The 111,474-nt window shown below is 38.6% G+C and overlaps 5 protein-coding genes across 13 annotated transcripts; 3 read left to right on the top strand and 2 right to left on the bottom strand.

Moving 5' to 3' along the window:
- Positions 1-9,727: 9,727 nt before the first annotated feature.
- Positions 9,728-11,415, bottom strand: LOC129777249 (uncharacterized). Its single transcript, XM_055783418.1, has 2 exons — positions 10,913-11,415; positions 9,728-10,853 (listed from the first exon to the last, which is right to left on the bottom strand). Exons 1-2 carry the CDS (start codon positions 11,409-11,411, stop codon positions 10,447-10,449), a joined length of 906 nt encoding a protein of 301 aa, XP_055639393.1. The 5' UTR covers positions 11,412-11,415; the 3' UTR covers positions 9,728-10,446.
- A 5,824-nt stretch (positions 11,416-17,239) lies between these two features.
- On the top strand, positions 17,240-18,308 carry LOC129776898 (uncharacterized). Its single transcript, XM_055782831.1, has 2 exons — positions 17,240-17,737; positions 17,830-18,308. The coding sequence occupies exons 1-2, from the start codon at positions 17,338-17,340 to the stop codon at positions 18,249-18,251; spliced, it is 822 nt and encodes a 273-aa protein (XP_055638806.1). The 5' UTR covers positions 17,240-17,337; the 3' UTR covers positions 18,252-18,308.
- A 19,793-nt stretch (positions 18,309-38,101) lies between these two features.
- LOC129777446 (uncharacterized) lies at positions 38,102-39,471 on the bottom strand. Its single transcript, XM_055783713.1, has 2 exons — positions 39,324-39,471; positions 38,102-39,257 (listed from the first exon to the last, which is right to left on the bottom strand). Exons 1-2 carry the CDS (start codon positions 39,329-39,331, stop codon positions 38,408-38,410), a joined length of 858 nt encoding a protein of 285 aa, XP_055639688.1. The 5' UTR covers positions 39,332-39,471; the 3' UTR covers positions 38,102-38,407.
- A 4,627-nt stretch (positions 39,472-44,098) lies between these two features.
- On the top strand, positions 44,099-57,409 carry LOC129777995 (serine/threonine-protein phosphatase PP2A 65 kDa regulatory subunit). Of its 3 annotated transcripts, none has more exons than XM_055784617.1 (7): positions 44,099-44,259; positions 44,440-44,545; positions 45,152-45,799; positions 55,615-56,380; positions 56,444-56,713; positions 56,778-56,798; positions 57,097-57,409. In XM_055784617.1, exons 2-6 carry the CDS (start codon positions 44,453-44,455, stop codon positions 56,783-56,785), a joined length of 1,785 nt encoding a protein of 594 aa, XP_055640592.1. In that variant the 5' UTR covers positions 44,099-44,259; positions 44,440-44,452; the 3' UTR covers positions 56,786-56,798; positions 57,097-57,409. The 3 variants fall into 3 exon arrangements, with proteins under 3 accessions (XP_055640592.1, XP_055640591.1, XP_055640589.1); XM_055784616.1 differs by having other exon boundaries at positions 56,778-56,818; positions 57,094-57,409; XM_055784614.1 differs by having other exon boundaries at positions 56,778-57,409.
- A 3,388-nt stretch (positions 57,410-60,797) lies between these two features.
- On the top strand, positions 60,798-109,812 carry LOC129776827 (lipase member H-A). 7 transcript variants are annotated; one of them, XM_055782703.1, is made up of 8 exons: positions 62,277-62,429; positions 67,856-68,015; positions 108,229-108,295; positions 108,351-108,600; positions 108,659-108,816; positions 108,876-109,093; positions 109,422-109,581; positions 109,649-109,812. In XM_055782703.1, the coding sequence occupies exons 2-8, from the start codon at positions 67,991-67,993 to the stop codon at positions 109,725-109,727; spliced, it is 957 nt and encodes a 318-aa protein (XP_055638678.1). In that variant the 5' UTR covers positions 62,277-62,429; positions 67,856-67,990; the 3' UTR covers positions 109,728-109,812. The 7 variants fall into 7 exon arrangements, with proteins under 7 accessions (XP_055638677.1, XP_055638678.1, XP_055638680.1 ...); XM_055782705.1 differs by having other exon boundaries at positions 62,299-62,475; XM_055782704.1 differs by having other exon boundaries at positions 62,301-62,429; positions 67,772-68,015.
- The last annotated feature ends 1,662 nt before the right edge of the window (positions 109,813-111,474 follow it).

Below are 111,474 nucleotides of genomic sequence, written 5' to 3'. Positions count from 1 at the left end.
CTTAAAAATGCTCCCGCAACCTTTCAGAGAGCAATGAATGATATCCTCGGTGATTATATTGGAACGAAGTGCTACGTGTATCTTGACGATATAATTATTATTGGATATAATCTAGAGAACCACTTAGAAAACCTTCAATTAATTTTAAAGCGTTTATCCGATTTCAATTTAAAAATTCAATTAGATAAATGCGAGTTTTTGAAAAGGCAAACAGAATTTTTAGGACACATCATAACATCCGAAGGAGTAAAACCAAATCCTGAAAAAATTGAAAAAATTCTTCAATGGCCTTTACCGAAAAATCAAAAAGAAATTAAACAATTTCTAGGTTTAATCGGTTATTACAGAAGATTTATTAAGGATTTTTCAAAAATCACACGACCCATGTCGAAGTATTTAAAGAAAGACTCGACAATTGAATTACAAGACACTTCATACATAAATTCCTTTAATACTCTTAAAAAAATACTATCCACAGACCAAGTACTGGCATATCCGCAATTTGATCATCCCTTCATTTTAACTACGGATGCATCTGGCTTTGCATTAGGAGCTGTCCTATCACAGATACAGGACAATGTCGAAAGGCCAATCGCATTTGCATCACGAACACTTTCGGATACCGAGTCACGATACGCCACAAATGAGAAAGAAGCATTAGCCATAATATGGGCGGTAAATAAATTTAAACCTTACCTGTATGGTCAAAAATTCACTCTTGTTACGGACCATAAGCCTCTAACGTTTATCAAAACTTCTGATAAGAATTCTAAAATCTTACGATGGCGCCTAGACCTAGAGAATTACGACTACGAGATTAAATACAAGGAAGGAAAATCCAATGTTGTAGCAGACGCCTTAAGCAGAATGCCAATTGAAGCAAATGTTTGTATCACAAATAATAACACATCTTCTAATATTTCAGATCCTAGAGACCAAGAGGACGGTGAAGCATCTGTCACCAATAATCCCCCACAATCGGACAATCCCGAGAACCATCCAAACCTTTCCGATTCCCAAACAATTCACTCTGCCGACGACTCCTCCAACTATTTCATCCATTTCTCCGAACGCCCGTTAAATTATTTCCGTAACCAAATGATTTTCAGAATTTCTCGACTGGATACCATAATACAAGAAACCCTATTCCAAAATTATCACAGAACTATAGTATCTCAAAATTCTTTCGATAAAGATCAAGTTACACACTTTCTCAAACTCTTTCATAACGGTAGACAAACTGCTCTCATGGCTCCAGAAAACCTCATCCAAACTATCCAGGAATCTTACAAGGAAAACTTTAGTCAGAAAGGCCATTTTGTTTTCACAGACCGAATGGTAGAAGATGTTCAAAATGAAAATAGACAGGACCAATTAATTGCAAAAGAACATGAAAGGGCACATCGCGGTATTACCGAAGTTGAAGCTCAAATTAAAAGATCTTATTTTTTCCCCAACATGTGCATAAAAGTGAGAAAATTTATAAACTCTTGTGAAATATGTAATACCCATAAATATGAGAGGAAACCATTCAACATAAAAATTTCTCCTAGGCCCATTACCGAAAAACCATTAGAAAGAATACACATGGATATATTCATAATAGATAAACATTCCTTTTTGTCACTTATTGATTCATTTTCAAAACATCTTCAAATGATATTTATAAAATCAAAGAATTTAGTACATGTTCAAAAAGCACTAGGAAAATACATAAGTACATTTGGAGTGCCCAGACAAATCATAACAGATCATGAAACAACATTCAGATCTATTCATCTTAAAGACTTTCTCAGCCAACTAGGAACACAGATAGACTACGCAGCATCTTCCGAATCCAACGGACAAATAGAACGTGCACATTCTACCATTATTGAAATATTTAATACAAACAAGCATAAATTCAGAACTATGGGCACAAAATCAATTGTTAAATTATCTGTAGCATTATATAATAACACTGTACATTCTTCAACACAATACACACCAAACGAAATTCTCTTTAACCAAAATAATATTGTTAACCCTCAAGAAATAATTAAAGACGCACAAGAATTATTCCTCAAAGCTAAGTTAAATATGGAAAAATCACAAAAACAAATTGTAAAACAAAATTCAAAGAAAGAGGAACCTCCAATTATTAATGATAAACAGGAAGTTTTTGTTATTCCCAACATCCGTACCAAAAAACAAGCTAGAGCCAACAAAACCAATGCTAACGAAGTAACAGATCGCACATTCAAAAATAACTGCGAAATAAAAAGACACAAAAATAAAATTAAAAGACCAAAAAAAAGATAACTTTTCTCTTTCTATCTCACATTGTATTACAGATGCTCATCTCATACATAGGAATCATCATCGTCATCTCAAGAATTTCATGTCAGGAGCTCACCATAAGAAATCTTCATAACGATCTTATATTAATGCAGAAGATTGGTTCTTGCAAAATCCAAACGGGAAATATTAGGATAATACATCCAATTAATCTTACAGACCTAGAGTCAACAATCAACCAACTTACAAGTTTGGTATACAATAATCAAAAGAATAATAATGTACTTAATCAGATTAGCAAGCATAAAATACGCGAATTGTATTCTAATTTTCTACAAATTAAACCAACTATTCATAAGAGGACCAGAAGATGGGACATCATAGGCACAGCATGGAAATGGATCGCCGGCAGCCCCGACGCCCAAGACCTACGAATCATCAACAGGAGCTTGAACCAACTAGTCAGCGAGAACAATCATCAAATCAAAATCAACGAACAGATTGGCAACAGTATCTCTGAATTAACAACCGCAATTAATCAAATAATTGAGAAACAGCATATCAATCAAATCATCCTCGACGATATCGACATAATTACAACAATTCTGAACATCGACACTATCAACAAAATTCTAATCAACATTCAAGAAGCAGTACTCTTCTCTAAAATGCGAGTTACCAATAGCAGAATATTATCCAGCAAAGAAATTAACCTGATAAAAACCATCCTCAACAATCAAGGAATTCAAATGGACATACCTGAAGAAGCACTCAATCTAGTGACCCCAAAAATAGCCACTAGCGAAAATACTTTACTGTACATTATCCACGTCCCAGAAATGGAACCGGAAGAATCAACAATTATCCGTATATACCCAATAAATCAGAACGGTATTGTTATAAAAGAATATCCCCAATTCGTAATCAAACAAGGTAGACAACTCCTTACCACAACGGAACCAGAAAACTACGTCCAATTAAACATTTACACAAAAGAGTTCAAAGACTCATGCATTTACCCACTTATAATGGGCAACGATCCGCATTGTGTGATGGAAAAAAGTGAAGAAACATCTGCAAAATTAATAGCTAATAACAAGGTCCTGATCACTAATGCAAAAGACCAGGAGTTACGTTCCGATTGCGGACCTAGTAACAGACATCTTTCCGGAAGTTTCATAATATCTTTCTCGAACTGCACGGTTACCTACATGGAACGCAACTTTACTTCAATCGACAAAATTAGCGAAGTTGAAACATTCCAAGGAGCTCTTCATGACCTTTCCATTAAAAAGCAAATCATAAACGATCACGATGTGGCAAAAATAGAAGAAGTAGCACTCTCGAACAGGAAACATTTAGACAAAGTATTCCTTCAACAAGAATCCGACCAAAAATGGAAATGGAGTCTAGTAGGAGGGACATCCCTGTCCTCAACTCTATTGATTATTATTCTATTTTTAATCTATTATCATCTGAAAGCTACTCAACAAAGGAAATCAAGGAAACGCCAGAAGTTGATAAACCTCGAACTCAACAACATCCTGCCAGGAATTCAGAATAACCAACCAAGTGCCGAGGACGACACTTTTTCACCCCCCCGATGAATCACGTTATGATATGCACACCAAAGGACCACGATCAGCACATTCCAAACATCGTACGATCGCGGCCAGCCAATAGCCATCGTTCCGCTGCATCAGCATTACTCATCGATATATACCAGCAGCAGAACCCACGACGCCGTTCAGTTCTCATTCAAATTCTTTCCGTGACCGTCCACGTTTGCTTAATAAATGATATTTAGATAATAAACTGTATGTTGATTATAATAAACGTTTTTTAAAAGCTGAACGTCGAAGGCCACAACAAGATTATATATTGGCGATCCGATTCGTTTTAGAGGAGTTCTTTCAGTCTCCTTCTCAGATTTCCCAAACATAACCCTCCGACGCCGCGATTTGATTTGAATACCTACTCTGTTAACGTCACGATTGGATTTCGCTCAAAAGTAGGGGAAAGTCTATGTCTATGTAAGGTAAATGTTTTATAGTATATTTTTACGGATTCGCATATTTTAAAGGATTATAAAATCAACCTTCTATTGATGTCAATGCGCCCCTCATTTGGGCTTACTTTTAATCAATAACCAGATGATTATTTGGCACGTATTGAGACCTTTTCTGGATTATAACACTTACAAATATTGTAAACCTTATGCTTGCATACCATTTGTATCAGATTTACTTGGCTAAACCATGTGATTAATGCATTTCGATGACCTCAATTAGTTGTCCGATTCACTAATGTTGTTTTGTCCACATGATTTCTATGGCTATGGCTTTCTATGGAAAATCGTAAAAAAACATAAATGTTTGAATAATTTCAACGTCTTATAATACAGGGTTTTCCAACTTTAAATTCCGAAAGTAAATTGAAATGAAAAAACACTTAGAATTCGAATTTCGATGAAACTTTTATCTCAAATTAAAGTTTGGTTTATGCCATTATGTGTGAAATACAACATCATTCAAATGTCCACCTAGGGCTTCCTCGCACACCTTGATCCGGAACAGGTAATTTTCGATGACTTTTCGGCACATATGGGGCGGTATCTCGGTCATAACTTCACGAATGTTGTCTTTCAAATGTTCAAGAGTTTGCGGAGAGTTAGCACAGACACGGTCTTTCGCATAACCCCACAAAAAAAAGTCTAGCGGGTTCAAATCGCATGATCTGGACGGCCAATTGGCATCACCAAAACGCGAAATTATGCGTCCCTCAAATTTCGTTCGCATTATGGCCATGTTCGGTCGTGTTGTGTGGCACGTGGCGCCGTCCTGCTGAAACCACATGTCATCCGTATCCATATCTTCAATTTGTGGCAAAAAAAAATCGGTTAACATGCGGCCATAGCGCTCACCATTCACAGTTACCGTCTCGCCGTCCTCATTTTCAAAGAAATACGGCCCGATGACTCCACGAGACCATAATGCGCACCAAACAGTGACTTTTAGCAATGGTCTGCAATGGCCTCTCAACAATCACGTGTGGATTTTCTGAGCCCCATATACGGAAATTTTGGGTGTTCACATAGCCACCGAGCTCGAAATGTGCCTCATCGCTGAAGAAAATTTGATGCGAAAATTCAGCATTTTGCTGCTGTTGTTCGTTCACCCAATCGACGTATGCCCGACGCATTCCATGGTCACCACGCTCTAATTTTTGGATGTAGGTGCAAGTCCAAATGCAAAATTCGCCACAATGATGTGTTTGACAAGCCCAATTGCTGAGCACGCCGTGGAATCGAAACATTCGGGTCATCCTCCACACTGGCAGCAACAGCAGCAATATTTTCGGCCGAACGCACATTACGATGATGCACAGGTTTCACAATATCCGCTACGGATCCAGTTTGTTCGAATTTACGCACTACATTAGCGATTGTGTGCTCTGTAGGCCATCCATGACGACCAAAATCCGTTCGTAATGCTCGAAAAACATTTGCCGGTTTTTCATCATGTTTATAGTATAATTTAACAAAATTAACACGTTGTGCGATGCTTAAACGATTCATATTGTAAAATGGCAGACATTCAACTAACGATATGACGCTTTGGTTGACAGCTATGTCAAACGGTTGTCAGCGCAGGGCTGTATACTTTCGGAAGCCCGAAATGGAAAACCCTGTAGTTTTAGAAACTCGTCTTGATTATATGTGATTTTCATGAAGAAAAATCGATTTGCATTTACTAGTTGCGTGAAAACACCCTAAATTGGATAAACCAAGATCACTTGCATTTTGCATTTTCATTTTAAATTTTTATGATATACAAACTTGCAATACTACGTATGTGGTTCGCAGTGATTGCCGCACGCGACTTACCTCCAGCGAAGATTAATATGCAATGGGCGAAATGACAAGGCGAGCACTCACACCAGTGCAAGCATCAATCGATCGACCGAGAGCCAGGGGACTTTATATTGGTGCGCGTTACACAACAATCAAGAGACTGGCGCATACCACACACTACGCGTGTAAGAACAAACAAACATCATGGACGAATCAGCAAAGAGGGTTTTAAAACGTAATCTGAATTTTTCATTCCGAATGCGGGAAGCTATCCAGGAAAAAGTGAGAAAATTTACAAACCATCCTAGGAGACTTTAGTCAAGCTTTTTTGTTTGATCATTTTTAAGGCCTATTTGAAGACCTCCAAAACTCATAAACTTGAATTTTCAGTTAGTGTCCATCTTTCCTGTCAAGTGTCCGTCTTCCCCGACTCATTCTTTTTTTTTTCGAAGATGCCGAACACATTCATTTTACAAAATTTCTGTCTCAAAAATTGTGGTGAGATAGCTATAAATTTTTGTGAAACTCACTAAAAAAATCATCGTTCACTTAAGGTGTCCGTCTTTACCTGCCTTCCCCTACGTACGATAAATAACATGATGTATAGCCGGTCCAACTAATTAAACAGGTTTACTTTCTAAAATCACCTAAAGATAATCTCTGCCGAGTGTTGCGACACTTGAGATTTTCGAATTTTCGTTTCGTCGAGTGGTCGATAGTTCGGGCTTACATAACCACATCACTTAGGGGAGGTGGGGGTAAAACGGACATGTTAAGAAGAACTTCAATTATATCTTTGGAAACTCATGTTTCCCAAAACTTTGATGCAGTTTCTTGCAATTCAATATTCTGTTTCTCTACCTAATTGGTCAAATATTTTACAAAAAAGTGCTTTTCAATGTTTTTTTTACTGAAATTAAAACAGACCGAAAAATACAACATTTTTTTCCATGCGGGTAATATGGACATATAGTGGGGGTAATATCGACAGGTTTGTAATATATAAAGCATAGAGGTTTACCGATCGTGAGAGGAATAATTTTATTCAACCAAGATCGGAACTCATCACGAATGTCCGTTGAATGATGAAAAAATCGAATTAATCCACCTAGAAGTGATATCGTGCTTTTCAGCAGTATAACGGAACAGACCCTCAACTATTTTGCTTTTGGCTCCAGTCAGCTTCTAAACAGTCCACATTTGGCGATTTGATTTCCATTTATAGACGCAGGGTATTCCTTAGGAACAGATTAAGAAGACTTTTCACAGTCCATCTCACTCCCACTGGCAACAGTCCGTTTTACCCCACCAGTACAATTATTTAAATTATGTAAAATTTTCCACTCACAAATGAATTTACTTTTCCGTACATACCTAACATCGCTTCTCTGTTAGCTCACAAACCGAAATATAACCATCAGCGAATTGAATTTTGATATTAAACCACTCAAAATGCTTAATATCGAAGCAGCTAAAATTACATTCACACGCGGAATAATGTATGATTTTCGGTTTTTGTTTCCCTTTTCCACTTTTAATCAGTATTCATTGCCATAGGGTGGCTTAAATATTATAGAATAACATGTAGAAGATTAACATAAATCTGAAAATCAAAACGTAACTATACAAATCAACCACCTGTCCATATTACCCCACCTGTCCGTATTACCCGCGGTTTCCCTACGTCAGTGAATCATGGTTCTTACCTCTCCCTACTATGAACTATCCCTTCCAAGATAATCGCAAGTGACCCACGTTATAGAAGTGACCCTTCTGGGCGTGAATATCATACTAATATTCCTTCCCTTACTCTGATCACTGTAAAGATGGGGCCGGCATCGTTATTGACTGTTTAAAGCTCATATCTCTGATACTTGCACAATGGTAGAGGTTTGGTATTGCCCCAAGCGTGATTCAGCATGTTCTTTGCGTCCATTTCGCTGGTTCAAGTCAATCATGGAGAGTAACTACGGCGTTTACAGTCAACCCAAGCTCAAGCTCAAAAGACTGCTGGTTTAGAAAAATATCAGAAGAATTCGGCCCCACTATTGCCCAAAATCTTATGGGTGATGTCAAGGGTGTGAGCATTCGTTCATGGAGAGGAGATCCAAAAAAGCAATGAAATAGGAGCATAACCATAATGTTGTAGTATATTCCTTGAATGTTTGAAGAATCCCACTTAAATTAAATGATTCGAGACCATTTTTTTGGTACAGTCTTTAACGGTAAGTTTTCTGATTATTCATGTGCAAAAGTTTTTGATCGTGTAGAACCAAGAAAAGTCTAAAGCTTGAAACTACAGCCTGCAACATAAATTTCGGAATCTTAAATCGGATATCCGAGCATGCTTTCGCAAGTTCTGATTTTATGATCGATTACACAAACTTTGGACTCATTGGGACTCAGAGATCTATATATGAAACCTAAACATTGGAAACTGGAACCTTGAACAACGCCGGAGATCAAGGATGTGAATAGTCGATTTGACTAACGTTATGTAACTAAACTGATGATAACAGTTGTAACTTGACAAGTTTTGCATACTCAGGCATCCCAATAGTACAATAGATACAGCGATAGGGCCGAGTTGCTTGCAGAGCTCTAGCACTGTACATGGTGACATACATACAATTTTCGAAGTACATCGCTAGTACAGTTGTATGTCGGTCATTAGTATTACCTTCGTTATGAAATTATGAAATTAAATCGGCTGTCTCTGTATACACGCAACTAGCACTCACAGCTATACCCTTAGAAAAATCCTCGGTCGAAAACTACTAAATACATTTGGTAATGCAAAATTAGTAGAATGTACAAATTATTTGTACATATTGTCAACAAACCCGCATCCCTACCAGAGATTAGTATATTTTACTCGATAACATTAGTAAGCTTGGATATTGTCGTATCTGAAAACTGGTGAGAAAAGTGCGTATTAACCATTTTCATTGTTCCCATAAGGCAATACGGAGGTATAATAAGGATATAATTCTGATACGTGCATTTTCGTACTGTCATATTGGAAAATATTATTTTCACTCCTTAACTCGCCCCCTTTTACCTCTAAATAACTCCTAAGTTTATTTTGTATGAAATGAACAAATCGTGGATTTCGCAAGACGTCGAAATGCGACCCATAATAGATCTCCCGTGAAAGTTTGTCGAAAGACGCACTGCAGCGTTGCGGCAAGTATCACTCTAATACATCGGACATCCATCATAACCAGCCATATTGAATCCTAAAATTATCTTATAAAATTATCTAATTGTTTTGATTTTCCCAAAAAAAACGTGATGCTCTAATAAATTCAATCAATCAAGAAGTTTTGCGTTTTGTTGATACTAATATTGGGAGAGAGTGATCCTAAATTGTAAAGGTCATTAAATACCTAAAATATTTGTTTTATCAGTGACTTCAGCATTTAACTGAATAGAGTAAGACGCTTTTACTCTGATTTCTACTGGTTGATGTTCATAAATACAATAAAAGAGGTATGAAAACGCCAAATCAGATGTGCCTTGGAACTCAATTGCATTCATGTTCTTCTCAAAGCCCAGACGTACTATTTGGATTATTTTTTTATTGTAGCTAATGGACGATCAGATCCATATTTTCCAGAAACATTAGGAAAGCGTAAAACAGTGGTTTTAGTCTGATTTAACTCATGAACATTTTGAATGTATCTCCTATTTATTTCCTTCAGTAAATCCGTGAACCTGATGAACAACATATGAATCTAAAAGTATGAACAATCTATGTGTTGTACTGTCATTATACAAATACTCTGCTATCAAGAACAATTTGAATTACAAAAACTACTATCCTCTAATAAGTAGGAAATAACTTCAATATTGCAACACTACTTGCTATAAATATTAGCTGGAAGGGACATAATAAAATTGCGGCAATTCAAACCGACATCTCTTTCAATCTAGAGTAGTGAGCAAAATCATCAGAGCGCCTGACTAATGTAGATGAAACTCGTCAACACACAAATCGAAAGAGCAGGAAACGATCACCCCTAACAACAGAAACCACCAATTCTCGGCACCATCTACCTGCTGTCAGCGGTGGAATACGAAGGAAGAAGGAATGGATTTTCCTGGGTGTTTTATTCATCGTGTTAGTTTTAAAGAAAGGAAGGAAAACGAATGCGCTAAAACCAAGTCACGTAATATTTGAAAAGAGTTTGCACTTAATTTAAATTCAAACAAGTCAAATTAAACTCATGCTCAGCATGATTCTCGGCCAGCATGTGGGACATGATGTTTGTTTTCGGTTTACTTGTGGTTTATTATATGTTTAATCACGTTACCTAAACACGCGTCACAGAAGAGTCTCGGAATGCGGAACCGAGCATATATTTGTCGTATTCCACCACTCCGAATTGGTCTCCGGCAAGTTCCAAAACCTTCAGCGTATCGATAGTGTCTCGCATTGTGAATCCAACGCCTTTCTGCGTTATATACGCACTTGCCACTCGGTCTGATAGCGACCTCAAAACATCCACTGAATATAGACGGGCTTTCACGAATTGAACCGGATCGCTCACCAAATTAGGGGCATCCTGGAAAGGGAATACAAGATGTTCCGAGAAGCTATTTGAACCGCAATTGATGATCATGTTCCGTAGATATCCTTCCAAAAACATTATCTTCCTATGAGCTTCTGCATGTTCGCAGCCAATGGAACAACTGGCAGTGGTTTGGAGGAAAAGATGTTCTGAGAAAAAAAAACCGAATTGCAAATCAGCATTCTGGCGAATGAAACCTGTTACCCACTGTCAACGAACACAGTCCGCCAGGACGACCATTCCGCCTCGTTAGTTTCCGCATGAATCACCCGATACTTGATGGTGTCGCCTAGTTTAACCCTCACGTTGTTGTCATGGATGAGGAACTTCCCATCGATAGGGTTGCTTATATTTCTACACACATCACAACTCACTTCGTACCCATTCGGATTGACATACAACTCCACTCCAAAGTGCAAATACTTCGGATCGTATTTAGTCCAAATATGGATTCCCTGTGGTTCCAGAATTTGTATATCAACCTTGGGGTAGCGGGAAAAAACCAGCCATTCCGGTAGCAACGATACGTTCTGCTGTGGCCGAACTGAAGATGGATTGATTGAACACAGAACAACCAATCCGTAAGCGATTGCCAGACAATTGCGACGCATAATTCCGACTTGTTTAGAAAGCAAACCTATGCTATAGAATGACACTCTATTCGTGGACTGATAATGGAACGTAACGAAACGCAAAGTGCCGCCCATCAGCCAGACAGAAGATGAAATAATCAAGAAGCATGTTATTTCATGAAAACATGAATCAGAGCGAATCTTAAGGTGCGTCCACATTATGCCGAATGATGCCGATCGGTCTGTACCAGGCGGCATATTCGGTTCGTTATGTAGTGTGGACGCCCCATCGGGTTCACGAAGCCGAAGCGCCATCGGATGCACGAAGCCGTCACGAACACATGAAGCACAATGTCGTCAACGCTAATTTGCTTCGTTTTGTTTTGTTTCGACTTTCTCGAACCGGACCCACTTGTTTCGGATTGGGTTCGGTTTGATTCGAGTCGGTTTTCGGCACGTCGGCAAGCGCGGGCGGTACGTCCACATTTAGTCGGCTTTACCGGGCGGCCAAGGCCGATTGGCGTAATGTGGACGCGTCTTTAGGGTGGCTCGCAATAAATGTGTTGATCATCCTTTCGCAACAAGCAAATGCAGTTGGTTCATGTCAACAGCTGCATGCTGAGAGTGGGAAGTGAGATCAGTTATGGGTTAGGACGTAAACTGTTTCAAGGATAAAACTGATTGAATTTGTTTGCAAAATACAAATTGTTTTTATACATACTGTCATTCCATGACGAACTGATATAGTGGTTCCCAGATTTGCGTGAAAATTGGTAGTTTTGTCCCTAATCGCAAAATATTAGACCCGTTTTTATTTATTTTTTCATTAGGGTGCCTATTTCCATTTTAGGGTGGTCTAAAAATCAAATGTTTCCCCATTTTTCCAAAAATGACTGTTTTCAAATCGATTCAAATGATCGACATATCAAATTGAAGCCAGTTTTCGTTCAATATTCCTATGCGACTAGAATCCATTTTTTCGCAAGTATAATATTTTTTCGAAAAGCTAGCTTATTGGTTTCAATTAATTATATCGATTATCTCTACCGGTCCAGTAGTTCGAAAGTTATGAAGAAAAAGGAAAAATGAATCTTCGGACCATCGGTTAACTTAAGATTAAAAGCAACTTTATTGTAATTTTTATATTTATTTTATTGTATTGTTATAATTATAATATCTGAACTCCATCTCGCCCGAAATTGACTTCAATACAGAGATGTCAACCAAATTTTTGAAATTGTTGTGAAAACTCAGATAAAAACTGGAAAAATCTGGAAGATTTTTTTTTCTTAATTTTGTTAACATTTTATCATTATACTTTTGTTTTCCATTCTATGTCACCCTAACTAATCTTGACTTTTTTTATGCATGTCTGAATAATTTTTGAAAGCTAGAATTCCTTCTTGCTCCTGTAGTACTTCTTCGTTTTGTTCTGTTCAAATTGTATTCTGAAAGCAATCGCATTTCAACAGTTACCGAGGAATGTGGTAGAATCAGGAATATGGTAGTAAATTTTCTCAGTTTGCAAAATTAATGGCATACCTTTTTGGGATGAAATTTAAACCTGAAAGAAAGAAGCGTCCTGGCGTTCGTATACAGTGAAGTCAGTATAACATGTTTCGGATCTTCCTGAATTCATTATCGACTTGTATTTTTAGGGGCGTTGCTGTTCAGGATCAGCAGCGCCCCTAATACAAGTTTTTTCTATTTTTTCACTAGTTTTGAGATTGTGGTATTTTGAGATTTTTTTATTCGTATTTGGAAGGAAATATCATTACCAGCTTCTCTTATTCTCTAGTCAAGTCAAGTTTTGCGTACTTTAGCTGAAGCAAAATGATCCACAATTACATCTTAATCAAGGTCTGCTAGCGATTCTTCCTCGATAGAACGAATTGCCAAGTCATTGAGTCGGTCTTGGTTCATTTTAGAACGCAGATAATTTTTTTTAAATTTTAACTTGCTGAAACTGCGTTCGCACGATGCGCAGTCCGTGTTCAAACTAGTTGGTCAACATCTTGTCTAATCATCAAACGGTATGCGTATAAAATTCATTTAGCTGATAAAACTGGAAAACTGGAGAATGGATAAACGTTCATGTGGACCCAAAATTTATTTTTCGTTATCACAACCACGTTTTCTTTCCACTTCCGAACGAAGATCAATTTCGTTAGCAAACAGTAGAAACATTTCTCGTACCCAAAAACCCTCACAACCCAAATTTGGCTCAATTTGCTTGATTATTTATCGAGTTATGCAGAAGTTTGTGTTTTATTTGTATGGCAGCCACCCCTTAGAGAGAGAGAGGAGGAGTGTCTACTCACCATAGACACGCCCCCTAAAACCTTCACAAGCCAAATTTGGCTCCATTTACTTAATTAGTTTTCAAGTTATATAGAAATTTGTGTTTAATTTGTATGGCAGCCCCCCTTATAGAGAGGGGTGCAGATTCTTACCATCATAGAAACATTTATTGCACCCTAAAACCTACACATGCCAAATTTGGCTTCATTTGCTTGATTAATTCTCGTGTAATGCATAAATTTGTGTTGCATTTGCATGGCAGCCACCCTTTAGAGAGGGGTATGGAGAGTCTAACCATCATAGAAACATTTATTGCATTCTAAAACTTCTACATGCCAAATTTGGTTTCAATTGCTTGAATAATTCTCGAGTAATGCAGAAATTTGTGTTTCATTTGTATGGCAGCTCCCCTTAGGAAGGGGGGAGGGGTCTAAAACTATCACGAAAACCTTCCCCGGCCCCAAGAACCCCTACATACCAATTTTCATGTTGATCGGTTCAGTAGTTTCCGAATTCATAAGAATCAGACAGACAGACAGACAGACAAACAGACAGAAATCCATTTTTATATATATAGATGACTGCGTGAACAATTATTCTGAACGACGGCATAATGTATACTTAATGCTCAGTATCAAAGAATTCAAAACATCATCTTCGAACTGATATTAACTGATCCACAAAAACAAATAAAATTAAAAATGTCCATTTTCCATAAACTAACCGTAATCACTGTAATTCTCACTTCATTCTACTTTAGAGAAATAATCAAAGTTTCACAATTTACTGAGAAATCCTTTTTTTTTAAATATATGTAATGCAGTAAAAGCTGTAACAAAAAAAGCTGTAACAAATCAAGCCAAGCTAGTTTATTTGTTTGAAGATTTTCAATAAATGGTTAAATTATTATTTTTGGGGGGGACAAACGGAAAGCGTTTAGAGCCTTAATAATTCTTTGTCGACTGAATGAAGTGACATGATTATTACTGCATTCGAAAGATAAAATGTCTACGAGTTAAATGTTTGAAAGCAAACTATTGATTTATCTTTCAAATTATGTATTTATTATACCATTTCGTTCAGTTGTATAGGAAGTATTGAAGCTCAAAATCTTGTTGCTACAGCGTAACGCTCTTTTTTCGAAATTTTGATTTTACACCCTAGTATAGAAATGAAATGGGTGTTTCGCTGTAAACACTACTGCAAGGAGCTAAAAGTTAAACACTAGCATACCATGTCAATTGGCGTTGCGATAGATTCGAAATGTTTTCACATAACATTCGATTTCCTTAGGCGTCGTACACAAATTACGTAACGCGAGAAGGGAGAGGAGGGGGCCGAGGTTGCGTTACTTACTGTGTATTAGAGATAGAAAATTGCGTTACGTAGGGGGGAGGGGGTCCAAAATCCGGATTTTAAGCGTCACGTAATTTGTGCACGACGCATTAGCAATGGATTTTTTTTCCTGAACGCGACGCTGACTATTATTCTCAATCGCCACTTTCATGAAACAGTACCAAAATTCATTCCATTCAACGAGTTTGAAGGCGACGATGAGCTGTGACTCTCAGAAGATGCGTTGTAAGATATTATTGTATAATCCGATAAAATTTGCTGTCGGAAAGTTTCCTTCTCGAGAATCCCTGCATAGTCTGACTTGAACCTCGTGTCCAAAAAGGTTGCAATTAGATGATTTGGATCTTTCCTTATTTAGTTGAAATGACATCCCAATCCAGCGTTTAAAGATGCTCTTATGTGAGATAAGTTCTGTGTTCTATGTACAGTCTCGTCCTTTTCCAGACACTTTTAAATGCAGCAATAGGGGAAATTATCTCGGATATACAGGAGAGGCCAGAACTTGCAATTTCTTATACGAGGGTCATTCAAAAAGTAAGTTTCAGTGTCCCAGCGCCATCTCGCATGAAAAGTTGGAACTACAAAATTTTACCATGTGATTTCACAACATTTCTAAGCAGTTTGCAAGAAACCTTGGTCGGATCGAACGTCTTTCGTGTTTTATTGGGTTTTAAAATGGAAGTACCGCCTAAAAAATCGTCCAAATATGAGTTACGTTCTACCATTCGTTTTCTAACCGCGAAAAACAAGAGTGGTGCTGAAATTCATCGAGAATTGTGTTGTATGGTGTATGAGGTGTATGAGCCAGGTTTATTGACGAAAGGAGTGTTCCTGATCCACGATAATGCGCGGCCCCATTCTGCTCGCGTAACTCAAGAGCAATTGAAAAAATTCAAATGGACTGCATCCTCCTTACTCCCCAGACCTCGCCCCTAGCGACTATCACTTATTCCCGGTGATGAAACAGGCGTTCGGCGGTCAACGATTCGATAACACTGAAGAAATTCGTGACGCAGTTACATCGTACTTCAAAAAGTCATTTAATTTTGTGTTACTTACTTTTACTCGACCATTTCAAAATTTTATCATTGTAAAATACTTATTAGCAAAAAATCTATGCAAGATTCCTTGCAGAAAACATGATGATTATAAAATTAAAAATTTAATAAAATTTGGTCATCGTTCTTTATTTTCATGTTAAAATGTGTTTATTTATTCCTAAAATGTAATTCTTTATTTGCTTCATGCACACATGCAGTTTATCCAGTTTCGTATTCGTAAATAAAGAGCCGAATATCCGGCCGCTGGATATCCGGTCCATTTCAATCTTGCCGGATATCCGGTCAAATGTCTCCATCAGTAGTTTCAGTGATTGTCGTCAACACAAACAAGTAAATTTGGAAGAAATTAAAAGAAATGTCTGGTAGAAGTAGAAGTGGTTTGTTGCGAGTCTATTACAGTTTTAGCACGGAAGGTAATATGAATCCAATTTACAGGTCACGTCAAAAATATTTTAATTTCATCACTAATCTCATTTTTACCTTACCATCTTGAAGTTTCAAATGCAGAAATTCTAGTAATCACAGCATAAAAATCAAGTTTTCTACGTTCTACGTTCATCACGGTGCTATGAACAGAGAATAGTAACTATATGAGTAGCGTTTCAATGGTTTCCAATATTCATCTATTAGAAAACACTCTGATCAGAAAGTATGTATTACCTATGGAGAATGCGTAGCAACGAAAAAGTTGATTTTGTTCATTTTGTCGCTTACGTCACCTATACAAGGATTCAAGAGGGAGTGGGGGCTGGTTTTGGTCGGTGCTAGACCACCTTCCCCTACACAATTAGTCATAAAGTCAAATGTGCAAAAGCGATAACAAGATAAGCTCGTTTTCAGTTCAAAAGTTCATAACTGGTCATGGTACATTTAGTGTTAATTAGTGCAAGTAATGAAACTTCGTGCTAACGCGTAGCGCAACGTACTTTGGGTAAGATGCCTCATTCATATTGAACTATGGAACAGATCAAAACAAACAACAATTACCACGGGTAAGTCCCCGATCACATCCAAACTAGTCTGCAGAATTGGTTCCATCTCTTATTAATTTATACTCTACAGTAGACGGACAGTCGCTTGTAAGTAATTTTAGTTAATTAGTGTTAATTAGCATTTCCTTTTCCCACATTCGTACGCATTGAGTTGTTGGAAATACCAAACGATTCTCAAACATCGCTAGCGGTGAACGATTTGAGGAGTCCCGAGGCAGTAGATAACCTTACTCAATTGGGAGACAAACAATAAAAGTGAATCACTCTCATTCTCACGCTTTAGTCGTATGTTCGATTTGATCTGCGATCGGCGCCTAATCGGAGCAGTTCTTAACGAAATTCCAGCGAAACATGGCGCGTGTTTACGTCATCGCTCTATCGGTACTGGCGTTCTGCTTCGCTCCTGGGCAGGCCGGCTTCCTCGATTGGTTCCGCAGCAGTGCCAACAAGGGACACAGTGTTTGCAGGGTGGACTTCGAGGTGCTGGATCCACAAGGCATCAAGCTATGGACGCCCCACAAGCCGGAACTGAAAATGTTCGGTATCGAGTTGTATGTGAATCCCGTGGGAAGAAAAAATGGACCAGTTGTGTGTAATTTATGCAAAAATACCACGGATTCAATGCACGGGAAGTTCTTCATCCAAAGCGACGAGCTGATTGTAAAAAGGGGAGATATTCTCGAATATGTGGTAATCACTGATAACGGCAAAACTGTTCAACGCCACAAACCAAAGAGGATGGTAGTGAATGGTGAGTATATTTTGGTATTCACAAGAGTAATTCCAAAATGATATGTTTGGATGTCAAATAATGTACATTTCTTACTCTATTTCTATTTACAGAATACATTATCAAACCCCAGGGACGATGTGCCTGTCCGACCACAACTCCTCAATTCGTAACTCATGGTTCGGATTCTGATGTCGAAATCGATCTACTTGAGCGAGTTATTTCGCATCTATCGAACCGGTGTTCCGAAGGAACTGTTTCCAACTATTTATTCCTACAAGTTTTGACACCTGCAGAATCCAAGGTGCCTCTGGATCACGTTAGAGGCTACCTCACGGCCAATCCTGCACTGAAGCCTTACGTCGATGCAGTTACCTCTGCCGAAGATTACGCGGATGGTATCTCATTCCAAATGAAATCTATTGTTGATAAACTTAAAATCCTTGAGCTGAGCATCACCAATGACGATATTTTGGATTTCGATGGTCTCACCACAATCGGTAACATCGATATTCGGATATCAGATTCGAACTAGATGGAATATTATGTTACTCACCCATAAGAGACTGTCGAATAAAGCGTTCCAACATAATATCCTTTCGATTTACCAGTTTATCCTACCGTGTAATCCACGTGATCCACAACGAACACGTGATTGCGTTGCTATACATTCCGCCTATCGGTATTATTATTAACACGAAAAAATATAAAAGAAAATCCTCTGTCGCTGACAAAACGGGGGCTGAAAAATCACGTGTACCTACAGTAGCTCGCCGTGATGGGAGCTAATGATGAACGACCATTCCGAAGGAATTCGCGTCGGAAGTCAGCCTTTCTGGGAAAGAAAGTAAAAAAAAGGAATAATCCACGCTCCATTGGCTCTTTCCCACGATTTTCCCCGTTCTGCTCGTTTTCTGCGTCAGGACATTAAGAAAAATCTGAAAGGGATGAATGCATGAGAAGCAGAACAGCGAATGATTTATTAGGCATGCATTACATTACGACCGAAAAATGAGTCGGGAGATTATAACGGGCTGGATGATGAAAAACTCACCAAGAAAACACTGGCAAATCGTGGGCGGAATAATAAATCATGATTGACACAGCACAGGCAAGCAATCATAACGGAAGATTCTTTGTGCGAGAAACTGTTTAATCAATCAAATTTGTTGGTACAATGATTCAATGATGCGTAAAAAATTAGCTAAGCAATGTTTGTTTTATGAGAAAAAATCGATTCTAAATAATGATTATTACTGGAATTATTATCATTAGAAACATTTTGAAATGAAGCAATAGATAATTTCTTATGAGTAAGTCGCATGAAAAAGTATCGCGATTTTACAGCATGATGATCAAACATTGGCCTTTTTTTCATGTTCTTTATCTGCAACATGAAATACATCAACTCAGAAAAGCCCAACGCGTTCAAACATGTCAACCAATAGAACATGTTCACTGTATGTATCTCGAAGTAATCGGTGTAATTTAGGAGCAAATAAATTTGAATGATAAACGTGGTTAATTTGAAAGGTTGACGTGTAAAGGTTGACTTAGTAATCATTTGTTTGTATTGATTAATTTATAGTTGCTTTTCTTTTTTTTTCTTTTTTTAAATCGTTCATTTTTACAGGCTCAGTTACATAAGTTTAAAGGAGCCGAACTCCTTACTGTATTGTTACTAGTATATATACATTTTTCCTTAATTCTAATGTTAATAATATAGGAAACCGATTACTCGCGGTCGACTCGAGATTAGAAGGGTGACATATTTTCTTCAGGAAAAGGAGGGGATATGAGGATATGTTGACAATGATCACACTCACACTCTCAATCACACTCATCACACTCAATCCTTAAACCTATCTTATATCTTATATGTATTTACATTTCATCTTATACTTAAGAAGGGATCCGATCTCTCACAAAGGAAAAGGAAAAGGAAAAAATAAGGATATAAGCACAATCACACACGAAGATCGATAGCTTTAAGGAATACATATATTTGGGACATGTAATCAAGGTCTAACCGAGCCAACACGTCTCTCACCGGCACCATGGGCTGCCTTCCTCGGGCCCGAAGGGTGTCTTCTAAATTAGATCTGGCGACAAGATACAGCTCACACGACCAAACAACGTGCTCGATGTCGTGGTAACCTTGGCCACAAACACAAAGATTATTGTCGGCAAAATTAATACGAAAGAGTAGCGCGTCTAACGAACAGTACTTGGACATGAGTCGGGAGAAGGTGCGAATAAAGTCCCGACTCAAGTCCAGACTTTTGAACCATGGTTTGAGGCTAACCTTAGGGATAATCGAGTGGAGCCACCGGCCCAATTCATCTTCGTTCCATTTGCGTTGCCAGTTAACTATGGTATTTTTGCGGACTAAAGAATAAAATTCATTGAAGGCGATTTGACGCTGATAAATATCGCCTTCAATTGCACCTACCTTTGCTAATGAGTCAGCCCTCTCATTACCCGGAATTGAGCAATGTGAAGGGACCCAGACAAAGGTAATGACATAACAGCGTCTGGATTAAGCACTCAAAATTTCTCGTATTCTCTCAAGGAAGTACGGCGAGTGCTTTTCCGGCCTCACTGAACGGATAGCTTCGACAGAGCTAAGACTATCCGTTACAATGTAATAGTGTTCAACAGGTCGTGAGGCGACGCTGTCCAGCGCCCAGTGTATCGCTACCAATTCAGCAATATACACTGAGCAAGGATTCTGAAGACTGTGGGAGGTGCTAAAAATTTCGTTGAACACTCCAAATTCTGTGGACTCATTCATAGAGGACCCATCAGTAAAGTACATATTATTACAATTGATATCCCCATACTTTGCATCGAAAATCGTTGGAACGATCCTCGATCGAAGATAATCTAATGTTCCATGGATATCCTGCTTCATGGACAGATCAAAATGCACAGAGGAATTGATGTAGTCAGGAAAACAAACACGGTTGGGAATATACGAAGGATCAACCTGCATGGAGATGAATTCATGATATGGACTCATGAACCCAGATTGAAAATTTAGCTCGATCAGCTGTTCAAAATTTCCGATCACCAACGGGTTCATAACCTTACACCGGAAACCTCGGGACTCATGGTATGCGTTGAGGGCATACATCCCAATGCGATACGGAGACAAAGATACTGAATTCTCTCGAGTTTAATGAGGTGTGTTTTGGCAGCTGATTGAAAACAGAAATTGCCGTACTCTATCACTGAGAGAATAGTTGTTCGATACAACATTATAAGATCTTCGGGGTGGGCTCCCCATCAGGTGCCGGTAATTGTACGGAGAAAGTTTATTCTTTGTTGACATTTTTTACTCAGATACCTAATATGGGCCCCCCAAGTACATTTGGAGTCGAACCAGACCCCAAGATACTTGAATGACATAGCATGAGTGATCGGTTTACCCAAAAGTTGAAGCTTTGGTTTTACTGGTCTATGCTTCCTAGAAAAAACCACCATCTCTGTTTTCTCCGTGGAGAATTCGATTCCTAGCCCAATGGCCCAGGTTAAAAAATTGTTCAAAGTATATTGTAAGGGTTCTTGCATGTCGGATTCTTTTGATCCTACGACAGACACTACTCCATCATCTGCAAGTTGACTTAAGCTGCAATTTTGTGTAAGGCAATTGTCAATGTCGCTTACATAGAAGTTGTACAAAAGGGGGCTTAAACAGGAGCCCTGAGGGAGGCCCATGTAAGAGACTCGACTCACTGCCGAATCTCCGTGAGAAAAATTCAAATGTTTCTCACAAAGCAAGTTATATAACATATTATTCAATAGAGGCGGTAGACCCCGAGTAAGGAAACTCTTCCTGTTTATATACTTTTTAAAAAAGAGTTTTATTAAATTCCTAACCTACTTATTCCCTAGCCGACGTCCAGTGTGAGAAAAGAGAGCGAGCCACATGGCTGTGGCCTTTTTATTATTTCATTCTGCTGGGTATGCATATCGCATACCGCTGACGATGGATGTGCCGCGTGGCGTGGTATACCGGCTGGATTTCCTAACGGCTCCCCTTTTAGTCGAAAGTCGTCCTCGGCTTTCCTCAATTATCTTGCTGCGGTGTGAACTTAACCCTCGGTTTCTTCTGAATATATTCATCTACAATGTCCTCCATACTACCCGTTGGCGTGTCTCCCTTGATAACGATTTTGGTTCTATTGCATGGTGGAAGTATGTTTTTGATGACCAAGGTGAAAATGATTCCGAGGATGATTAGAGTTGTAACGGAGAATGAACCAAAGGATATCCACTTGAAGGTGCGCAAACTTCCGTGTATGTTTGTCGTCGTCAAGTTGAGCTTGTGCAGGTGTTCTCGATGATTTAGATGAAGTTTCTGTAAGTAGTCTAGAGGCATACGATTGATGATTTCAGTGGCGTTTACCTTTAACCCGGTGGTTGGAATAAAAGACGTTGCAGGTCCTTCAGCGTCGAGATTTGTATACTCCTCTCCATTTAGGTGGATAGTACATCCGGAGAACTGAATTAAGAAAGATCCCTGCAAGTCTTTCGTGTGTTTAAAACAGCTTGAAGACATAGTCATGTTTGCATCATTTACAACGATATTGGCGTCGTTGATTTTCTTTACAAAATTTTGACCATACGTTTTCTCAACCATACATTGGGCAGAACTTCCACTCATTAGTTGTTGAATGCATGCTCCTGCTACTTCTAACTGCGACTCTTGGCAAATGTAAAGTCCTCTGGTTTTAGGACATAAATTTTGCATATGGTAAGATTTGGGTCCTTTTAGATAGTAGTTTGAAGATAGATGAACACGTGTACCATTGGTTATGACTGGTTCGATGTAGTGTAGCTCATAAATGACATCCTTAATTCTTGGAACTTTTAAGGTGTAGATAATTGAATGTGAGGTTCGAAGAACATAAGCGCTGGCGATATCCAGAATAGTGCCGAAGGAATCTAGTTCGAAATTGTTGCTGGTGAGAAACTGTTGTGCTGCGAAGATTTCTTCTGGGCTGATGAGGCGGCTGCTTGGTATATTAAACCTAGCTAAAGTTATAGCCTCCTCTACTATCTCTAAATTCTTGATGAGCTCATCTTAATTAAATAAAAGATTAACTGATTCAAATCCATCCATTGTTTCATTATATGACTTGTAATAGTCGGTAGCTAGCAAAGAGATAGTTTTTGTTAAGTTATTGATTCTTTCTTCAAATTGCTTGTTAATTGCTGTTTGCTTATTATTTTGTTCAATTAGTGTATTGGTAGTGGTATTAATGATTTTCAAATCTTCGGCATCCGGGCTGCCTGATATATATTTCCAGGCTTTTCCTAGGGTTTCCCATCGTCTGAATCGTCTAATATTTGGCGTTTTCAGTTTTCCAAAAGTTATTAACAATTTTTCTTGTTTAGATTTTATAAGTGGGCTCAGGATGTGTCTATGTGTTATCTTTTCATTTGCAATTACAATCAGTTTTTCAATAATGGATTCAATAGAACTTACATTTACACGGTGGATAATTCTAACATAGTTATGGCTTATTCTCGCAGGTCCTAATGACACAACAGCTAGAGGGTTTTGATTTAAATCGTGTATGCGGACATCGCAGTGTCCGCCCTGGAGTAGTAGACATAGTCTGGAAGGAAGATCATATAAATGAGGGGTTTAGATAGGAGATCTTTTGATGCTTTTCTTGTGAATTTTGATGTTTGTGTCGTCGGTCACTGTCTTGTCCGTTTCAGTTTTGATGTTTATGAGTCGATATCTGTGTCCGTGAGGCGTTGGATGTGCTTTACATTTTACTAGTGCTTGTCTATTTACCAGTTTCTTGAAATCGTCCTTTGATATTATGGGTAATTTAGAATTGTGATTGTTTGCGTCTAGGGATATATTGTCTCTAGCGGTCTGAAGTGTTTTGTTTTTCGAAAGGTTGATTTCGTCAATGTTAAGGGACGATGAATTTCCAAATATTATTTCTCTAGGTGTGAGTTTTGTCGTCGTATGCTTTGTCTCGTTATACAGGGTCGTTACCAAGACTAGGCCCTGATAAAGTGAAAGATTTTCTATTTTGTCTCTATTTGCCATAGACATTTCGAGCAATGTGTTGTGGAAACGTTCCACAATTCCGTTGCCATTACTGCAACTCGCGAAATGAAGAGATATACCAAGTTTGTGTAAGAATTTGTTAAATTTTGCATTTCTTAAACTTGTGGCTTGGTCACAAGTGATCATTTTTGGTAGGCCGAAACTTTTAAAGTATTCAGTCAGAGTCTCCATTAACTCATCGGCAGTTTCATTTTGAATCTTGTAAATTTGCGCAAACTTTGAGAACGCGTCAACGAGGGTTAAAAATTTTTCACCCTCTTTGACATAAACGTCTATGAAGACATTTTCAAACGGTCTTTCATAAATTCTTCTACCAATCGGGATTTTGAACGGTTTTCGTTCATATTTGGCAAATTTGCAAGATTCACAGTTTTGTACAAATACCTTGACCTTAGATAACATCCCTGGGAAGTATACAGATTTCTGTAGCTCACTGTATGTGAGTTTCCATCCTCTGTGGTTAAAATTATGACATCGTTTGATGAATTCCTGTTGGTCCGCTGATGACATCAAATCTGGAAGTTTGAGATTGGAGAAGTTAATTTTTAAGGTCTTGCTAAATGTGTTATTAATTATCCTTCGACACGACAAAGAAATGTCGAGTGGCGCAAAGATACCGTTATTCGTTGTTGGATCCAGATAATCCTTCAAAATCCTTGTTAGGTCTCCATCTGAATATCCATTTCTATGAAAAATGTGTCTTACTTGACCTGGAAAAGTATTATATATTATATGTGGGCTCTTAGACTTATCCTTAGTAATTTTAAATATAAGCTGGTTCTTGTATTTGTTGATAATTTCTGGACCATATACTTCGTGATTTTCAAAGCATTCGCTTTCCAACGTTTGAAGATTGAGTTCCATGCGGGGGATCCTGGAAAGCCCATCCGCGACTACGTTTTGCTTTCCTTTCTTGTAAATGATTCGAAAGTCGAACTGTTCCAGATAAAGCCGTTGTCGGGTCACTCTGCCAGTGGCGTCTGTCAATTTTAGCTCTTTTGTTAATGGTTCATGGTCCGTGTATATAGTAAATCGTCGACCATAGAGATACGGCCTAAACGTTTTCGCGGCAAAATATATCGCTAAAAGCTCCTTTGAAGTGGCTGAGTAATTCTCTTCAGCCTTTGAAAGAGTTCGAGAGAGATATGCAATAGGTCTCTCTTTACCATCAACCAGTTGCGATAACACTGCCCCAATTGCTACGTTAGAGGCATCCGTAGTCACAATAAAAGCTTCGTCAAAGTTTGGATAGTGTAATAGCAAATCCTTAGTCATTATATCCTTTAACTGTTTAAAGGCTGTTTCGAAATCATGAGTTACATCAAACGTTTTACTTTTTCCGCGTAATTTCGAAGTCATTGGTTTTGCGATGGATGCAAATTTTGGTATGAATCGGCGGTAGTAAGATACGGTTCCCAAAAACGATCTCAACTCCTTCAATGTCCTTGGGATTGGCCAATTTTTGATCGCCTCTACTTTCTTTGGGTTTGGTTTAACTCCTTGAACAGTAACGAGGTGCCCAAGAAATTCAACCTCTTTGCGAAGAAACTCCGACTTATTGCACTGTACCTTTAAATTGGCTTCTTTCAGAGTTTGCAAAACTTTAGTGATATCTTGCAGATGATTCTCCAAGGAAGAGGAAAAGATAATGATGTCGTCCATATAGACGAAACATCTGATACCCAGGTGTTTCCTCAATACAGAGTCCATCAACCTTTGGAAAGTAGCGGGCGCATTCTTCAACCCGAACGGCATGCGAATGAATTCGTATTTGCCATGATCTACATTAAAGGCAGTCTTGGGAATGTGAGCTGGTTCCACTTCAATTTGATGGAAGCCGCTTGCTAAGTCTAACACGGAAAAATATTGAACTTTTCCTAATCTGTCAAGGATCTCGCTGATTTCCGGTATAGGGTATCGGTCAGCGGGTGTGACTTCGTTTAGCTTGCGATAGTCAACCACAATCCTATATTTCTTTTTGCCTGAATTGTCGTCTTTTTTGGGTACGACCCAAATCGGAGATGTCCACTGTGATGAGGACTCTTGAATAATCCCGTTGTCTAACATCTTCTGAATCTGTTCAGAAACAATTTCTCGAAGGTGGTATGGGTACTTGTATGTACGCTGATGGATGGGTTTTTCATTAGTCGTGTTTATAGAATGTTTTACCTCATGAGTGAAAGTTAACCTTTCGCTTTCATTGAAAAATATGTCTTTGAATGGCTTCAGGGTTTTAACCAGTAGGCGGATTTCTTCTTTGTTTAAATGATCGGCAGGAAATTTTAGTTTACCTGTACTGCATTTGTCTTCCAACAAGTAAGGATCATTATCGAATGGTTTTAAGTTGTGATTTCTTTTCTTTCCATTTGCAGACAGAAATACTGTTGCCCTGTTATCCTCGGCTACATATAAGCCAGGATTTACAGTGACATTTGAGTTGATATCTGTTTCATGCTCAATTAAAAAGATGCCATTCGATGTAGTACAAATCTCACCAAGTTTTTCACGACACTCGTGGAAATTTATGTTTGAAGGATAGTACTTTGTGAAAGAGTACTCTCTGTTACCTATTTTTAAAAAATGATGTGTTGTATCAATGATTGCGTTCATGCGCGCTAAATTTTCGTAGCCTATAAGGCCATCGAAAAATGGATGAAATTTAAACACGTGGTATGGCAATTTTTCACTGAAGGATTCTGCAAACAAATTAGCATGTACAACGCTATCTATTACAAATTTACCATTTTTGTTTGTTACAACCGCAGGATTAGATACCTTGCTAGCGGTTTTGACATGTTCCGGATTTATATACGACTTATTGGCCCCTGTGTCGACCAGAAAGTTTAAATAACCTTTCGAAGTCGTAAAACGAATGTATGGTATAAAATTCAAGTTCGAGAGTTTTTCAATCTGACCACGTGAAAATTTAGTTCATTGGATTCCACTGCGATATCTGATTCGTCATCATCGTCATCGTCATTGTCATCGTCCGAGTCATTGTCCATTATGGCGCTTTGCGCTCCATTTGATTCATTATTATTATGCTCAACCCGCGCTCTGTATTGCTGATATGGTTTCTTATGTTGTTGTTGTTGTTGTTGTTGTTGTTGCTGTTGCGGTGGGGGTTGATTAAAATTTAATTTACTTTGGTGTGCTTGATTTCCGAATGCTTTTGGTTTTACCGTCCCCTTTGCGCGTGTCTCGGCGTTAGCATTAAGCATAACTGCTGAGTGTGCTTCATCGAGTGTAGAAGGTTTAGAATTTCTAATAATGGACGCAAGTGGCTCCCCTATATTGTCCAAATATTTTGAAACTGTTATCATCTCGATAATTTCGTTTGGTGAAAGCGGGTTCATTTGAAGATTAGCCTTCAACTTAGTATTGATTTCTTTAACCTCGTTAAAGAATCTCGAATTGTTTTTGTCACCTTTACGGATATGGAATAAAAGTGAAAGGTTAGTAGTAAAATCTCTTTGGTCACCGAAGTTTTCGACCAAAATTTTCTTAATCCCCTGTAAAGTACTGGGATTCCCGTTGGCACATAGAATGGTGCGTGCCTCACCTTTAATTTTGTTTCTTATTGCTCTGAGATAGAACATGTTTAATGTGTCAGGAGCACCCTTTCGTCCCTTCACTTTAAAGGTATCGTATAATTCGTCAACTTCTTCCAACCACGAGTTTAATTCTCGTTTGTTGCCCGTGAACTCGGACAAATTTTTGATGGGATCTGGCAGGCGATAAAGATCGTCATTCTGCCCCCCGGCGAGCATTGTTTTAAGCTCCTCAACCGTGTTACGGAGCTGCTCAATTTCACTGCACTTTTCGTCTGGCATTGTTTCGGTAGTTAAGTATAATTAAATGTGTGTACTTACACGATTATTTCCAGCATTCGATATGCTGATATGTAGGCCCCGAGGAGGCGGGCAATAGTTGTCGTTCTGCTAGGGGCGATGTCCAAGCGATGCTCCAGAATGATTATTCGGTGCTGCTGCTGGTGATCACTACTAAGCTTTCACTGTCACTTTGTCACTTTTTTTCTAAAACCTCCTGATGGGTATCCTACCGGCTGCGCCAGTAAGGAAACTCTTCCTGTTTATATACTTTTTAAAAAAGAGTTTTATTAAATTCCTAACCTACTTATTCCCTAGCCGACGTCCAGTGTGAGAAAAGAGAGCGAGCCACATGGCTGTGGCCTTTTTATTATTTCATTCTGCTGGGTATGCATATCGCATACCGCTGACGATGGATGTGCCGCGTGGCGTGGTATACCGGCTGGATTTCCTAACGCCGAGAGTGTAATTTGTCTGACAAAACCTCTATTGAAACAGAATCAAAGGCCCCTTTTATGTCCAAGAATACTGAAGCCATTTGTTTTTTTTTCGGCGTAAGCCATTTGAATTTCTGAAGAAAGCAACGCAAGACAATCATTCGTCCCCTTGCCCCTGCGGAACCCATATTGTGTATCTGAGAGCAGGCCATTCGTTTCAACCCATCGATCAAGGCGAAACAAGATCATTTTCTCCAACAATTTCCGTATACAAGACAGCATTGCTATTGGGCGGTACGAATTGAAAAACTACAGCTACATGAACGAGGATAATAAGTTATCTCGTTACAGCGGGTTTTCCGGGTTTTTGTATTGCTATAACTCGCACTTGTCTCCAATCATCCGGAACAACATTATGCTCCAGAAACTGATTAAATAAATTCAACAAGCGATGTTCTGCTACATCAGGGAGGTTTTCTAGTTGCTTTGTAAGTAAAGAGTTTAAACAAATGCCACATAAGGTCAATTCATTCTCCATTACAAGTAAATTTAATGGTCGTCCTTTTACACTTGGTATGATACCTAGAACTTCCAAAATATGTGAACGAAACAATTGTCAAAGATCATTGTATTATACATTTTCCTCTGAAGTTATTGCATCTCTCAAGATTACGAACTTCTCGAACCGCGAATTTCGGGCCCTTAGTTTCGATGTTGACAAGTACATCCAACGCATAATGTTGAATCAATCGACATTATTGCATCAAATGGTTATCAACATTTTGCCTAATCATTAAACGGTATGCGTAGAGATTCAGTGAGCAGAAGATATGAAGACATATCTTCCAATGTAGTCTTGAATAACTGGCTCAAAGCGTTGTGTTCGTACCCGCTTTTGTAGTCCGTGTTATGAAAACACAGACTAAAAAAACGGGTGGGCAGAAATGTGAGCCTTCCTGATTTTCCAGGATTTCCCAGACTTGTTGGGACGTTCTCTGATATCTAGACAAACACTCAATTTTGCCTGATTTTCTGAAATGATCCTGATTTCCCTTAATTGTTGTATTTTTTACTTTATCAGAAAGAAATTTGTTCGTTAGAAATATATTGGTATCCCTTTCAAAGTGTTCCTGTTTGAAAATGAGTCTTAACCCTTCTCTTCGTTGGCCGAGGCATTTTGATTGAATGTAATACTTTTCCGTTTACTGTTTTTGAAAGCATAGGCAGCCGTGGCAGTGTGCCGAGCTCTGCAATACAATTTTCTTAACCAATGTTAAAGTTGCTAAAACTTACATTACATTACATTACAAACGTAAAAATAATAATTGTATTGATATCAACACAATTTCATTCTATTGATTTTCATTACATGAAACGATATGACTCAGGAATAACATTTTATTGAGTGGTTTATATAGCTGTTTCGATGGTGTTGTCTGGCATCAGTGTCGAAAAATAACGATGCTTTCACCAATACAAACAAAACCATTGACGAAGATTGAAAAATGAAAATTTAACTTTCAGAGCACTAGCTCGTGTTTTCCGACGTTTTTCACTATATAGTGCGACAGTAGATGAAAATTTAATATCTTGTGAGTAATCGAGTAGAGTTTGGTTGATATTACTTGATGGGAAGTGTGCGAAAATGATCATTTTCTTCACATTGTTTCGCAAAATTACTGATTTTCGGGCGAGGGGTGAGGGAGGGAGATGAAAGAAATGAGCAACCATTTGTGGTTAGCTTCCACCTTCACGACCAAGAGAACTTGATACTGTCATCGGGGACCAAGTTGATCACCGGGGTAAAATTGACCAAGCGCACTACTGAACTGAAACTTTTAAAGATATTATTCAAATAAATTTTAACCATTTCTCATATAACTACCAATGATCATTAGTAGCTTCTTTTTGTCAGTGGTTCTCATCGAATCACATAATGCATAAAAATGTATCTTTTTCTGAACAGCATCTGATCAGTGGACTGCACAACCTTCGGCCCGTGCATCTGTAAAGAGTGTGTGTATGTATTGCCGCGACTAAGTAAAAGTTTATCGATCGGATAGCACTTGATTGAAACATATTTGTTCACAGTGTTACATGGATAGAAAACATTCAAATAAACTCTTTCACATGAATGTATTTTTAAATTCCCGGAGGAACTGGCAGATTATTTTCCGGATCTTTCTCGATGCTGAATGGCATCCAAACGGAAAGAATTCCGCGCGTTTATGTGTGTGTGTAGCGGCTGCTTCGAGATCTTCCCGGGGAACCGTTTGTGGCATCACTCTCCTTCTGATGGATTCCCTTCTGGCCTAAGGTGCACAAACAGGCTCTTGGTGACACCGTTCATCCGCGCTATCATGATAAATGAAGAGCTTCACCACAACAGCGACAACATGCTCCAATCGCTGTTCAATTAGAACTGAGTGGATTTCCGAGCGGCGCTCGCTTATATACCGATTGGTGATTTCAATAGCCTGTTTTGAAATCAAATTTAAGACTATTGAAACAAGTTTTTGGATCAGAAAGTAACAAGTATAGAACGCGTAGACATTTTATCTTTCGAATGAAGTGTTTATCATACCATTTCGTTCAGTTGTTTAGGAGCTATTAACACTCAAAATCTCGGCCTCCGGCGTAACGCTTTCGTTTTCGAAACTTTGATTTTACACCCCGGTATAGAAATGAAAGACGTAGTCCTACGTCAAAAAACAAAACGATTGGGTTGGTGGTAACTATAGCAATGAACACAGCTCTCGCCCTTGGGAAAATTCTTCTTTTCATCCGAATTGCAATGCCTTGTACAGGGTTTTCCATTTCGGGCTTCCGAAAGTATACAGCCCAGCGCTGACCACCGTTTGACATAGCTGTCAACCAAAGCGTCATATCGTTAGTTGAATGTCTGCCATTTTACAATATGGATCGTTTTAGCATCGCACAACGTGATAATTTTGTTAAATTATACTATAAAAATGATGAAAAACAGGCAAATGTTTTTCGAGCATTACGGACGGATTTTGGTCGTCATGGACGGCCTACAGAGCACACAATCTCTAATGTAGTGCGTAAATTCGAACAAACTGGATCCGTAGCGGATATTGTGAAACCTGCGCATCATCGTAATGTGCGTTCGGCCGAAAATATTGCTGCTGTTGCTGCCAGTGTGGAGGATGACCCGAATGTTTAGATTCCACGGCGTGCTCAGCAATTGGGCTTGTCAAACACATCATTGTGGAGAATTTTGCGTTTGGACTTGCACCTACATCCATATAAAGTCCAACTGGTACAAAAATTAGAGCGTGGTGACCATGGAATGCGTCGGGCATACGTCGATTAGGTGAATTTTCGGCGCATCAAATTTTCTTCAGCGATGAGGCCATTTCGAGCTCGGTGGCTATGTGAACACCAAAATTTCCGTATATGGGGCTCAGAAAATCCACACGTGATTGTTGAGAGGCCATTGCATCCGCCAAAAGTCACTGTTTGGTGCGCATTATGGTCTGGTGGAGTCATCGGGCCGTATTTCTTTGAAAATGAGGACGGCGAGACGGTAACTGTGAATTGTGAGCGCTATGGCCGCATGTTAACCGATTTTTTTTGCCACAAATTGAAGATATGGATACGGATGACATGTGGTTTCAGCGGGACGGCGCCATGTGCCACACAACACGACCGAACATGGCCATATTGCGAACGAAATTTGAGGGACGCATAATTTCGCGTTTTGGTGATGTCAATTGACCGTCCAGATCATGAGATTTGAACCCGCTAGACTTTTTTTTGTGGGGTTATGCGAAAGACCGTGTCTATGCCAACTCTCCGCAAACTCTTGAACATTTGAAAGACAACATTCGTGAAGTTATGACCGAGATACCGCCCCATATGTGCCGAAAAGTCATCGAAAATTACCTGTTCCGGATCAAGGTGTGCGAGGAAGCTCTAGGTGGACATTTGAATGATGTTGTATTTCACACATAATGGCATAAACCAAACTTTAATTTGAAATAAAAGTTTCATCGAAATTCGAATTCTATGTGTGTTTTATTTCAATTTACTTTCGGAATTTAAAGTTGGAAAACCCTGTACTTTGAAGCCACTTTCAACTTGGAAGCCATGCACGAATTAGTAAAAACTAAATCATCGATCGTAAAGTCCCCAACCACCATTAAGCTCAAAAACAAACTTAGAACGTAGGACTACGCATTCTTTTTTTTTTTATCATTTCGAATATTATTTGCGAATACGTCGAAATTTCATAAATAACTCTTTAGCGAAAAGTTCCGGGGACTTTGAAAAGATTTAATGGCTTGCATGGTTTTGTAGAATCATTTCGAGAAGCAACTATTCTTTCTTGCCTTTGCGAGAACAATACACTAATTGGTCATATGCCCCAATTTGTTTCTTTATATCAATAACTCGGATGCTTGTGTTAATTGCAGTGCCAGATGCACTTCAAGTGAAATGTTCGCTAGCGTTCACAGCTCGAGGGGAAACATAAAACACAAAACGAGCAGAATAAACCATATACGGACAATGGGATTGTAATATCAAACATGTCAAACAAATCTAAGAAAAAATTCCGATTCGATTGGTATCGTTATCCGTTCGTTAAAATCCGTTCGCAACAAAAATAGTTGTTAACGTTAACTTTATTTCATAAAAACGTGACCTGTTTTCTGATTTGGCACCCTTAATGTAAGACGTAGTCCTACGTCAAAAAACGGGTGGTAAAATATTCAATATTTGTTGGCAACAGTAGTGGCGTTAGTCGGAACTATGGTGGGTGGCATCATGGTGCACGACGGAATTGATTGAGTAGCTGTAGAATGCGACAGAGTGTTGCTAGGCGATAGGAGGCGGATGAAAAGAAGTGCGAAATTGCGACATTAGTAATAACGTAATGGTGCAACAGCAATTTGACGTGACGGCCCGCAGTGAGGAATAATCTCTTTGAAGGGAGCTGAAGACAGCAGTATACGATATCACACTGTTTTAAATCGATCTAACTAATGTAGTTAGCGATGTGATTTTTAATCCAACTAGTAAGGCGATGTTTATAAATCTGTGGGTTTCGTTCTGACCTCATGGTCACGGGAAGTGCGTTGTATCTTGTTCTACCGTAGTTTCTGCTGGACCTCTTTCCGTATTCAGTATTTGGACGGCTTACGACGAGAGTCGGAGAGTTTCTCATTTCATAGCGATGTGCTGTGCGATGGAATGTCTGATTGTGAAGTGCTATCGGGTTGTATAAGATTTTCTGCATTTGAAGTAAGGCTTGCAACTCACGCAAAGCCGAAATCGGTAATATAGAGAGCGCTGAGTTCCTGTATAATTCTATAATTGGGTATAGCCGAGTTTTTTTATAGATAACTTTCAGGCATCTGTTCTGAGTCGTCTGGATTGTTTTGAGCTTAGTTCTACTTGCCACACCCCATATAGAGATTAAGTAGCAGATTTTTGACTGTATGAAAGCGTGGTAGAACAGTATAAGCTGCTTTGAAGGCAAAAACTTAGATACTTTCCAGAGCACTCCACAAGTGGCACTGATGGCCTTCTGTATCGTTTTTATATGGTTACTCCAAGATAACGTCGAATCTAGCGTTAGTCCGAGATACTTGAAACTGTCCACTTCATCGATCGTTATTGTATTGTTGTTGTTTGGATAAAAAAAACTCATCTGACATAGTCTTAATGAATTTAAACTTAGGTTCCGGGGATCACGCCAAGGCAAATGCCTGAGCGCTCTTCGAATAAAACATTTTTGTATCCGCTCAATCCTGATACTCCACATATGCTGGTAAGGGATCCATACTACCGATGCAGTCTCGAGAATCGGCCGAACAAGAGAACAGTACAGCGATTTTAGGCAATAGGGATCAGTGAAGTCCCTAGAGATTCTCGATATGAATCCAAGCTGACGATTAGCCTTAGTGATCAATGCAGATCGGTGTGCGTCGAAAGTTAGCTTATGATCGAGAACAACGCCCAAGTCGTTAACCTGACTGACTCTCTCTAAAATCAAATCGTGTAGTTGAATATAGTTGGCTGTTTTTTTCGGTGAAAGCTCATGATCACACACTCGGCGATGCTTATGGTAAGTTTATTCAATTGGCACCAACTGACGAACTGGTCAAGCAAGCTCTGTAGTCGACGGCAATCCTCAAGGGTTCTGATAGCCAAATAAATCTACAAGTCGTCTGCATAGATCGACACACAGCCGGATGCTAAAATAAGGGACACATCATTGTAGAATATCGCGAACAGCAGTGGCCCTAGATTACTGCCTTGTGGAACTCCCGAACAAACAGCAAACGGAGACGAAATGTGATATTGGAGCTTAACACGGAGCGTTCTTCCAGAAAGATATGACCTCATCCAGTTGATGAATCCATCAGAAGCACCAAGCCGGGATAGCTTTCTCAGCAGGATGCGGTGGTCAATTCGGTCGAAAGCGGCTTTTTTGTCGGTATAAATAGCATCAACCTGAGCACGTTCTTCTAGGCGGTTGACACAGAATGATGAGAACTCGAGAAGATTGGTGCTTACCGAGCGTCCTGGCATAAAACCATGTTGTACTGGTGAGATATAGCTCTTAACTTCGAAGAAGACAACATCGTTCACAATCATCTCAAATAGCTTAGAGGCGGCAGATAAGCTGGTTATCCCGCGATAGTTGCTCACGTTACACTTGTCTCCTTTTTTGAAGACGGAAAACACAAATGAGTGCTTCCACACATCTGGAAAGACTCCTTGATCCAGCGAAGCTGTGTATATGCGGGAGAGTGGTAACGCCAAAGCTGAAGCACAGCGACAGAAAACTATTGCTGGAATTCCATCTGGGCCAGGAACTGTAGAACGTTTCAACTTTTTTACGGACTTCTCTACCATCTGGGGAGTAACAACGAATGACCGCAAGTCTATTGGATACTCTGGAACGTTAGCAGCAGCCCTCTCGGCTTCAGATGAGGTGGCTGCATCAGCGACAAACACTGAAGCAAAATGTTTAGAAAACAAATCACATGTTTCCGGGACAGACGACGTCTCCGAATCACCCAAACACATCTTAGATGGGCTGTCTGTAGTTTTACGCTTCGAATTGACAAAATTCCAGAAACTCCTTGGATTCTCACGTAAGTTTGTCTGCACGATTTATAAATAGAGGCGTATTGACGATTAGATCATGATTTCGAGAGACCGTAAGACGAGGCGAGTGGAAAAGTATATACTTGGTCTTGGTGAGGTTCAACGACAACAGATTCTCAGACAAGAAAAGTTCAAGCGTTTCTAAATCTTGTATCATTAGGGTGATGATTTGGTTAGCATCCGTGTTTTTGTATGAAATTGCGGTATCGTCTGCGAAGAGTCTAGGTTTTCCGTGCAAGCCCAGGTTCGGCAAATCATTTATATAAAGCAGCAATAAAAGAGGACCAAGGTTGCTACCCTGTGGTACTCCGACTGACATGTGCTTGTGTGTACTGCTAGCTTCCTGCACCAAGACATACTGCTTTCTCTCGGATAAGTAACTTTGTATTAACCTGTTCGCAGCTCCTCTGATACCATAATTATCATGTTTTTTCAGCATTATAGCATGATCAATAGTGTCAAATGCTTTTTTCAAGTCCAGAAACAGAACTCCTACTATTTTACGATTATCCATTGCGTCATATATGAAATCGACAAGCTCACTCGTTGCAGTAAGAGTGCTTGATCCAGCACGAAAACCATATTGGCAATGATAAAAAGAATCGTTCGCTTCAAGATAATTAGTTAGTCTACGAACGATAAGCCGTTTCAGAATTTTATTAAAAACCGATAGGACTGAAACTGGTCTGTAATTGTTCGGGTCCTTCTTGGAGCCAGATTTGAAGATTGGTATTACCCGGGAAATTTTCAGGAATTCCGGATAAACTCCTGTATCGATTTCATTAAAGACTTCCGTTAATAAATCAGCGAAAAAATCATAGTGGCTTTTCAAAAAATATTGCGGGTACGCTATCTGGTCCACAGCTCTTGGAGTTGTCCAGATCTTTGATTTCCACAAGTACTTCTAGCTTATTTGTGGGTCTCAGAGAGATTGTGTTACTTGTGGGTCTTAAACTTCCAAACTTATTGATTCCCCGATATCTTGGGATGCTAGAGGCGAGTTTGGGTCCAATTTCGCTGAAGAACTCATTGAAAATATCAGATACTGCTTTCGGATCTTTCACAGTGAGCCCACAGTGTTGTTGCTGTTGATCATAGTTAGTCCGTCCTAGCACTTGATCGAGAATTCTCCACATATTATTGGGGTTTGGGTCACGAAACAGATTCCTGTAGTATGATCTTTTGGCATGCTCTTTCGTTTTCTGAAGCTTTTTCGATATTTGCGCGAGTTGATCCCGAACGCAGATATCAAGAGGGTTTCTTTTACTTTTATATAGAATTTTGTCATTAATTTGCATCATCTTCCATAAATCAAAACTCATCCATGGACAAACGCCTTTTGTTTTTGCATGTATTGTTATTACTTTTGAACACTTTTGCTTCAAATCACGGTACAGGTTAACAGTATACTGAAGCTTTGCTACTGCAGATCCTGCTGAAAGACATCTGATAGCAGTCATAAAATATTCGTTCAGTTCAGTATGGTTTACAATTGTTTTTTGTAAGACTCGCTCGTTCTTATTTTTGTGATTATGGATAGTGGAGAGCACCATACAGTGGTCACTGATGCCGCAAAAGACAGTTTCGTTCATTACTTTTCTTATAGGGGATTCCAGGCAAATCACGTGATCAAGAATATTGTTGCTGATTGGTCTTGTAACAATTGTGTTAGATACTTTAAATTTATAACAACTCAGCATTGTGAGGTAGTCTTCAACTGCTCTTTTGTTCGGTTGGTTAACAGGTATATTTATATCCCCAATAATAATACATGATGATCCGCTTCTTACAGCCGATAGTATTGATTCCAATGCGATTAGATACTGTGATAATTCAAATGAAGATGGTCTACACATTGCGTGCATATTGAGGTGTGCGCTGTTAACATTGATGCGTAGGTGAATATGATGAAGACCTCCGGTATGTTCATTTAAAAGTTCTTCAAATGATACCGTCCGTTTTATAAATACTACTAGTCCTTCACCAAGAGATTCTGGACAACAAGATAAAATGCTCCAGTATCCATCGATGTTATAAAGATGTTTACGATTTTCTTTGCTTCTTCTACGATTTACTTCCGTACCAATGCTGACAGAGACAGAACTAGCAGCTACTGAGAAGTGTACTGTAACCAGTGGCTCATAGAATCACTGAACTAGAAGTTGACATCAATTCCAGGCGAAAGGTTGATTTTTAAAAAGGGTGCCAAAATCGAAAATCGGCTTCGACTACATGACAGACGTATGGCACTATTGGCTTTTATGGGATCGTTTTCAGCTGCGTTCTGGGCAGATACCAGTTGTTGAATTCCTAATAATGCTTTTTCGATTAATTTATTCAACAAAACGAATGCCCAGGTAACTATTTTTTTGGACTTTAAAATTTCTTGTGGCATGTGGTCTTGTGGCCGGTGACTGACAGTATAACATATGATAATAAAGATAATATAAGCATTCTCTTTCAAACAAAAATACTACACTACGATAAGAAACGTTGGCCCTAATACTTTAAAAATTTCCATAGAGTCGCTATAAAACCGTGGGACTCAACGTATTAATTTTTCAAAGATCGATTCGACAAAGATCGATTCTTTTGTACCGATTTAATCAGTGGATCGATCCCTACGCCGTTTGAAAAATCGATTCGACTAAATCGATCTTTTTATAAAGATCGCCCAATCCTAATCATGATTAAAAATTGTTAATTGTCTTTTTCGTTTAGAAACCATCAATTATCTTACAATTCAGACTTTATAAATAAGAACATAATATATGTTTCAATTAATCTAAATAAAAGTTAGAAGTGTAAAACGTCGTTATCAGATCAACTGTAATATTAAAAAAATAAGTTTTGCAAAAATATTAACAATAAAAAGCTACTTATTCATCGGATTCATGTAATCGTCTACCTGTATGCACTCTAAATTCTTTAAAATTAGGAAATAAACTGAACAAAATGTGCTGTAAAGCAATTACAAGCCGGATTTTCTTTCCAACAGAAAACAGGTAATCAGCCTCACATCCAACGTTTATGTCCAAATAGATCCACCCAAGAAGTCATTTCGCTATCTGTGGTCAGGGTTTTGTTCAATTTCCAAAAAAGTACTTTCGATCAGGACAGTCACATTACAAACGTACACAAACACAGTTTAATTGAACACCAACGAACACACATTTCGAACGATTCACCACTTTCGTAGATCGTCATCAGTTGAAAATACCTTGTCATGGGATTTGATATGCTGCTCGAGGGTCTTTCGCTTTCGAAACTCTCGCCGACACAGCTGGCATTGGTACTGTTCCGCTATGATGCAAGTGTGTTTCTTGAGCCTTTCGACAGACAGAAAACATGAGTTACAATCGTGGCAGCGATAGTTGGGCAAGTGGGCTGGTTCGGATACAAACTGATTCCCGGGTTCTCGTAAGCTACCACCGGTGGAATATTGTGTGCCAACGTAGGAAGCGCAGGTAACGGTCTCGATTAGGGAGGTAGAATTGGTGCCAGCGGTTACACTCACAACAGTCGCTTTCATTTTAGCGTTAGCACTTTCCTCCAGTCTTCGTTTACCCTTTTGAATATAATTTTGCAGAATTTTCTTGTAGTTCGTGGAGCCAATATATCTATTATCCACATCATTCGTTTCCTTCGGCATTTCCTCAATAGACGAATGCGATTCTTCGTTCTTGGACTCAGATTGTTCATTCATTTTATCCTCTTTTCGTTTCCAGGAGAACTCGATTGGGTCCACTGCCAAAGGGGTTTGATTACTGGGAACGATGGCCATTTCTGTTTCCGGAGAAACCTCGGTTAAGTATTCCATTTCAGAGAAGAGTGAAGGTATCTCTTTGTCGAAATATCTTCCTGATGAGTAATAACAGCTACTGGGAGGGCTTTCATTTCCGGGGTCCAACTGATCCACCAAATGTGTGACACTAGCCAATCGTACAATGTCCTCGCATATTCCGCTGAAGTCGTCATTGCACTCGATCACGAACGAATCGTCGGGAAGGTAAGTGAGGGAATCAAAACTGATCCTACGTTTGAAAACGAGTTTTTTATTGAAAATTTGTTATATTCATCATAAATCTACATATACTTACCCATCCATTCTGTAAAACTAATAAATGCAAACTGTTTATGGTAAAAATATGTTTTATTTTAGGAAAACAACATCAGAACGCATGTTTTGTTTTCCTTTCGCATCCGAACAGGGTTTCTCGAACCTTACTTTCGCTAGAACCGATTGCCCGAAAGGATGCCATGTTTCTCCAAACCGAAAAATATTTTCGTTAATACAGGGATTCGCCTCTAATTCGACATTTAGTTAAAATGACAGGGGGACGAATGATTGTACATTTGCGCCTCTAATTGAACATTTTTGTGAGCATCCCTTGTGCAAATTACTACAGCACAATATTTTTTAGGAGTGTTTTCGATCCAAATTATGGATTTTGTACACTTTTCTAATGGTTATTTGTTAGGTTTTCAACGATTGTCTTCCCAGCAAACATTAAATCGCATAACAAGCGTATATATAACATCATATGCTTTAAATTTTGGTTGGCATATAATGCGCCTAACTGACATATGCATGCAAAAGTGGAGGCCATATACATACATGGCAAATGCTTACCGAATCAGTTTGGATGAATATGCAACTTTGATCGACTATAATAGCGATTATGTTGAAATTGAATTGCGATCTAATATGAATATATTCATGAATTATCAACGCACCTAATACGACTTTTGCCATACTCATATACGATTTATTACAGACATAGAACAAAAAACAAATGGCGCAAAATATTTTCGTAAAATGTTTATTATAGCCTCACGAATCGCCATTTTTATATATGAGTATTTATATTTGTAGATATAATAACTATTCAATTTACTTGTGTTGGGAGTGGAATATAAATGGTTAAAATGGCACAGATTGATGTTTGGTGAAAACTGCTCCGATATGGATTCGAACTCCGGTTGTCTGGATTATCATTTACACGCTATCTGAAATTTAATTCAACAGTGGTTAAAACTCATACATATTTTTTTTTTTTTTATCTTCGCTTATTCTTCGTCGGCCTATTTCCGCCACTTTAGTGCCAATCACCGACATCAGGGAGGCGACTCCACCTGTTCCTACCTATCAGACTCAACAACTCATGAGCCGGGCCAACTTCTTTTACTTCCGCTCCGAAGGAAGACGTAACCAGAGATTTTTCGCCTCAGAAAATCCCAACGACGCCAGCTGGGATTGAACCCAGGCCGATCGGATTGTGAGGCTGTTACGCTAACCATACAACCACTGGCGCCGTCACTCATACATATGATTCGATTTAATATAACCTAATACATTCTATGCAGTAGGATCAGTCATTCCTGGTTGCCGATTTTATTATTCAACTATGTTCCAAAGAAAAGGATCTTTCATTTCCCTATCATACAAACCAAATATATAATATCATTGAACCGGAATAATAAAAAATTAATGAATATCAATAAAACTATCTCAATTTTAAATTATTTTTATTACAATTTTCACTGTACAATTTTTTTTCACAATCATATCCAACTAAATTGTGATTAATATTAATAAAATATAATAGATCAATCTGGCAACCTTGCAAAGCGATGCGATGCAATGTGCCAAATTCGATGTGGTATATATTTAAGATTAGCGTTCAATGGCGTAGTTCACTTCATTTTGCTGAATGTTTCATTAGAAGGGATGTTTGCCGTTGCTACTTTCATCGAACATCAGCAATTTCGAGTGCATTTCATTATTTTCGAGTGCATCAGCATTTCATTGACATTTCAATATGATGTAATATGTTCTTTATTAGGATCTAATATGATATACTGTTTCATGTTTTTTTTCAGCATGCAACACGATTTACTACAGTACTGAATCGATTTGAATTATACACTTATACGATACACAAACTGCATCAGCGTAATATACGCATATGATGCGGATTAAATATATTTTACGGCAATGTACATAATAAAATTGATGTTTATTATACCGAATTGCGACTTAATTTGATAATGGTATATAAAATCGAGTTTTTACATTTTATGCAATTTCAAATATACAAAATACATACTCTGATTGATATTATATGCGACAATGATTTATTATGATTTCTTGTAAGACTTAGCACGTGCAAAATTATACGATTTAATGTTTGCTGGGTTGTTTCAATTTGTTTTACACATTGGGCCTGATTCTCGAATACACTACGAATACACTTCACGGTGGAAACGGAATGAAACGTATTCGTGATGACAACGGTACGGTGTCGACATCTGGATACGAGATTAGTTTCCCACTAAATTTATCATTATAACATCAAATTATCTTCAGATGAAATTTTTGTATGAGATTATTATATCTCATGAAGAAAACAAAGTTTTCCACTCACATTGAATACCAGTTTGATACGAAGAAGTTAATTTTCATTTATGATTTTTTATTTGAAAAGTGCTCATTCTGCCTGAAAACTCATCATTATCTTCGACACTTCACTAACCCGTAAAACGTAGTTCAATGGCGTGCCGTTTATTTCGTTTCCACCGTGAAGTGTATTTGATAATCAGGCCCATTGTGTTTTGTTTGTTGATATGTCCAATTACAGGTAACAACCGCCTCTAATGCGATACTGAGTGGTGCCTGATGTGGAAATTTCCATTGAAATATTATTATATTTAAACTGGCTTCTAATCTGATAATCTGTAATTCTGTGAGCTGTAATTAAACTATAGAGTTTGAGACCTGTAAGTTACGCAAACGTCAAAAAATAGGTTGGCGGTTATCCAAATAACCTTACTGACAGGCCAACCGGTGTAAAAGGATGATAGAGAAAAATAGGAAGGTTGAACAATAAAGAAAGAAACAGAAAATAACATTTACTGTGAATTGAAATCTATACTGAATGTGAGAGATGCGATATGAATAACAAATACTACTTAGGTTTATCGGTTCAGAAATTTCTAGGAATATAAATAGTTACTGATTCGTCTGTTCTGTAGCTTTGATATGATACTTAACGAACCTGAGTTTGAGGAAACATGGATATAGAACTCTCTATGAATAGCAATGAGAGAAAGCAGAGAAAGTGTCATTTTCTACAGCAATAAAAAGATGTTTCTGATGCTGCTAATTTATATATTTCAACTTAATTAGCTCTGCAGAACCTTATTCTTACATTTAACGATTACCATTATCAAAATTAAATTCATTACTTTTGTGAAACTACTTGTTAAAAACCCTTCACTTTTTGCTTTGCATTTTGTTTATCTTTACTTGATACTTTCGTACTAGCGTCACTGGAGCCGAAATACAATAGATAACATTTTTATTGTTTGCACTGGCATTCAAATATTATTTGTATTGTTGTTGCCTTGTTGTATACAGCGTTTTGTCATTTTTTAGTGCTACGAAAATGCGTGTTTGGGATTTGGGGTATTGAGGTATAAATGCCACCGCAATTTTCATTATGAATTGTTTTATCTTAATTAAATTTATTCTGAGGTCAACGTAATGGGGACGTAGTCCCCTTCAATCTAGAATAAGGAACAGAGGCGGCCCTAAGCCACCGAGGTGACGCAATCCGAGTCGGCCGCCGACCGTCCGTCGGAAGCGGCGGCCTTTTGCAAACAATCCTGTGTTCCATCGATTGCCCGGTTAGTTTGAAACACAGGAGACGATCCTTTAGTTAGGCTAGGCGCAAATTGAGAAGCGTATAGCGCTCGTAAGCGAACGCGAGACTACCAACACGACTCATACGTACCACAAACGTAGCGTGGTGGAGCGCATATTGAGTCGCAGTTTGGTGTAAATAACATGCCACTCGCATACAATGACTGATTAACACAGAGTTGCGCGATATATTTATTTACTAACACAATCACCCGACCAGTACAGCCATACAGTGTCAAACCCACGGCGCTATATGATTGTTCACCAACACAACTACCACAACCAGCACGAGAAACTGTGGTTCAGCCACAGCGTCGCGCGAGTCGTGTCTCACGAGCGCTCCACCATCTCGCGTCATCTGGCCAATTTGCGCAATTCTATCTGTTTTCATTAGCCACAAAAACAGGCGCTATATCGCGCCAAGTTACTCGCGCTAAATGCGTCTCAATTTGCGCCTTGCCTTATACCAGGGACAGACATACAGCTGTACTAGCGTTGTACGTGTACAGCGTTGTACAGGTACCATCGTAGCATGACAGACATACTTTGGTTGTACATTGCACCGCATGTCAAACTGACAATCAAAAATTCGACCAATTTTCACCACATGTTTCAATGAAAAAGTTTTTTATTTAGCGTCTGAACTATCAAACACAACAGTTTCCAAGTTTCCAATCTGAGTTATTAACTCAAGAGAAAGTCAATGAAAAAAATATTTACCAAGTGTTTTGATTCAGTTTGTTCATGCTACCCTCCACTAACCGTTTGTGGCGCTGCGCACAGTACAACTGTAACTATGTACAACGGTGAAACAGGTCGGTACAGGTACAGCGATTGTACCGAGTTGCTTGCATGGTTCTAGCGCTGTACATGGTGACAGACATACAATTTTCGAAGTACAACGCTAGTACAGCTGTATGTCTGTCATAAGTATTAGGTCCGACTGAGCGTTAGCGAGCGTCGGACGGCCTACATTTGCTCGGTTAATTGCACTGAAATATAAATGATATATTTCAAAGTAAAACAAAGCAAAGCTACAATTTTTCACAGTGTTTTTTTATACCAACCGGTTTACTGAAACTTGTCAGAAGTGTCATGCGCTACCAACAAAACACCACGAAAGTTCGAATCTGAAAAGGCTGCGCATATGTGTGAGTGCAAACGTTGTGTAGTGTCGGTGTGAAGAGTGACATTTTCCTTCAACTCGCCTCTGTGCACCACACATTCGCTTGCGCGAGTCGGGAGACGAATATAAAATTTTACCAGCATCGAAATTCCACCAGGAAACAGTTGGGAGTGTTTTTCTAAACTATTGCAAATAAATCTTGCAGGTGAGCGTCGGCTGAAAGTGTCGTCTCGACGCGCTAAACAGTGTTCTTTTTCCGCACATAAAGCATCCCAAATTTGCAAGTGCTCTGGTGCTTAGTTTGGTGAAGAGAAAGAAGAAATCTGGTGGCGGTGTCTCGAGGAAGGTTTTTTTTCAATCGCTCAATATCGTGTCTATTTTGCAGAACAACGCAAAACATGGCTGCCAGCACTAGTGGTGATAAAGCGGCGGATGATTCACTTTACCCGATTGCGGTGCTGATCGATGAGCTGAAGAATGAAGATATCCAGGTGAGTACCTACGCGGCGAAAAATAGTGAATGCTTTGGTTGATATCGGCTGCAGCAGTGCTCTTAAGTGATGCTGCTGAGGTCAGGATAGGTCAAGGTACTTCGGATCCGCCCGCTCTCCGGCTGTATTGCGATAGTATCGAGCATCGTATGTGGGGGCGAAGATAAATACGAAAGTGATGAAGATGCGTATCGGACGCTGCGTTTTATTTATACACTTTCAATGTTGCGATCGGATAGCATCGATCTCTATTTCGCAGTGCCAATACGTAATATTTTTTATGCTTGGCAATTGGAGAGAAACTATTCAACATAAATCGCTAATGGAGCTATGGATAATTTCATTTGAATCTTGACGAACAATTTGTTGTGCAATTTTCAGACATCACCTTTAGTCGGCAACTTATTTAATCATTTTAGTAAATTGGGTTCATTATTTGGTATTGATTCTAGCTTGTTAGCGAATAAACAATTATAGTTTATCAATAATTTATCATATATTTAGAGATGTAAAGTTCAATCATTCCAGAGCAATAGTTTGTAAGGAAGGATCTTTGATGTTATTTTCTCGAACAAATATTAAATGTAATGTGTTTTCCCTTTCTAGCTTCGCCTGAACTCGATCAAAAAGCTGTCGACTATAGCCCTGGCACTGGGAGAGGAACGAACCCGCACCGAGCTGATCCCGTTCCTTACCGAGACCATTTACGACGAAGATGAAGTGCTGCTGGCACTCGCGGAGCAGTTGGGCAACTTTACGGCTCTCGTTGGTGGGCCGGATTATGCGATGTATTTAATTCCCCCGCTGGAATCACTGGCCACCGTCGAGGAGACTGTGGTTCGCGACAAAGCTGTGGAATCGCTGCGGATCGTTGCGGCTCAGCATAGTGCCCAGGATTTGGAGGTACATGTCGTCCCCACTCTGCTGCGTTTGGTGTCTGGCGATTGGTTCACATCCCGTACCTCTGCTTGCGGACTGTTTTCCGTTTGCTATCCGAGGGTTTCCGCTGCAGTGAAAGCCGAGCTGAGGAATAATTTCCGTTCGTTGTGTCAGGATGAAACGCCGATGGTTCGACGAGCGGCCGCCGGAAAGTTTGGGGAATTTGCTAAGGTCGTCGAGGTGGAGTACCTAAAGTCCGATCTCATCTCGATGTTTGTCCAGATGGCACAAGACGATCAGGATTCAGTTCGATTGTTGGCTGTGGAGGCTTGCGTCAGCATTGCCCAGCTGCTACCCCAGGATGACGTGGAACATGTGAGTCAGCTATTTTCATTGTAATCATTAGCTCATTTACCCCAACATTTCTAACGTGGGACTAGGTCTAACAGGGATATATGGGGGGTAAAATGAAAACCTAAATACAGAGCTTGTACAAGAAAATTAAAGATTTTGAATAAAAAAAATTAAATCAAACTAAGTTTGATCCACATTTCATAATATTTCCGCAAGTTGGGCCCCACAAGAAGTTCATGAACGTCGCCTTGGGCGACAAACGTGTTAAACCGGTATATAAAAAGCCAATTAAGATAGCCGTTGGTACCTTTGTTTAAAAGTTCAATCGTCTCATTGCGAAGATTTTGATTGGAAAGATGCTCTTCAAATTGTACCGACCAAAAGGACCAACCAGAGTTACAGCGAAATACGGTTTCTCCAACACAGAATTCAAAAATAAGGAGCCTAGTGAAATCGGCGTTGCAAACACATGTCGGGGGTATTTTTGTTCTGGGGGGTTTGGGGGATGATGCTGACATAAACTAAAAAGCAGTGCTATAAATACACATTGCCAAGATGGATGGATCCAGACGGTGAGTTCGGGCAAGCACACTTCCTCTTGCTCCAGATAGGAGAAGGCTCCCTAAGAAAAGTAAATACGGAATTGTAACTAGTGATGAAACGAGAAATTATTCATGTTTTTTAAAACCAGATATCCGTTTCACCTCTAATTGTAACACCTCTTTTTACCTTAATTGAAACAGTGTTGGGCCCTGTTTCCACTCAATTCTAAAATTTCGGTTCTTTAAGAGTAGCAACCATACCTTATATACCAGAGAATATGCTTTGCTAAAAAGTGCTGGGATATCGAACGCACAACATTGGGATTCCCAAGAAACAAACCCCTTTGCAGGACTCGTGGCCAAGAACATGCAATTGATATCAGACTAAAATGCAACAAACCATTGTTTTGCTTGAGATGCAAAACCATTGATAATAGAATGTGTCAGTTTTATGAGGACGAAAAGGAACTCCAACGGTTTCATTTCGTCAAATACTTACTCGTGAAGGAGCGCGTAAAACTGTAAAATACCACCTATGCAGGAGTACAAAAAATAGTTGAACAAGAAAATTGTCAGATTGGGGAACTCAAGAAACTTGTCGAAACCCTAAATAAAAAAATGGTTTATTATGTTTTAAGTGCACCCGTGGCCGAGTGGTTAGCGTCTCACATTATCATGGCGGGTGGTCGGTTTCGATTCCCGTCATGGCCGGAGGAATTTTTCATCAAAGAAATTTTCTCCGACTTGCACTGTGGTCACGCGTATTCTAGAGCTTGCCCCTCAGAATACATTTTAACGAACGTTAACGCCATTCAATGTTTTAATGAATATATAGCTGAATCAGCCACAGAAGGGGAGAACAAAAACCAAGATTCAAATAACAATTCTGAACAACCGGAAGAACACACAATCTATATCACCAAAAAACGAACAAAAAAAAACAAGACAATTAACGGTTGAAAATAATCACCCAGAATGACTCCAACAAGGGAACACTTAAAACACCACCAAAAATAAACAAATTAACAAAGAAATACTTATAATTGAACCCAGCAATCTAATGGAAATCGATGATGCATTTAATAAAACGAGACTGCAGTCATCCGCTTCTGGTAGCAGAATATCTGCCCTTCCCAAGATTTAATTTTAGAAATGGCTATCAACCCAACAAAAATCAAATACACAAATATTACTTATCTAGTCCTCGAATGAAATGTAAGAGGTCTCAGAAATAGACTTCATTACTTACAACTTTCAATTTCCGGTATTAACCCAATTGACTTATACATTCAAGAAAGAATGACTCCGGGTATTTTTTCATACTACATAAAAAAATATGTAACGTTTTTCAAAGAAGAAACACACACCTTAATCGAAGAGGAGCAATAATTGAAGGTCACTCCGTTCAAGTTTTGAATAATGATCAACACTCATCAAATTACATTCTTCTACTGGTCTTACTGTCGCCATTGATCTGACTATCGTCTTTAGCCAACTTGTTTCGAAGCTATTATGGAGTGTCTATGAGGACAACTGTAAAAACGATCATTTCCTCATTATTATTTTCCTTGGTCAGTCCTCTACGGAAGTTCCCACTAGACCAAGGTGGAAATTTGAACATGCGGATTGGACTAGCTATCAGCTAGACAGAATTGATCTGCATAAAACTTTTCTCAAACCATCCTCGAAATCACTCTATTGCACATACCAAGAGCCAGTGGAAACCTTGGAAAGCGCTGCGTGCCTTGGTGGTCCGCTAGGGTTTGAATTTATGTTAAACTAGCTGACGCGGCAAACTTCATCCCGACTAAAATTTGTGTTTTGTTATCAATACCTTCAAATATTCACGTTTTCTTACTAAGCGCAAGTTCATGAGTCCAATCGCAGAACTGTTTATTGATTGATTTTCTAATCGACCCCGTTGAATTTACCTTTTACTTAAAAAATCCTAGTACTTCTACCAAAACTCATCATTATAATATCAGACTATTTTACAGACACAATTCTCTTTCAAGATTTTTCAACCACTTGCAAATAACAGTTTCTCCGTTACATGGAATAAATGTTTGATACAGAAAATATGATAGAATAAAGACACCCCCTCCCTCTTCCCCCCTAAGAGAGGGGGAGGAGTGTCTATTCACCATAGAAACGTTTCGCGCCCCCTAAAATCTTCACATGCTATATTTGGCTCCATTTGCTTGTTTAGTTTTCGAGTTATGCAGAAATTTGTTTTTCATTTGTATGACAGCCAACCCTAAAAGAGGGGAGAGGACTGTCGAACCACCATTGAAAAATTTATTACATTCTAGAACCTCCACATGCCAAATTTGGCTTCGTTTGCTTGATTAGTTCTCGAGTAATGCAGAAATTCGGGTTTCATTTGTATGGCAGTCCCCTACAAGAGAGGGGGAGTGGTATCTAGCCACCATAGAATCATTTATTGCACCCTAAAACCTCCGCATGCCAAATTTGGTTTCGTTTGCTTGATTAATTCTCGAGTAATGCAGAAATTTGTGTTTCATTTGTATGGCAGCCCCCCTTAGAGAGGGGGGTGGTGTGTCTAACCACCGTAAAAACATTAATTGCTCCCTAAAATCTACATATACCTAATTTGGTTTCGTTTGCTTTATTAATTCTCGAGTTATGCAGAAATTTGTCTCTCATTTGTATTTCAGTTCAGTTTTTTTGCAGCATATAATGTGACTCTGGCATGGGTTATTGTTGTCAATAACGTCTTCAAATTAAATAAAAAAAATTAAATCAAACTAAGTTTGATCCACATTTCATAATATTTCCGCAAGTTGGGCCCCACAAGAAGTTCATGAACGTCGCCTTGGGCGACAAACGTGTTAAACCGGTATATAAAAAGCCAATTAAGATAGCCGTTGGTACCTTTGTTTAAAAGTTCAATCGTCTCATTGCGAAGATTGTAACCAATAGAGCTATCCGTTTCCTTTCAATTCCTGAATTAATATCTCGGACAAAGGACCGATTCAATGTTCAAAGAACACACAAATCAGGATCTTCCCGATGTATGTGTAAATTCGACGGTCATGGAAATGAACTGGAACGTTAGACCGTCGAATGTCAACCTTGATTTACTCGAGGAGGAGGAATCGTTCGTGCAGGAGATCTCCAACCTGAAGTAGAAGATTTTTTTAATCAACAAGTAGAAACAAAATTCCGGATTGAACATCATGTTTGCACTGATGATTCATATAGTAGAGGCTGATGCTTTACTATATTTTGGGTTACAGATTTGCTTTTTGCTTGTTGCACTCCAAACATACTGGAGGGGTTGCTATGTATATCCAGGAATCAATATGTTTCAACATTCGGTTCAACAAAGCGATAGATAACAATTGGTTTTTGGGTATTAATATCGAAAAGGCATTCAGATTGGAAATTACGGACTATTATACAACTCTCCCAGTTCTAGTGACCAACGTTTTGTTGAACTTTTAGATAACTGGTTAGAGCATTTTCTAAATTTCAGTGCAATTAATATCATAGCTGGTGATTTCAATATTAATTTGTATGATGAACAAAATTCTTTTTTCAAATTGATTGTGTATACAAATTTTGACACGGTTAAATCATCTATCGTTGATGAACTGAAAATAACAGATCACGAAACTATATTTATTGATAAAGTGCTGGAGAAATTATTCGAAGAATGCTTTGTGTGAGCTTGTTACTAGGAGCTTGGATTCTTATCCGGTATCGAGTGATTTAGAAACAAGAGCATCTTTTCTTACGGATTCTCTGCGAACATGTACCAAAAAATTAGTTGAACAAAAATTTGTTGAGCCAAAAAACAAGAACTTTTGGTATTCTCTTGACCTGGTGCGAATGAAACGTACTAGGGATAGATGTTTCAAAAAGTTCCGTAACACTAATAGTGCGGTCGACTGGTGTTCTTACACAGTTGCTCGCAATGATTATTCGAGATCGTTGAAAAAAGCCAGAACGGGTCATATCCAGAGTAAGATTGATCAGAACAAAAATAATAGCAAACAGTTGTGGAAAATTTTAAAAAGATTGATGAAAGCTAAAAACAGTTGTCCGCGATCCATAACTTTCGGAAATTCAGTCATAACATCAGAAAATATAATTGCTAATATGTTTAACTTATATTTCGTTGACAGTATTTCACTTATCAATGATAGTATTGATTAGGTCAGTGAACCTGACGAAATAGTACAGCCGACGGTCAGCAGATGTAAACTGGAATTTTTTCACCCAATAACTTTTGCGGACCTAAAAATAATTTGTTTTGCACTAGAAAAGTCGGCTGGTATTGATGACGTCAATGCAAAAGTTGTTCAAGATTACTTTCATGTCATTGGACTTTCCCTGCTGGACCTGATAAATGATTCATTAAGAACAGGGCACGTACCCAAAGTTTGGAAGGAATCGTTAGTGGTTCCAATACAGAAAATTGCTGGGACGATTAAATCCGAAGAGATTTTTTGTCCTATTAATATGTTGCACACAACAGAGAAACTGCTAGAATTAGTCGTTAAAGGCCAGTTGGTGAATTACTTGAATAATAACTCTATGCTGGCACCAGAACAATCGGGATACCGGGAATCACATTCCCGTGAAACTGCTTTGAATTTGGTGTTAGCTAAATGGAAGGAATATATCGAGAACAAAGAAGCGGTCATAGCAGTGTTTTTGGATCTGAAGCGCGCCTTTGAAGCTATATCCAGGCCCTTGTTGTTACAGACTCTACGGCGCTTTGGTTTAGAGGGTTCGGCATTCAAATGGTTTGAAAGTTATTTGAGTAATCGAATACAGAGGACTGTTTTTGCTGAATCTGTTTCTGAACCAATAGCTAGTACGTTTGGTGTTCCACAAGTTCCATTGCACTTAAATAGAGATTCGCATTCTCTTAGTATTTGGTTGAACTGTAAGTAGTTAAAATTAAATGTTGGGAAAACCAAGTACATGATATTTTCTTCGAGATATTATAACACCGAGTGTTTTGTAAAGATAAATGATGAGACACTTGATCCCGTTAGAGAGATAAAGTATCTTGGTGTTACTATAAATGACAAACTGCTTTTTAAGTCTCACATAGATAATGTCATCAAAAAAATTGCGAAAAAATACGGTATCATATTTTGAGTTTGAGGAATGAGTTGACTATTTCGAGTAAGATTCAATTATATAAATCCATAATATCGCCACACAAGACTTCTGTTCATCCATTCTTTTCCTTGCTAACGAAACACAAATGTTGAGGTTACAACGTTTACAAAATAAAGTAATGCGTTTGATCTTGCGTTGTAAAATCGTTTCCAAAATAATAAATGGATTGTTGCCTCGATATTTGTGTGATCGAATTGAAAGAGGAAGTGATATTCATCGATATAATACCAGAAACGCTGACGAAGTACGAGCACCAAACTTCTTAAGTAGAGTATCACAGAACTCCCTATTTTTTAAAGGTGTTACTTATTTCAATTCGATGCCTATACACATTGAAAGAGCAATCACATTAGCAGATTTTAAACGGCAGTGTTTAAATATAATTTAAATGTTAAGATTGTAAGTGACGAAGTTGTTTTTAACGAATTGTGTATGTGTTTACGTATATGAAAGAAGTAACTGCCATCTTCGTCTCAATGATAATGAAGGATTATTTTGTATATGTTTATAGAAATTGGAAGAAAAAAAGGAAATTGAAAGTAGTCCATATAAGTTTGAGCACGCGCGCGTTACTGCAGCCATGAGAAATCTGAATTGTGATAGCGATTAGAACATAGTAGAGTTTGTTTTTATTGTGGCATTGGATATGTAAGTCTTGATAAAAAGGAACACAGCTCTGATTGAGGTTTGGTCGAAGATCGAGAGTGCAAATGTTGTCGAGTAAAGAAGGCCCACGAGCGATTTCTGGAGGATCAAGCAGACAATCGTCAAAATGAATGGATAGGCTACAACCTGAAATTCATTCAACGGGTCAAATTTTTTATTGAACTGGAGATTAGAGCAGTTAGTCTGACAAATTTGGCAGTCAGGTTACAGTGAACTCAGAAGATGCTATGGGACAGCTTGACAGGGCAGCAAGCGTTTCTTCTTGTGACTTGGCTAAACTTTTTACAAGCATGTCCAAAGAAACGTTTGAATAGACAAGGCTTAGTGAAATATCGGTATCACAAAGAGGTGATTTCATATCTGTAGGTTGAATCAGTTCGTTTTTTTTGTAAAATTGGTTATGTATTAATTTATTATCAATTAGATAATCGACCAACTCAAATCTATGTAGGGGAATGAGGCGGGACCTTCATTATCATTCAGTAAGCAATTATATACCGATATACTGTTAGTTTTACTCTTCCTTCCCAAGGCTTAAGGCCCTCATTTCCGTAAGTCACCTCTTACTGGATTTCCAACATACAAAGGACGCTAGAATAAGAAATAATATTGGACAGAACTTAAGAGACATACTAAGTAATGAGGAAACACAAAAAATGATTTAATTGAATTTTTAATAGAAAAAGTCACAGGAGCGTTGTTTCCGAGACACGACCGCTTAGTCGACGTGGGATTCCGGTAGGCTATCTGTTGATTTTGGATATGTTTTAAGAATCACATCGTTAAACTCTTTGATAATGATTAGGTGGCTCTGAATCAGGGCTTATTTGTTTGGTGTTTAGGTATTGTTTGTTCACTCCACCAGTGTTTGCCGAGTGATGATGACAGAAGGATGGTAAACAGTTGTTGGATGGTACGTATCAGATAAAAGATATCGAAGTGGAACGAGATACAGTAGAACCTCGATTATCCGCGGTGTGGATTATCCGCTTAAGCGGGTTCACTTGTGTTTCTATAGAACTTCCCAGAATTTGCCAGGGTCTTGTTTTTTTGTTTTGGTCATGCCTTCACATTATCTTATGACTGGTGTAAACGACCTTACAGATCGATAGTTTAATGATTTCTGTAATGATGAAACATAGTTTTCATGCTTAAATATTTTGTTTGCGTCTGCATCTAATTTTTAGCCTTTTATTGCGTTATCCGCGATTTTCGTAATCCGCGGTGAGCTTGCCCGACTATTCCACTAATATAAGATAATTACCAATAGCGAACACGATTATCTATTTTTTTCATCAGTAAGAACATATTACTTCAATACAGAGAAAACATATTTGAAATGGAAAAGGTAATTTTCTTTTATAGTTTTTACTTTCTTAGTGTTTACTCAATCCAATGCGAATTTTAATTGGACCAACAACAACTAATATTATATGTAGAGCATATGGGAAATCACTATTTCTAATATTTCTTCACTTTTCCAATTTTTCTCGTCGTATAAACTTTCCTTGGGTAAAAATGAACACAACACACTTTGGTTTTTATTTATGAAAATTAAAATAATTCGTTTCATACGTCAAGTCATTTTTAACACAACTGCTAACATATACAATTTTACACTTACACTTGTGGTAAATTTTTCAAAATACACGATCGGTTATTGATATGAAATTTTACGAAGCAACCAACATTAAAGTTCCAAATTTAACTTCATTTGCTAGAGTTAATCGTATCACTCACCTTACTTGCAATCAAGGATGCAAAATTTCGAAAGAACATGTTGAAATCGAAAAGCAATTTTTATCAGTGCAAAATATCTCCACCGACACTCTTCACTTCTTTCTATCGCGGTGCCGCTGTGCCTATGACCGCTGGCTCACCATCTCGTTTGTTTTGATATAGTTTTCGTTCCATCAACAGAAATATCAGTTCATTCTCGATATCAGTGAATGCTCAAGCCGAAAATATCACCTTTCATTGCGTCCTGGTGAAATTTTCGTTGGTCATACACCCATAAACTCAGCACTCAAATGTGCCGTTGCCCATCGATATGTGTGCAATAAGCGGCACAAAAATGGGACCGGGGCTAGAAACATACCAGGAAAACATACACCCGAACACGCGTTTAAACGTCTGACGCGGTGTCAGTGAGATGATATTTCCTTGTATGGAATTTTGTTCCCTTCCACTGTCAGCTGATCGAAGATGCGTATGAAAATTTCGGGCGTAAATTCTCAGTGAGACAGTGGAACGAATGAGTGTGGGGAATAATGCAAAAACCAAATGTTACACGTGACGGAGTGTCGGTTGCATGTAATTAAGCTTGGTTCATTTGTCATGAACTGCACTGCATATCTTGCGCTGTCAGTAAAGTGAGTGTGAGATTTTGGAACTCTGCTTGCAATAAAAAAATGCCCTCGACTTGCAAATATATGCAATGCCGAGTTCACCTGGGTACCTTGATGTCTCTGTTAGGGTCTACATTTCGATAGGAACAAAAGCTCCCCCTACTTTTATGTATTTGTAATGCCGATATCCCCCCGGCAGCTTGGTTTTGATGTCTCTGTTAGGGACCCGCAGAATGTGTCGTCAATTTCGACCAATCAGAAGTGGGTGTTTCCATTAGGATAGGGGTTAAGATTTTTTAATTTCATTTGGTCACCAAATCATTTTTATTTATAAAGATATACAAAATTTGATAAATAAATGACTTCCCAATTTTCCATTTTTCCGAACGGTTTTCATATTTTTAGGCATTTAACCTAATGCAGACTAAGACGCATTAAACCTGATACTGACTGTTGGAAATATTTAAATTAAATCGTGAGGAACGGACAACAAATCATTTTTATTTATATAGATATACAAAATTTACTAAAAACAATGACTATTCAATTTTCCTTCTTTCCGAATGGTTTTCATAGCTTTTTATGCATATAAATCTGACGCAGACTAAGACGCATCAAACCTGATAAAGTCTGTTAAATTCCTTGCTCCGTTCTTGAGTTCAATTTGATGTCCTAACACCTAATCATTTTTATTTATATAGATGGATCTAAAAATAGAATATCAACATGAGGCATTTGAGCTTGATGTTTTTTTAAAAAGCTGGGAACAAACGACAACTTTTTTTGTAATTTTCCAAAAGGTTAGGCATAAAAACATCGTTTTATGAAAAAAATTGAAAATTGTCAAAAAGAAACATGGAACAACTATGCGTAGAACGGCAGCACATATTTTGGAAGTTCTAAGCATCATACCAAAAATAAAACGACGATCATTAAATTTACTTGTAACGAAGAACATCATCTATCACAATGCATGAGTTGACCTTACATGGCATTTGTTCAAGATCTTTACCCACAAAGCATATATGTTGAACTCAATCGAATTCGGAAATTGTCTCATTCAAACAATAATTTCATCAACACAGATTTATAACCCACCCATGTTTTTGTTCCTTGACAGAATGTCATGCCAACCCTTCGCCAGTGTGTAAACGACTCTTCGTGGCGTGTGCGGTATATGGTGGCGGAGAAATTTACCGACCTGCAGAAAGCCGTTGGCCCGGAAATCACAAAAACCGATTTGGTTCCCGCGTTCCAGTATCTGCTGAAGGACACCGAAGCTGAGGTGCGTGCTTCGGCCGCCACGAAAGTGACCGAGTTCTGTTCCAATCTGGAGAAGGGAAGCCAGGAGCAAATTATCATGACTTCGATTCTCCCATACGTTAAAGAATTAGTTGCCGATCCCAATCAGCATGTAAAGTCTGCACTGGCATCGGTTATCATGGGCCTTAGTCCAATTCTAGGTCGTAACAACACAATCGAGCATTTGTTGCAATTATTCCTGCTCCAATTGAAGGACGAATGGCCAGAGGTTCGGTTGAATATTATCTCCACGCTGGATTGCATTAACGATGTCATCGGGATTCAACAGTTGTCTCAGTCGTTGCTCCCCGCAATTGTTGAGCTGGCTGAGGATTCCAAGTGGCGAGTGCGGTTGGCTATTATCGAATACATGCCACTGTTAGCCGGACAATTGGGCCAGGAATATTTCAACCAGAAGCTACGTGATCTCTGCTTCAACTGGTTGAATGACCACGTGTATGCCATTCGCGAGGCTGCCACTCTTAACATGAAGAAAATTGTTCAAACATTCGGAACCCAGTGGGCTGAAACCAATATCATCAACCAGATTCTGGTCATGTACAAGAACAGCAACTATTTGCATAGTAAGTAACGCAAAACCCAATCAATTCGTACAATCATCATTGTCTCGTAATTGTCAACTCTAGGAATGACCTGTCTTTTCTGTATCAATGCGCTGGCTGATGTCGTCGGCGCTGATATCATCAAGCGACTATTCCTGCCAACGATTAAGGTCCTTGCGACCGATCCCGTTGCGAACGTGCGGTTTAATGTCGCCAAGTCGCTGCAAAAGCTGTCCCCATTCCTGGACCAGGCTGCCATCGATGAACACGTGAAGCCAATCTTGGAGAAGCTGAACACAGACGCAGACGTGGATGTAAAGTATTTCGCCTCAGAGGCAATGGTTGGAATTGCTGGTATGTATATTGACTCCCGCGCATGATCACAGACGTTTGTAGACTAATCTCTTTCTTTTTGCAGCCGCTTAAAATAATCCAGGAAAGTTTTCTATGCATTGTTAAGTAAGTCGGTGGAAAATAAACTCATAACTATATAGAAACTATTTGTGCGGTGAAGAAAAATCGCGGCGCGATCGATTTTTTTTCTAATTAGTTTATGCCTTGACAAATTGTGAACGAAATCGGGCTTTACGCCGAAAATCATGTAAAATAGTCGTTGGGAAGACCTTTTTTGTTTAATAGGAATCGCAGTCATTTTTATAAAAGAACTTCAAAACACACTCACACACAAAAAGATACAATTCGGAATGCGTTAATGTGGACCACTTTCCCCACAGGAATCCGTTAGTTACTTTTAATTCAGCACGACATGCGCTCTGACAACGCAATGGATTTGGGACAACGTAAAAGGAATACTTTTCGTTCAAGGGATACTCGAAGTTTGAACCGATACCTTTTTAGCTGGAGGGGCCCCGCGCGAGTGGTGTCGTCATTACTACAGTAGATTGTTATCATTGACCGTCGGACCACAGCAGAAAAAGTAACGCGAAGCAAAGTGAAAAAAACATTGAAAACAAATTTATCCAATTACATTATTCTAGTATAAGGTTAATATTAACGATAATACATTCAGAATAAAACAATAATTTAACAGAGATTGAGTTTCATTGGGTATTGATATGGTATTGGCCATTTAGTATGTGTATCTTAGACAACGACATTTGTTCTTTTTACGACACGATAAAATTCTGTTTAAAATTGAGAAAATCCTACAAGAATCATCTATAGTTGAATTCGCTTGTTGCCAGCCCAATACTTTTGTGAAGTGACAACAACTGACTTTTTGTGGTTTCCGATTGTTGAACATTAATGTTGTATTTTCAGTAACGTTTCAAAACATACAAAGGAGCTTTGTTCTGATTTAAAAAAAAAAGATGAACGTAAATTCTTGTATACCTGTTCAGTTTTTCAAAAAAAAACTCGGTATGCATTTTGTGACGTGACAACACGCTCTGAGCGTAGAAACAGGATCAACAAAGCGTTGTCACGTCACAAAATCAATAAAGTGTTTTAAATATGAATTTCATGGTAGTGTAGCAAGCTATATACTATTTTTATGTTAGTCATTATCCTGAATACTTCTCGCTCTCCTCTGAGATCTCACCATTCCGTTCCAAAGGTCCAGGGAAAGGTGATCCTGAACATACCCCCTTCCTACTGAATTTTCGGTATTTTTCGCTAGGAAATAACGTAACAAGTTCATTAAAGGAAAGTTTATTCTATTCAATCAGCATGTACAAAATATAACAATGTGATCAAAGTGATTGGACTGCAATTTTTCGTTACTCAAAGCAGGAACAGAGAATATCTGTGTCGTTATGTACCCTAATATTCGTTGCGTTGGATCCATCCATCGCCGCCCGCAGAGGAACTGAATTGTGCCGACAGTAGCAACATAGGGAGTCCTGAGGAAGATTCTATAATCGTTATTCCGTGTTCAGCACTCAGCGCTCAGCTGAAGTTATAGCGCTTTTCTGCTTTTTTCCCCGCATTGTTAGAATTTTGGAATTTGTTGAATGAAGATAATAATTTTTAGTTTTAGTTTGCTTCTCCTATTGATAAGAGATAGTTACTGGAATAACTGAATTCTCATCGACGTTGAATTGCCTTAATGGTGGAATGTTGTATTTCTGTTGTACGTCCTCCAGTAAATCGTAGAATTTCCCGACTACAATGCGATTGAATTCTTGTGCCCTGGTGACGGAGGTTACTTCTGATGTCCGAAAAGATAGTTGTGGTTGGTGCTTTCGAAAGCCAGCCAACCAATCTATTCCGACTAATTGCTTTTGGCTATTGGAAGGGTGAGGAATACCATTTCTTTCGGCCAAATCAAACGCCAGCTTCCGGATTTCTCTTGTCGTAACACCGTAGAATCGTTGTCCATAGTGAGAATATTGCTCCGTCGTAAAAACAGTACCAAATGATCCGAGAAGCTGGAGCTGCAAAGGATCTGCACAATGTAAATAACGTTCACAATGCACTAAGGATGCATGTCGCACTGACGTAACACTCTTCACCGCTTCGATTGACGCGTTCAAGCCGTTCTTTGACCACTATTTACGATCGGATGTTCTGGTATAATTCCGCACAACTGGGACAACCGAACTTAAAAAAGATGGACAGACAACTTTGGAAGAAGGAGGAGCTTGAAAAAACAACTCAGGCCATCAAGGACGGATTTTATTTAACCAAGCATCGAAAGTTCGAAAATGCTCGAACAACAGTGAAACGCAGAACGCATAATTTGAAATGGTCTCAATGTAATTCTTCTGGTCTGGAATCTGGCCAAGACACCTGGTATCGATTCCAAAACACTGTGACTGATTGTAACATTATTCAAAAATACTTTACATAAACATAAATATGTTTTTTTCGATGAAACACACACTGGACCAAATCACCCCGCAGACGGTTCCGCATCAAATTTTAATGTCCAAAAATCTCTTTTATTTTATGATATATTTGGTTATTTGAAGCTTGATATAATGGGGTCCCTTTCATCCCCTTTGCGACCTGTACGAGGTTCGCAATTCGGTCGAACACATCGTCTGTGTTTGCCCGGAATACGAGAACCTCCGAAACTTATACTGGATCAATGGTAGCATTCTTGATGTGCTTGGCGGTGACTCTTCACGAACTGCTGCACTGCGGAAATTCTCGTCAAACGACCAAGGAGAAGAAGTTAAAAGTTTAAATGTGCTAAAACTCTCGGCAGGTTTCAGTGGGCTGGACATGTGGTCCGAATACCTTTCAAATCGCCAAAACAATTTTCAGCAGAGAACCAGGAATAAGCCGTCGACCCCGGAGTAGCCTCCGCATTCAATCATTCAAACGTTTCTAATTAATTGGCTGCCCTTCGTGAAATCTTGATTTAGCTGTTCCTCCTTGAACGTGGAGTGGAGAATATTTATATCAGTAGAAGTAACAGCTGAACCAATATTTCCATCTGCTAATCGTCGCTGAATCGTAACATAATTGGTTTATTTCAGAAGTGGGGTGAAGCTGGCTCAAACGGTGGCTAAGCCAGGAATGACGACTAGAGTGATTTTGTTACTTGTTTGGTGGGATCTACTACGAATTGCTCTTAATTCGAACCAATACTGTGCAAAATTGGGCCCATTGTACAAAGTATTTGCCGAAAAGCGGCCAGCTTTGGTCAATTGAAGACGAATTGTGTTCCATCAGGACAACGTCAGGCCACGCATTCCATTTTATAGTTCGACCCCTGGAATCTTCGCATTTAGAAAAATTTGGAAAAATATTTCGTTGCAGTTTTTTTGCCAACTAGGACGAGAATTTTTGTAATGGAATTACCTTCGAAATGAATATAAGTTGTCGAATGAAACGGTTCATAATTGAAAAAAAAATCGGATAATTCTAACTATGCTAAACATAAAGTCCTCAAATATACATAAAAATAATAAATTGTTTTGCCCAATCTAATATGAGGATCAAATTATATTGTATCTAATGACTCTCATTCTATGGCAAAATTGATGATCTTCCCTATTGTTTTCATTTAATTCTTTAATTCTGTGAGAATCATGCATTCTCAATACTAAATGATTGATAGTCTTGAATGATGACGAAGTCGGAGTAATTTGATTTTTCTTTCTACTGTGCAGCTAAGCTTCATTCCGACGAAACAATTATTTCAGTTTGATAGTGGCCCGGTGGTGAAAGTAGCGGGGAAGTCCACAGTAATTGGATGTGCGCCAGCAGCGACGTCATGGATCGCAGTTTTGATCACCGCTATAACAGTGTTATTGTTGGCGTAGTTTCAGGAAAAGTGTTGGATTCGTTGCGATCGAAACCTTTGCACGAAACCAAACATGTCTACGTTACCCATGAGCGTCTAGTTCCTAGATCTTCATCGAAAATCGATCAAATGTTGTTTCTTCTAGGGAAATTGATTCCGCTGTTTCGTTTTCGGTTTTCCTCCGTTGTTCACATCGTTACTGCTTTCGTTGATAATAGTTGACCGGTGCACTGTGCTTACGTCGCATCGCTAGAATTTAGTGCTGTTGTGATTCTTCCGTCGTGGCACATTTTGAAAGCGATCGTTTCGTACGCCTCGACTAATCGGAGGGTGAAAAGGTGCACTGATTTCCGGTTATTGAGGATTACGGTTTCTTCATTTGTACCTCACCTGTACATACAAAAACAACCTGACAGTGATGGGATTTACGAAAAAATTTGTCATCGTTAGTTCAACATTGGTGCTCGTGATAGGTTCGTACGATCTAGAAGTTATGTAAAACAAGTTATTCGGCGATAAACTCCTGAGAGAAAGCGCATACGGCGCGTTTTATTTGAATTGAGTGGTCGTGGGAATCGAAACGAACCGAATTCTAAATAATAATTTTTCAACCATATAGTTTGTTATATCATTTTTAGTAACGAGATATGGAAAAATAAGGGGAATGTGTTTTACGCTCTCTTAAAAGGAAACCTCAAATTAGATTTGTATAATCTTTGTTTCGCACAAATATTACGCAAGAATATTGATTATGACAGAGTTTGTACGGTTTCCAGTAGAAAGTAGGACGAAGGTAACAACGAGGGAATGTAGCGAAAACAAACAACAGATGTGTACACATCTGATCCGTTCATAATGCATTCAAGAATTCAGACCATATACCTGACATCAATCTAGAACCGACTGCAACCACGATGCCATCCAAACCAGATGTCAAGACACATACGAATATATTCAAGTTTCTTCACTCATAAGTGAGCCAACTTTAGGGTCTGTACATTCCGGAACAAAGTACGATATTGAAAAAAATCAAAATCAATCAAAAAATCAATGTTTTGGAGTGGCTAGCACAATCTCCTGCTCTCAACCCAATAGAACGTTAAGGTTCAAGAAAATAATCAAACAAGCCATCTACAACTACGGCAGGTAATGGCAACTATGTGGAACAAAGTCACACCAGGAACTACAGCTTAGCTTGACGGATAGCGATGTCATGCTGTTATTCATTCCAAATGTGGCCCATAAAATGTTAAGTGGATACCCGGAACAAAGTGGGTATACTTTTTGTGCTTCATTTTTTACAGTTATTTCAATCATCTGATATCGAAAATTGAACAAGGCTACATTCATGTCACGTGTCATGATTTGAGTTTATCTTTGCAGATAGAAAAACATACATCATTTTGATATGGTGTATTGCATTATTTTGTATTTGAAATTTGACTAGAGATGGAGAGACTTTTTACATTACACACTGCACAAAAACCCCTCAGCGGTTGAGTCTCCGTTTCAAATATGATGTATGTTTAAACCTTAATGAAATTTTTATCTCTTTCTCTAAAAATTATTCACAAATAACAAAAAGCAGTTCATAAATTCAATTCTTCACTGTACCACACTATCATACTCACCCACGTTATACGCTATCGCTGAGCACGGTGAGAAAACACGAGACACCGGTATGTTAGTTGGCTGAGAAGTCGTTTGGGGCTCCGTGTCATCAGTCCGTCGGATCGCGTTGTATCGATCGGATCGTATCGTGCGGTGTTCCTCAGTATTCTATTATAGTAGCGTCACTTTGTATGCTGTGCAACAACGCGCGCGATTATAAACGCATCGGTCATCCCGCCAAAGGTGTGCGCAGTGTACGAAATTGTTTACCCTAGTTTTTTTTCGGAGGGTAACAACAATTGAACCTCTGTAACTCTCGACGCGTACCTAGAGCGTGATTCTATAGGCGCTGATCTATCGCGACCAGCTTTTGCGTGTGTTCTTGATGCAGTCGTGGGTTGACCGAGTCTTTTCGCATCACTTTTATTTACTCCTCTGTCAGTCGTTGGTTGTGAATGAGTTCAACACATATGCAAATTTGGGTGGTACTCGGATGGTGAATCTCGGCGAAGTGAATTGCCTGTATCGTTTTGCGCTGCACCAGAAAACAATACGAAACTGAATCTCACGATGTATTCGCGGTGCGTACGCTGCCTCGTGGAGCTTTTGAATGTGAATGTGCGTCAAGTTCAACCAACAGCTGACGTGGTTGAATGTTTGAATATAAATCAACCATCCGCGAGCGCTGTTTTCGGTGACGCTCATCGCAATGCGCATAATTGGTGGCGTTTCTGGTTTCGAGAACAAAATTCAGAGGATGGTCACTAACCTGGTGATGTTTCTTTTTTTCGAGACGCTGTCCAGTGCTGTCATGCGGATCCATGCAAAACGAAGATTCTACATTGCATTCTCTTTCTCTCTCTCATTAATAGTGATGATATAGACAGGGTGATTGATTTAAAGTTCTACTAATTCAAAAGGCTATGTACCTCTTACTTTTAATAGATTACAGTATTCTTAAATGAAAGAAAAAAACGGGTGGGTAATGTTGGAGACTTTACATTAATGTTGGACTACACCACATCTACTTTTTGCTTGATGAAGTTTGTTTTAGATTTGGTACAAACATTATTTTTTGTATCATTCTTCAATTATCAACAGTGGCAAACAATGTTAAACATCGAACATGGAACAAAATCGTCTGAAATAATTAACGTAACGTAATCATGTACTGACAGATTTGACGAACGGATCTGAAAAAATGTTAGGCATTCAAAAACTGAATATTTTCTTGTCGAGTATTGTGCGAAATGTATTTTATCAGTACACATTGATTAAGTTCTATTTGGCAAAAAGTGTCAAATATTCGTATTCGGTCAAAGAGTGTAAGAACATCCATACCCAGTATATCCCCCAATGCTTCCATTCCCAAAGAAATAATTCTCAAATTACACTATGCTATGCTAAATCATTTGTGTGGTGCAAGCGGAGACGACATTCACCTTCAGTTGTAAACCGAATAACACAGCTAACCGCAGTAAAAATACTTCTTGGCATTCGGCTAGAATGTATTGCACTTTGATGCCAATTATAACCCGGAAACAATGCTCGAATTCCCAAAAAATGAATGAAAAATCGGAAGAACTCACCAATAAACCCGAGAACACTTCTAAGTTCACACAAGCTTCCTTCCGGAAAAATATTAGGTTGGGGAAAAAGTTTTCCATTATTTTCTCATTAGCTGGCTTCAGTGATCAATATCTCGCGTAATATCGGTCATTTCAATTTCAAGTATAGGCTCGTTGTAAAGGTAACATATCACACTAAAAAAATTCGTTTGCTTCTTTTTGTTTGTTCCATTCAGTTGTGAGTTACAGGGTGTTAACAACGGAGGTCAACAAAAAAAAAATCGGTACATTTTACCGTACATTGGCCAACAGAAGAGGCGTTGTGTTCCAACAGGACAACGCAAGGTCACACAATTCCGAGAGCTTAATTGGGATATTTTAATGCATCCACCATATAGTCCGGACCTGGCACCAAGGTGGAATGTTGTATTTCTGTTGTACGTCCTCCAGTAAATCGTAGAATTTCCCGACTACAATGCGATTGAATTCTTGTGCCCTGGTGACGGAGGTTACTTCTGATGTCCGAAAAGAGAGTTGTGGTTGGTGCTTTCGAAAGCCAGCCAACCAATCTATTCCGACTAATTGCTTTTGGCTATTGGAAGGGTGAGGAATACCATTTCTTTCGGCCAAATCAAACGCCAGCTTCCGGATTTCTCTTGTCGTGACATTGCAAAATTGCCAGAATTATAAGAAATCGGGATCGAGAGATGATTGTAAAAATCTATTGCTAGAGTTTTTCGTCAATAAGGGCCAAGATCTCTATGATAGTGACATTATGAAGCTACCTTTAGAATGGCAACAAATTTTACAACAAAACGATGCATATCAAATCGGACAATCCGAAGCATATTGAAAAATTTAATTTTATCCAAAAATAATTGATTACTTTTTCCCCAACCTAATATATAAAACCAATTCGCTTTTTACTATTCCGGATATAACTTTGGAATGCATCGAAGTTTTAGAAATAACTCTTTTGTTGAAGGGTTTGGTTGTTTTGAAAAGATCAAATGGTTTGCGTAGTTTTTATCGAAGTAACTGGATATGGTTGATTCATGATTCATTCTTGTTTTCGCGAGAACAACACTTGCCATATGTTGAAATTTGTGCCATTATTACCAATGTATGTACACTCTGTCCAACTTCTATAAGACCACCCTGATTATATTTCGTTGCAACACAAATAATTAGAATTTTAACAAGATTCATTACATACATTGTAGAATGCTTTGAATAAAGTATATTTAACGTCAATTCCGTTCCAAACAGCTGTTTGTTTATTCATTTAGCTTAAATATGATGATTTCAGCTGTCCAGTTTCTTTAAGACCATTTCAAAATTCATAAGTATTATCAATGAAAAATTCAAACCGATCGGCTTTTGTTAATATTACTAGCCTCAAAAAAAGTTGCATTACTTTCTCATGCTCGAGAGAAGCGCAGCTGTCACCCCTAGGGGAGGAATTTTTGCTACTGGTAAGCGAAACCTAATCACATACAAAACTCCAGAACCACATTTAATTTCTTGGTGACTAAACAAGCGAAATAAACTCTTAATATCAACAACCTCGAAAACAGCAGCAATGCTTCATTATGATCAATATTAGCGCAAATGCAATCCTAGTTGAAGGCAGTTTTGCGACTGGCACGCGAACCTAAATATCTTAACAATAATAACATTCCAGTAAGACATTCAAGATGCTTGTTATTCCCCAAATATTTTTTTGGAGCATAACCTTAACGCCTGCTTCGCCTCAACGTCAGTTTAATGCATTGATGCATTCTCAAAGGCACCAAAGAAGCCGTTTACATTTTCGACCGACGCGCCGAAATCGCCTATTTTGCTGTTGTTCGATGCGGTGTCACACGCGCGAAGGCTCGGTTCAGTGCGAGCGCTTTTCACTGCACCAACATCGCGTGCATCATTAGATGACGCTTGCCTCGAAATTTCATTGCCCCTGGCAATTTTTTTTGCAGGGCTAGAGCCTGCCTCCATCTTTTTCTTGCTCATCACACACTACGCGAAACGTCCAATTTATGACGCGGGAAGAAAAACATACGATACGAATAACGAATAACGAACAGAAAAACCAAACGAGGATATCCAAGTTGGATTACCACTGGTGGGGTCCAAGCTTAGATCGAAGCACAGCGAAAGCAAAGTGAACTGGATTGCTCAACAGTCCGATGCCGAATGAAAGTTTGCCTCAGCGAGATCCACTGTTTATACTCAAGGCAAATATTCCCCTTCATTCTTCTACTTTCCCTTTGTTCACGGCGACTCCAAATCCTACGATTTCCCCTTCGTTGGTCGTCGATAAGTTGCTTGTTATTGACAGCTCTGTTCGGGAAAGCACACAAATGGACAGAACAAATGTATGGAAAAATGGAAACGCCTAAAGTTTTCATGAATTTTAACCATTTACAAACCAGGGGATTCTAATGTATAGCATATTAAACAAATATTAGGGAATTTCCGATTTGTTTAGTATGTAAATCCCTAAAATCCGTTCGCGGTAAAAATAGTTATTAACGTTAACTTTATTTCATAAAAACGTGACCTGTTTTCTGATTTGGCACCCTTAATGAAAGACGTAGTTTTACGTCAAAAAAATTTACAATTTATAGAAACCATAAACATGTAACATGTACACGATTAAAACCCGGCTCTGTTAGAGCTAAAATGCTGATGAGCCTAACAAAAACAAATGGGATAAAATAAAAGTGTCACGCTCTCGTCTTCGAAACTTTGATCTGAAATAAAAGACGTAATTCTACGTCAAAAGTTTCCTTAGTTCACAACTACATATGGCCTAGCAAACCGTTAACAATTTTCGGCAAGGATCGCTGACTTCGCCATGTTGTAATGCCGTGTAAAATTACATGGCCACATCACGCACAAGGGTTTGGATTTTTCTCCATCGTCGTAAGTACTGCATTTCGCTTCACTTTGAAGTTGTCTTCAAACCTATCGCCGAATCGTGATGTCCGATTGACTGCTCACGGAATCGCTACCTACAGTCGAATCAGGAATTCTAGGCGATTTCGCAATGTCATTATGTGACAAAAGGTAGCTGGATTTTCAGCGAACCTTTTAGAACATGTTCTTGACTCCACGGTTCAAAATAACAACTGACGCAACACTGTAACACTTCGGATCAATCACTCTATGAATATTTACCACTGAAAGGCACGAACGATCGAACGATCGAATAAAAATGTTGCTGTTGTTATAATTCAACTAAACATCGTTGTTTGTAAACTATCAACAATGTTATGATTCATTTATAATTCACTGAGTCAGGTTTCCACATTAGTGTGCATATCTAAGCATTTTCACTTCGAATGAATAGTTTTAATATGATGTGACTTTAAACATCGATGGCCACTTCCCCTTTCCACTTTGGACTTCTGTCGACAGAATTAATTACCGATCATTTCGGCTTGCCTTGCGTACATTTATGGCACATATCTCCACCATCAGCACACCGCATTCGAAGTCCAATGCTACTCATTACCTTTTTGACCAGATAGATACGGGTTTGGCTGTGTTCTTGTGCGCGCTAACGCAAGAAGCCAGACTTCCCCGACAACATTCATTTTACCTTTGATACGGCTCGGAAACATTCTCACCGTGTCCAACAAGAACCTCTACGGAACGGTGCCACTGTATCGTACATATGCACCAGTTATTACCTCATAAGTGGCCTCGCGTCGACTTGAAAGAGGAACCTGACTTCCACCTCTCTCGGCGGAACCTCTATGCCTATGTTCGACACATAAACGCAGTATAATTACCAATTGCGAATTTCGAAATTGTTCTGTTTCACTTCGATTCGCTGAAGGTGAGTAGGGCCCGAACTAAGGTTGAACTCTCGGAACCGATTAATGGCTGATTAGGGGGGAGGGGTGAAGAACAAGAACAAGAACCGATGCGATGCGAGGAGACCCGTTAAGCCATCGTAGCCACTTGGCGAACAACGGTGGAAGCGCTTCACGAATGTCATGGAAACATTAGTGCAACCTGTTCCGTCGCTCTGAACCCATGTGGTTCGCTCCGTTCGAACTGTTGGTGTTTCTTTTTTTTTTCCCGCTGCTGAAGGAATGCTCTTGGTTTTAAAGTGCATAAATCTGCTATGCTAATGATAGTAATCAAACGGCAAGTGCGTAGTGTATGATTAAACGTTCGCGTTGCTTTCAAACAGTGTCGGTCAAGGTGGTTTATTAGACGACAACGATGATGAAAAAAGTGAAAAATCCAAGTAAGTAATGTGACAATGTCTTCGATTTGAATCGGGTAATTAGAAGCAACTGATCTATAGGACAGGAAGTTAAAATTATATGGTTGATGTTAGTGTGTGAGAGGTTTTTTCTCTAGTTAGCTAGTGTCGTGCCCATGGAATCGTGTGATGGGAAATTCTACTGAAACTAATAGGAAATTATGTGCTGATTATCATTTCATGAACAGCAGAGATGTAGTGTAATCTTGTTTGAGCACAAGGCACCCTCATCGTATTTCCTTGTTTCAATAATAGACGTCCAGACCGTTTGATCCTTTCTAGTAGACACGGAAAATGCTATTTGGATTTTATGCCATTCATTCAATTAATTAGATTTTATTGTCCCGTCATACTTCTCATGAAATATTCATAAATTGAATCATAATGTGCAAATCAAAAATACTTCAGAGATTGCAGATTTATTTCTGACGATCGCAGCCATTTATCAAACGGGGGATTGTTAACCAATAAAATAGTATGTGTAGTTATACTTACTTCGATGTTGTGGGATTTCTTATTATCATTCTTCATAATCATATACAATTATTTGCCGACGAAAGTTGGTTGAGCTGTAACAGTTCGGCTGAAAAATTCATAAGGTTGACGTCTAGATGGAACCTCTTGCAAAAATATACTTGACTATCACAAAGCACCATCATGGATACGTGTCAAAATTTGACAGCAATCGGTCGATTGGTTCGTGAGTTACAGCATTGAGAGTGAAGCAACGTTTATTATTGTGAAAAGACGGGTGGGTAATGTCGGGGACATAACCGGAGTGACGTAGGACTATACAAAGGGGACAGCTTTTGTTAAATATATATTTTAAATATATTGTTTTATTTTCTTCACCTACGTGAATACCTACCTATCTACCTGAAAAATGGATTAGTTTACTGTTTACTCTTTATGAATATGTTGATGGTTCTGAAAAGAACCTTTGGTGTTGTGTTTTTGTTATCACTCGATATTCCCATCTTGTTCGGCTAAACCTTCCTGTTTGGCGATTTGTTGTCACTCGCCACAGCTTTCACAGTTGGAAAATTTCTTCCCATCCAGCTTGTGACATATTTTACAGTAAATTACATTCAATGGCACGTCGCATTACCACCACTCAGTGCCGGATTGGAGGTAATTTTAACCTGTAATTGAACATTTGCGATGACAGTGGTACAGTGTCGACTTTCAATGTGGGGTCATAATTTGGATCTCTATGTTTACAAAAATGTCCAACTAAATAAGTCGCATTACATGTCCGTCCAATTAGCTAAATGTCGAACTAATTGTAGATTACTGTACTTTAAATCTGGAAACAATTTAAGAATTGGTGAAAATTGAATAATCAGGAAAGTCCCCAACTATCAATAAGCTCAGAACAACTGCCAAATTCACATACTCATCAAATCCTGGCAAACAAATTATGAAAACATCAATTTGTGTTTTATTATTATTTTGGATAATGTTTTAGAAAGCATTGAACTTTATTTCCTAAACTCTTTTTTGGAAGGTTTAATGGCTCTGAAAAGCGCCTTGTTTTATGGAATGGTTCCAATTTAGAAAACTTAGTACTCGTGGTTTTGAAAAAAACCATTTCGAACGCCCTCGATGCCGCCTTGTTCTGGATTTGCCACCAAAGCAGTTTGTATAAACAAACTTTTTTCTTCTGCTACCTGATGCCGTTTTGCGATTGCGTTTGCCACTCGCCATTCGCTGCAACTGCCTGTTGTCTTGATGTCCACCGAACCGAATGTGTTATGTTCCGAATGCAGGTTTTCTTATCGTCGCGAGCAGCTTTGCCAGCTAACTCGATCACTCCGGCGGCCGAAACTATATAACGCCGGCTAGATGGACTGGTACACAAGTACTAACGCGCTCGACCTAGCTACCTTTTCCGGTGCAATTGGCGGATACACCTACGGGAAATTGCAGACCACCACGGTTCGAGCGGGATTTTGCCTTTCCCTTCTCTTTTCCTCCTTTGTTGAGTACACGATGCCGATGCCGTACAACCACACGGGTTTACGGTTTAAAGGAAAATAAGATATTTTTTTGGGGTCCGCGTGTTTTATACTCTAGCGGTACACACTCACAGGATAGAGACAAATCGGCAGACTCAGCCAAAGGGGCGGGTCCAACGAGACGAACGAATGAGCGTTAAAAGGGAGCGATGGCAAAAAAATACATTCATTACGATTTGTTCGCTCGTTGGATTCACATACAGACTAAAAAGGGTCCTTTTCAGGATCACAAAAAGTCTAAAGAGTTTATTGTTTTGTTATCACTCGATATCCCCATCTTGTTCGGCTAAACCTTCCTGTTTAGCGATTTGTTGTCACTCGCCACAGCTTTCACAGTTGGAAAATTTCTTCCCATCCAGCTTGTGACATATTTTACAGTAAATTACATTCAATGGCACGTCGCATTACCACCACTCAGTGCCGGATTGGAGGTAATTTTAACCTGTAATTGAACATTTGCGATGACAGTGGTACAGTGTCGACTTTCAATGTGGGGTCATAATTTGGATCTCTATGTTTACAAAAATGTCCAACTAAATAAGTCGCATTACATGTCCGTCCAATTAGCTAAATGTCGAACTAATTGTAGATTACTGTACTTTAAATCTGGAAACAATTTAAGAATTGGTGAAAATTGAATAATCAGGAAAGTCCCCAACTATCAATAAGCTCAGAACAACTGCCAAATTCACATACTCATCAAATCCTGGCAAACAAATTATGAAAACATCAATTTGTGTTTTATTATTATTTTGGATAATGTTTTAGAAAGCATTGAACTTTATTTCCTAAACTCTTTTTTGGAAGGTTTAATGGCTCTGAAAAGCGCCTTGTTTTATGGAATGGTTCCAATTTAGAAAACTTAGTACTCGTGGTTTTGAAAAAAACCATTTCGAACGCCCTCGATGCCGCCTTGTTCTGGATTTGCCACCAAAGCAGTTTGTATAAACAAACTTTTTTCTTCTGCTACCTGATGCCGTTTTGCGATTGCGTTTGCCACTCGCCATTCGCTGCAACTGCCTGTTGTCTTGATGTCCACCGAACCGAATGTGTTATGTTCCGAATGCAGGTTTTCTTATCGTCGCGAGCAGCTTTGCCAGCTAACTCGATCACTCCGGCGGCCGAAACTATATAACGCCGGCTAGATGGACTGGTACACAAGTACTAACGCGCTCGACCTAGCTACCTTTTCCGGTGCAATTGGCGGATACACCTACGGGAAATTGCAGACCACCACGGTTCGAGCGGGATTTTGCCTTTCCCTTCTCTTTTCCTCCTTTGTTGAGTACACGATGCCGATGCCGTACAACCACACGGGTTTACGGTTTAAAGGAAAATAAGATATTTTTTTGGGGTCCGCGTGTTTTATACTCTAGCGGTACACACTCACAGGATAGAGACAAATCGGCAGACTCAGCCAAAGGGGCGGGTCCAACGAGACGAACGAATGAGCGTTAAAAGGGAGCGATGGCAAAAAAATACATTCATTACGATTTGTTCGCTCGTTGGATTCACATACAGACTAAAAAGGGTCCTTTTCAGGATCACAAAAAGTCTAAAGAGTTTATTGTTTTGTTATCACTCGATATCCCCATCTTGTTCGGCTAAACCTTCCTGTTTAGCGATTTGTTGTCACTCGCCACAGCTTTCACAGTTGGAAAATTTCTTCCCATCCAGCTTGTGACATATTTTACAGTAAATTACATTCAATGGCACGTCGCATTACCACCACTCAGTGCCGGATTGGAGGTAATTTTAACCTGTAATTGAACATTTGCGATGACAGTGGTACAGTGTCGACTTTCAATGTGGGGTCATAATTTGGATCTCTATGTTTACAAAAATGTCCAACTAAATAAGTCGCATTACATGTCCGTCCAATTAGCTAAATGTCGAACTAATTGTAGATTACTGTACTTTAAATCTGGAAACAATTTAAGAATTGGTGAAAATTGAATAATCAGGAAAGTCCCCAACTATCAATAAGCTCAGAACAACTGCCAAATTCACATACTCATCAAATCCTGGCAAACAAATTATGAAAACATCAATTTGTGTTTTATTATTATTTTGGATAATGTTTTAGAAAGCATTGAACTTTATTTCCTAAACTCTTTTTTGGAAGGTTTAATGGCTCTGAAAAGCGCCTTGTTTTATGGAATGGTTCCAATTTAGAAAACTTAGTACTCGTGGTTTTGAAAAAAACCATTTCGAACGCCCTCGATGCCGCCTTGTTCTGGATTTGCCACCAAAGCAGTTTGTATAAACAAACTTTTTTCTTCTGCTACCTGATGCCGTTTTGCGATTGCGTTTGCCACTCGCCATTCGCTGCAACTGCCTGTTGTCTTGATGTCCACCGAACCGAATGTGTTATGTTCCGAATGCAGGTTTTCTTATCGTCGCGAGCAGCTTTGCCAGCTAACTCGATCACTCCGGCGGCCGAAACTATATAACGCCGGCTAGATGGACTGGTACACAAGTACTAACGCGCTCGACCTAGCTACCTTTTCCGGTGCAATTGGCGGATACACCTACGGGAAATTGCAGACCACCACGGTTCGAGCGGGATTTTGCCTTTCCCTTCTCTTTTCCTCCTTTGTTGAGTACACGATGCCGATGCCGTACAACCACACGGGTTTACGGTTTAAAGGAAAATAAGATATTTTTTTGGGGTCCGCGTGTTTTATACTCTAGCGGTACACACTCACAGGATAGAGACAAATCGGCAGACTCAGCCAAAGGGGCGGGTCCAACGAGACGAACGAATGAGCGTTAAAAGGGAGCGATGGCAAAAAAATACATTCATTACGATTTGTTCGCTCGTTGGATTCACATACAGACTAAAAAGGGTCCTTTTCAGGATCACAAAAAGTCTAAAGAGTTTATTGTTTTGTTATCACTCGATATCCCCATCTTGTTCGGCTAAACCTTCCTGTTTAGCGATTTGTTGTCACTCGCCACAGCTTTCACAGTTGGAAAATTTCTTCCCATCCAGCTTGTGACATATTTTACAGTAAATTACATTCAATGACACGTCGCATTACCACTACTCAGTGTCGGATTGGAGGTAATTTTAACCTGTAATTGAACATTTGCGATGACAGTGGTACAGTGTCGACTTTCAATGTGGGATCATAATTTGGATCTCTATGTTTACAAAAATGTCCAACTAAATAAGTCACATTACATGTCCGTCCAATTAGCTAAATGTCGAACTAATTGTAGATTACTGTACTTTCAATCTCGAAACAATTTAAGAATTGGTGAAAATTGAATAATCAGGAAAGTCCCCAACTATCAATAAGCTCAGAACAACTGCCAAATTCACATACTCATCAGATCCTGGCAAACAAATTATGAAAACATCAATTTGTGTTTTATTATTATTTTGGATAATGTTTTAGAAAGCATTGAACTTTATTTCCTAAACTCTTTTTTGGAAGGTTTAATGGCCCTGAAAAGCGCCTTGTTTTATGGAATGGTTCCAATTTAGAAAACTTAGTACTCGTGGTTTTGAAAAAAACCATTTCGAACGCCCTCGATGCCGCCTTGTTCTGGATTTGCCGCCAAAGCAGTTTGTATAAAGAACAAACTTTTTTCTTCTGTTACCTGATGCCGTTTTGCGATTGCGTTTGCCACTCGCCACTCGCTGCAACTGCCTGTTGTCTTGATGTTCACCGAACCGAATGTGTTCTGTTCCGAATGCAGGTTTTCTTATCGTCGCGAACAGCTTTGCCAGCTAACTCGATCACTTCGGCGGCCGAAGCTATATAACGCCGGCTAGGTGGACTGGTACACTGGTACTAACGCGCTCGGCCTAGCTACCCTTGCGGGGAACTCCAGATCAACACGAGCGGGAACTCCAGATCAAGGTTCGAGCGGGATTTTGCCTTTCCCTTCACTTTTCCTCCTTTGCCATATCCAACCATGGCTGCTTGTGTTGGTTTGTTGATGTGAGGTGATGCGAAACGATGTGGTGTACGGTTCGGATGAGAATGATCGTTACGGCAGCGGAGAGGGGATTTTGAAGCTGACTGGCTGGCTCGAGAATTACGCATGTGTGAGACTGCGACCAATGTTTCCCTCATTTTTTTCTTTTTCCTTTCCAATCGTGCTTCATTCTATTTCGCTGCTGCTCTGGTTGCCCGTTTTGGTCGGTACGATTTGAGGAGCACAAAATGGACCAATCAAAAATGGGCACATAGTGTATTTGGACAATGGTTGATATTTCACAATTATTCAATTATTTATCTCAAGAAAAATGAAATGTTATTCGTTATGATAGATGCGTAGATATATTTCCTATCAATTGATGCAAAAACCTTTGCGATCTATTGAGAAATGCTCGAGTTATAAGCGTTCCAAATCTTGCATTTTTTCCTACTTGTTCAGTGCCTAGATTTCCATTTCACCCCCTATATCTTCCGGTTAGACGTAGTCCTACGTCAAAAAATTGAAAAATCACAAACGAATGAAAACTATGGCAACATTGCATGAATTGGGCTTCGAATTGCTTCCGCATCCACCGTATTCTCCAGATCTGGCCCCCACTGACTATTTTCTGTTCGCAGACCTGAAGAGAATGTACGCTGGCAAGAAATTTAAGACCGATGATGAAGTGATTACCGAAACCGAGGCCTATTTTGAGGAAAAACCGAAAGATTACTATAAAAATGGTATCGAAAAGTTGCAATTCGTTTTACTGTGTTACCTTATATACTTTTCAGCCGAACTGTTATATGTTTTCAAAAAAAAATCAGACAATGAAATCTAGGGCTTCATTACGAAATCGTTATTGGAATCGCAAGACAAAGCAGCAGTGATAAAAAAGACGGGTGGGTAATGTCGGGGACATAACCGGAGTGACGTAGGACTATACAAAGGGGACAGCTTTTGTTAAATATATATTTTAAATATATTGTTTTATTTTCTTCACCTACGTGAATACCTACCTATCTACCTGAAAAATGGATTAGTTTACTGTTTACTCTTTATGAATATGTTGATGGTTCTGAAAAGAACCTTTGGTGTTGTGTTTTTGTTATCACTCGATATTCCCATCTTGTTCGGCTAAACCTTCCTGTTTGGCGATTTGTTGTCACTCGCCACAGCTTTCACAGTTGGAAAATTTCGTCCCATCCAGCTTGTGACATATTTTACAGTAAATTACATTCAATGGCACGTCGCATTACCACCACTCAGTGCCGGATTGGAGGTAATTTTAACCTGTAATTGAACATTTGCGATGACAGTGGTACAGTGTCGACTTTCAATGTGGGGTCATAATTTGGATCTCTATGTTTACAAAAATGTCCAACTAAATAAGTCGCATTACATGTCCGTCCAATTAGCTAAATGTCGAACTAATTGTAGATTACTGTACTTTAAATCTGGAAACAATTTAAGAATTGGTGAAAATTGAATAATCAGGAAAGTCCCCAACTATCAATAAGCTCAGAACAACTGCCAAATTCACATACTCATCAAATCCTGGCAAACAAATTATGAAAACATCAATTTGTGTTTTATTATTATTTTGGATAATGTTTTAGAAAGCATTGAACTTTATTTCCTAAACTCTTTTTTGGAAGGTTTAATGGCTCTGAAAAGCGCCTTGTTTTATGGAATGGTTCCAATTTAGAAAACTTAGTACTCGTGGTTTTGAAAAAAACCATTTCGAACGCCCTCGATGCCGCCTTGTTCTGGATTTGCCACCAAAGCAGTTTGTATAAACAAACTTTTTTCTTCTGCTACCTGATGCCGTTTTGCGATTGCGTTTGCCACTCGCCATTCGCTGCAACTGCCTGTTGTCTTGATGTCCACCGAACCGAATGTGTTATGTTCCGAATGCAGGTTTTCTTATCGTCGCGAGCAGCTTTGCCAGCTAACTCGATCACTCCGGCGGCCGAAACTATATAACGCCGGCTAGATGGACTGGTACACAAGTACTAACGCGCTCGACCTAGCTACCTTTTCCGGTGCAATTGGCGGATACACCTACGGGAAATTGCAGACCACCACGGTTCGAGCGGGATTTTGCCTTTCCCTTCTCTTTTCCTCCTTTGTTGAGTACACGATGCCGATGCCGTACAACCACACGGGTTTACGGTTTAAAGGAAAATAAGATATTTTTTTGGGGTCCGCGTGTTTTATACTCTAGCGGTACACACTCACAGGATAGAGACAAATCGGCAGACTCAGCCAAAGGGGCGGGTCCAACGAGACGAACGAATGAGCGTTAAAAGGGAGCGATGGCAAAAAAATACATTCATTACGATTTGTTCGCTCGTTGGATTCACATACAGACTAAAAAGGGTCCTTTTCAGGATCACAAAAAGTCTAAAGAGTTTATTGTTTTGTTATCACTCGATATCCCCATCTTGTTCGGCTAAACCTTCCTGTTTAGCGATTTGTTGTCACTCGCCACAGCTTTCACAGTTGGAAAATTTCTTCCCATCCAGCTTGTGACATATTTTACAGTAAATTACATTCAATGGCACGTCGCATTACCACCACTCAGTGCCGGATTGGAGGTAATTTTAACCTGTAATTGAACATTTGCGATGACAGTGGTACAGTGTCGACTTTCAATGTGGGGTCATAATTTGGATCTCTATGTTTACAAAAATGTCCAACTAAATAAGTCGCATTACATGTCCGTCCAATTAGCTAAATGTCGAACTAATTGTAGATTACTGTACTTTAAATCTGGAAACAATTTAAGAATTGGTGAAAATTGAATAATCAGGAAAGTCCCCAACTATCAATAAGCTCAGAACAACTGCCAAATTCACATACTCATCAAATCCTGGCAAACAAATTATGAAAACATCAATTTGTGTTTTATTATTATTTTGGATAATGTTTTAGAAAGCATTGAACTTTATTTCCTAAACTCTTTTTTGGAAGGTTTAATGACTCTGAAAAGCGCCTTGTTTTATGGAATGGTTCCAATTTAGAAAACTTAGTACTCGTGGTTTTGAAAAAAACCATTTCGAACGCCCTCGATGCCGCCTTGTTCTGGATTTGCCACCAAAGCAGTTTGTATAAACAAACTTTTTTCTTCTGCTACCTGATGCCGTTTTGCGATTGCGTTTGCCACTCGCCATTCGCTGCAACTGCCTGTTGTCTTGATGTCCACCGAACCGAATGTGTTATGTTCCGAATGCAGGTTTTCTTATCGTCGCGAGCAGCTTTGCCAGCTAACTCGATCACTCCGGCGGCCGAAACTATATAACGCCGGCTAGATGGACTGGTACACAAGTACTAACGCGCTCGACCTAGCTACCTTTTCCGGTGCAATTGGCGGATACACCTACGGGAAATTGCAGACCACCACGGTTCGAGCGGGATTTTGCCTTTCCCTTCTCTTTTCCTCCTTTGTTGAGTACACGATGCCGATGCCGTACAACCACACGGGTTTACGGTTTAAAGGAAAATAAGATATTTTTTTGGGGTCCGCGTGTTTTATACTCTAGCGGTACACACTCACAGGATAGAGACAAATCGGCAGACTCAGCCAAAGGGGCGGGTCCAACGAGACGAACGAATGAGCGTTAAAAGGGAGCGATGGCAAAAAAATACATTCATTACGATTTGTTCGCTCGTTGGATTCACATACAGACTAAAAAGGGTCCTTTTCAGGATCACAAAAAGTCTAAAGAGTTTATTGTTTTGTTATCACTCGATATCCCCATCTTGTTCGGCTAAACCTTCCTGTTTAGCGATTTGTTGTCACTCGCCACAGCTTTCACAGTTGGAAAATTTCTTCCCATCCAGCTTGTGACATATTTTACAGTAAATTACATTCAATGACACGTCGCATTACCACTACTCAGTGTCGGATTGGAGGTAATTTTAACCTGTAATTGAACATTTGCGATGACAGTGGTACAGTGTCGACTTTCAATGTGGGATCATAATTTGGATCTCTATGTTTACAAAAATGTCCAACTAAATAAGTCACATTACATGTCCGTCCAATTAGCTAAATGTCGAACTAATTGTAGATTACTGTACTTTCAATCTCGAAACAATTTAAGAATTGGTGAAAATTGAATAATCAGGAAAGTCCCCAACTATCAATAAGCTCAGAACAACTGCCAAATTCACATACTCATCAGATCCTGGCAAACAAATTATGAAAACATCAATTTGTGTTTTATTATTATTTTGGATAATGTTTTAGAAAGCATTGAACTTTATTTCCTAAACTCTTTTTTGGAAGGTTTAATGGCCCTGAAAAGCGCCTTGTTTTATGGAATGGTTCCAATTTAGAAAACTTAGTACTCGTGGTTTTGAAAAAAACCATTTCGAACGCCCTCGATGCCGCCTTGTTCTGGATTTGCCGCCAAAGCAGTTTGTATAAAGAACAAACTTTTTTCTTCTGTTACCTGATGCCGTTTTGCGATTGCGTTTGCCACTCGCCACTCGCTGCAACTGCCTGTTGTCTTGATGTTCACCGAACCGAATGTGTTCTGTTCCGAATGCAGGTTTTCTTATCGTCGCGAACAGCTTTGCCAGCTAACTCGATCACTTCGGCGGCCGAAGCTATATAACGCCGGCTAGGTGGACTGGTACACTGGTACTAACGCGCTCGGCCTAGCTACCCTTGCGGGGAACTCCAGATCAACACGAGCGGGAACTCCAGATCAAGGTTCGAGCGGGATTTTGCCTTTCCCTTCACTTTTCCTCCTTTGCCATATCCAACCATGGCTGCTTGTGTTGGTTTGTTGATGTGAGGTGATGCGAAACGATGTGGTGTACGGTTCGGATGAGAATGATCGTTACGGCAGCGGAGAGGGGATTTTGAAGCTGACTGGCTGGCTCGAGAATTACGCATGTGTGAGACTGCGACCAATGTTTCCCTCATTTTTTTCTTTTTCCTTTCCAATCGTGCTTCATTCTATTTCGCTGCTGCTCTGGTTGCCCGTTTTGGTCGGTACGATTTGAGGAGCACAAAATGGACCAATCAAAAATGGGCACATAGTGTATTTGGACAATGGTTGATATTTCACAATTATTCAATTATTTATCTCAAGAAAAATGAAATGTTATTCGTTATGATAGATGCGTAGATATATTTCCTATCAATTGATGCAAAAACCTTTGCGATCTATTGAGAAATGCTCGAGTTATAAGCGTTCCAAATCTTGCATTTTTTCCTACTTGTTCAGTGCCTAGATTTCCATTTCACCCCCTATATCTTCCGGTTAGACGTAGTCCTACGTCAAAAATCGATATCGGTATCATCATGCTGTTCAAGTTATAAGAATGTCGTGTTGAATTATGTAGTGTTAGTTTGTTTAACACACAAATGGCGGCTCAAATGAACAATAAACCTGTATCGTGATCGCTGGCTTCATCTACCAATGATTTTTCTGTTTAATCTCGTAAGACTTGGAAAATATTAGGTTGTTCCCGAATTCGTGCCGACTTTAAGGGAAAAAAATCCAAAGTATCATTCTTACAAACACACAATTATTCGAATGTATTGGGTCATTTAAAAAGTATTCGCGTTTTTCTGTTCAATTTCTGAATGTTTTTTGATGTAGGACTACGTCTAAAAATTTCGGACGCTTATTACTCGATCATTTCTTAATAGATCGCAATTATGTTTGCAAGGTCTGGGATAAACCATGGATGCATCAAAAATTCCCAATTAATCGCCCTAATTTTTTGGTGCGTCATCAAAAATCTATGTGACACTTTTCTGTTGATCGATTCTGTTTCTTCCATAATCGCCTCGTGAAATCTATCCAGTTGTGAACCGTACAACACGGAATTAACCTTTTGGCCATGTAACTCCTCATAATCGGAGATTCGCTTCCAGTTCCACCATACACACCGCGTCCCTTTTCGTGTAATCCTGGCTTTGATGTTATTTGCAGTGGTTTGTCTTGCTTATCCCATGATCTTTGCAAACAATATCGTATTTTACCCATTTCATACACCGTGATCGATTTTCTGATGAAAGTTCAGTCCAAAATTTACAAAATGTAGCAAAAATTTACTATAATTCATGTGGCTTCCAAACATCGAGTTTCTTTGCGAAGTTTTTTTTTTAATATTGATTGGTTAATTCTTATGCCTAGTTTACACAGTGTAAGGTATTGCTGAATCGATCCTTCCGCAATTTCAAAACCCAACCTCCCAACACTTGTTTGGTTTCTCGTAAAAAACTGGACAAGGTTCTTTTCCATGCTACCCAATGGGCCGAAATTATTGCGCTCAAGAAAAGTGGCCTGAAAAATTGATAACCGGAAAGTGCAATATCTGGTGATGATGGCGGGTGAAATAGCACTTCTCAGGCAAACCTAACATTTTCGGCCAGGTTGTCAAAAAGAAGGAAGATTGACATTGTCCTGATGGAATATGACGTCTATTTTATTGGCTAATTATGTTAGTTTATTCTGGACTTTAGTTTCGTTTAGTTATAAGCAGTTCTTGTTAGAATCTATCGAAGCTCTGTAGAAGCACATAACAAGATTCTAACATACTTTGGTGGTATCTTCGTCCTGGCGGAATGTATGATCCTCTTCTGCCAATGTAAATAAATCCATCACTCTCAGTTCATGTGCGTTACTCTCAAAATACACATTTCAGCGAAACAGTTCAACATTATGAAAAAATATGGTCTCTTATTGATAAATACGGAGTACTCGCAAGGGGCGGCAAGATTGAAATTTGATAAAAATGCAGAGCAGATTTTATTCTTTATTGATTATGGATATTAATGTATTTTCAAAAATATTCATTTTATGTATCCACGTGGACATTATCTGAACCCCCTCCTCCCTCTCCGTGGACAATCGTGGACATTTTCGTACCCCCTACCCCCCCTAAAGTTGTCCACGTGGTATGTGGACAGCCCCTAATACATTATTGTGTTGATGTTTTAGTACAGTTGATGAATGACTTCAATCAGAAGACGAAGCCAGCCTTTCTCATGATGTTTCCCTTCGTACTGTTGATTAAAGCTTGATTCATTTAGAATCCGGAATCACAAAACCAGCTGTATTTCAGGATTGGTTGAAGGTACAAAACTTGTTTTAGCATCACGATACAGATAATTCATTGTTCTATCAGAAAAAAAAATATTGAAAAAAAATTTCCTTTACACTTTGGAAATGTGTACGTTATATCGAGGTAAAATGTACGTTATATCGAGTGACGTTATATCGAGGGTACGTTATAACGAGGGTACGTTATATCGAAGTTTCCCTGTATTCGAGCTGCAATAACCGAAATTCCAATACGTGAGCTGCTCTTTTACGCTGTTCTGAACTAATTTAATTTAGTAGCAGAAGATGTGATACATTTTTTCGAACGTTTCCGTTCTTTCTCATTTGATTCAATATTACACTAGGGTACATGTGACATTTGGGTAAATGGTGTTCGGTTGAATGTGGTTCTTGTAAATGCAGGTTTGGTCCCCTGAATCAATCTGAGATTCAGTCTTAGTCTTTTCCACAGGTTCATCAGAAATCGGAATATACTTAACAGAGCTGATTTTCTCTATCTCGTATGTATTGTAGATCTGTCGATCTGTGCTGCCATATTTTAATCTGTACCAGAGAGGTTAAAAATCTTTCTCATCTGTACTTTTTCTTCCAAAAATGTGTACCATCGAAATTATTTGTTGTAGAAAAACTATATTTTATTATAATAAAAAAATACTCATTTATTTACTTCAAATACTATATTTACATTTGCAAGTCATTCGTGTGTTTGATGATGCTTATACATAGGCACTATGTTTAATCAAATCTTTTGATCTCAAAATAGTGTTCATCGTATCATTGCTGAGCTGATTTCGAAGCTTAATTTTGTTCTAGTTGTATTCAGAAAAAAAAATTGTAGAGGAGTGAGGCGTAGTGAGAACGTTACAAACAAGGTATCGAAGCGCCGAATATGCGAGCGAATCGCCAATACTTCTTAGACATCAAATTTTGACGTAGGACTACGTCTTTCATTTCTATACCGGGGTGTAAAATCAAAGTTTCGAAAACGAAAGCGTTACGCCGGAGACCGAGATTTTGAGCGTTAATAGCTCCTAAACAACTGAACGGAATGGTATGATAAACACTTCATTCGAAAGATAAAATGTCTACGCGTTCTATACTTGTTACTTTCTGATCCAAAAACTTGTTTCAATAGTCTTAAAATTGCTTTCAAAACAGGCTATTGAAATCACCAATCGGTATATAAGCGAGCGCCGCTCGGAAATCCACTCAGTTCAAATTGAACAGCGATTGGAGCATGTTGTCGCTGTTGTGGTGAAGCTCTTCGTTTATCATGAAAGCGCGGATGAACGGTGTCACCAAGAGCCTGTTTGTGCACCTTAGGCCAGAAGGGAATCCATCAGGAGGAGAGTGATGCTATAAACGGTTCCCCGGGAAGATCTCGAAGCAGCCGCTACACACACACACATACACGTGCGGAATTCTTTCCGTTTGAATGCCATTCAGCATCGAGAAAGATCCGGAAAATAATCTGCCAGTTCCTCTGGAAATTTAAAAATACACTCATGTGAAAGAGTTTATTTAAATGTTTTCTATCCATGTAACACTGTGACCAAATATGTTTCAATCAAGTGCTATTAACAGACGGTTATCGAGTTATCATTAACCACTGGTGGGCTTCCAGTATCGAGGAAAATGTGGAAATATCTAATCGTTACTGAAAATAATCTGCCAGTTCCTCTGGGAATTTAAAAATACATTCATGTGAAAGAGTTTATTTGAATGTTTTCTATCCATGTAACTCTGTGACCAAATACATTTGGTTTTGTGATTTTTTCAATCAATCGCAATTAACAGGATAGCTTCTGAAGATTATTCTTCCCCATCAGTAGGATATTTCCGTAACCAATATTGTATGCGCCCACAATCGATTATTGCTCAGTCGCCGAATGTTCCGAGCTCAGAGAGTTCATTCCCCTCTAGTTTGCCTTCCAAATTGCCATCGTAAACCACGCCTTCTCTCGATTCAATCACGCACAAAAAGCATACTTAAGCGATATTCTGGTGGTGAGACGCATTCATTTTTCGTGAGGACATCGACAAGACAACATCGTTGCTGAGGGTGCTGGACGGCGAAGGATCGAGATCTGCCCTGAAACGCAAGCAGTTTGTTTGAAACTGTGAGGGAGCACAGAGAAGCCGATCCTTCAGGAGAAGAGAAGGTGACCATCGAAGCAGACGCTACACACACACATACACGCACGGAATTATTTCCGTTTGGATGTCATTCAGCATCGAGAAAGATGCGGAAAATAATCTGCCAGTTCCTCTGGGAATTTAAAAAAACATTCATGTGAAAGAGTTTATTTTAATGTTTTCTATCCATGTAACACTGTGACCAAATATTTTTCAATCAAGTGCTATTAACAGATGGTTATCGAGTTAGCATAAACCACTATTCTGGTGGTGAAATGCATTCATTTTTCGTGAGGACATCGACAAGACAACATCGTTGCTGAGGGTGCTGGACGGCGAAGGATCGAGATCTGCCCTGAAACGCAAGCAGTTTGTTTGAAACTGTGAGGGAGCACAGAGAAGCCGATCCTTCAGGAGAAGAGGAGGTGACCATCGAAGTAACCGCTACACACACATATACACGCACGGAATTCTTTCCGTTTGGATGCCATTCAGCATCGAGAAAGATCCGGAAAATAATCTGCCAGTTCCAGTATCGAGGAAAATGTGGAAATATCTAATCGTTACTGAAAATAATCTGCCAGTTCCTCTGGGAATTTAAAATTACATTCATGTGAAAAAAATTATTTTAATGTTTTCTATCCACGTAACACTGTGACCAAATACATTTGGTTTTGTGATTTTTCAATCAATCGCAATTAACAGGATAGCTTCTGAAGATTATTCTTCCCCATCAGTAGGATATTTCCGTATCCAATATTGGATGCATAAAACCTTGTGCCTCCAACGTAACGCTCTCGTTTTCGAAGTCTCCCAAATATTCATTCATTCAGAATGAATTCAGATTCAACTTAAAACAAATGATCTCTAAATCAACGATAGTCCTACGTCACCCTTGCGGTTATACTATAGATATAACCCACTTCCTGTTTTTGTCCACCAATCTTGCACATGCTCGTTTTCTGAAATTAAGATTTCCTTACGGGTAATTTTACCTCTAGGGAACTCATTCTCCAGATCTTATATATTCCTATCGTAGGACACCGTAGGTCCCGTGGCCGAGTGGTTAGCGCCAAACCTAACATGCTTCGGGTTCGATTCCCGTTCTGGTCGGGGAAATTTTTCTTCAAAGAAATTTCCTCTGACTTGCACTGTGATCACACGTATTCTAGAGCTTGCCACTCAGAATGCATTCAAGGCATGTTATTTGGCATAGAAATCTCAACTAAGTACTAATGAAAATGACGCAAGTAATACTACGTTGAGACGGCGAAGTTCCTCTAGGAACGTTACTGCCATATAAGAAGAAGAAGAAGAAGAAGAAGAAGAAGGACACCGGAAACGCTTCTAACAGAACGAATTGCGTCCTTATGAAACTAATCAATTATTGCATTTAGATACTTTCATGATCAGCAACACCAAGCGATACTGCGGCGTAAAAGTCATCATGTACCTTAATGTTGCTTTGATTAAATGTAAGAAATTTCAAACGCGGAAAAAATCTGTACCAATATGTACTTTTTGACGAAAATCTGTACCCTGTACCGTACAGAATCTGTACCAAAAATAACGAAAAAATCGGTACCTTTCCTGATAAATCTGTACGTGTGGCAACACTGCTTTTGACACGTGCTATTGTTTTCTTTCGTAGCCGCTCGAGATAGGATATCAGCAATCACGATTTCCTTCCATGGAGTGGAGCTAAATTTAACGCAATATCGCTACGGGCCAAGCAACATTCACTGGATTCGAAAAGAAGTGATAGCTAAGGGCTTCTGAAAAATACTGAAGATCCGTTTGTGCTTCAACCGGTTTTCTGAAGATTTTGTTTGAACTTGCGACAAGAAATAGATTAGCCAGTATCTCTTTTTAATTTGAGCATATTTACGCTCAGTTGGTATGTTTTCGAAGCGTACAAAACATTGGTACCTTTCAACAGTAATAGCTCCAAGCTTCCACATTGCTGAAGTCGCGTTGGATCACGACAGCATTTGTCTTCGATCCGGAAACTTCGGACGGAAAACTGGTGCAGTCGTTATTAATTACTTGAAGTTTAGCCAAAAACACACAGGAGCAAAAGAGCGAAAGAGAGACACAAGATACAGAATTTGTACACAAATCCATAACTGATCTTCGGTAATCTGTTTTCTCAAAGATTCTGCTGCATTCGCTAAGTTTGGTAAGAAGTTTGTTAGATATATTCCAAGAAATTGAACACCTTGAAAACCGTGAAACTTCTTCTAAAAAAAATCAGCTACCGATTATATACCGTACGGCATTTGAAGTCACTTATAGTGTTCAAATGGTGACCAAAAAGTGGTTAATTTAGAACTTTTTACATCCAATATTTACTTTAGCTTTTGTAAGCTAAATGTTTTGTAATGAATTACTATCCACTGTAGTCAATTCATAATGCGGACACTTTGAGGCTTGATTGAGGACGACAATGGTCACTCGCAGCTTGTAGTTGCGTTCTACCAGCGCGAGGTTACTCATCTAGTCAGTGTTTTTTTCGGTTCTTTGGCGATGATTCCATTTTTCTCTTTTGCTGCTAGAGTCTTCCGAAGTTCGTTTCTCAAGGGTACAGATATTCGGCGTGGCAGCTGTGATCTACCTTGAGAGGAACCATCAAGCCTGTCCAAGTCCTTTGAACACTTACAGATTTTTGAAAAAAACTGATGGCTGTTTTGAGAGGTTTTTTGCTCTTGTACAGGTATTGTGTACTGAAAATGGATTTCTCATCACTGTCGTTTGCTGCTTACATTCCTTGCTTTGACACGGATCTAACCTCGTTGGACTCTTGCCTATCTTTTGCATCTTGAACCATGTTTATTCGAAGTTTCGTATTTCTTCCTGCATACCGCTGTGAGCAGCATCCGATAGTAACATGTAGGGTAAAACGGGGTGATTTGGTCATATGGGGTGATTTGGACCACCCCTTTATCTCAAACATTACGGCCAACTTGGGTTTTCTATAATGACATTTCCTTCTATAGTTGAACCGTATATACCTGAAGTAAAAAAACGTTGGTAAAACTTCACAAGTAGAGGGAAACGGTAGCATGAACACAGCAAGCACTTTGATTGTCAAAAAATGTGAGTTTTCCGATAGTGGTTTTAAGGTTTTTCCCAAACAAACTTTTCGTGTATTGTGCAGTAAAGTTCTGTTCGCCTACAGAAGAGGAACAATTTGATTTAGCGAAACTGTAAGTTTGATTACAATCAATGAAATTAATTGCATTTTAATTTTTGCGTGTTGTGTGGGGTGACATGGACACGTTTCTGTGGGGTGAATTGGTCTTACAGGTTTGAGACTTTTCTTTGGTCTAATTGATTCCAGATGCCGATGAATTACAAGAAGAGGATGGACAGACAACGTTGGAAGAAGGAGGAGCTTGAAGGAGCAACGCAGGCCATCGGGAACGGATTTTCTTTGACCAAGCATCCAAAGTGTTTGAAAATGCTCGAACAACAGTGAAAAGATTCATGCAGCATTCGAGATGGTGTCAATCCAACTTTTCTGGTCTAGAATCTGGCCAAGACACCTGGTATCGATCCCAAAACATTGTTACTGATTGTAACATTATCCCAAAATACTTTACATAAACATAAGTATGTTTTTTTCGATGAAACACACACTGGACCAAATCACCCCACAGACGATCCAAATCACCCCGCATCAAATTTTAATGTCCAAAAATCATCTCTTTCATTTTATGTTATATTTGGTAGATTGAAGCTTTATATAATGTATAGCTCAGTATACAATGTGACATTTTTTATTCAGACCGTATTGGTTTGGAAATATTAGGTGATTTGCTTAGGTGGTCCAAATTCCCCCCTTTTCCCCAACCACAAAACGAGCACATTCTGTTACTGCTCGAAGAAACTGCTCGGAGATTGCCAGAGTAGGAGGTCCAATAGTGTACAAATTGTTCCGTTCAATCTCTGCCCTAGTAGACTAGTCGAGAGTAAGACCTCGCTGATATTGGCATCAGTGCTTGATATTGTTTGATATTGGCATCAGTATTTGGGATGCGACTGGATTTTTTCTTCGTGATTACAAACCTGTAAAATTATAAACTCATATTGGTGCCGTAACTTTTTGAAGCTGCTGAAAGTAAACATTCGCAAGAAAGAGCAGCAAAATGATTTTCAATCAAGGCAAACATCCTCTAACAGAGGACACACATTCATCGCGATAATCTGTGAATTAAAGTACGAATTATTACATTATCAACGATCTTCTAATTTGTGGATTTCATTTAAATTAGAAGTTCGCTAGAACAAGTACTATTGGTAAGGTATATTGGAGTTCGGTGAGATTAACCCCTTCCCGTATTATTTAATACGTCACACATCAAGTGATTTCATTACTTTACTGAGCGTTCTAGCGCCCTATGTTATGCAGGTACACCACGAGTGAGATTCGATGTTGTACGGGAAAGGGTTAACACTGAATATATTTCACAGTATTCTTCTTGTACGACAGAACTTGTAGAACAACCTAGGAATTACACGTAAACGTTTCGAAACAAAACGTTCTCCCATACTTACATATTCACAACAAAATTGAAGATATTCGGTAGGTTATGGGGTGGCTGGTCGATCTCATCTGTTTTAAGCATTGATAAAAAAACATACACAAATTCTCGTTCAAGTTCTGGAATCGGTTCGCAGACGCAAGCTTGATGTTCTGGGCGCTCGTCAGAATCCTCCATTCGCTAGATCTTCTCCTCGATGTTCGCGGGAGATCGGAAAACGAACGTCATACCGGTTCTATCATCTGCTTAAATTATCAGAATCTATTGTAACGTTGATAAAAATAGCCAATAATGTGATTCGAGGTAAGTTCAATAGTCATCAGTCACCAGCCAATAACGTGTCTAGAAAAGCTTCCACCTCCTCTAATCCCCCGGTAAACAGGAAACGTGAGGAAACATAACATTGCTCATGTGTCATTGCTTAAAATACAAAACATATAAACATTTTCGTCCAATGTATCGGGTAATCGCCATTGTATCCGTTGAACAGTTACGCTCTGATGGATGGGTCGGTTAAGACTCGTTGGCCAAATGGAACAGAATAAAATGACATAAACGCGTTGATAATATGAGAAGGCGGATTCTACAGCAATGCTTCAAAGTATAACTGGTTCCGTTACGCTTTTCTGCGTAAATTAAAAGGATTTTGGCACGTAATTTCTTGTTTATATTTTTTATTTGTCACGGTGCGTGTTATTAATAGAATAGCTTTAATAACTACCGGGTAGTGGTCGTTCCGATTCGGTGGTAACGGTTATTTTCGACGTAATAATTTAATTAATTTATTTTTATTTTGATCTTGATATATTGTCAATGCTGAAGACGTTCATTAAATCAATGTGGCGTTTATCGTTTTATTTCCCTTTGTTAAATATTAAAATTTGTTTCTTATGTTAAAATAAAACGTTCATCGGAACGCGCCTGGTAACGATGACTTCCAACTACTGAGAATATGTTAACAAATCTCTATCGATTTTTTCAATTGCAATTTATTGTAAAAAACTGGTTCACATTTATGATTTGCAGTGTGATCTATCGATGAGCTTTGATTTTTCTTGTAATAAGAGCAATAAACGAATTCCGCGTCGAAAATACTGGTCAATTTCTTGGGGCGATCAGTTGATTCAATTTTACAAGTTATAGTCATAGAATCTACGTCTGGAATTTACTGCGGGTTCCCATTTCAACGACCCCGAGTATATTTTAATCACTCCTTGCCACTAACAAGCGAAAAAAATGCATTTCGACAATAGATTGGGGAAGAGCACATCCAATATTTATACGTAAACTTCAAAACTTTATTCAGCATAGTTAGGATAATTCAATTCAGGACAAAATTTGCACATGGTTTAGTTAATCGACTATAACATCGATCGATATTGACATTCCGTTCTTCGAAGTCGTCTTGCAATGAATTTCAATTCGCTCCTGTGGGATAAATATTCATAAGAGCTATTGAACCTATAGACGCCCTTCAAAAAACACTTCCATGTTTAACGACTTCTCCCGTTGTACTATGGAAACAAAGAAAACAAGCAACTCTGACCGCTCGCTCTCCGTCTTACCCGATTAGTCCTTGCAACAATGTTTCTAATAAGTTGACGCTGCAGCTTGTCGGAACAAAACGTGCATTCCACTTGGCACTTAAGGCGCATATTGCATCTTGTTCATAGCTTCCATATACAGCATCACGAGCTGGATGCGAGCCACAGCAGTCCTACGAGGAAATTAACTTGAAGCCGGCTGCATCCTTCAAAAACGGCCGCCAACAGGTACAGGCTCGTGTTTGGCTCGTGGATCGATAACGACTTTATTTGTGGGGTTTCTATGTGTCACGGAGAAGTTAATCTGGTAGGGGTGGATTTCTTTGTGTGTACCGTACATCATAGACAAGCTTAATGGATTTTTTTGATTGTTTATGAGTTCCATGGAAACAGTTAGAGCTTTTGTTTCAAAGCAATGAATTCATCTCTGTGACAATTTGCAACAAAGAGAAGAAAAGGGAAATGATAACAATTTTCCAGTCAATATGAGCGGTCGAAAATATGTAAGATACACCGGGGCGAGTTGAATCGTTTTTTTTTTAGTTGAACTTAAAATTTATCTAAAAAATCGTAAGATTATCAATCTGGAGTCTGTTAGTGGTAGGTTTTCCGGCAACCACTAAACCAAATTGGAATCAACGATCAGAAAATAGAAGATATTCTTAGACTATTGAACGATATGAAAGTAATTTTCGATCGGCCCAAACGTTCCAGACAGTGTTGCCAATGTTCCAGTTCAAACTAGATTCTTCTAGTTTTTTTTCTCGATACAACCAAATAATTCCTCAAATCCTCCAGTTTTTTTAGTAATATCCAGTTTTATCCAATTTTTTTTATATGTGGGTTTCAGTTTTACCCATTTTATTTAAAATAAATTCACAGTGTTTACATATTTTTGCTAATTGAACTGTTACCATAAATGATTTTATTATAGACTAGCTAACCCGGCAAACTTCGTCCCGCCCATTTACTTGATTAATTCTCGAGTAATGCAGAAATTTGTGTTTTATTTGTATGGCAGCCACCCCTAAGAGAGGGGAGAGGGGTATCTAACCACCATAGAAACATTTATTGCACCCTAAAGTTTCCATATGCCTAATTTGGTTTAATTTGCTTGATTAATTCTCGGGTAATGCAAAAATTTGTGTTTCATTTGTACGGCAGCCCCCTCTAAGAGAGGGGGAAGGAGTATCTTAACACCATAGAAACATTTATTGCATCCTAAAACCTCCACATGCTAAATTTGGTTTGATTTGCTTGATTAATTCTCGAGTAATGCAGAAATTTGTGTTTCATTTGTATGGCAGCCCCCCCTTTGAGTGGGGGAAGGACTGTCTAACCATCATAGAAACATTTATTGCACCCTAAAACTTTCACATGTCAACTTTGGTTTCGTTTGATTGATTAATTTCCGAGTAATGCAAAAAATTGTGTTTCATTTGTATGGCAGCCCCCTCTAAGAGAGGGGGAAGGAGTATCTTATCACCATAGAACATTTATTGCATCCTAAAACCTCCACATGCCAAATTTGGTTTCATTTGCTTGATTAATTCTCGAGTAATGCAGAAATTTGTGTTTCATTTGTATGGCAGCCCCCCCTTTGAGTGGGGGAAGGACTGTCTAACCATCATAGAAACATTTATTGCACCCTAAAACTTTCACATGCCAACTTTGGTTTCGTTTGATTGATTAATTTCTGAGTAATGCAAAAAATTGTGTTTCATTTGTATGGCAGCCCCCTCTAAGAGAGGGGGAAGGAGTATCTTATCACCATAGAAACATTTATTGCACCCCAAAACTTTCACATGCCAACTTTGGTTTCGTTTGCTTGGTTAATTTCCGAGTAATGCAGAAATTTGTGTTTCATTTGTATGGCAGCCCCCCCTTAGAGAGGGGAGAGGAAATCACGAAAACCTTCCCCGGCCCCAAAAATCCCTACATACCAATTTTCATGTCGATCGGTTCAGTAGTTTCCGAGTCTATAAGAATCAGACAGACAGACAGACATCACTCCATTTTTATATATATAGATGCTTGTATTGGGTTGCGCTTATTATGACGACTTTTGTAACATGGGGCCAGGCGTTTTAGTGAAGGAGTATGGTTTAACCATGTCGCTCAGGTCTTTTCAGTCGAATAGCCGCGGTGTAGTTGAGCAATGAAGAGCTCTTTGTTGACCGTGGCATTCTTTTCGGGCATTTCCCAGTGTACTACCCCCATATTGTAAACCATTCTCGTGTTGTAGACCTTCTACATACACGTCGCAAATGTCTCGAGCTGCTTCGGTTTCCAAGTCTCAAAGCTAATAAAAAAATTGAATAACTCAAAAATACAATTAACCCTCTATCGCCCAATTTTTTATTTATCTAAAAAAACCTACTCCACTTTTATCTCGATTTTCCGACTTACATAAAATACTCCTAGCAGAAAGCTGCCAGCATAAAAACAATATGTATGTGTGATAGATGAAAATGTTCTAAAGACGTTCTAGTGGGGGTGAACATTGAAAATAATGTCTGAATAATTTGAAAAGAGATTCCGCGAAGCCCGTCTAAAGGCGGGCTTGGGCTGTAGAGGGTTAACGAGACAAAGTAAATGAAATAAATAAATAAAATACATAGTTTCGCTGAGCAGAAAGACTTCTATCGAATTAATACTTACCCTTTACCAAACTGCAAACAAGTCGTTGTAGAATAAAACAAATATAAAAACGCTATGAATTTAGTCCCCAATCTAATATTTGAAGAACTTCTATGCATGAGAAACAAAAGAACAAGAAGTTTTTTTTAGTCTCACAACATTCTATGTTTACTATGGACAATCAATGCTAGTGAGAGGTGTTATTTGTTGGAATCGCTTATCACCTGCTCTCAAATCATCTGTGACTATTTTCGACTTCAAAAGGTGTCTACTTGAGGAACTTGATCGTATGCGAGTATGGAGTATGGAGGATTAAAAATTCAGAAACTAGTTATGTTTTTTTGTCAGAATATCTCAACACAGTGTTACGTAGTTGGAAAGTATTTTTGCCTTAAGTTACCTGAATGAATAGCAAGTAAATAAATAAATAAATATTATCCCTTCCTCATCTTTCCTATCCCGAAGGACTACGTCTTACATTAAGGATGCCAAATCAGAAAACAGGTCACGTTTTTATGAAATAAAGTTAACGTTAATAACTATTTTTGCTGCGATCGGAATTTAACGATTTGCATATCAATCGAATCGGAACTTTTCTAAGATTTGTTTTATATATGTACTATACATTACAATCCCATAGTCTGTATATGGTTTAAATGGATGAAAGTTGGAAGCATTCCCATTTCCCCATACATTTGTTCTGTCCATTTGTGTGCTTCTCCGAACAGAGCTGTCAATAACGTGCAATTTATGCAGCCGCTAGAATAGAAACAACGAAGAGGGCTTTTTGCTCTCGTGCGCATCGGCTGTGTTCTGATGCAACAAGCTCCTAGCTTTGTTGACGGTTTTGACCGAGAGTCGAGAAACGACTTTTCATAAACCATCATTCTCGCGATGTTTCATTTTGATCGCTACAACGGTGTGCATCAGTTAGATGCATGTTTGATGTTCGTTGAATGGCGATGTATGGAAGATGCCTCTTGTTAGATACTCAGGGCAATGCGTGCATTGATATAAATAAACAAATTGCGACATATGACCAATTAATGTATTGTTCTCGCAAAGGCAAGGAAGAATCGTTGCTTCTCGAAATGATTCTACAAAACCACGCAAGCCATCAAACCTTTTCAGGCTCCCCGGAACCGTTTGCTAAAGAGTTGTTTATGAAATTTCGACGTATTCGCAAATAATATCCGAAATGATAAATAAAAAAAAAATGGCGTGGTTCTACGTAATAAGCGGTCGTGTCTCGGATACAACCCCTCGATTTTTTAAATTTTTTAATGAGAAAGCCCATTTCCATTTTGGGTTGGTCCGAAAAATCATTTTTTCCACTTTTTCCCAATAATGACTTTTTTGAAAAATTCATATTCATAGCTATTGAATCACTGAACCGATTTAGATGATCGACATATCATATTGAAGCCAATGAGCTAGCCTTTTACAAAAAATATTTAATAAGTTTGAAAAAAATGGATTTTATTTTCGTAATTATTGGTTGAAGTCGTTTTTTATTGTTTTCATGGCTTTAGACCAAAAGGGGCTATATTTTTTTTTGTTTTTTTCTTCAAAGTTGAAAATTTTATACATAACATAACACATAATTTTTTTTCTGGAAAGCTGAGGTTTTTTTTACATAATATATCCGAAAATGAGAGAGGTGTTATTTTTCGTTTTTAAGTTATTATTTTGCAAATTTAAGATGTTATAAGTTTCCCGCAAGTATGATATTTTTTCAAAGAAGGTTAGCTCATTGGCTTCAATTTAATATGTCGACTGCCTAAATCGGTCCAATAGTTCAAATGTGATGAATTTTTGCAAAAAGTCATTTTTGAATAAAAGGGGAAAAAGGATTTTTCGGACCATCTGTTAACTTTGGAAAATCATATCTTAAAAAAGAAAAAATGGCATCTCTGATATCGAGATATGTTATGTAAAAAATTCACAGCTTCAAGAAAAAATATAAACAAATATAGCGCCCTCTTGTCTAAAGCCATGAAAATAATAGAAACGACTACGATCAATAATTAAGAAAATAAAATCCTTTTTTTTGCGAGTTCAATATTTTTTATAAAAGGCTAGATCATTGGCTTCAATTTGATATGTCTCGATAATCTCAATCAGTACAGTGGTCCAAAAGTTATGAATTTGAAAAAATGCATTTTTGGGAAAAAGTGGAAAAAATGATTTTTCCGACCACCCAGAAATGGTCATCCTAACGAAAAAATGAAAAAAAATACGGGTCTGATATTTGGCGATAAAGAACAAAACTACAAATTCCCATGGAAATCTGAGAACCACTATATCGGTTCGACATGAAATGGCTGCATAAATACAAACATCAGATTTTATAGGTCCTCCAGATCATTCTAAAGTTCTGAAGATTAAAGAGTCAATGTTCTCCATTGACTTCAATTGATATGAATATAAAACCCAAGTACTTTTGTTTTTTTTCACATCAGTGGGATATTTAGTTTCTCATGGTCACACACATTCAACAGGGCATAATTTTTTTACCATTGGGTAAAAATCAACCAAATATTGCACACTTTCTCATTGATGTGTATTGTCTACATGCTGTCAAACTCGAAGTCGTGTTTTTCGATTCAACGAAAATGGAGGTGAACCAACGCGAGTCGAGAAATCAAATTCTTTCCAAACACCTGGAATTTCCTGACCTGTCGCACCGGCAGTTGGGAAAAATGTTGAACATTCACCATTCAACCGTCTCCAGAGTGTTGAAGCGGTTCCAGGAGCGGTTGACGTTGGAGCACGGCAAAGGAGCTGGAAGAAAACCGAGACCGGAGAACAAAAAGACGGAGGGAAAGGTGAAGCGGATGATTAAAGCAAATCCCAACGTCTCAAGCCGTGATTTGGCTAAAAAGATCGGCATGTCGCAGAGCTACGTCCAGAATGCAAAGAAGAGAGTTGGACTACATACATACAAGGTACAGAACTTCCCAAACCGCGATGAGCGGCAACAATCGATGGCCAAAACTCGGGCTCGGAAGCTCTACGAGAAGATGTTGACAAAATATGGCTGCTGTGTGATGGATGACGAAACGTATATAAAAGCCGATTTTAAGCAAATTGCGGGGTTGGAGTTTTTCACCGGCAAGAGCATGTTCGATGTTAAGAAGAAGAAAATGTCGAAGTTCGCCTCCAAATATCTCGTTTGGCAGGCCATCTGCTCTTGCAGACTGAGGAGTGAGCCTTTCGTGACAAAGGGCACAGTAAATGGCGAGATCTACAAATCTGAGTGCCTCGAGAAGCGCCTTTTGCCGTTCTTGCAGCAACACGACGAAGCTCCGCTATTTTGGCCAGATTTGGCATCATGCCACTATTTTAAAAGTGTCCTGGAGTGGTATGAGGCCAATTCTGTCCATTTTGTTCCAAAGGACATGAACCCGCCATACTGTCCGGAGCTACGCCCGGTGGAGCAGTACTGGGCAATAATGAAGCGAGAACTTCGGAAGAGCAAGAAGACAGTCAAAAACGAGAAGGACATGTTAAGAAAACGGAAAAAAACTGAGAAACTGGTACCGGATGGCACTGTAAAGACTTTGATGGAGGGCATCAAGCGAAAATGCGTTCAATTTTACACTCAAGATTAACTTTTCTTTTGATTTTTGAAGTAAATACATGTATAAAACTACCCTAAAATTTTGGTTTGATTCTAAACATTATAAGAAAATTGGCATGACATTTTCGGTGTCGCAATAATTTCGTGTTCGTCCTTTATTTGATGCGTTCGTAATAAAAAGGGATAATGCATATTTTGGATAAAATGCATATGTACTGTAGTGCTTATTTTGCAAGTATAATTTTTCGAAAAATACCTTTTCGAGCCTCCTGCTTCTGCTAAAATACTTAAGGATACTTCATTTTGATCCTGATACCAAAATATGGTTTGGACAAGCCGAATCTAAGAAGTAAAATACTAAAAAATAGGACCGAAGCATTGGAGAGAATTATCTTTCCAATACCAAAATACGATATTTTGAATTCCTAAGTAATACTTGAGCAGTGTTGATTTGGTATTGCTGGTGATCATTTTAGTATTGGAATAATTATAATACATCACTGCCTTAATCAGTGCCATCTTCTATTTGCATGTGTATACTCAAGCTGGTTCCAGACAATGGCTCCTGAGCCTGTGAGCGCGTTGAAACTTACATACATATTATGTGACATCCGCGTTGATTGGAAGTCAAATAAAGTGTCTCTAACCACATTGGCCACATGGTGACATGTGCTGGATATTGCCCCAAAAGACTTAAAAATTTCTTTATTTTTTTTAAATTTTTTAACCAATTAAATTTAATCATTATTCAAACGAAATCATCGGAAACAACGTCTTTTTCGCCCAAAAGCCTGCTCATGTGCTGATGACCGATCAAATAAACAAACCTTCATTTTTCGATCTCAATATTCTCGGTTAAGCCACTAGTGTTGCGATGACCTCCGGTTTTGTTAAGACTCGTCGTTTCTCGGTTTTATCTCTACCGCAATCTTGCCTCACTTCATCCAGCAGCATAACTTCAAGTGATTTTCCAGAATAAAGGGTGTGTCACATCAAATTGCATCACGGAAAAAACGCTGTAGAAATTCGCCCAGTAGACCGATCCTTTTGAAAATTTTAGACAGTACAATAAAAACTATTAAACAACTTTTGGCATTTTCTTTTTATTCATACTTCGAGCCCAAACCGGTATGCTCGCACCTTCCTCTTTACCCCGTCCATAAGGTTCTGTACAACGTCAGGTTGTAGTTTTTTTTGAACAGAAATCCATTTTCTCTTGAAGTCCGCCTCCGATTTGACAACTTTTGGGTTCTTCCGGAGGGCCTGCTTCATAACCGCCTAATATTTCTCTATTGGGCGAAGCTCCGGCGCGTTGGGCGGGTTCATTTCCTTTGGCACGAAGGTGACCCCGTTGGCTTCGTACCACTCCAACACGTCCTTTGAATAGTGGCACGAAGCGAGATCCGGCCAGAAGATGGTCGGGCCCTCGTGCTGCTTCAATAGTGGTAGTAAGCGCTTCTGTAGGCACTCCTTAAGGTAAACCTGCCCGTTTACCGTGCCGGTCATCACGAAGGGGGCGCTCCGCTTTCCGCAAGAGCAGATCGCTTGCCACACCATGTACTTTTTGGCAAACTTGGATAGTTTCTGTTTGCGAATCTCCTCCGGAACGCTGAATTTGTCCTCTGCGGAGAAGAACAACAGGCCCGGCAGCTGACGAAAGTCCGCTTTGACGTAGGTTTCGTCGTCCATTACCAGGCAATGCGGCTTCGTCAGCATTTCGGTGTACAGCTTCCGGGCTCGCGTCTTCCCCACCATGTTTTGCTTTTCGTCGCGGTTAGGAGCCTTCTGAAACCTTGTATGTACACAGGTCCTCCCGCTGCTTGGTCCGCTGGACGAATGAACTTGACAAATTCAGCTTATTGGCGACATCCCGGACCGAACTTCTCGGATCACGTCTAAACTGCTTAACTTGTGATCTTTTTCACTGACGGGGCATCCATTTTTGCCGTTCTTCACCTTCCGGTCGATGGTTAGGTTCTCGAAGTATCGTTTTAGTACTCTGCTGACCGTGGATTGGACGATTCCCAGCATCTTACCGATGTCCCGATGTGACAACTCCGGATTCTCGAAATGAGTGCACAGGATTAATTCACGACGTTTCATTTTTCCAAATTTACGAAAAATTGACAGTGAAGCATGGCCAACGTGAACTATACACTCTTATCTGATTATAAGCGAAAGCTGAAGATATAATTCCTAAAAATTAAATTTCTACAGCGTTTTTTCCGTGATGCAATTTGATGTGACACACCCTTTATGCACTCTGTTTGACCGTTCTACGGCTTTTTTGAAAAAGACCGTGATGTAGTTCGAAATTAAGAAAGTGATTATCTTCTGGGATTCTTGATGTTTTTCGTTGGATACTACTCCGAAACTAAACATAGTCTTTTTTCTCTATAGCTTTGACGCTGTTCTTGTTTCCACTTTAAAAGGAATAGCGGAAGATTTTTTTCTTGTTATGCTTTTCATTTCACTCAATCCTTTGAAATGCCGAAACAAAGTTGATTTTGGTATTGTGTAAAACCGTGTCGGTTGTCCTTGTGTCATTGATTGTCCTAGCACAGTAGATGTTGCTATTTTCAGCATTTCCTCAAAATACTCAGAAGTTGTTCTCCTAACGTACTTCAAGACCAAGTGCGGTTAGCCGACAATTAATCGATCCATAGCTTTATTTCAAAATATTCAAAAAGACGGAAAGAAATCGTTTTTATTATTTATCTGTATAGCTATAAAATGATGTATATCTCATATTTATGCGTTGATTTTACACAAAGTTACAGCATGTTAAAAATCACTTAAAAATTTCAACCTCGCACTCTCTTTCTTTGATTATGCATTTCGCTCGTAGATTCATAAACTGAAATCCACCTCGTTAACATCCAGTAACTACCTGGCGTGTTGTTAAAAATATTAAATTATTTACTAAAAAAAATATTTTAGGACGAATCGAATTGACTTCGAAAAGTTCGAATTCACTCTTCATTCAAATTTGTGGCAATAGTTACGGCTTCCGTTTCAAATCACCCCGCATTTCAACTTGCCCCGGTACATTTATTTTTTTTGCATTTATTTTGATGATGATTACAGGTTCTCACCTCACAGGCTTACCTTCATCCACTACTATCTGAACAATAAGAGAGGTACTTACTTTGAATATATTTGTGTTTTAGTATGTGATTTATTTTATTTTTTATACAAACAGCATTTGTGTACCTCATTCTTTTGACAAGGGTTAGTTCCTTTCAATAATTTGCGTGGGATCTAATTCTCTTAATTGAGTTCACTATTTTATCGCATTTAATGTTGATTGTGAAATGAATAATTGGATAGAATAATCCCTCTCCGTATTTTCCACAATTACGATCATTAATGAATCATGATTGACCTGAAACAATATATTGAGAAGTGCTACGATTGTTAACCTCAGTTGAACAACGGGGAGAAAACGATATAAGAAGTTGTTTGCGCAGTAGTACACACTGAGTGTCTAGCAATGATTCAGCGCTTTACTTAAGGAGCGGCGCTTGGATCACAAGTTATCATGATAGCTTTTCTAATCCCAACCAATTAAGGTAGTGAATCTCCGAAAAGCTTTGCAATGAAATTTAAAGAGTGTCTGTAAAGGATTTGAGGCATTTGAGATTTCAAGTTTTCAGTTTTGTTAAATTGTTTCAACTATTTCGTTATTTAATCGCCTGATTTGTTTTTACCCGTAACATCTATAAATTATGTTATGTGATTGACAACTGCTCATATATTGATAAATTGATTGCAGCTGAACGATATCGTTCAACTGATGAAACGTTGAATGTGGTTGTTGTTCGTCATAAGCAAAATCAGTGTAGTGTAGCACTGAAAACGTGGTTGATAGAAAATACACAATTTTAATTTGATAATAGTCAACTCGTGGATTCGGATGCGCATAAAAAAATTTGATTCGTAATGTCAAAGGGTTCCATCCATTTTTTTTTCATCCACTCTAAAAATAGAATACCTCCAACTAAAATAGCAGCGTTACGATCAACACGAACATTGCGGCTGGAAGCGTACACGGTCAAAGTGAGACGCATCGTGTAATAAATTTTACGCGAATGGTCAGTGATAATGGATGCTGCGCTAGTATTGTATCACTTATCGCCGTAAGTTTGCCGTATTTGAACGGCGCTCCAATCACGTGCTGTCCGTTATCGAGAGAAAGTGTGTATAATTATTGTTTTGTTTGGGGAGTAACCAAACAAGCCGGAGGCATTCAAAACGTTGGTGAACATTAGCAAGAGTTAGATTCCTCCACATTTTACACTCAGCTATTACCAAACATTGGTGGTCAAATAAAGTTTTTTTTTTCAACAGTTACACTTAATATCTCAAATGCAGGTCTACCAATGTGAAGCGAGATAAACACAATAACGACTTGTAACTTGGTTCAAAAAGCACTTCTGATTATTACCGTGTATATACATTGGACTGAGAAAAAGCAGTTTACGAGTATGCCGCCAACATTTTATGAATGCCAATGGCATATTTGTTTTTTAAGTTTTAAGCATATTATTTGAAACACACACACACAAAATCATAATGTCAATTTATCTACTCCGTGAACATTTCCGTATAATTAATTATACCCAAAATTTCGTAACAAAATACGAGAGGCATCTTCAGTGTAGTAAAATAGTCGTCTTTCAGGTTCATACCGGTCGTCGTAATATCTACGCTAGGTACATAACTGAGCTCGGTTCGAAGGGTTCGAAATTTCAAAGCCATGTTGCACGGATGTTAATTTTAAGTGGCGTTAGCAAAGATTAGCCTTTTAATCCCAAAAACCCACCAGGGCGGTATTGATGCTTTAATTGGAAATATTTGTACTTGTAAGTAGGCGTTTCAACAAATATTATACCACATATTGTAGTGCAATACCACAAGTTTTATTCATGAAACAGTGCTGTATTTACATTGTGTTGTAGAATGGCCAAAATTTTGTTTTTTCAAGAAAACATGACTGATTGCTCGGTATCAGTGTTTGCGAGGTTCATGTATCCTGGTGTTTTCTATCAAAAAAATCGTTGAACTGCGTGCTCCACGAATATACAACAACGATGTTGATCTCACGTGCCTATTAGATGAATTGAAATCTTCCGGAAGTAGATGGTTCATATACATGGTTTCGATTGATAATGGATAATAGATTTCATTTCATTATTCCATAATTCGTTTTTTTATTTATTGAAATGTTGGTGATAGCATGTTATTTTACCATGCAAAAAAGAATCACCAGCTTAAAAGAGTACTCTTCTTGACAGCTTAACAACAGCTAACCGGCACTTTAGTCATAGCAGTTAAAAAAAAAGCTGGAATTTTAAGCTTCATCGCCTTTTATATCGATGTCGACGTGTAATTTTCAACGAAGTTGTTCGAATAAACCCTTCTATGATGATTCGTCCTGAAGCTTTGAGTTGGATGTAGTTCCCAAATAAGGAGGAATGAATCAATGTGTACTTTGGGTACAACTATCGAGAGACGCTTAACACGTTGACTGCCACGCCAGTCACCGGTGTATTGACGTTGGAATGTGAAAAAAATATACACTGAGAAAAAAAAATTAAACTTTTTTTATTTACAAAAAAAAACTTTCATTTGCAATATCTAAAAAATGTGTTTTTTAATTTTTTTTTTTTCATATAAAAAAGAAGTCATACTACTACTATTTTTCAAGAACTTTGTGGAGGATCGAATTTTTGTATGTTAATAATCATTTAATCACAAATTATGGATCCTGATGTGATTTAAAATAAAAAAGCTCTATATCAATCTCTATAGCATCCATTATCGAGATATTTGAAAAAACATTTCTAATTTATTGTCTTTTTAAATTTATATATATTTTTTATATAAAATAGAAGTCATGTAGGTGGAGGCGATCTGGTGTAGCGGTTAACATCCGTGCCTCTCACGCTAAAGGTCACGAGTTAAATTCTCACTCCCAACATACTTCCAACGGAATAAATCCGTTGGCCCAAATGATGAACCAGCCAAAGGCTGAAAGTCACTATAATACAGCAAAAAAAAAAAGAAGTCATGTAGGAAATTTAAATTTAAATAATTTAGGCTCTCTTAATATGTTTGTCGTGTTATACCGCGATGTTCAAGAAATTTTACGAATTTGCTTATAATGTTCAACAACTTTTCCAAATACGTAACTCCTAAACATATTGTTTTACCATAATGATGAATTTGGAAAAGTTGTTGAAAATTATAAGCAAACTCATAAAATTTCATGAACATGGCGTTATAACGCAATAAACATATTATTTTTTTTTAATTTTCTTCATGACTTCTATTTTATCTTTCGACCCGTGCAAACATTTACATGATATCAGGAAGATTTTAATGTGTGGTTGTGATATGAAACCTTTGCATTACACATTTTTGCTATTGCTTTATATATTTTGTTGTATTTGTGAATGAATAGTGAATGATTAGAATTAATTGTATTGCTGACTATCCAAGCGAGCTAACAGTAACCATTTCAAGCCACAGTGAAATGTTGTGTGTCAAAAGTTGTAATTTGATTATTTTGCTAATAATTGTTTTCCTAAAAATGTCGAAATATACAGGAGAAAGATGATATGTCTCGTTTCTCAACGAAACTATATAAATCGAGTCATTGTTCACTAATTATTCATAAAGGGTCATATGACCTGCTGTGGTAGTAATAAGTATACATGAAACATCGATAGGTTTAGTGTCAAACGAGATTTGTTTATGCTTTTATAAACAATGTTCAAATAATTTAACCGTCGTTCGTTTTTCAAACAGAACGAATTTATTTACGTTGTTAAGGGGGTATTCTAGTGTAGAGACACGAATTTCGAACGTCTTTTCGAGCTCCGTAAAAATAAAACAGATAATATTTTTAGTATCCATTGTATCATTATTTGTTCATCTATCTCTTAGCAATAAAACAAAAATTGAGCGGAAAAAAATTATAACTAGAATAGACAAGAACTGATGAAGTGAAAGTGGGTTCAAAAAAAAGTTGTACCATGGCGTACACGATTCCAGCCTCTCTGTTTATCCGAAACAATGCCAGATGGCGCTATGCTCGCATAGTCAAACTTTCGTCCATACATGCGCAAGTAATCAAAATTCGCTAAAATCAAGTGCATTGCCGACGAACTAGAAGCCTTTTTAGATGAGCACAATGAATTATTGAAATTATAGAAATTGTGATTCGATGAAAAACAACAATCTAGAAATCATCGTTGACCAGTGTTTGCCAAATGATCCATTCACTGAAAAAATCGCTTTCGTTCGTACAAATATGATCATACACAAATCATTTCTCCCAGCGGCATTCTTTTGTTGTTACGTGCTGCAAATCACGACACAAAAGAGAACGAGACAACTCTGCATCGGTTCGCACTTCATGATACACCGACACGCAAGTAGAACCATCATATACGCTTTCGGTGCAGAAAGTTTATTTTCTTCTTTGCATCTAACATTTGCATATCGACCTCTCCATGCATCATGAAACAGCTGGTTCGTACGGACTACGCAAAGCGAATGATTCATATTCAGCTAATGTAGCGGATCCTGATTTTTAAGTCTCAGAGAGTGCAAACTATATGATTATTTATCTCGATAGACAGATCATATTTTCCATTTTTAACGCCGCTATCCCTTGAAATATGTATATTCATATAGACCGCATAGTTTTACTAGCAACACCGCTCTCTTTTCCCATTCGTTGCTCTCCGCAAATGGTGACCGAATGATGACGTAATTTTTCTTGTATCATTTATTGCTTTGTACTTGTCTGTGCAGTGGGTTTCGCTATAGTGGAGCGGGACGATATATGCGGTTCAAACTTGTATGCAGGCTTCGAAAATGGTTTGCGATGTTTGATACAGCTCGAATATGCAAACAACAGTCTTCGTTCCTCTCTTGGTTTAATCATTTAGAGTAACACAGGTGATTACTGTCATTCATACAAGTATCTGAATGATCCTCTCATATTTGGTTATGTGATCGTAAGAGGTTACTTGCATGATACATTGTGTATTATTCGATTTTGATCGAAATCCAAACACTGTCGTTGACACACATCGTTAAGACCCTGCCATGTTCTTCTGCAATGACATTAACGTTCCCAAAGTTCACCTTCCCAACGTAGTATTACTTGCGTCATTTTTATTAGTACTTAGTTTAGATTCCCATGCCAAGCAAAATACCTTAAATGTATTCTGAGTGACAAGCTCTCGAATATAGTGACAACCTCTATGGTGCAAGCCTAAAGAGTTTCTTTGACAAAAAATCCCCCAGCCGGTTTGAAGAGACAAGACGGATATTGGATAAACATTAAACATTAAACAAATACTTCATTCATTACTCATTCTGAATTAACATTTCTGAAGAAGCGGTTAAAGGAGATAAAACAAACAAGAGAGAGTACTCGTTGTATTTTTATGTATATCATATGATGATTCGACACTGTCAGGACAACGCTATTTCACGATGTCGTGAGCGGTGCCAACAATTTATGGTCGATATGTACGCCAATTGTAGAGAGCAAATGACTGCGATTCCGAAGACACCATCAAAAAGAGCAAAGTGAGGGAGAATCCGTTCTCTTGCGAGACGCTATCATGAGCAAAACAGACACAGCCCTTGCTCTTGTTGACTCACAACGCTATGCGTTGTCATGTGTAATGTCATGGCAATGTATTGCGCATTTGTTCAAACCAGTGCCGAAAATATTCACGTTCACGACATTCAAATACGGCGAATTTCAGCCTACCTTGTATTGATAACCTACTGCTCAAGCGAGAGTCGATAAATATGAAACAACACTATCAATGTACACCAGTGGAATGAACATCAACATCAGCTTGTCATGAAGTTCATTTTTCATTTGCTCCTTCATTTTTGTCATGATACTCGAAACGTCGAAATTGAAGATCATTGCGTGTTAGTGAAAATCAAAGCATAAAATTCAACGTCAACCCGTTGAGAATGAAATCGATTAATGGAAAAAGATGGGCATTCATCACACAAAATTCTTATTTTTGGCAACATCGGTGATGGAATGTATAGTATAACTCTGACTATGTTTTATGAACCTACTCCCGATTTGTCGGAAATGGCATAATGTCCAATTATATGGGCAATGTGTTTAATCTTTTTTTGATTTACGGTTTAATGATACTGGCTCTAAATTAAAGTGACCAGATGGTCAGAGGTCTAACGCGGGACATAAAAAACAAAACGTTATGTATATATGTTATGTGAACATAAACCATAGTTTAGCGAGTCTAAACTGATCTGTGTTATTTCTTTCCAAGTATCGGCACTCGATTGTGATTTTTCGGTGGTTTAGATTTTGCTTTCGCCTGAAAATCACTCCCTCAATCAGAGCTTTTACGCCTGGCAAGCACGATTCAAATTCTGCAATTTTCTTCAAATTACCGAAACTAACAGCTGCGACCTATAGAAAACTTATGGGCGAATGGCCAAAATGGAGAGGCAGTCGCCAACCAAAGCCACGAAAGGGTAAAAAAACACGCCGAGATGAGATGTTCATCGGTCATGGTTGAGGTTCAGGTCAACTTCCGTAAGGCCGCCAAGCGCTTCATTTATGATACTTAATCAAATAACCCTGCCTCTTCCTGTCGAGTATACACTAATTCTCCGCACTTATTCGAAACGTTAAGCCCTGACCGAGCTAAGGGACCAAAGATGAACTTCTCGTCTGAGTCACGTTGGTCCCTGCGGATCAATAGGGGGCTTTTATAAAAATCATTTTCCAATTTTGTTGCTGTCGCTTCCAGGTGACACTCTCTAAACAAAAAGCCCACTGTCGGTGCGATGAAGCCAGCTCAACGTATTAATCTTTGGATGTATTAGAAGCGCTCTTTAACAGTTTCCCAAATAAAAGTTTTTTTGAGGTTCATCCATTTAAGAAAATCAATATATATATATTATTCTATTAAATTATTATTATTATTATTTATCAATATATATCGCGGGACATTTTTGTTTCTTTTGCCAAATGCGGGACGTTTCGCGGGACGTAATCTTACGCGGGACATTTAGTTGAAATGCGGGACTGTCCCGCGTAACGCGGACGTCTGGTCAGTTTACTCTAAATGATATAAAACCCATCGCTAAACGTCGCTCAACCGCACAACGGTCAACGCTCAACGAAACTAATGTTGCCTTTTCCGAATTCCAGGTCCTTTCTTTTTTTTCTAAATGTGGAAATCTAACACGTTTTCAATAAAAATTCCTTGCAAGCGATGAAGATAAACTCAATGTTCGTGATAATCACCTTAAATTATTGACAGTAATGAAAGAGCCTGAATGCAGGCTTTTCGAAATTCATTTATGCTACTTTCGTTCAATATTTATACTCAATACTGTTATACTCATTATGACAGATATGGTGTTGAGTTTCAACACAGAAGAGAATTCATCCGACACTGGGAGAAAGCTAATTCTTTCATTCGTGAATAAATTTTGACAATTTGCGGCACTGGTTCAAACAAAAAACGAAGTCCGGTCAGCTTCAGTCCCACATATTGCTGGATGTATTCGGTTGAATGGATGAAGCGAGGATTACCTCATACACACTTTTTCAGTTTGGTTGATCGACAGAATACACGCTGAGGAAATCGATTGTGTAATTTCCTCAAAAATTCCAGATTTGTCTACTGATCAACTACCCGTATTCTGAAATCCGATCGAGTCAGAATTACCCGAACGGTTTGCAATTCGCCATTCGGTAATTCGTTCGACTCAAACTCAATCGAGTTATGCAAATGTGGCAACATTGTCACGCAATTCGACATATACGACATTAAGATCCGTGTTTCATTTATGTGAAGCAAAAATGGTAATGGATTTTCGGGTGAAATAAAAAGACTTTTGAGACAAAATTTTTAAATGAAAAATAACTCTACAAAAAACATACATAACATATAAACATATATGTGTTCTATGTAATAAGGTAACACATTCTTTGCAAATGGCGAAAAACTTTGTGCCTGATGACAATTGTATGTTATGGATAGTCTTGGTGGAAATGCAGGGAAACTTAAAGAAAAAAAATCCTTCTAAGTATTTAAGTGATAGTAATAAAAAGTTTTCATCGAGTAATAATCTTCATTCAAACTTTAACAATTAGAATTGCTTTCGGGTCTGCCAATCTGAGAGAGGTTGCCACATTTGCGTAGATCGATTGAAGTTGGCTCAAGCGGATTTGAGAATGCAAAATTCGATTTCGTGAAATTTCGAATCATGAAATTCGATCGAGTCTCAAATCAATCGGATTCCGGAATAGTAATCACTGCTCGATACTGTTACCACAAGGTTCATGCCCATGCGGTGAATTGAAACTTTTATCGCCTTGCATGGCAGACGGAATATGTATCTTTATACATTTTTCTAGACATTTCACCAACGACAGGATCACAAGCGTAGTTGGATATCCAATATATCAACGAATAAATACTGATTGTGGCGTACAATCATTTGCAAATATCAACAACGCAGACATAAATATTTAAAATCATTGAGTAGTGACATATACGCCTCAGCTAAGCAAAAAATATCAATGCCCATACTAATGTAGAGTCATTAAATCGTAAAAACATACGAACACACTTACAATACATTAGTTATGGTTTATTTAACACCCAAAATATTCACCAGAAATAATTCGAATGACAGAACAACGATTGCCGGGTCATCCAGTATTTCTATAAAAACATTTATTACATACTATTCAAATTATTCGTTCTACATGATTTATTGGATTGGCTTCCTTGGCGCAAATATCTATGTAGTATTCTTTGTCATAATCATCAGTCTTTATCACATCATAAATATTTTATTTTTGTTCTTAGCTTATGTCCTGTTTCCTTCGGAAAGCAACATGTATATGAATAAAACATAAATTTAACCCTAACAAGTTCATGAAATGATAAACAGAAAGCGCCATGATAAACGAATTCGATTCTCACGTTCTCACATTGAAAAAGTTCGTGTCAAAATTTAGGAGAACCTGACCATACAGTGGTTGGAATGACGCTACTTTTGTGGTCTTCATTCAATAACATAACCTTCAAGAGTGATACATTCATAAATGCTTAATTCACAAATTATAATCATATTGATCATTACAATTTAAGTATCGCAACATCTGATCTGACTTCAAGTACATATTTAATGAAGGGATTTTATAATGTAATCTAAGAATATTGAATTTTTTTTCTGAATTTGAACTATTAAAGTTTTTGGTTCGTCAAAAATGGTTTCAAAGTTCAAAATTTACTCAATATTATTAAACTTGATGAGATGCTAGTAGATGTAGCGTAGATGGAAAGCTTAATTTTGCAACTTGCTCAATATCTCTCTCCTACCGATGGTCAATCATATGTAGTACATGAAGCTTCCATCGATCAAGGTCCGTCATAACATCACTTTATCTAATTCCTGTTCGGACTTTCTTCAAACATATGTTTTTACTGCCTCATTGTAAATCACTTACATCATCCATTCACGGGCAAGCAAACGACCATATTTTCCCATTTAGCGTTGAGCGCAACCGTTATTGCTATATTTAAACGCGAATCTGCAATATTGTATACACTGCCGCCAATCAGTATGAATTGATTTAATTGATTGTGTTTTTGCTCGCATTCCACAGGACTATGGGTTGGTCTGCGACCAACCAAAGCGCAACTGGGAACAGCAAAGTTCATGTTTTTCTACGGGTAAGTATATGACATCGAAAACATTTGTATCACTAACGCTGATTATTGTCGATAGGTCCAAATTCGATGAACATGAGGTGTTCGATCTTGATGAAGCGGAGAAAATTGTACGTCACGCACGGTTCGATCCCGATAAGAGAACAGTTATGTACTTCCACGGATATATTGAGTCACCGGAAGTGGAGAGCGTGCACGTGATTGTGGACGCGTACCAGAAGCGCAACGATCACAACTTGATCGTGCTGGATTGGACACAACTGGCCGATGGAAACTATCTGCTGGAGGCAGTGCCGAACTGTAGAAAAGTATTGTTTTATTATGCTTTTTTTATTACAGAGTGATCGTAATTGTTCCAATTCACAGCTAGGACACAAACTAGGGTCGGTGTTATTAGCTATGATCGCTGCCGGTTTGGAGGCTGACAAGCTGCATCTGGTGGGTCATTCACTAGGGGGTCAGCTAGCAGGTTACGCTGGACGAACTGTGATATCATCATCAAAAAAGAAGATCAAGCTAAAAAGGTAACAAGACTAATCTCTATGACACAATAACGATTTAAAAAATGCTTATTCGTCTACAGGATTTCCGCACTGGATCCAGCCTTTCCACCGTTCTATCCCGGAGTTATTGTAACGCACCTGAGTGACAAAGATGCAGAATTCGTGGACGTCATTCACACAGATGCTTGGTTGTATGGGGCGCCAGTTAGTACTGGGACGGCAGATTTTTGGCCGAACAATGGCAAAACTCTCCAGCCAGGATGTCCCAAAAGAAACTACAAGCCACTAACAGATAATGGTTAGTGATGATTTTTCGATGTGTGTTTTCGGTGGAAGATTTATGATGATTCCACTACAACAATATATACTAAAAAAGTTTTACTCTTTCTCTCTCATATTTCCTGCTAACATCTGCTAATGCGTGGATCCCTCCATCCCCTAATAATCGAATTTCCATTTCAATCCAGTTGTGCCATTCAAATCGGATTCGCCCGAAGCCCATGCCTGTAGTTATGCATGTTTGTAGAATTGATAATTTAGCTTAAGCTTAGCATACCTCCATTTGTGAATATTTTATCCATTAATTAAGATAACCAAGCTAATCGCGATATGTGGTATCCTTGCAGACCTCTGTAGTCACCGCCGCTCGTGGTGGTTTTGGGCAGAAAGTGTAGCCAGAGCATCGTCTTTCCACTCGCTGCGATGCAAGAGCTGGAGCGATTTCAAGGAAGGAAAAGTGGTCCGATCATCCCAGATGGTGCACATGGGCATTGATTGTAGTTTAGAGTGAGTCACTTCAAAACAGCATTTTCGTTTCCACTGTCGCTATGATCGATTACGTTTTCTATTGCAGCGCGAAGGGTGATTACTATCTGCAGACAAATGGGAGTCCGCCCTATTCCAAGGGTCTGGCCGGAACAAAGTACGAATAGCGTAGGATTTTACCGATCGACAATAACATGCTTAGATTACTACAAAAAGGGCGTAATAGAAGCAATGCTACTTCCAAGTTCAAAATGTAGTTTTATTTTCTGCCGGTAAGCCGGTTTCAACCACAATAGCTCAAATGATTTCTAAATGCTTCGGACGGTTACGAGTAAGTGATGTTCCCTTTCGGAAGGTCAAGTCGTTCTGCCACGGACAAGGTAACATATGTTAGAAGGAAACCTCACTGCATACAAACAAATGAATAGGAAAGTGCAAGGTGAAGTGAAAAAATAGATTTTAGAATTACCCAACACATTATGCTAATAACACACAACCGTGCGCAGCGTAACTCGTGCACTTTTCAAAGGCAGGGTCGTTACAATTTGCTATTGGCTGATGTGACATAAGACCTTGTATATAACTACTGATCGCATCCATTTGATTTACCATAACCTTGTTTACCCTGTATGTGTGTTGTATGCTTTCACCAATCAAAATTGTTTCAAATAGGATATCACAATATTATCTGAAGTCATTAAATATTTAGCGAACCAAAATATTCTAAATATAGCTCTTGAGCATTAATACATTAAATTAAAGCATCAAAGGACTGAAAAACATGAGCATGCAAATGCGTGAATGCTGCAGAGTCTAGTTCCCTTTCTGCGTGAGGAAATCCGAACCAGGCGAATGTTTTCATCTAAGCTGCACCTATTTCAAGAAGTGTCAACACATTTACAACATGGGTGGGTACATAAAAATGAGGTTTTCGAATAAAAATGTTTGATGCCAAATATTTTAAAATTGCACGATGGTCCAAAATCCGGATTTTTAGCGCTACGTAATTTGTGGACGACGCCTAAAGTAATAACCGTTTTTTGACGTAGGACTACGTCATTAATTTCTATATAGGGGGTCACTCCACGAAAAATGTAACTTTTATTAAGAGTTTTAAAATACATATTACGTAGAATCGTTCTTACGAAGTTATAATATATACCATTAGACGACAAATTTATTCAGCATTTTTTTCGCCTGAGACATCAACAGTGGAGATAATAAAACAAGTGAGCAATTTAACAAATAAAAGAGGGATGGTTTGCGAGCGGATGCGAAGGTAAATCATGTATTATGCATTCTTTCTTCCAACTTCTTTCCCATGAATGTTGTATGTAACACAAAATTGCGTGCAAAATTCGTTCTATTTAACAAATTAGCAAGCTGTTAAAGTAATCATATGCACGATTTCATGCATCACTCAAACTTCACGCAAGATTTCATCAAAGCCACGATGAATGTGTCATCCATACAGTGACCGTTCATTAATAAGAAGGAGGCATTGAGATCGGCATTACATCGCATTACAAAAATGGAACGAAATGAAATATTAATATTCTCAATGACTCAATTCCTTTTATGATAAATTGAGCAGTAGAACCAATACGATTTGATTGTGATAGTCCGCAAACGAACATTATTGCACCGAAAAAGTTACTGTTCCCGATGCCTAATAATAAGAATAAGACAATGGAAAGAAATCACAATATCATAGCTATCCATTAAAAATAAAACAACTTCCTGATTTCATGTGTATTTTAGCTCAAAATATCACGAATCCGTGAGTATTTTCAACTTGGTTTTTCGTTTCTTCCCCATAAATTTCATATTTAATGTAATCAATGACGATATAATTTTTTTGTTTAACGTTTCACATATATTTCATCTACCATTCCATCCTGTTATGTGTCCCAC

This window comes from Toxorhynchites rutilus, chromosome 3, assembly GCF_029784135.1.
Source record: "Toxorhynchites rutilus septentrionalis strain SRP chromosome 3, ASM2978413v1, whole genome shotgun sequence".
Classification (NCBI taxonomy): Eukaryota; Metazoa; Arthropoda; class Insecta; order Diptera; family Culicidae; genus Toxorhynchites; species Toxorhynchites rutilus.
This window is presented reverse-complemented; position numbering and strand designations above follow the sequence as displayed.

Coding starts and splice junctions, on each gene's coding strand:
- LOC129777249 (XM_055783418.1), bottom strand. CDS start 11,411: ATGGGCGGCACTTTGCGTTTCGTTACGTTCCATTATCAGTCCACGAAT. Junction 10,854..10,912: donor GCGGACTGTGTTCGTTGACA/GTGGGTAACAGG, acceptor TTTTTTTCTCAG/AACATCTTTTCCTCCAAACC.
- LOC129776898 (XM_055782831.1), top strand. CDS start 17,338: ATGGCGCGTGTTTACGTCATCGCTCTATCGGTACTGGCGTTCTGCTTC. Junction 17,738..17,829: donor AAAGAGGATGGTAGTGAATG/GTGAGTATATTT, acceptor TTCTATTTACAG/AATACATTATCAAACCCCAG.
- LOC129777995 (XM_055784617.1), top strand. CDS start 44,453: ATGGCTGCCAGCACTAGTGGTGATAAAGCGGCGGATGATTCACTTTAC. Junction 45,800..55,614: donor CCCAGGATGACGTGGAACAT/GTGAGTCAGCTA, acceptor GTTCCTTGACAG/AATGTCATGCCAACCCTTCG. Junction 56,381..56,443: donor GAACAGCAACTATTTGCATA/GTAAGTAACGCA, acceptor TGTCAACTCTAG/GAATGACCTGTCTTTTCTGT.
- LOC129776827 (XM_055782702.1), top strand. CDS start 60,994: ATGGGATTTACGAAAAAATTTGTCATCGTTAGTTCAACATTGGTGCTC. Junction 61,049..108,228: donor AACATTGGTGCTCGTGATAG/GTTCGTACGATC, acceptor CGCATTCCACAG/GACTATGGGTTGGTCTGCGA. Junction 108,817..108,875: donor AAGAAGATCAAGCTAAAAAG/GTAACAAGACTA, acceptor ATTCGTCTACAG/GATTTCCGCACTGGATCCAG.